The following is a 144,179-nucleotide window of genomic DNA, read 5'->3' on the forward strand; positions in this document are numbered from 1 at the left end:
TAACAACTTTTCCATCTCTCATGGCCTAAAACTATTAAATGTGGCAATTTTCTGAATATGAAATATTTTCATGTTTTATGAACACCATTGTGAGACGATTTGAGAAAGGTAGGATAAGCGACATGTCATATGTCTGGAACCAGTACTCTATTCCTTCAAATGTAGAATTTCTTAATGCTCAAATATATTGACTGTTTTTTGTCCCTAAACGTGCATTATTTTATCTTGCAGATTATAGGCATCCATGCTTATGCTCGCAAGTCCCTCGTGTTTTTGGTGCTCTCGTTTCCTGCTAGTAATATCTTTTAGTGTAGCTAGCTACCTACCTGAAACAGTTTTTGAATGGTTAAAGAACAGTAAAGTCATTGTTTCCTTTTGCAACACCATCTTTAGGTATTTCCATAGAGATACATACATAAATTTGGGGTCAATATAAAATGTGTCTTAAAAAGACATAAATGAAGCTGGAGTGAGTACACTGACCCGACTCTTGATGCAGATGATTTCAATATGTTAAGAAAAAAATGCAACCTTAATGCACCAGGACATTATCACTCTATTTCACTGAAGGACTATGTGGCTCAACTCTATGGCAAATAGATATTGGTTTTAATTGAAGCATGGAATAAAAGAAATCAAATTCTTTCACATCTTGAACCCATTCTCTGCTAGGCCTTCCCACCCTCGTGCTAAGCCTTTTTTTGGCTAGCTGCGGTATTTCGCGCTTAGGCCCCTGTAACATTTTGTCCACATAAGGTAGCCATGCCAAATTTGTGCTCTTTTTTAAAAGAAAGAAATGGGAAAAATTGCTGCAGAAGAAAGCATCTTGTTTCTTCCCTGCAAATGGCATCAGATGTGTGGTGCTGGGATCACCATCTTCTCAGCTTTCAGAAAAAGGCAGACTTTTGTTAGAAAACCAAACTTATTTTTACAGTTTTGGCATTTCACTGGGACATATCCTATATTTCCTATTTTTTGTGCTTTCAACCTCCTTACAGTTAGTGGTAGAAATGGGTGTGACACCAATATTGGATCATGGAAAGCTCTGCATTTCTGAAAATGAACACAATTCTGAATACATCAAGGGGTAATTAATTTGTGTAGATTCTTCAAGGTTTTGTTTATAGAAACTAACAGTTGAAAATGGAAAACAATGAAATTGATTTGGAAAAAAAACAGCTACCTACAACACACATGCGCATGTGGCAATTGGATCTTCATTCTGCTGATTATATTCCTTTTCTTTGTGCCGGTCCAGGAGCAGCTCATTCACACCTGCCTACAAGAGGAGTCATCACTTCATTCAGCCAGTCTAGAGGAGTCATTGCTTCTATCAGCCAGTCTCTGCAATTTCGGCTGATAGTTACACAGTTCTCAAGTACAGTTCTATAATTTCTGATTTTGTGTGTTTTGAAATCAGTTTTATTGCAGCAGGACCTTGAGTGACTGTTTCTACATACAGCAATTTTCAGTATTTGTATTGTCTAGGTCTATTGCTTAATTGAGTAATTTCGTTTTTTAGGCTATTATCTAGAGAATTATCAACGTGCAAAATGTACAGGCTCCTCCTCCTTTTTTACAGCTTCCAAGAGGCCCACCAGTTAGGTGGAAAGTATGGTATAGAGCCTTCATCAAATATTTAGGAGCTATGGGGGGATAATATTCAGTGTGGAATGGAAGAAATGTATTCGAGAGCACAATCTAGGATTGGAGGGACAGGCTGTCCTAGAACACTTCACCCAAAATACACTGAATCCTAACATACATGACAAACCCAGGGTTTTCAATTCTCTTCTCAATTCCCTCGAGTGTAATCCTTTCGACTACTCTGATTTGTCACAGTGTATCACTAGCTATCCATACTATAAAACAACAGACACTACCATCCAGGCTCAACCCACCTTCCATCAATGAAAAAAATGTGAGAGTAGAGAGAGAGTACCTCACGGTAGAACCGCCAACGGGGTTGTTGACTAACATTCGCCAGTTTACCCACTTCTCATCATCGGCAACTCTCTCTCTAAGTGTGAAAGAAAAAGAAGACAGTGTTTGTTCTCCTTTGAGAGAACCACAACATAAAAAAGCGGTGACAAAAGTGACAGTAAGACAGAATGACCGTGCTTACTATTGTGTATGTGTGCCCAGTGAACCCCTGTGAGAATTAGTGAACATAATTTTCACCATTAAAAACTGTCTAAGTTGCAAGCCTTCCAATTTAAAAATTGGTTCCCATCAAACAATGTTTAATCCCTGTGTGGGGGGCTCAAGACCCCCACACGCCCCGGGGACCGCTACCTCCCTGGGGCACTAAAGATTGAAATTCGGGGGTTTGTGGCTTTGTAAAATATGGGAGGGGGGCAGCGTTGCCCCCCTCCTGGAGCCTTGTCCTGGCCCTGGGGACCGCCACCCCCAGGGCCGGCTCCTGGGGGGTGGGAAACCTGGGGGAGGGAAACCTGCTCTTGCTTTAATGAAGCAAAGCAGATTGCTTTTCCACATGGGGAACAGCGTGTTAGTTGCTCCCCATGTGGAAAAGCAATGCCGGCTTTGCAGGACGTGGGGAGCCAGCTGGGACCATGGTGGGATGGGGGACCCCCACGGTAGCCAAAGGAGAGGGCCGGGGCTACAAGTGGCCCGGGAGGTTGGCCACGTGGTACCCAGCCCCAACAGTTAAAAAAAATATTAAAAAAGGAACAGGCCATGCCCTGGGGGATGGGGTACTCGGGGCTGATTAAGGCCTAGGGAGGGGGACCACGCGGCCCCCTTCCACATTTTTAAAATAATAAAGAAAAATAGGGGGCAGGCCCTGGGGGTTGGGTCCCCAGGGCCTAAAAAATAGAAAAAGAAAGGGGGCTACACAGCCCCCCTTCTTGAGAAAAAAAGATTAAAAAAAGACCAGCATTGGGCCAGAGGCTACGCCCTCTCTTTTCATCACTCTGCAAACATCCCCCCTGGTGCCTTTGCAGAGGGGGAAAGAATTTGCTTGAATACTGGAGAACCCTGGGGGCCAACTAGCCCACCAGGGACCTCCAGGATGCGCCACGGGGCTGTGTTGCAGAGAGGTGTTCTGAGGTCATGCCCCTTTTTACACCTCTCTGCAATGCAGCTCTGTGGTGCTTACTGGAGGTAGCTGGTGGGCTAATTGCACCCAAGGACCTTCAGGATTCAAGGGGAGGCAATCCCCCAACTTAAAACGCACCACTGGGCGCGTTTGCACAGTGGTGAAGGGAGGGGGCGGGGCCTGAGGTAATATGTGTGCAAACACGCCCTGTGGCGCGTTTTAAGTTCAGAAATTCATTCCTCTTCAATCCTGAGGGTCCCTGGGGGCCAACTAGCCCATCAGGTACCTCCAGTAAGTGCCACGGTGCTGCGTTGCAGAGTGTAAAAAGGGGCATGGACTTTGAAAACCTCTCTGCAATGCAGCCCTCTGGCGCATACTGGAGGGACCTGGTGGGCTATTTGGCCCCTAGGGACCATCGGGATTGAGAAGGAATTAATTCTCCAACCTAAAATACACGCCACAGGGCGTGTTTGTAGACATGTCACCTCAGGTCCCGCCCCCTTCCTTCACCATTGTGCAAATATTCCTCTACAATCAGCCGAACTACGAATTCCAATTTACTCACCTGTTATCAGGAGAGACCTCAGTGCTTTATCTTTGAGCCCAGTACTGATCCTGAAAAGTAATTCTAACCGTACTTACCAGTAACTTGAATTTCCTTCCATAGGCTAACATTGACTGGTTTTACTTGGAAATTCTTCTAAGTGTGGAGTTTTGGAACTTACAAATATTCCTCTAAAATCAGCCGAACTACGAATTCCGATTTACTCACCTGTTATCAGGAGAGACCTCAGTGCTGCATCTTTGAGCCCAGTATTGATCCTGAAAAGTAATTCTAACCGTACATACCAGTAACTTGAATTTCATTCCATAGGCTAACATTGACTGGTTTCACGTGGAAATTCTTTCAAGTGTGGAATTTTGGAACTTACAAATATTCCTCTAAAATCAGCCGAACTACGAAATCCGATTTACTCACCTGTTATCAGGAGAGACCTCAGTGCTGCATCTTTGAGCCCAGTACTGATCCTGAAAAGTAATTCTAACCGTACTTACCAGTAACTTGAAATTTCCTTCCATAGGATATCATTGCCTGCTTTTTGCTGAAAAAGTTTCTAAGTGTTGATTTTTGAAACTTTCAAATATTCTCTAAAAATTGTGACAACAATAAAAACGTAATTACTTGCCTGTTTTAGATAGAGGTCCCAGTGCTGAACGTTGGAGTCCAGCACTGGATTACCAAAGTACCCTGAACATACTTTACCTGTAAATTTAATTTCCTTCTATGGGATGACATTCGTAATTCCAACTGAAAAAAAAAATTAAGAAAATAATATGAATATATATTAAAATAAAAATATAAAACAAAAAACAAAAATTCAGTTTCAATATTTTAAAAAACATTTTTTTCCATTTATATTAAAAATATATGATGTCATTTAAAAAATCAAATAATGTAAAAATAAACAGTTAAAAAACTGTAGAAAATCAGTATAAAAAATACATATAACTATTATTACATTTAAAAATTATCGTTTAAAAAACCTCCAAAATTCACTGAAAAAAAGATAGGTTTCAGACATGTTATAGTTATGATTTAGCATTTAAAAAACCTTAGAAATTCACTGAAAAAAACATAGGTTACAGGGCTGTTATAGTTAGCTGGACATTTCACTCGTACAAAACCATTGAAATTCCTCTGTTATAGTTAGTTCTGCTAACTATAACTTGCGCGCCCGCAATCCACTTCTGATGATGTCACATATTACATCATTCATGACATGGTCAGTGACATCACTGATGGCACCACTGATGACATCTCAAATTACATCACTGATGACAGCACTGATGACATAATCCACATGACAATCAGATACACCACATCATATAGTGGTATAACCTTTCATCACTCAAAGTAAAATACAGAGTACCATATTTGAATCCATTGACACACCAATACAAGTTTCTAAAAACCCACTCAGTGATTCCTAGAACTACACACACATCTAATCACTTTCCTATAGATTCACTCATAAATGCTTTCAATGATCAATAGAACACTCTCAAATATACTTATACACCTATATCAACATTACACACCAGCACACATCCTATTCACTTATGCTGTCATCCTACTCATTTATGCAAACAATGGATCATACTTACATTTACTCAGCTACACACTTATACAAACACCACTTCATTTATTCATATATATAGTAACTCATACTTAGTGTGTTATAAAATCACTTTTACAACTATACAATTATCCATACAGTCACTCATACAATCACTGAGTCTTATGTATACTTATTTATATACAACAACTGACGCATACACTGCCTTTTATTTTTCTAGTTTGTTGGACATGTACCATTGAGAGATATATTTTCTCATCACCACACCCATAAAGATATTCACTCACTCAAACAACTGTTATAACATGCAGTCTTAACCTCATATACCTACTGAATCAACTATTCACACATCTTTGGGCAGTCACACTTCCCCCATCGAACCACACACACATTCACTCTCCCATACAAATACTCAGTTAACAATCAATAACTTATATAGACTTTCACATAGCTAGTAACCAACTGAACAGTCACTACCCAATATATTTAGTGAGACACTATAAATTAGTCAAGTAAACAGTCAATCACACTGCTACTAAATCCTCCATCTAGATATTTATATTTATATATCCACTCATTCTTTAATGCACATTGCGATGTATATAAAACATTTTTAAATAATGAACCAAACCACATTCACTGGATGATGTCCTCAGTGATATCATCAGTGATGTCATTTGAGATGTCATCAGTGATGTCATCAGTGATGTCACTGACCATGTCATGAATGATTTAATATGTGACATCATCAGCAGTGGATTGCGGACGCGCGAGTTATAGTTAGCAGAACGAACTATAACGGAGGAATTTCAATGGTTTTGTACAGCTGAACTGTCCAGCTAACTATTACAGCCCTGAAACCTATGGTTTTTTCAGTGAATTTCTAAGGTTTTTTAAATGCTAATTCCTTACTATAAAATGTCTGAAACCTATGTTTTTTTCAGTAGCATGTTCATGGTATGGTGCAAACTCTATTGCAACCTCTTTACAAATGATTTGTAAGCAACACAAAAGTAGGACTGTATCAGACTAGTACATTCAATGTCTAACATAGGCGCCATCTTAAAGTGGCTTTCAAAGTCAGACAGCCAATATAATTTTCTACAAATAGATTAATAAGGTTATATGTGGATAAAGTATATAAACTAAATGATTATAACTTGAACTGCACATTCTAATTAATATCTTCACGTGTTAATGGATTATGTCGCCGGTTAAATTCAGCCCCAGGGGGCAAATACACTATGGGGCCCATTAGGATGACGGGCGGACTTTGTCTGCCCGCCATCCCATCCCATCCCATTGTATATAGTGACCGCCCACCTTAAGGGCGGGGGTCCCGTGCCTGCAATTAGGATGAGCCCGCCACAGTGGCGGGCGCATCCAGCATTCCTGAGATTGTGGTGGGCGGTGCACTCAGCACCGCCCGCCACAATGCCAGGAAGGCATGCTTTGCACTTCCATGCACAACATGGCAGGCACCGCGCGGTGCCTAAAATGTTGTGAATGGAACTGCTAGGGGGTACCATATGTACCCCCATGTGCACCCCAACCCCCCCGGAGTCCCTGGGGGCCCACAAAAGGTCCCCAAAGTAGACTCCGCATGCCTGCATTAAAAAAATGCCCATTGTAATATGTCTGATAGTCACCACCACCATATAGAACCCTTTTCCACCCAGTCGCAAGGCGACTGGGGTGGAAAAGCGGCATACGGTCTTTCCGTCTGGCGCGAACCCCCCAGCCATAATAATACAGCCGGGGGTCATTCCGGCACGGATGGCGGGCGGATCGCCCCCGCCAGGCCAGCGGTGGCTGCCGCCGGCCTGGCGGGGGCGATCCACCCGCCATCCTAATGGGGCCCAATGTCTTGACCAACACTTCGGTAGGGATATCTACTGCATTTTGTTGCTCATACCTTAGGCAAAGACATACCCATTCATGTTTAAACATCATAATTCAACATTAGTTGGAATCATTCAAACATGTTTATGACAGGAATCTTGCCCAAGTGGGGTTTTGTTGCGCCTGTTCTACAGACACATTCAAGGACCAGCACATGAAAATCAACCGGATAAATATGCAGTTCCAACTCCATACATAAAGTCAATGGACGCCTTGTACTTTCAGTTCTGGCATTTGCCTTTCCTAATTTGTGTTACGATTAAAAAGAGGGTGACAAAAAAGAGAAAAAGCAACATCTTATTTACTATATGTTTCTCATACCAATATTCAAATTACTGTCATATACACAATGGTCCTAGACAGGACTATTCACTAAAATTCAATCATCATTTATCAGAAACTTCCAAAATAAAATAAAACATGACTCATTCAATTGCTGGTGTGCTGCCATCTCCTCATTCAAGTTTAAACCCACAGGTATCGGGGTGTCGAAGTCAATGTTGAATCCTGAATCCATACTCCATTAACTGGCGTTCTCTATCACCTCCCTCTCGTGATGTGCGACTGCATATATTACTAAAAAAAACAGAAGTTTTTCGTATTGGTTGTGCACATTAAAAAAGTGATGAGCCACTGGATACTGTACATCATTGCTTTTGATTGCAAGTACATGTTCCATAACTCGTTTTTCTGCTCTATGGACTGTACTACAAAATTTACCACAACGGCAGATAAGGCAATAAATACAATAATCTGTCGTCTAGGATGGTTAGAATTTATAACCCAATTTGACATCTTGTGTCTCCAGGAGACTTGGGCGGCCGAAGATGTCTATCTTGATGGGTATGTTGCCTATAATTGCCATGCTCAGCCATCCAACATGGGGAGAGCCAGTGGTGGGATGGTGATATTGCTCTCTGTGAGGTTACCGGTTCGAGTGAAAATCCACCGGATTGTTGGTCTGCACTCTCAGCTGTTGTGGTTACAACACAGGAATGGGCGAAATGTTTTAGTAATAAACCATTACAACAATGTTTTTAACCATTCAAAAAGAGATATGGTTGATGAACTTGAAGCGGAGGTGGAAAAGCTATATGGGCGCAGTGATGTGTCTTTTGATATTCTGTGGGGCGGAGATTTCAACATTCACATGTGCCCATTTGCTGGCAAAAGGGTGTGTAGGTATGGGGGTGAGGAGGGGGAAGATCAGACCCATTTTTTACATACGGTTTATGGGGAATCTCTAAACACTCTTATGCTTAAAATGGATTTATGCATTATGTTACCTGGCGTAGACAGTGAGGGCAATTCGGTACCGACCTTTATTGGTAGGAATTGTGCCACGGTTATCGACTACCTCATTGCCTCCTCCAGTATTACAGCTTTGTGTTCCTTACCCGTAATAATAGACCCAGCCCTAAGTGATCATAACTGTCTAACAATGTATCTCTCCTTGTGGGGGGATAAAGTAAAGGCGTTACATGGTGCAGTGACAGATGTAGTTCCACATAGACCCAATGGCCCTAGAATTAAATGGGGTAGGCAAAATGAGGAACGTTTATTATGTACCATTGTGTCTGCCTGTATAGAGGAGGTGGAATGCTGTCTCGAACCCGAAAAGGATAATGCTGATATTCTAGCTAGCTTCGACATCATTAATAAAAACATTGCACAAATCTTAACTGGAAGAAAACCAAAGGGCCCTAGGAATAACGGGGGATGGTTTAACAGGGAATGTACTAAATCCTTACAAAGACTTAAAGTTGCCCTTAAGGGTAAACCCAGGGATAAGGAAGCAGTAAAAACCCTTAGAAGGGAATACTCAATTCATCTGAGGGATAGGAAACAGGAACTAAGGGAGGAGGCCTGGAACAACTTGACTAAGGCAGTGGATCTTAAGGATGCCAAGCTTTTCTGGTCCACTGTCAATAGTCCCTTCCTCCATAATGAAGAAGCCCCGGTAATGTCTGCTCAGGTGTCTGAGGAACAATGGGTGGTTCATTTTACTAGTATTTTTAACCCTGAAGGACTAGTTGTAGGGGGTGATAGGGAGACCGTGGCTTTTATCCCCCTACCTCTTAATATCACAGTCTCTGAGGTGGATGCCGCCATCCGGGTCAGCAAGGGGGGAAAGGCGCCGGGCCCTGATGGGGTACCCGTTGACCTTTATAAAGCCGAGGTTTCTATCTGGAGCCCATTGTTAACAAAGGTTTTTAATGCAGCTGCAACGATTGCGGCCCCACAGACTTGGGGGGAATCAATCATTATCCCGGTGTATAAAAAAGGGGAGAGGGGTGAGGCAAAAAACTACCGCCCGATTTCTCTCCTCACTGCTTCCCTAAAAATTATGAGTAGAGTATTACTGAGTCGTCTGGAGGAATGGGTAGAAGACAAAGGGATCCTTGCGGATTCTCAGTATGGATTCCGCAAGGGGTTAGGCACCATAGAACAATGCATTAATTTAGATCTCATTATATGCAAATATACAAGGGCTAAAAAAGGCTCGTTGTTTCTTTGTTTTGCCGACCTGACCAGTGCCTTCGACCTGGTTGACCATGGTCTCCTGTGGTCAACCTTGTTGGACATGGGTGCTCCACAGGATATTATCTATTTCTTGGCCCAACTTTATAGGAATCTGACGGCTAGGATACGCTACGGGCAATCGGGGGAGTGTACACCCAGTATTAAAGTAGGTTCTGGAATTAGGCAGGGATGTGTCCTTGCACCTCTTCTTTTCTCCCTTTTTATAAACGCAATTGAGTCGGAACTACGGACCATCAGTGCAGATGCACCGACTGCTGACGGCCTTTCCATCCCAATATTGCTTTACGCGGATGACGCGGTTCTGCTCTCACAAACCCCTCTTGGGTTGCAAAAACTTATGAATAAATTTGCAGATTTTATTAATGGGAGAAAATTAAAAATTAATAATTCAAAAACTTTTATAATGCCCTGTGGGAAGAAAATTAAAAACTTAAGGCCCTTTACAGTTATGGACCAAACTATAAAAGTGGTGGACAAATTCTGTTATTTGGGTATCACTTTTAACAGAGGGGGGATGTGGACACCTGAAATGATTAATGTAAGAGCCAAAATGGCCAAGTGTTCTTTTGGCATATTTAAGTTCGCATCCAAGTTAGGCTCAAGACGGATACCAGACATGTTGTACTTATACCGCCATAAATGTGTTGCTCTGGCCCTATATGGCTCAGGAGTGTGGGGCCATTGTAATAACAACATGCTCCAGGTTGAGGAAAACAAATTTGTCAAAAAACTCCTGTGTTTACCATCTTCTGCCTCAACAAAGCTGATCCATCAGGAGGTTGGTCTAGAACATCTATCTGACTTGATCAGATTAAGACCCCTGTTAGTATGGAGATCTATATGGATTAAGGAACAGACTGGTTTCACAAGAAAAATTATTTTAGACTGTCTTCATATGGACAGATGTTCCCGCATCCCTTGGCTTAACTATATTATTCGAACATTTAATGATGTTTTTAATCTTACTGTGCGTGATAACCCTTTTTGTGTTTTAGATATTTCGAAGAGTGAGCTTAAACATGAATTTTTGAGGGTTAGCATGGTGAAGCGTAACGCAGCTACTGCTCAGTTCTCCACACATGTTTTTTACGACAGATATACTAAGGAAGAAATGGGGCTTTCAGGATACCTTAAATCGGTTACTATCCGATCCCACCAATATGTATTGACAAGATTACGGATGGGGATTGTTCATTTGCTTGTTGCGTATCCTGAAATGAAGACCTATACTACTGCCCCCTGTCCGTGTGATGGGACCACAAAACAAAGTACGGAGCATTTTTTATTGTTATGCCCTCTTTATCTTCACCTCCGAAAAATATATCTGAAACCGCTTTTTAAAAAATATAATGTATCCACTATTGTATCGGCCATGGGGCTTTTATTTGGACTTGATTCACAGGACATCTGTTTTTTTACTGCTGTTTTTATTTTAAAATCGATATGTTTGAGGAAAAGCACCCTTTTTTGATATGTGATTAACTTAAAATTTTGCTGTACCCTCATGCTTTATTACTTATGTATGTATGTACTTTTATGATCATTAATCAATGATCGAATAAAGTTTTTGAATTGAATTGAATAATCTGTTTTGCATGTGTAATTTCCCCTAATGACAAATTCTCTTTGGTGTTAGGTAATCTCAATATCTTGCAATCACTACTGTTGGCACATGCTTTCCAGTGTTTACAACTACTAAAGCCTACATTGCATTTAGAACTGCCACCATCTACAATAGAAATTACATTGTTTCACAATTCATCTTTGAGTGACCTACTTCTCCGAAATGTTATTTGCGGTGTATCACTCAAATATTTCTGCAAAATAGAATCACTCTGTCAAATGTGCCAACTGTGATTGAACAACTTTCTGATCCTAAAAGCACTATTTGAAAAAGTAGTAATCAATCTCACATTGTCATTTTGCTAATCTGTTGTGGGTTTAGTACGCAATAGATCTGGCCTTTGAAGCGCGTCAACTTTTGACATCGCTTGTTTGATATTTTTATAACTGTACCCATGTTCTATAAATCTGTCACTCATTAATAGTTTTTCTTCCTCATATTCACATTGAGTACTGCAATTACGCTGCGCCCTTAACAACTCTCCATATGGAATGCTTTGTATTAAGCTAGATGGATGTGCGCTATTAGCATGAAGGAGGCTGTTGCCAGCTGTTTTGTTTCTATGTAACTTGGTGACCAGTGTTCTATCTTGCACTTGAATCTCAACATCCAGAAACACTATCCGTGTCTTACTAATGTGTGAGGTAAATTGTAGATTCATAATATTGACATTAAGTATCTCAATGAATTGATTCGCTGATTCCCCTCTCCAAATCTGGAAGATATCATCTATAAATCGCGTCCATGTGACAATGTTGTCACCCTGCATCTCCCAGCTTTGGGACACCTGCACTTCCCACCAGTCCATGAACAAACTCACATAGCTGGGGACGAAGCAGGTGCCCATTGCCATCTCTTCTATTTGTTTGTAGATGCTTTGATTAAAAAGAAACTAGTTGTTAGTTAAGCAGTACCTTGTCATCTCTAGCACCATTTCTGTGTGTAACAATAGGGAAATCTGCCTTGCTCTCAAAAGGTGTCTTATGGCCTGGATCCCCAGGTCATGTGGGATACTAGTATAAAGACTGGTTACGTCCAGCGCAACCTGTAAAAAATCCTCTTCCCAGACTACCCAATCAATGAGTGTTAAAAAGTGTGTTGTATCCTTCAAGTAAGCTGGCAAGGCACAAACAAATGGTCTCAGATAATGATCTATAAACGTTGATGTAATTTCTAGCTGGGAGCCCATTGAGGGCACTATGGGGCTCCCCGGAGGTCTTTCACGATTTTTATGTAGCTTAGGGAGTTAATACATAATGGGCAATTTCGGATGTTTACCAAATAAGCTACGAAATTCCTCCCATTCTAGAAAACCCTGATCTTTCCAGTTTACAAGCTTTTCATTGTATTTTGAGTATGATGACAAAACCTCTGAATTGTTACTCATTGTTAGCACAAAGAGTCACTTAGCTTACATATTCCGTCACTCAAATACTCTTTCTTACTCCAAACCACATTTCCTCCTTTATCAGAAAATCTGATAACAATGGACTGATCATTCTTCAAATCTTGAATTGCTTTAAATTGTTCATCATTTAAATTTCTTCTTGCTCTACCATCCATTTTGTACCTCATGTTTTTAAGATCTTGAACAACACTCCTCTCAAACACTTCTATTGCATCACAGTGAATGTTCGGTGTAAATGTTGATTTAGGTTTAAAATGACTAGACTCAGATGAGTCGACCGTTAATTGCAGTACATCCAAGTGAATGAGTCGATCATCATGGTGGACTATGTTTTCATTAAGTTCTGCAATGGTTTGTAGCATGTCAACATCAGAAATACAAAGTGTCTCTACCCCCTGGTTAGGCCTTAATTCCCTACCAAGTGAAACCTTTGTATGAAACCATTTTTTTAGTTTAAGTTTTCTTCAAAAACAAAAGACATCAATGCGGGTCTGTATATAATCCAAATGTCTAGTTGGCCAAAAACAAAGTCCTAACTAAAGTAATTTAATTTCCAAAGATGATAACATACAATCCAACATGTTAACTACACTAATTTTGCACCTCTCTTGGCTCGAGTTGACCATGTCACTGATTTGCCGGTCTCTCCTTTTTCTTCTCCTTGTCTTGGCTTCTTTGTTTCTGCGGTTCCTCCTCACCCTTTAGTTTTTCCTTGTGTACCCCGTCCTCGGACACAACGAAAATTCTACTCACTTGTAACTGATTTTGTTTCGCTCTGGTGATCATCTGGAATTGTTTAAGAAAGTTACTCTTGCCCACACTGCTGGTCGGTGCATTCTGAGCCAGTGTCTCCACTGATACATCGGATATATTGCTGTCAGAGACATCACTTTCTTCCGTGGTTTATCTTCTCTATGTTTTATTAGAGACCTCGCTCAGCTTTAGTATTCCACTTTCAATAAATAAATGATCATATTTTTTGTGGAACATCAGAGTCCTTCCAGACTGGTAATCTTTAAAGTCTCTTATAAATTTCATCTGTTTCTTGCTGGTAATTTCTTCTTCCAGTTTAGCCAGTTTCAGTTGTATTTTAATACTGAACTCCTCAAATGCTTCTTTTGAGATTAGCTTCAACAATTCCTCACAAGTTTTGTCAATTTCTTCAAAAATCACTGTGCGATCTTTGAGGGCGTACTTGATAAGGATCCGCATCATGATTTTAAAACCCACTCTTCCAACGTTTCTGGGTCCGGGTTTTCATAAGTCGGGACTGTATAAATACGTAGTCCCCTGGGTTCACATCCCACATCAATATACTTTTGAAGGGATCCAGCTTCCCACCATTTTGCTAATTCTTTTTTGTATAGTTTCTCTAATTTGTCATATAGTGCTAATATTTGTACCTCCTGATTGATCTGTACATGCTCATTGCTAGGTGCTCCTGCACCTGCGAGCCCGTCTGTCACTTGGGTAAAAAATAATCTATTGGAGGTTTCTTTTCTCTTAGCTTCAATTAATGAGGCCATTGCCAAAGTATCTCCTTGCCCCGAAACAAACTTATGCGAGCCCTCCTGTGCCAGCTGACTGCCTCTTAAGCTCGCAGACCTCTGGCTCTGTTCCGCGTTTCCCCACTGTGTCGATCGGCTCACGGCCCACGTGTTCTAATGATCGGAATACACCTCCTTGACTCCTCCCACCAGTTTATGTTGCACGTTCCGCGATCTGTAGTCAGTTACCAAATACTTATTTAGATCACTCGTGTGATTAATGCAGCGCAGGCAGTTTCCAGGAGTTGGAGAGAACACTTACTGTGAGGATCGTAAACAGGAGCCTGAGTCCTATCTTTGTTGAACTGACAGGTTGGGGTCCATGCTTTGCTGATATAAAGGGGAAGGGCTTTCATTACCACTTACCAAAATGGGCTTGACACCTTTCCATTTCTTTAGAAGATTGATGTGAAATATCTGAGAGTTATTTTCCTTGTTAGGATCAATTTTGAGACGATAGGTAACTGGAGTCACCTGTTCTATTACCCTAAAATGTCCTTGCCATTGTACTAACAGTTTGTTGCCGGACATCATAAGCAGAAATAGCTGCCCTACCGCTAGGGCCCTTTCTTTTTGGAATATATGTAGGAGGTGCGTTTGCTGAGTGGTAGAGAAAGGAGGCATGGCTTCTGAAGGCCTCTCAGCAATCCAACAGTGCGGGACTTACTAACAGGATGGCTTGTTTGCCACCAAGGACCCTCTGGAGCCAAAGTTACTTTAACCTCAAACAGCTCTGCACCTGGAGGCACTTTTGCATAGTGGTGGAGAAAGAGGGCGTTGTCTCCGAAGTCCTTTCAGCAATCAGGCTGTGTGGGACTTACTGGAGGTAACAGAAGGGCTTGTTGGCCCCCAAGGAGGCTTAGTAATCAATGGAACTCAATCCCCAACCAGCAGTGTGCCAGGAGGCGCGTTTGTTGAGTTGCGAAGAAAGGGGGTGGGCCTCTGGAAATGTTCCAGTCTTTTTTTTTAGCTTTATAACTTTTGGGAGGAGGGGACCATGTGGCCCTCCTGCAAAGTTTAACTCTGGCAAACCATTCCCTGGCACAGGCCTATTTTGAATAGTGATAGGGGGCCACGCGGCTGCCCTCCATGGGCTGATTTCAGCTGTGGGGATCCCATTTCTGGGGGCCCAGTCTTTTAAAATTTTTGATTACTAAATAAAAAGAAAGGGGGCCAAACACCCCCCTCTCAGGCCTATTTCGGCCCCTGGTGCTCCATTCTTGGGGCTCTGAACTTCTGTTTTATTTTAAATAATAAGGAGAGGATGGCTGCATGCACCCCTTACTGGGCCTAATTTGGGCTTGTGGGCCCCATCGCTAGGGGCCCAAACTCTATTGTGGGTGCCCAGGGCCAACCCACTTAGGATGGTTGGGAGCTGCAGGGTACTCTTAAGGCCCCTATCATCCCTGCCAGCTCCCCACATGTTGCTGGAGCCGGCATTGCTTTTTCACATAGGGAGCTGCTAACATGCAACTCCCTATGGGTAAAAGAACTTAAGATTCACTTTGAGCATGCGAGAGAAAAGTGCTCTCGCTTGCTCAAAGTGGAGCACAGTTTTCTATAGCTTGGCAGGAGTGATGAAGCTCCAGCCAAGCCATTGCAAACAACTATGTCCTGGGGATGGGAACCCCTGGACATAGCAGGAGCTGGCCCTAGGGGTTGGCAGTCCTCAGGGCCATGCATGGCTTGCCTCCTTTCTTGGTTAAGGGTCTGCCCCCAATGGGCCATCAGGTGATAACACTAGTGCATGCTGGTAAAGGTAGACTGCACCATGCCTTCTAACCCCAATGGGTCTGCCATCACTATGCAAAAAATTCAATTATGTTCAAAATCCCTCCAGTGGGCTAAAACAATGTCCTATTCCTTGCTGCTCTGGGAAGTATATCCAAGCCGATTGCACCGTAAGTGACTAAGGGTCATATGGCTCAAGCCTTTGTCCCGTTTGCAAATGGGCAGATTCTCAGAACTGGCCTGTTTGCGAATTGGAAAATGCCTTTTGGGATGTATCATCTCAAAAGGCCATCGCAAAATAGAGAATTGCAAAATTTGTGATTCTCTATTTTGCAAATGCAATTAGGAATTGCAAATTGTGATTCCTTAAATGCAATTCTGGAAGCATCAGAAATGTGCTATGTGGCCTTAAGGAATTGCAAATTAACACCAACTTCAAGTTGGTGGTAATTTGCGATTTTCTTTAAAAAAGCACTTTTTTTATTTTTTAAAACTGACATATGTCGCACATACATGCCCTAAGGGCATGTTGTGTGCAAAATGTGCACACATGCATATTTCAGAGGTGCAACAGGGTGTCCATTTGGTACCCTTGCAGCCCTGAAATTGCATTCTCAATTTGCGATTCTCTAATTGGTAATCGCAAATTGAAAATGTCTTCCCTTTCATTCCTATGGGTCTCCTAGCCCATAGGACTGAATGGGAAGGTATTCCTTATTTTCTGATCTCAATTTGCGATTTGCAAATAAGGAATATGTAGGATTCGCACATTTTTTAGCAAATCTTACATAAATTGCATTTTAAAATTCTCTAATTGCGATTCTCTAACAATCTCAATTTGAGAATCGCAGTACTCTTTTTTAATACATATGGCCCTATGAGACTAACTTTTCCAGCATGCACTCGCATTGCCGCATGACGGCCCATAGGGTGTTTTTTTTTGTAAATGGAGGTGACCCCTTAGGCAAGGGTCACTTCCTGGGGGCATAATGTATGTGCATGTTTTTCTGCCACCCCCGGGGACTGATCGGCCCTTTTTTGGGCCTTTCTCTCCCCAGAGGGGTAGAAAACCCCACTAGAGCCAGGGATTTTTTTTATAGTGCATGGGGTGATCCCTGAGGCAAGGTTCACCCCCTAATACTTTTTTATACTAGTGGCCCGTTTCTGCTCCCCCCATGGGGACGGATCAGTCCTATTTGATAGACCATCTGCCCCCAAGGGGGTAGAAAAAACACACTAACACCAGGGATATGTATATATTTATGTTTCAGCATTGTCCCTTGGGTAATGGTCGCCCCTATTGGCGTTAATATTTTATAAAATTCATTTTGCCCATTTGCTGCTCCCTCTGGGGGCAGATTGTCTCTATTTTGAGGCCCATCTTGATCGTCAGACGCGTTTTGACAACACTGTGAGGCTCATTAGGATGGCGGATGGACTGGAGCCCTTCCGCCATCCCTGTGTAGACTGGAACCATCTGCCATACATGCTGCGGTCCCGCACCACAAATCAGGATGCGACCTCCACAATGGCAGATGCATGCTAATGTTTGACATTGTGGCAGGTGCTGCTGCAGCACCAGCCGCGAAGTGCAAATGGCATGTTGCGCATTTCACAGCACTATGTGGCAGGCAATACACGGTGCCTGCCACAGAGTGCTGTGAAATGTAGGGGAGTAGGATGGGTACCCACTAGGTGTACCATCACCACCCCCTACACAAGGGGGCCCACAACGGGTCCCCAATACAAATCTCCACAAGCCTTTCCATGGCTGCATCGCGCCATAGAAAGGCCTTCCAAAAACAGCATTATAATTTGGATGACGGTGCCTGCTAGGCACCACCACCATTTGAAGCTCCCTGCACCGTTCGCCTGGCAATCGGAACAATTGCCTTTGGCGGTTCCGTAGCGGGCGGTCTTTGCGTCTGCCGTGGTTCCCACCGCTGTCTTAATTAGGTGGTTGGAAAATTGCTGTATGGTGGCAGAAGGACTCCCATCCTAATTGACCCCTTTGTCTTTAGCAATGCCATCAAATGGAATCACTCTCTCACCGTATTCTTTTGCACCGAGGCATGTCTTGCTCCTGTTGGTTACTTGCTGGTCATTGGTTCCTTGCTGGCCAATGATGTGTGGGCTCCATGTGGATGCATGGATCCTATCAAGAGCACAAAAGTGCCATTAGTAAGTCGTTACTAGATGTTTCTCAGTTGCATTGGATCACAGTACCATAATGCATTAAATTAGGTGCCTACAAAACTAGCTGGAGTATTTCATTGCCTCTGGTGATTCCATTCATAAAAGAAATGTCCTCACCCTTGTTCTGCCTTACATGCCACATTAGGATACGTTTGCCAGGAAAGGGCATATTTAGTAATTGCTTTCCCCATTTGGTAATGTTTACTCAGTGTCACCTGGCATGCCTCTCCTTCTCTGCACCAGTGGTTTGAGCAATGTAAATTTAATGTCCACCAAAGCCACAGTGCACTTGCTGAACACTGACCAACGGGTGCCTCCTGCCCGTGCATGTGGCTGCATGGTATCATATTCCTCACCAATGTTCCAAAAGAACAAGGAGCACTCAGCGGGTCAATTTTTTAAATTATTCTTGATCGGCAGAAGCGTTTCGACAACACTTTCGGGTCCATTAGGATGTCGGGCGGTGGCACCACCGGGGTGCTGGCGGGGGTGGAAAAATGCCTTTTTTCGCCCTCGAGCAGCGGTACTCACGTCCGCTGTATTAGTATAGCAAAACATAGGTCATTTCTCGTCCACCGCAGAGCGCCGCGCACAGCCATCAAATTGCGCCCGCCACCGTGGCGGTGGGAGCCAATGGAGACTCTCCGTCATGTGGAATGACGTCCGCCCCGCTCCACAAATTAGGATGCCCCAAACAGGCAGACGCACAGTTGCAGAGACACCGCCCAAACGGAGATGGCGGAGACTCGACAGCGGAGCCCGATAGCAGGGACCCGGTCCACACCACCCGGTCACGACCGCCATGGACCCAGCTTCTACATGTGTTTCCGGTTCTGTACCACTACAGCACTATTATGAAATGGGCCACCGCAGACCACGCCGCAGGTACTCAACTTCATAAATACAACACACAACACACAGGCTGACACAGGGTGCAATTCCACCAGAGACACCCTGCTGGGGGTAACAACACATCCACAAGGGCAGCCACGCATGACCCACTTGCCACCAAGTCACCCCACTGCATCCTGGACACACATCGACCGCGAACTAGCAGCAACGTCCCGTTCCCTGTAATGTCACATGCTCACAATGCAGAAGGCAGGGCCACTCCAAGGCATGGGCAGGGCACAAAGACGACTTAAGTCCATGGGAGCACTCGATTTATTACTGATATTCCAATTTTTCTTTTTGATCTTTGTGCATCTACTTCCCAGTGTTTTGTCTGGAAACACTCTTTTTCAATGTTAGCACAGAAGGGTGGAGGTTTATATCACCCTTTGTGGGTGTGAGCATATTTCCACTGACTGCTGTGGTCTTTTCAAATTTTTCTCTTTAAATCAATAGTTCCACACTTTCTCATGTTCTTAAAGGAGTATTATTTATTTCATAATTCCTTCTTCTTCTTTAATCATTTACATATTTTGTTTCCATTTCATGATTATTTCACAAATTCCACATATTCCTTATGCATTTTGGGTCATATGGGACCCTTCTTCGGGGGTCTGTGAACGGAGAGAAAAGGAAACTTAGGCTAGCCTTATATATAGTGTAAGTTCTAGCAATTTGAGTCAAAAATAAACGCATGATTAAGATATATTGGTTACACAATCTGTGATGATCTATATATGTATATTGTCACGCTCTTTATAAATAGCTGTATAATCATAGTAACCAAAACTGCTGCCTATGTTTCGGTGAATTCCCTGATAGGTAGGTCACTGCTGTGTTAGCAATGCATGTAACAGGATACATTGCAAGGGGCTTTTTCGGTTGTCTGATTCTGCCTCTAAACGTTATAACAGACCTTATTAATTAAATCTCATGCCAAACTTAAGAAACTGCTATAATACATGTGTACTTACGTTTGTGGACGGTGAAGAAAGTCTCAATACATTCGAAATTGGGTGTCGTCGCGATAGCCAATAGGAATCGATAATGGATTCTAATGTTTTGGGCTATTTGAGCTATCTCATGCCATTGGTTGTCGCTTTATCACGTGATCGCGGCTACGAGGAGTCATGTAAATTTACGGTTTTACAGTGTTTAATGCTTCGTTAAGCTTAGCATTCTTGTAAAATCAGACAGTAGTCTGTTTTTACGATATTAGATGTTTAAAATTAAACTGTGTTACAAATTACCCAATGTGCTCAAAATGTAAAATGTAAAAATAAGACTGTAAGATGGCAATCATGGATGATATGATGGTAATATTAGGTGTTACGATTATATTACAATAACTGCTGTGCTCTTACAGCTGCTTAGATCTACTTTATTAAATCCTGACAGAATGTGTCGGCCATTTTAGGTGAGGCTAACTGTCTACCTGTTTATAAGTGTTGCAACCTGTTATGTGTCTTGACGTGAATATGTACCCTCAAATAAAAGTGTGTGTATATTCTCGTTATTATGTATAGTACATTTTCTTTGTGGCATACTATTACAGCTATATTGTGGCTTAGTGCAGGAACGTAAATGCAGTCTTAGGTATATTTACAAGTCACATGTTTTAGTGTATTTACAAAAAGCATGATAGCTCAGTTCTGTCATTTTGTCCATGTGGGTAAAGACTCCCCATTTTGCGTATCCAGTAGTATTCTGCTCTTAGTCTTTTTTTCTGTTGATCCATATCCTTTTGTGGTTTAATAACTTCCAGTATCGTGAACCTGAGTTGTGTAATATTATATCCGGCTTCAGTCCAATGAGTAGCCACTGTAGATTTGAGATTTTTTTGGTGGATATTAGTTTTGTGTTCTGTAATTCTTATTTTTATTTTTATTTCCATTTGTCCTACTTAGAGTTTTCCACATGGACATTTTACTTTTCTCTATCCTACATTCAGAAAAACATTATTGTTACACTTACCTCCATTTCCATGTCCTCTCTCCTGAGATCCCAGGGCCCGCCACTTAAGAAGACCTGAGCTAAGAAGAAGAGAAAGAGAAGACGTGGAATTAGCGATAGACAAACTGAATACATATTACAACCGGCATCGCCCAAAATACTTGTTTGCTGTTAAACATATTTACCCAATAGAACGCCAAGATTGAGAGACACATCATGCCTCCTAGATTTGTTTTTCGCCTAGCTCTCCGACACATTGTAAATTCACTGTTCGGTATCATCATTCCTGAGCACCTGCTTCTCCCACCAGCCCACCACCAGATTGGCGTAGCTGGGAGTGAAGCAGGTGCCCAAGGAAGTCTCTTGCAGTTGTATGAGGTATTCTTTCTCAAACATGAAAACATTCTCCTTGAGGCATATCTCAATCATAGCTAAAATCAAGTGTGTGTGTTCAAGTAGATGGAGACTTTGAGAGTTTAAGATATACTGACATGCCTTTATTCCATCTGAATGCCAATGCTCAAATACAGGCTTTAAACATTGAGGCACACTAGCCAATGGTTATCATACAGAGACAGATTTTTTATTTTCAGTAATAAATCTTTGGTGACTCTTAAGTATGAGTTAAGGTCTTTCACAAACTGAAAAAGAAAATGATCAACAAAAATAGAGGTATTCTCTAAGAGACTATTTTTGTAAGAAACAATTGGCCTCCCTGGTGGTTCTAGGGCATTCTTGTGTATCGTAGGCAGTAAGTACAGTGTGGGTGTTGTAGTTTTCTCATTCTGGAGCAATTGTCTCTCATCCCAGCTAAGTAATTGCCTGTTATACCATCCTTGTACAAATGTGAAATATCTTTGGCATAGATCAGTCGGATATGACTTGTCTACTTTACAGTAGCATGCCTTGTCATTAAGTTGACAATATGCTTCTTGCATATACATTTTTATAGCCATAACTACCACGTTCCCACCTTTATCGGATGGTTTAATGATTAAATCAAGGTCGCTTCTTTAGCTTCTTATTGCTTCCCATTGTTCTCTGATCATATTTCCGCTTTGCAATGTCTTCTCAATGAGACATAATACATTGTGTTCCACCACATCACAGAAGATGTCAATATTATCCCTGGCAGTTGAAGGTCTGTACTTGGAGACCGCCCTGAAACTGGTCGTATCAAGGTCAACAGTTTGTAAGCAAAATATCTGTGGGAATTCCACTAGGTGTGTTGGATCAAAGGGATCCCCATTCTCATTTGAGATGCCAGGTTGACTCTGATTGCTAAGCTCCTCAATGACTCGTAATGTTGGAATGTCTTTAATCGCTAAAGCATAGCCAGCTATGGATGACCTCGACTGACGTAATGGTGAATGTGTTTTGTCACTACGTAATGCATGTATTTTTAACAATTGTAGCTGATGCTCAAATTTGTACAGATCAAATCTAATTTCTGCATAATCAAATCCTGTTTCTGAACAACAAGATAAACCAAGTTTCATGACATTCTCTTCTTCTTTGGTTATTACCCTGTCTGAAAAGTTTATTACTGTCAGTTTCTGTACGATCTCTGCCATTATGTTTTCTTTGCTTTCTGGCAACGTATTTCCATGCCAGTTGTCTTGATGTTTCTTTCGTCTGTCTCGTCATTTCCGATTTTATTTTGTCTCTTCCTCGCCCTTTTCCTTTGGCCCTTCCTTTGTTTGACTGTTCGTTGGTTTTCTGAAAGAGGCATAACTCCTAGGAAAAACACAGTTGTTCCACTGTGCCAGATGAAACACTGTCCACTGATTCCTGGTTTGAGCTGCAGTATGTCATTGATCCCCCTCAATGTGATTCTATAACTCCAAGTGCCTTGTCTCTAACCAGCTCTGATCTTACTCTGTCGAACTTTTACGCGAAGGGTATGATTCGGCCAGCGAGCATAGTCTTGTTCGTCTGTGATCAATTTCCATTGTTTTCATTCAGTGATCTCTTTCTTGTACACTTTGATTTTGTCATCCTCTAGTTAAAAAAATGTCATGGTCTCAGCTTGATCTTCCTCATTTTTAAATTCGTCCACCAGCTGCTGTATCTGCAACATCAGGTCCTTATGCTCGTCCCATGCATTTGCAATCAGAATTTGAAGTATTTTTTCGAACATGCATTCACATTCTCCATTCAGTCTTTCAAAACGTCTCGTTTTGGAATAGCCAATCTTGTTATTATAAAAAAAATCTTAATCTTCTGGGAATACGATTTACTTCAAAGTAGTTTTGTAAAGAGGTAGCTTCCCACCATCTACTGATTTATTTTGCCTTAGCCATGTCAGCATGTTACCTCTTTGTTTTATTCCGATCAAGTTTGTATTCAGCACTGTGCTGTCTGTAGATTCACTCTGGGTCATTGTTTTCTTGAAAATTAACTCGGCAGATACCTTCCAGCTAACTATAACTGGTGTGAAAACCTATGGTTTTTTCAGTGAATTTAATAGGTTTTTTAAATGCTAATTCCTAACTATAACTGGTGTGAAACCTATGGTTTTTTCAGTGAATTTCATAGGTTTTTTAACAGCAAATCTCTATAGGTATAAAAAGTAAAAAAAATTATAACGAATTTTATATTGTATAATTATGTAATTATTATTATTATATTTTTTTTTTTTTGCCCTGGGGCGGTCCCGGGGCGCGTACCGGTGAGCGTCCCGTTAGCGCTATTCTCGTGAACGAAAACAACATCGTGACGTTTAGCGTAACCGCGTGATGCGTCATATGACGCACTGCGTAAGCGCACCCGGAAGCACGCGAGCGCATACGATCGCGCAACGTCCTGACGCGCTTACGCTACGCGCCCCGGGGCGCGTAGCGTAAGCGCATCGGGTCATGTGACCTGAAAATAACACTTTTCATTGGTGCAGAACAGTTTTGGTTTCCAAATGATGAAAGCCCGGGTCATGTGACCTGAATATAACACTTTTCATTGGTTCAGGACAGTTTTGTTTTTCCAAATGATGAAAGACCCCACTTTTTTTCCTTATTCTGACTTTGTCCTTTGACTGAGGAAGACCTGTTTCATCAATAAAGAGAATTATTTTGTACTTTAAAATGGCTACTGTAGCAGCAACAGCTGGAGCATCTGCACCACCACCACCACCACCAAGAGGACCACCACAACAGTACGTTGGTGGTCAAGAAGAGGAGGAGGAGGAAGAGGAAGAGGAGGAGGGGAGAAGATGGCTGTCTGAAGACAATACCCCATACAAGCCAAGGTCACACATTGTATGGGAGTTTTTTTCAATACCAGAGGGCAAGAAAAAAGTCAATGCGGCCAAGGTAACTTGCCTAATCTGTGGCATGGAACTCTCAAGGGGCAACCCAAACAAAAAATATTCTTTGGTAATAATACAATGATTAGACATATGACCCGCAATCATCCAAACAACTATTCTCGTGCAGAGCCCAGGGAACTGGCCAGTAACCTCCCCCAGTCTTCAAGGACCACCTCCAAAAGAAAGCAACCCACTCCATCGCGACCAGAAACAACGGAGACGATGCCTTGCATTCCACAAAGATTTGAGGATTTCCGAATAACATGTGTTCATTGTGGCAAGCTCATCTCCTGTGGTGAAAAGAGCGTAAAGCTCGTCGTCCTTGCTGGTGACAATCACAAATGCCCCAAAAAACCCTAACTTTTTCCGTATTTTGTTTTTTGCTCCAGTTGAGCCATTTTCAATTCCCTTTTTTTTGTTTCTCCCCATAAAAAATACAAAAAAATATAAAACTGTTTTGAAAAGCCAAAAAAAGTACATGTAAAAAAAAATATATATATATAAAACAACAAAAAGAAAAAAAAACAGTTCTTTTTAGAACTACCTTTAATTTATAAAAATAAACCTATATTTTTAAAGAATCTCTGTCAATTTTTTTTCCTTAGGGTACACGTACTGGGGCGCACACCCAAAGAAAAAGAAAAAAAAATAATGAAGGAGTTAGCATGAGGGAAGAACACAAAGAGAGTAATGTTAAGAGAAAGAGAGCTACAGGGAGAAACACAGAGGGATTGTTTATTACATAGTAAAAAACAGAGAAGGTGTAATAGGGTGAAAGTGAGAAAAGTAAAATGACTAAAGGAGCGAAAGAAAGGAAGAGAGAGGAAGAAGACTAAAGTAGAGATAGTGGGAGAATGTGAATGGGTGTTGAAAGAAAAAGAAAGGACAGTACAAAATGGAAAATGAAGGGTAGTGGCAGAACCGGGATAAATGAAGAACGGTGAAGGAGGGTGAGAAAAGACCAGTTAGTGTAAGTAAAGAGGGGTGAAAGAGGGTGAAAAATTGAATTAGGATAAGACATGGGGAGTGACAAAGAGAAAGGACAAAGAGAGTAAAGGAAACAGTGCCTGAATGGGTTTGAGTGAAACAGCAAAGAAAGGTAAGTAATGCAGTGTGTGTGACTTATAGGGAGTCAGTGGGTGTAGGTCGGGGTATGGGTGTGTAAGGTGTGTCTGTGGGTGTGGGTGTGTGGGTGTTTCGGTGTGGGTGGAGGTGAGGGTGTGTGAGATATCTGTGAGGGGTATATGGGTGTGGGGGGTATGTGTGTGGGATGTATGTGTGTGTATGGAATGTGTGTGTGTGTGTGTGAAGAGTGTGTGTGGGGGTGTGTGGGGGTGTATGAGGTGTGTGTGTGTGTAAGGTGTATGTCAGAGGTGTGTGTATGTGTTGGGAGGGGGATGAGGTGTGTGTGTAGGAGTGAAGTAAATAATTAAGAAAAAGAGAATGAGTGAAGAAGTAAAGGAAGGGAACAGAGGGTAAGTGAAGTAAAGAATGGGAACTGAAAGAAGTTGAATATGAGAGGGGAAATAGGGAAAGGGGAGTAAACATGGAGAATAAGTGAGGGAAGCAGAGTAAAGAAACAGGAGTGAGGTTCGTTGAGAAAATATTAGTGAGGTTAAAGCAAAGGGTGATGACAAACTACATTTTTTTAGTCACACTTAATGTAATTAATGTAAACTTAATTACATGTTTTTACTACACTTTGTATCTGTGAAAGAGAGAAGAAAAAATAAGTTATAATTAGTAAAATATGTATTTTAAATTACAAGATACAAATAAAGAGGTTAAAAATCATAACAGTGTATTTAGAAATAAAGTAAGAGTGAAGGACATAGAAAGGGAAATAAAGTACGGTAGAAGGACAAAAAGAGAGAAAAAGAAATAGGAGAGCAACTTACTAAGAGTAAGGAATATAGATTCACTGACAGAGAGGACGAGAAGAACAGAGAAATGAACTGAAGGTAAGAAAGATACTAAAACAATGTGAGTTAGCAAAACTAAATCAGGAAACAGTAGTAAGTAAAAAGATAATGACTGAGAAGAGTCTAATTAAGGATGCATTTAGAAGAATGAGGAATAGAAGATAACTGAGAGTAAGTGAAGAACAGTCATAGAGTGAAGGGATGAAGGGAGAGAGGATAATATACAACAATTGAGGGAAATGGAGTGAGGAAGTTAGTAGACAGACACACTAAGAGAAAAACTGAGTGAGGTGGAGTACAATGAGTGAGAAAAGGAAATGAGTAAGGGAGCAAAAAAAGGAAAGAGAGGAGAAGACGACTAAAACAGTGGTACTGAGAGAAAATAATTTGCTGATGAAAGTAAAGTGAAGGACATTGAAAGAAAGGAAATGAGGGATAGTAATGGAACCAGAGTAAAAGAAATGGGATGAAGAACGATGAGAGAGGAGCAGTGAAGTTGTTGTAAAATAAATTATAGAAGGTAGATAAACACAAGTGAACATAACACAAGGAGAGTGAGGCACTGAGGACATTGAGGTAGTGAACGAAAAATAGAGAGAAGAGGTCAAAAGAAAGGAGCAAACAAAGATAAGCGAGGGAGAGTGGGTGATTTATAGTGATAGAGTGCGATAATACTGCCGAGTGAGTAAACAGGAATTACTAAAAGAGCAAAGGAGGACAATACGGAAAAGGGAAGTAAAGCAGAGAGACTGAAAGCTGAAAAGTTATGCAAGGGAGAGAGGGGATGCAGACAGTTGAAATGAGAATGAGGGGTTGTCAAAGAAGTGGGTGGAGTAAAGAAACGGGGGTTACAGAGAGTGAGAGAAAGACATTATAAGTGAGTAAAAAGAGCTGAAAGAGGATGGAAAAAGGAAAGTGAGTGTCAGAGAATAGGAATACAATTTAATTTACACAATCCAAAGTATAGAATAACTTGTACAACATGTTACATAGTTTATTTTGCTGTTCTCAGAATATATTGAATTTCATTTAAAACAGTGAGTTCAAATTACTCATCATATGACAGCAGGAAAAAAAACCACAATCTAAAAGATTGTGTTTTAAAAAAAATCTTAGATACTGACAAATGACAAATGTACACTAATCTTTGATTGACTTACTTTTCCTTGAGGCCAAATAGTATTTCAAGGAGGTCCTTTTCTCGTTGCAAAGTACTCTGCTGTTCACTAAAAAATCCATTTCATCGACTTTCTAGAAGAAAAGCTCCAAGAACATCTGAAATATTTTCATTATTTTCATATACTCCTTTTTTTCAGTCATGACTCTTTACTCATTCCTGTACCTTTCCTTTTGGCCAAATAGTGTCAGATGTATGAGTATATTTTCAAATTAATTCTAAGAAACTCTGAAATTACCTTTTTTCCGACGTTCTGAAAGAAAGGCTCATACAACATTTTCACAATATTTAAGTATTTGTAAAACCATCTCTGACTCACTCATGTTCATCATTTTGTATAATACTAATATCACTTACTATGAGATCCACTTACAGTACCTATATGACAAGTCAATTTTTTATATTACCTGGATCACTTTTACTCAGAATATATTTTTAAACAGCAAAATAACCTTTATTAACTGCTCCCGTCTTCATAGGCCAATTACCTTTACTTAAATTTTGGTTCTAAAAACACTAGGTATGAATTTTTTAAGCCAAAAGGCAAACGTTGTTTGAAAGTCAAATGAGTGTCGTTACAGTGGGTCCATCCTTTACAACTTTTTAAATAGCATGTGTAATGCCCTGATGTTGTAGAAGGACCGTCATGATAAATAATAGCTACAGTTGCAAAGGTTCTTCCTGATATTGATAACTGAGAAGCCATGAAATTTTTAATAGAAGTTGTCAATTTAGTTCCATCAGGTCTACATCGTTGGAACATTAAAATGACATACTGACCATAATTTTGTAGAAATAATGTGGACAGCATTGCAGACTTACATTGGGTACACACCATATTGTGATCCGCTGCTTTAACTAGATTATTAAAAGGCACTGATTTGCAGTCTGGTAAAGTCAAATATGTAAATCTTTCAGTGTCTATTCTAGTAGTACTTGATAAAGTACAGTTGTCGCAGTCATGCTGCCATTGATAAGAAAGGCTAAAAAGATTTTTTATATCTCCACCTTCATCTTCCAATACATCAAACCTATACATTAAAAATTCCTGACAATCCTGCTGAATATTCTGTGAAAATTGATTTTGACCAGAACATATGTCTAGAAGATTTTGAATTTCTGAAACACTTTCTATTTTTGCTCTATCACTGCTACATTTCTCAAACACGGAATTCAACAAACAACAGAATCTTTGATCCCGATTTTCAACAATCTGTTCTTGTATATTTTGAAGAAAAAAAACAACATTAACCACTACATTAGCATAGCAGTTGACACCAGAACTGTTTTCAAACTGAAATCCAACAACATATTCAACAGAATCCTTTTTCTTTCTCCTTACAATTACAGTTTCATCTACTTTTTGTCTTTTTGCTACTACCTCACTGCAATTATTCTCATTTCTTCTTTTTCGGCCTACCACACGTTTTTCAAACAGAGGATATTGAGGCAAATGTGGAGCATACTCTCTTCTTAACCTATTGTATTCTTTAACACAATCTAGATCTGCACAAATCTTTTTTTCATCACACTCAATCAAGTACAATCCTGATAAAGTTCTGACTCATGATAATGCCACATAAGCCATACCCTCTTTAAACACAGAACTTCCAATGTTCACCAAAGCGCTATCTACGCTTAAACCTTGATATTTATGAATTGTCACCGCATATGCCAAACAAATAGGAAACTGTTTTCGCGAACATATAAGTCTTTCACAAGCAAAAATCTAGCTGAACAACGACAAATTTGTTCTATTTCATCAATGCCATCAAATTTAATTTTTAAAATTTCAATTCCATCTCTATTTTTGTAATTCACAAAACCAACAACATGACCCATTGCTCCATTTACCAGACCTCTTTCAACATTTAAATTCCTTCTCAAAATGATACGACAATTTAAACACACATTCAGAGTCTTTTCAAAACCAGCAGTTTTAGATATAGTCTTCTCTAATGAATCCAATTTTGATTTCAAATTTTCAGACAAAATAATTGTTGCTCCCATATGTTAAATTTTATCTATAGCTTCCAGTTTCACTATCTCTTCATTTTCTAACTTTAACATTTTGTTGTTCAACATGGAACATTCTTTCAGAGTTGGCATCAAACATAAGCCAGATTTCTTCTCGTTAATTTTCTTAAAAATATTCTCTGGAAGAATGTTTTCATTTGGGTACAAATTTGAAATTAATCGTCCATGTAAAGCTTCTTTCCCTTGCTGACTTACTTTTCCGATTCTTACATCTTGTAGAATATTTTTATAATCTTCATCCTTTGCCTGAAGCATATTTTGAAGCAGTTCTGCATATTTGAAGTTTAACCATATATTAACGTTTCCAATGCTTCCTAGGCACTTCCTGGTATCTTCACGCGTGAGCATTTTGAACACAGGTTGTCCTTTCACTGGAGTCAACTGCAGTAGATCTCCAAAAACAATAATATGTTTTCCTCCAAATAAGACATCATAGTCTGTTCTAAGAATTTCTTGCATTCTCAAATACACAAAAGCAAGCATTATATTTGACACCATGCTTACTTCATCAATGATAAGAAGTTTCATTTTCTTCAGGACTCTCGAAACTTCAGAACACGCATCTCCAGATAGCTTGTGATATTGCAATTTGTTATCATGCTCCACTGGCAGCATCAGTAAACGATGTAAAGTAATCCCTTTAATATTATGTGCTGCCAGCCCAGTTGGAGCGGTAACAACACAAGATAGCGGTGATTCAGTCCTTTTCTGCAGATAAGTTGAAATTGCTTTAATCAGAAAACTTTTTCCAGTTCCCGCTTCTCCACTTACGTACAGTTGGACTGGTTTAAATGATGTACATGAGCATTTTGTTTTTTCTCATGAGTGAATCCATGTTCAATCTGTTCTGTGACTTCGTCTTATATCTGTTTCTGCTCAAGGTTTAGTAGTTTCACCAAATCTTCTAAGTTAACTACATAATCTTGAGCTTGTTCATAGCTCTTTCCACCTCATCCATGGCAGTGGCAGCTTCATTTTGAATAATTTGGCCTCCAAGTGGATCCTGACTCAATGAAGCAGAACTCTGACTGTCTTGAGAACGGTCTCTAGCAATCTCTGCAGCAATTGTGGCTTCTTGCTCTATTTCTTCGTTCAACATTTGCAGATAATTTAGAAAAACAGGACATTCTATGGTATCCTTGGTTGCATTAAAAGAATCTTCGTAACAGACAAAATCTCCAAGTAGCTCCTCTTCTGTATGCCATGGCTTAAAGAGTTGCAAAAGAGCTAAATAGTAAAATTCCCTTTTCTCTGGATTTTCGCAACTCAATTTTCGATGAATAATCAAATGGCCTTTTTCTGTCTCACTAGACATCCTTCACACCCAATGATAGCATATATTCCATTGTTGATATCTTCTCAGATGGTTCTCTTATAAATATAGTTTTGCAGAACTTCATACAAACAACTGTTCTCAAGAGGACTACTTCTATTTGGATAGTATGTATCCAACATGTTTGTCTTCAAAATATCTGTACTTTCTGGTTCTTTCTCCGCCAAATACTCTATTTCTTGTACAGATTTCAAAACTCGATTTCGTGTTGCAGCAAGACCTAGACTCACCCAAATGATGGTTCTCGATTTGGCATAGAGACTTGCTGATGACAATCGATCAGAACATTCATATGCTCCAATTTCTCGATGCGACAACATCTTCAGACTGTAACTGTATAATTTCTTGCTTAGACTCTTTTCATGTAAAATGTCCTCCCACATTTCCTTCAGTTCTGTCTTTTCTTTTTTTGTGATGTAAGACGTCACATATCGAGCCACAGCAATAGAGTTGTCAGCAACGAATTGAATATCCATGTGAGCATTCCACGTGGACAAAATCACTGGGTTGTAGTCATAGATGTACTTGGACTCTTCGTTTCTTTTTAAATTGTATGTATTTTTGGGTGATTTCCTCGTCACAGTATGTCGCAGAGAAGACATCAAATTATTTACTCTTCCTTTAGAAATCACTGGTCGTGGAAAGCTGAAACGACATTTTGTGTAGAACTTGTCCTTGTTTCTGAATTTTCAACGACAGTACTTTCCACAACGATGGGATTGAAAGCGTAAAACTTGTTGCCTTAAACTGTTTTCTTCGGTAGTTTTCGGAACAGCACATGTTGAATACTCTTCAATGAAGCTCATCACTGTCTCATCTGAATCTGTTTCAAATTTGGGTGCATCTTTAATCCACAACAACATATGTATGTGAGGAGCACCTCTCGCTTGATACTCCTTTCTCCAAAAGAAATCCAAAACCTCTCCAAGGGGAGGATTTTTTTTGTTGGTAATAAAAGACATCATAGCTTCAAATCTATGATTGAAATATCTGCATACATTCACTGGATCCAAAGAACACAGTTCTCCAGGTGTTTTGAATTCTATATTTTGTATATTTGCATTTGCCTCTCGTAGAAATTGAAGTAAGTCGTCCCATGCATACTCGGCACAGCTAAGATTGAGGAACCATGTAGGAGTTCCTAAGTTTCTTAGCATACATTTCAATTCCCCATGACGACGGTACCAATACTCGTTTGTACCACGCTGACATGCCATGAGATTGATTAAACGAGATTCCAAAATATTATCTTGCAGATTCACTTTCTCCATAAAGTCCCTCGCTGAAACATTTCGCAGATGTGCTCCACTTTTCAGTATATGGTTTACTGCAGAAGAAAGCCCAGACAAGTCTATTTCATACAGTAAATGAAACAAATAGGGAATGCATTGACGAAACCTTGGATCTTCAGCATATAATCTTACAGTTCGCTATTCAGATGCAGGAATTTGAAGTGGTCGATCGTCATATCGTCCACCTCGACCTGTTGGAAATAGCTGTGGAAAACAACAAGCTTCCAAACTTTCTTCCCATACACTAATGGGACTTCCTTTTGCTGCTTTCATTTGAAACAATTAAATTGCATTCCCCATTACTTCTTTGGAATGCAAAGGATGAACAGTATAATGTTAATATATTTCTTCACTTCTAGACACATCAACTTTTTCAATTTGGCCGCCTGAACAATCACTGTCTTCATCTGCAGCTGTTTCCTCTGCTGTAACACATACATCTTTGTAATACTCATTGTTCTTGACTAAATACAACGTTGCCTTTTTGACTTTCCTAACATCCACTAAATCTTGCAAGATTTTCTTACTCTTTGTCGGAACCCCATTAACTAGAATAACTAAAGGTTCCTCTTCTACTTTTTCTATACCAATTGTATCAATATTTTTTTTTTAAATCTAGAGGCAAATAAACAACTCTTCCCTTTAATCCTCTCTGCAAATCTGTAGGAGGCAATTTCCTATCTTAGGCTCCATGCGAACAATTGCCTGAAAAGGATGGACACATTGAATCAAATTAGACTCATATTTATTTAAATCCATCAATTCACGGGGAATGTCTACCAACTCCAGATTATTATGAACAGCTCTAGCAGGCATTCTGTTTTGATTTAATTTATCATAACAATATTTACAAATACGCTGATCAGAACTCAAATCAAAACAATTCTCCACCCACAAATAAGTTGCAAAATCCTTCCACTCATAATTATTTATCTTTTCACTTTTTACGTATAAATCAACTAATCTAGTTTGATGCTTATAATGACTTCGTCGACAACACACACAAGTAAAATTCAGCCTTTCACTTGATTTCACCTTAAACCTGGTAATTTCCTGCTCAAACTTTTCTGTACTTGAAATCTGTACATTGTCTTCCACATTACCTTGAATTGCTGTGTCAATTTCTACAATGTCCTCTTTTTCACCAAAATAACAAATCTCAATTTCTTCACAAATCTTCTTCACATCTAATTCAGTTCCATGCAAAAGAGCACTGTTTAATTGTTTAAGCTTAAGTGCTGGACTTTTTGCATAATACAACATTCTCACTAATTTCCTCATTTTGGTATGATGCACTGCTAACATCCTAAAATGATGAAAAACACAGACTTTTCTAGAAAGACAAGCCAGTGAATGCCCTTGCAAACCTGTGTTTTCTCTCACTCTGCAAGGATCTAAGTCTTGCAACAACTTCACTTTCTGCTTTAGACTTTTCTTACTTTATGTACGTAAAGAAATTACAAAACAAATCAATTGATTCCTGTCGCACACTACAAATACGACTACACTTCCAAGTGTACACTGGACCCTTAGTACGTCTCCCTAAAACTTCATCAGTTAACACCTCTTCTGGTTCTCTAGGCACAAGTTTCTCTTTTTGAATCGGACAACAGTCTTTCACTTCATACACTCGACCACTGTTGTCAACTGCATTCACTAAATCATTCTCCTGGAAGTAACTCTCCTCATTAAAAAATGGCTCACAACTTGAACTGTGCATCCATTCTCCTGAAAAAACTTTACAAAAATTAGTCCGATTAATTACTCTTTTCCATCTACTGTTTGATTTGAAAACATCAATTGTCTTGTTAAGTGTCCTAATTCTATTGATTATTAAAATAAATAATTTTTTCTTAACTTCAAAAGCCTGATCAACAATCTTCTCTACACTTTTCTTTTTCTTATAAAAAGCAGCTCTCTGTTTACCTTTCCTAATGTTTTTTAACAAATTTAAAACCACCCTATTGCGAAACATTCGTTTACGAATGTCTCTAAACTGATTCTGCCTTCTGTTCCTATACATATTATTCTCTCCTGCTCCAGTTGTAGGATTCTTTGAGGGTCTCTCCTTCCTTTTCAAATTTACTCTCTGCTGTCCAACATTTTTTTTTATCTACATATGTTCCGTAAGAAAGACTTAGTTGTCTTACCAGGAGCTTTGTTCCTGTTTTTTGAAGTATTTGTTGTGGAAGAGTGCTGTAAATCCGTTGCTGTTTTTGTTTTTTTGCGGTTATCATGTTTTCTTCTCCTTTGCCTTGAGGGCATCTTTCCTTACTTTTGAAATCTTGATTTCAATCTGTTTTAAAGAAAAAAATAGCACATTATAGACCACTATTACCAAACAACAAAGCAATGACAAAAAGCAAACGGTCTATTCAGGGTTACAGATCAGGTGAGGATTCTCCAGGGGTGCAGAAGAGGTGGGGCCTGTATTGAAGAGTGTAGTGGAAGACAGCTCTGTCCACAGGTACAAAGAAGATGAGACCTGTGTCTAAGAGTGCAGTAGGGGATAGGCTTCATGAAGTCTAGTCTACTGCACTCTTACACACAGGCTTCACCACCTATGCTTCCCAGGAAAGGCCTCTCCCCCACTACAGTCTTGAACATAGGCCTCACCTCCTCTGTCCCTCTGGACATGCCTCACCTCATCTGCACAATCTACTTCCTAATCTGAAGTAACACAGGTGACATTATTGTGAAAGGATGAAATATATGTATTTAATCATGCAGACATTATTTATTCCTTCTCAAAAATCTAAAACTCATTGATTTGCACCAAAATCGTTTTTTAAATAACATTTTAGACACACACTGCAGGTCCTATGTATAAGCATTCAGTGTCCATGAGTACAGTGGATAGGACTGACCTCCTCTCACCCTTGGACAAGCCTTACCTCCTCTGTGTCCTCTCGACAGGCCTCAATGTATTGAGTATAAATGATGGTAACTGGGTGCAGATGAGGTGACGCATGTCCAAGGGTGTAAATAAGCTGAGGCCTGTCTAAGGATACAGATTAGTTGAAGTCTATTCAGGGTTGCAGATGAGGTGAGGATTGTCTAGGGTGCAGGAGAGGTGAGGTCTGTATTAACGAGTGTAGTGGAAGAGAGGTCTGTCTACGGGTAGAAAGAAGGTGAGACCTGTGTTTAAGAGTGCAGTGGGGGATAGGCTTCATAAAGTCTAGTCCACTGCACTCTTAAACACAGGCCTCACCACCTATACTCCCCAGGAAAGGCCTCTCTCCCACTACAGTCTTGAACACAGACCTCACCTCCTCTGTCCCTCTGGACATGCCTCACCCCAACTGCACAATCTACTTCCTAATCTGAGGTAACACAGGTGACATTATTGTGAAAGGTTGAAATATATTTATTTAATCATGCAGACACTATTTATTCCTTCTCAAAAATCTAAAAGCCATTCATTTTCCCCAAAATCGTTTTTGACATCACATTTAAGAAACACAGCACAGCACCTATGTACGAGCATTCCATGTCACTACTAAAAGTTCACAATTTTACAAAATACAATTCCTCTATGCAAACAAACTCAATGTGCTTCCTACACTGAGTTAACACAGGTAACATCATTCTGAAAAGGTCAAATTTATTTCTTTCAGCATGCAAACACTATTTATTCCATCTCAAAAATGTAAAAGCCATTCATTTTCCCCAAAATCGTTTTTGACTTCACATTTAAGAAACACAGCACAGGTCCTATGTACAAGCATTCCATGTCATTACTGAAACCTCACTATTTTACAAAATACAATTCCTCTAGGCAAACAAACTCAATGTGCTTCCTACACTGAGTTAACACAGGTAACATCATTGTAAAGAGTCAAATTGACGCCTGTGTCTAAGAGTGCGGTCGAGGATAGGCTTCATAAAGCCTAGTCCACTGCACTCTTAGACACAAGCCTCACCACCTATGCTCCCCAGGAAAGCCCTCTCTCCCACTACAGTCTTGAACAAAGGCCTCACCTCCTCCGTACCTCTGGACATGCCTCACCTCATCTGCACAATCTACTTCCTAATCTGAGGTAACACAGGTAACATCATTGTGAAAGGGGCAAATTTCTTTCTTTAAGCATTCAGACACTCTTTATTCCTTCTCAAAAATGTAAAAGCCATTCATTTTCCCCAAAATCGTTTTTCACATCACATTTAAGAAACACAGCACAGCTCCTATGAACAAGCATTCAATGTCACTACTGAAACTTCACAATTTTACAAAATACAATTCCTCTATGCAAAGAAACTCAATGTGCTTCCTACACTGACTTAACACAGGTCCTTAAGTTCTTCCCCAATTTGATGGAGTTCCAATGCCGCGTATTTGGAAAGCAGTCCCAGCATTTGCTTGCATGTGCCAGCCATGAGATTTGACCATTCTTCAAGTAGCTTGGGGTTGAGGTTTTGGTAAGTGAGGGTCACCAAGATTCTCAGTCCCCTTGTGACACGTCCCACCTCAATGTAATTGTCAAGGGAGCTAACTTCCCAGCTACGGTTTATTTCTTTCTTGCACAGTTTTTCTAGTCTCTACAGCTGTTGCTTTAAAGTCCGATTTGTCTCGGTTTCTCCAGTGGTTGGCCTCGTAGTGCTAGCCTTGCCTGCCTCTTCGTGCTCTGTAAACAGAGACCTTGCCACATCCAGTCTCAGGCGTATTGCTTCACACATCGTGTAACAATGCCCCGCAGTGTTTCATTAATGATCCCTTTGCCCTCCGTACTTGGGATTAGCAGTGTAACAGTGCCCCGCAGTGTTTCATTAGTAAACCCATTCCCCTCCACACTCGTGATTAGCACTAACTCGTTGGAGAGGAGGGGAGGTCACTCCCAGAAAGTTTTCTGTAATGGCGAGAGTCGGGAATAAAAATGTGGCGTTTGCTCGTTGCGTTACACACTCGTGATTAGCAGCAAATGTTGCCAGTTCTTTTTTCTTTATTTGCTCACCTTGATGTTTAACGAGGCTTTGATATAAATGTAAACGGCTGGAGCGCACTCCCCCCAAGGGGAAGGATCCTTACGCTCTAGCTGCAGTCTCGACCTGTGTGTCACGGTGCAGCTCGTTAGAGAAGAGGGGAGATTACTCCCAGAGAGTTTACTGTGCTGGCGAGAGTCGGGAATGAAAAATGAGGCGTTTGCACATTACTGTGTCTGGCAGCGCTCCATGTGTTACCCGTTCCTCCTCCGCACACTGGGTGGTTCCTGCTAATGACGAAATCCTCCCCTGACATCAAAGCTGTATGCGGCTGCATGCAGTCGAGTCGGGGGCACCCCTGCCGCTTGTGGTTGTAATTGTCTACACAGGAGTGTTCGTGAGACTCCAAAAAGTGGTGGACCAAGCTGGAGCGCACACCCCCCAGGGAGAGAGGTTTGTGCACGGCGGCTGCAGTCACGGCCGGGAATCCTTCATTTCTCACGGTGAGTCCTAGTTGGAGGGGAGATACCTCTCAGCGGGTATCTTGCGGCGGCGGGAATCGGGAAAGAAGGTCATGAAAGCAGTTTCAGCATTGTCATCCTCACGGGGGTAGTGCAGACAGGCAGGCGCTGTACCCACTAAAATATATGTAGATATCTCGAGCTGCAGAGGCACAAGGAAAGTCGCACACAGGATCTCTGTTTCACAAGAATGTATTTATTGACTTGCAGCGTTTCGACAGCACGGTCTTTGCCAAAAAGTCATACAAAGACCAAAAGTGAGGCAATGTCTTTTGAAGCATTTTCATATGATAGACATAGAAAAAACATTTGTTTCCAGTTTGTATGTGTCAAAGGAAACTTATGACAAACTTCCAGTATAAGAGGCATGACCTTTAGTCTAGCTTATGTGCCACAGTTACAGGAAGGGCTGCACAAATGTATGGAAAAAGAAGTAAGAAGCACAATCCCGTAAGTGACGTAGGTAGGATAAGTGGCATGGGGTGGCGTGAGATGACGTTGCCATAGACTTCTCACTGCCTTGAGGAATATAAAAGGGAGGTCCACAAAGACATCTTTGAATTACTCCTCGTAAGTGAGTTTTTCCCAAGGGTTTCTTGAGAACCCTTGTACATGTATTTTAAATGTGCTGCTCTATTTTATACTTTGCATATGAAATGTTTTACTTGCTATGTGCTCTGTAACTCTGCTTTTTCTCTTTATTACATTTACGTGTTTATATTGTATTTTCAGGATTTCTCACTTATAGGCAGATGTGAGTATTCTCAGATGAAATGTGCTTTGCTTTTTGAGTGTATTTTACCTAAAAAAAAATATATATATATATATATATATATATAGCCAGCGCAGGGTTCACGACTCCCAGCAAGAAATGCCTTGCCCAGGAGACTGGAGCATACTGGTGACTGGGCACTGCTGACGCCTATGCCAAAGTGGTGAGTCTTGTTTGGCTTATTCACCTATTTTTCCACTGGCCCCCTTCAACCCGGAGTGTATGCCTGGTTATTATTTCACTACTAATCATTTAGACTTTGAGACTCTCGCCTCTGCCCTGCTCAAAACTGTATCCGCTATTCAAATACCTCCGGTATTCTACATTTGCCGGTATCTCCTGAGGGCAATTTTTTGAATCGTCATGGGGCATTCTGGGATTTGTAGTCCTGTGATTTGTATCCCGGTGACTTGTGGGCATTTAAGCCAATATCTGACATTGCACACTTGTTATACATTTAAAAACCGAGTGCGGCTACCATTCTTTCCGCTGCCATGCCCTTTCGTAACTGTCTTGGAATGCAGCATCTTCATACAGTTCAAGGGGCAACTCGGATTGCTAAATGGAGGTCAGAGGGTGCATCGCATATTGCTGTGATCAGAGGCGGTATCTACTTCGGGGCTAAGACTGTCTCCTTGGAACAATTGAATTACTTTTAGCAGAATGAAGGTTTTTAATTGTGAACATAATTTTTAAGTGTTCAAGGCGTTACATGAGGTTTTAGTTTGGTGGCACATACATCTTTTGTTTTATTATTTTCCCAGTATAACGTTTCAGTACACAATGCCTGCAAATGCTATTTGATCTATGTCAGTCAGTATGAGGTCATTGTTGTAAACTGTCTAAATGATGTTTTGTGCATTTTTATATGTTAACATATTGCCTCACTAATATTGTGGACACAACTTTGCAGCACATATTTATAGGCTCTGTTAGCCATACAGTGTGGAGACGTATTGGAGAGTGTGTCTTCTGTGTTTATCGTTTACCTACAATGGGAGTGACTATATATAGAGTGCATGAAATGGCGCCAACTAGATTGATAAAGGCTTTTGCCGAAACACGTCTCTTCTTTTACCTCATGGGTTGAGGGTGTCCATAAAGAATAAAGTGATGCCATACCCTGACAGACTTGTGTCTGTGCCTGCTTCTATGGTGTACTCTGTGGGAGCTGGATAGAGTGTTCATATATATATATATATATGTTATCCTGCAAAAAGCCCTAGAGGCCAACTGATGGTTGTAACTAATAAAATGCTGATGCCATGAAAATAAAGAAGGATTGGCCGTTCCTTTTTTCTTATGAAGCAAGCCCCTGACGAAGAGGAGCACATCCTTGAAACACGTTGGGCACAGAATTAATGTAGCGTGACATGAAAGGCAAGTTTGTATGCAAGCCGGATGGTGTGAACTTTGTCGTGTGCCCTCCTAAAAGCTTTGGGTGTTTGGTGGAAGATTTACAGCAGGGCAGCCCTGTCCTGGGGAGGAGCACCATCCACATAAGAGTGGAGAGGCTGCTGCAGGAAACGATTTCCAGCTGGATGCACCACAGAGTTCTACAATTTAAAAAGAGACTTGCCTGAAATGCCACGTTTCTGATAGTGTGCTTTTAAAAATGGATTTAAGGAACTGAACCCACTTAGGGAATAGTGATGGACTCGATGTCCCAGCATGCCGCGTAATTAAGGCGGGCCAACTGATGGTTGTAACTAATAAAATGATGATGCCATGAAAATAAAAGAAGGATTGGCCGTTCCTTTTTTCTTATGAAGCAAGCCCCTGACGAAGAGGAGCACATCCTTGAAACGCGTTGGGCACAGAATTAATGTAGCGTGACATGAAAGGCAAGTTTGTATGCAAGCCGGATGGTGTGAACTTTGTCGTGTGCCCTCCTAAAAGCTTTGGGTGTTTGGTGGAAGATATATATATATATATATATATATATATATTTTTTTTTTAAAGAAGAGGCACACTTGTGACCGGCACTCACGGGCAGTTAGGATCAAGGCTAACCCTTAGCGAAGCACTACGCTACGCTCGCGGAGTTTGCGAAGTTTTTGCAACTTCGCACTACGCGAGCGGCACGTAGCACAGTGCGAACATGCGTAGTGCAGCGTAGCGTAGTGCAGCGCTCATTTTTTGCTTGTTCGCGGTCCTGAACGTCATGTTCGCGACCGCGAGCAAGCAAAATGACATCCCGGCGAGATTCTCAACGCGAGGAGGTCAGATTTCTCATTGTGAGTGGTTGCGCATGCTCGCGACCACTCTCAATGAGAAACTACCTGTTCGCGTTGAGAAAGCTGCAGCTCGAGTAATAATCTACTCGAGCAGCAGAAAACTACAGCTCGCACTGTGCAAGATGCCGTTTTCAATGCTTGCACAGTGCTGGATGCTTGTCCGCACTGTGCAATCATTGAAAACGCATCTTGCACAGTGCGAACATGCTACTACGCAGCTCGCATAGTGCTACGTGAAGTTCGCGTACGATTGCGACGAAAACAATGGCAAACCGATTACCTAAACCGGCTTTCCCAGATACAATTCCGTAGCGACCGACGAGTGGGGAGAAAAGCGGATTGTGAGGCTCTCAAACTACCAAGTGTGATGAAAACATCTGAGAGGCGAGTTACTTTCCCAAAGCGAGAAATAAAAGCTAAAATTGAAGAACCAACATCGCTATTAACCAAACAAACTGAGGGATTACTACAAGAAACAGACACTCAAAGATGGCGGCCATAAACAGTTATGTATTCACATCGGGCCGAACACTTGGTGGGAGGAGCCCAACCTAGGCTTTTAAATGACTGAAAAAAACGTCAATTTCTCACTTTACCAAACAGCATCTGATGAGTCGAGATGACGAAACGCGTCATGCTGAGAGTAATAAAGAAATTTCAGAACCCCCACAGCGTGCTCCGTTCTGTTCCTTACAAGGGGACAATTTGTGGTGAATAAATACGTGCATGCTGCCCTGCACGAAGGAGGCACCCGTCAATGGAGTTCGACAGAACAGGCAGTGTTCATGTTGCAATCTTAAGATACTCTTCTGTCAGAACCGCCGCTACAATGGACAGTATCTGCCACAATGGATTGCGACGAAAACAATGGCAAACCGATTACCTAAACCGGCTTTCCCAGATACAATTCCGTAGCGACCGACGAGTGGGGAGAAAAGCGGATTGTGAGGCTCTCAAACTACCAAGTGTGATGAAAACATCTGAGAGGCGAGTTACTTTCCCAAAGCGAGAAATAAAAGCTAAAATTGAAGAACCAACATCGCTATTAACTAAACAAACTGAGGGATTACTACAAGAAACAGACACTCAAAGATGGCGGCCATAAACAGTTATGTATTCACATCGGGCCGAACACTTGGTGGGAGGAGCCCAACCTAGGCTTTTAAATGACTGGAAAAAACGTCAATTTCTCACTTTACCAAACAGCATCTGATGAGTCGAGATGACGAAACGCGTCATGCTGAGAGTAATAAAGAAATTTCAGAACCCCCACAGCGTGCTCCGTTCTGTTCCTTACAAGGGGACAATTTGTGGTGAATAAATACGTGCATGCTGCCCTGCACGAAGGAGGCACCCGTCAATGGAGTTCGACAGAACAGGCAGTGTTCGTGTTGCAATCTTAAGATACTCTTCTGTCAGAACCGCCGCTACAATGGACAGTATCTGCCACAATGGATTGCGACGAAAACAATGGCAAACCGATTACCTAAACCGGCTTTCCCAGATACAATTCCGTAGCGACCGACGAGTGGGGAGAAAAGCGGATTGTGAGGCTCTCAAACTACCAAGTGTGATGAAAACATCTGAGAGGCGAGTTACTTTCCCAAAGCGAGAAATAAAAGCTAAAATTGAAGAACCAACATCGCTATTAACCAAACAAACTGAGGGATTACTACAAGAAACAGACACTCAAAGATGGCGGCCATAAACAGTTATGTATTCACATCGGGCCGAACACTTGGTGGGAGGAGCCCAACCTAGGCTTTTAAATGACTGAAAAAAACGTCAATTTCTCACTTTACCAAACAGCATCTGATGAGTCGAGATGACGAAACGCGTCATGCTGAGAGTAATAAAGAAATTTCAGAACCCCCACAGCGTGCTCCGTTCTGTTCCTTACAAGGGGACAATTTGTGGTGAATATATATATATATATATATATATATTTTTTTTTTTTAAAGAAGAGGCACACTTGTGACCGGCACTCACGGGCAGTTAGGATCAAGGCTAACCCTTAGCGAAGCACTACGCTACGCTCGCGGAGTTTGCGAAGTTTTTGCAACTTCGCACTACGCGAGCGGCACGTAGCACAGTGCGAACATGCGTAGTGCAGCGTAGCGTAGTGCAGCGCTCATTTTTTGCTTGTTCGCGGTCCTGAACGTCATGTTCGCGACCGCGAGCAAGCAAAATGACATCCCGGCGAGATTCTCAACGCGAGGAGGTCAGATTTCTCATTGTGAGTGGTTACGCATGCTCGCGACCACTCTCAATGAGAAACTACCTGTTCGCGTTGAGAAAGCTGCAGCTCGAGTAATAATCTACTCGAGCAGCAGAAAACTACAGCTCGCACTGTGCAAGATGCCGTTTTCAATGCTTGCAAGGTGCTGGATGCTTGTCCGCACTGTGCAATCATTGAAAACGCATCTTGCACAGTGCGAACATGCTACTACGCAGCTCGCATAGTGCTATGTGAAGTTCGCGTAGTGCACTTCGCGTAGCTTCGCGTAGCGCTACTTCGCGAACTACGCCCACCGCCCTTGTCAGGCTGACGGTGATCAGGTAAATCGGGCCCTCAATGGCACTGGTCAACGCGTTTTGGGAAACATCCCTACATCATGAGCCATACAGGAAACTGTGAGTGCCGGCCACGAGGGTGTCTCTTCATATCGTAAATATGTGGCTTAACCCGACCATGGCATGGCACCGCTGCAGGACCCTTGCAGAACTGCTCCTGTTTCACTCGGCAGGATCACGGTATGGGTGTCCTGGAGGCTGCCTTGTGGATGGCTATCAGCGGAGTTCATTGGCCCCTTCTTTCAAAGAACTTTGGCTCAAAGATTTAGAGGTTGGCACCCCACTTGGGGAGTTATCAAATCTCATGGACTATATGCCCCAAAATGCAGTGTAAATCAATTGAGACAGACTTCCTGTGTTACAATTTTAACAAAAGGAGGACTTCACTTAGACTTCTTTGCTTGCCGCTTGGTTTCTTGTATGGTTCATGATGAAGGGAAGTTTCCCGAAATGCGTCAACCAGTGCCTGTGGTAGATCCGTGAACCCTCCCGAGCACGAGCTGACTTCTAATTGGCTGCCAACACTTCAAACTAGAAAGTATTGGCAGCCATCTTGTGACTCGGTTTGATGCGGAAAAAAACAAGAAAATGGGACAGGGTAGAAACACTCTGACCCCGTAGGGCTGCTCAGTGGGTCACACAGGGACAGAGGGCGCAAAAAGTATTTTTTTGAATGTTTTCGCGGGATTCGTGTAGGGTGGTTGAATATTACTGGGGGAAAAAAACGAAGCGCGGACTCCTGCGCTTTGTTTTAATAAGCCCCCGGGTGGGCCAGGTCCCAGAGGCAATGAGGAAAATATATATGCTGGTACACATGGAGGTCCCCTCGGGGACTGCCACCTCCCCAAGGCTTTTTTTAATAATATGCAGGGGGAACGCGGTAAACATGCAGCCCGAGGACCACAACCGCCCCGGGGCTTGAATAATTTATATGAAGTGTGAGGGGCTCCTGCCCCCCCACACTGCCCCAGGGACCATCACCTCCCTGTGGGACACTTTATACAAATATGAGGGTTTGTAGCGGCCATCCGGCCCGGGAGATCACCACCTCCCTGGGGCTTAAATCATGATGGAAGTGGGGCCATGCGGCCTCCCTTCTGGAGCCCTCCTTGGCCCTGGGGACCGCCACTCCCCAGGGCTAGCTTTAGCAATGACCCGGGGTGCCCACCCCGGGACATTGCAGTTTGCTACAGCAGGGCAGGAGCACTGCTCCCATCCTGCAAAAGCAAACACTACTTTGCTTCATGAAAGTGAGAGCAGGAAACCTGCTCTTGCTTCCTTGAAGCGAAGCAGAATTGCTTTTGGGAAAAGGGAGCTGCATTTTAGCAGCTCCCCTTTTCCAAAAGCATTGCTGGCTCCTGCAGGAGGCGGGGAGCCGGCAGGGACAAGAATTTTTAAGAGATCTCAACAAATTAATCCGTCATTTACCAGCGACATAAACAAACATGACATGGAGTTTTTGGATCTTCATTACAGGCAGTCGACAGCAGATTGGAAACAACACTATACCATAATCAGATGGCAGGTGATAGTTTATTACACAGTGTTCAGCAGCCATCCCTGCAATTTAATTGTTAGTATACCATACGGACAATTACAGTTCAGGAGTGAAATTTCATAAGGAAGCTAGACAAAAAGATTCTTTGAAAGAGGGTACCCTAAAAAGAAAATAGAATTTGCTTTAAACAAAGTAAGCAAAGTAAAAAGACAAGATTTATTAATCAATAAACCTAAACCAGAAACTAAATCCTTAACCATCAAATACATTGCTACATATAGTGCAGGCTTCCAAGAGAATATTTGTGTCTTTAAGAAACACTGGCACATTTTACAAACTGACAATATTCTCAGCAATTGTCTCAACAAATATTCTAAATTTATTTTTAGGAAAAGAAAATCCTTAAAGGACGTACTGTGTAGGAATATGGTACCAAACAAAACCATTGCTAATCCAATGAAGGTACTCTTCTGGTGCATGAAATACAAAGCATAAATACACTGAAAACATGAGAAAGATGAAGCTCAACACGAAAAGTAAATAATTTGATTTTAGCCAACATTCAACATGTCATTTTGATTTTTGTGTGTATTGCCTCAAATGTCTGTGCAACAAGTACTACATTGGTAGTACTATACACATGGCCAAATTTAGGATACTAGAACAAGTGAGAGCCATCACAAATGTTAATAAACAATATCCTGAGATTGGACATTCTAACAAGAAAAATGTACTCAAGTTTTATGTTCTAGACAGAAGACCCGCTAACATAAGTGGAGGCAATGGAGTTGTAGACCTGAGACTGCGGGCATCAAGAATCATTATTAATTCTAGATGATATATCCCATAGGTCTAAATCATGATGAAGAGCTAGCAGTACATTTGGGGTAATTCAGCGTTTCATCTGAAAATTGGTGACTCTACATTATCTGTTGATGATTCCTACTGACACATTATGTACAATAGAATTATAGCCTCATTCCTCCTAACACCCTTTGGCTTTTATTAATTTTTTTCTCTTTTTTTCTATGGCATTTCAGCATACAATTGTTTTTATTGGGCTAGTAAGGATGCACACTGTTCTTGATTTTAATGGTCTGTTTATATGTTGTGTTGTTCTAGGTATGGATAGAGGACAGATGAATCATTGAGAAGTGCAAAAGACTGCTAATATATCTTTCTTTATTAAAACTATGGACCCTTTGGTAACATCTGAATATCTATTGGACAGTGAGATATCCCATGATTTAAATACCACTGCATGCCGGACTGTTTTTGTTTTTGCTTAAATGTCCACTTGGGCACAATCTCTCCATAAATAAACTGTAATAATAGAGGGCATGACCCGCCCATTTGGCCTTTATTATTGCTTGCAGAGCCAAAAGGACAATATTTCTTTCTGGTAATTCCTCCAACTTCAGAAAAATTGTAAGTCTATTTGATAGAAAGAGATTATTCTAAGGAATTAATAAATCATTCATATAATCAATCTAAATACTATGATAGGGATAGTATGTTTCAACAGACGAATAGAGAGAGTAGGAATGACAGACGTGTGTGTGAGCAAATGTTCAGGGATAAGTGCTCTTTTGCATATTATATAGACTGACACTCAGTTTTGCTGATTAAGTGTTTTAAGGCTTATCACTGTTTTTATCATTGTATTTTTTATGGATGTGAATGACAAAGACTTTTAAGGCTTGTCTTTGATTTATTATTGTATCTTTTATGGATGTGATTACCTCCAAATAAATATTAATATTATTTTTTATTATTATTAATAAAAATAAAAAACTGTGATCAATTGAAACTGGAATACGACAAAATTGGAGAAACCATTGTTCATTTTTGTAGGAGTGTTAATTATAGAAATAATTGGTTCATACATAAAGAGAGAGCATACAAGAGATACAATTTTTAAATTTAAATGAACAAAGAATCATTAGGACTTATAGATGTGGAGGTTGTATGTATGCCAATAGTGTGTAAGAAATATTATTGTATCTTGTCAGGGAGTGGTACATAAGACTAGATGATTCCGCAATTGTCTGAGTGAGTACATGGTATATTTAATAACGATGGCGGCGGATGCATACAAACAGTGATGAGCAGGTGGTGACCTTATTGGGGGAATAATAAAAAAATAAAACATACCTGAAGCTGCAGGCTGCCTCCTGCATTGCGTCTCAGTGTTCTTCTTCTCCCTGGCCTCAGCAGACACTAGAACAGCATCAAAGACTCCCTGTATAATACCCAACCTGCTCTAATGCTATGAGAGCAGTGTAGGAATTGGCCTGAGCGGGTTGGTTTGACCCGCCGCTCAAGAACAGGGAGTCGCTCCTGTTCCTCCAACACGGCTGTGCTATACAGCTGGGTTGGAGAAACCTAAATGCCCATGTCTATTTATTTATACTCCCCATAAACTGTCATAACCTTTGTATCAGTCTTTGACATAAATGTACAGAATTATAGGCCTGATGTGTGAAACATTTTCTGGTAACAAACCATTTAATTTGCTAATTTTGTGAGCTTGTGATTACTTTCTTTTTTTCCATATCTACCAATACTAAGGTAAAGTTTTACCAATTCCTTAAATGAGTCTACAACTGAATACTGAATCCAAATTTTTTAAATTGCAATTTAGTGTCTAATGTATCAATAGTCCATTGAAAATTACCGACTCCTCAAAGGAGGTGGAAACTGATTGGCAAAGGGCAAGGAATTCTTTTCGGATGCTTTCCCCTTTCTGAATTTTTGTAAACATTTCAGAGGTAGTAAGCAGTGGTCCCAAGGACCACTAGCAACTCTCTTTTTTTTTAAATTTTTTTTTTTAATATTCAGCTTGAATATTGCATCATATTACAAGACATTTGGGTGTATCATGAGAGCAAAGAAAACCACATAGAATTTTTTATTTTTTTTGTATGATTTAGCCAGCTTAAAAGTTAAACCAATAGACACAGATATAGAGATTTACAGACAAAGATGACATTGATAAATTCCGACAATGGACCAGGCTATAAAACTCTTAAGCTATACAGTGAGCTAGCTCAGTTTGTCAATTGTTCTGCCACTGAACAAAAGGTGCCCATATTCGCAACCCCCTCTCCCGCCTCCGTTTGCCTCCCTGCGTATATACTGCAGATTCTAGGTTGTGCAGGGCAAGCATCCTGGATCTCCAGTTAGCAAAGGTAGGAGGGGCTGGACTTATCCACTCAGATGTGATGCATAGGCGCATTACTGACATAGCTATAAATATTAAAGCTAAGGTGTGAATGGGTCTGTGGTCCTCCGTATTTGCTTGACAACCCAATATTACCACTTCCGGAGATAGGACCACTGGTATTTTAAGGTAAAGATTTATAAATGTTTAGACTTCTTGGATAAATACATCAAGTTTGGGACAGCTAAAAAACATATGAATGTCGCTGGCAGCGGCTAAGCCACATCTAGGACAGCTGTGCCCGCCGCCCCCCCCCCATCTGGAGATTTTAGCCGGGGTGTAATAAAGGTCCATTGCAGCCATAAATGATTGGGAGCGGAGGCTACCAGATGTTAAAACCCGGTTGGCTAACTCTAGTGACTGTGTAATGTCTGTTCCTGACTGTCCCAATTTGTTATCCCATTTAGTATTTTGTATAGAGATGTCGTTCCGGCAGGCCTAGGAGAAGGGTTTGATAGATGAGCCCAATTTTTGCTTTCTTCAAAATCAATTTAATAAGTGGGTTTGTAACAAAGAAACTTGTATTCCTAATCAAAAGTCGCTCCTGATAACTACGTATCTGGAGGTATTTGAAGAATTTGTGCGAATCCAGGCTAAACTTATCCTTAAGGAACAAGAAGGGGGCAAGAGTCTCCTGTTGGGCTAGGTCTCCCAGAACAATAATACCTTGCATCCTCCACTTAATTGTAATATGGTCTTGAAAGATTTGTGGTAATAATCTATCTGCTGCAAGAGGAGTATAGTAGTTAATATTGGGGATCAACCATTTACGACGTACTTTCTTCCACACCGAGTACATTGCCATAATGACTCTGAATTTTTTTTTTTATAATAACTTGGTTCTAAAACTGTTAATAGAATACCTTTCACATCCTCCCCTAAACCAATTGCAAAGATAGAGGGGTAGCAGCATGCTGGAATTACTGCTCTATCACCAAATAGTGGGATGGCCAAATGTTGTAATAGTGCTGTCCAATTATAGAACAGCAGGTTAGGAACTGACCACCCCCCTATCCACAGGCAGCTGCATCCATCTTGCAGCCCTACGTGGATGGCGGTAGCTCCATAAAAACCTATTACAGCATCTCTCTATCTTAGACATACTTGAAGGGGCGAACTCCAATGGAATTGTTCTGAAAAGGTATAGAAGTTTCGGAAGGATCAGCATCTTTAAGACGTTCCTCCTTCCGAACAGGGATAAATGCAAGTTGTCTAATCTGCGCAGGGTGGTACTAACAGTGCCTATAATTGGTAAAATATTAACCTCAGGCAGTTTTTCCACTGCGGCTGTAATGGTGATTCCAAAGTACACTGCTCTGGGAACCACTGGTGCATCGGATAGCCCCATGGCTGAAGATTGAACCACCTGGGTCTTTTGGGTGTTAAGTTTATATCCGGAGCATAAACCAAATTGGGCTGCCAGAATATTTATCGCTGGGAATGAAGTTGCCACATTACTAGTCAGTATTACAATATCGTCAGCATAGGCTAACGTTTTAAACTCAAAATTATTGACCCTTACTGATGGCATAGATCTGGCGTTCTCAATTCTGCTTAAAAAAGGGTCGATATATAAAGCAAATAGCAGGGGCGAGCAGGGGCAGCCCTGCCTGGTACCCCTGCTAATAGAAAAGGAACGCGAGGATATGCCAGAGATGGATACAGTTGCCATCGGACTAATATAGTGCCTGTACAGCCCGAATAAAGCCAGGGCAAAACCCCTTCCACTCCAGGACTTTCCACAGGAACCCCCACGCAACCCTGTCAAACGCCTTTTCGGCGTCTAACAGGTTTGCGCCAATGGGAGAGCCTGTAGCTTGGGCCCAGTCTAAGAGTGCGATGACACGGCGAACATGATCCGCCGTGTCCCTACCCGGGATGAAGCCATGCTGGTGAAGAGAAACTAGTGGCAAGATGACTGAAGCTAATCTGGTACTCAAGATTTTTGCAAAAATCTTATTGTCAGTGTTAATGAGTGAGATCGGGCGGAATGAGGCGGAATCGAGGACAGGCTTATTTTTTTTTAAAAATAAGATGATATTGGTATATCGCCAAGAGTCAGGTATGTGGCCGAGCTGGGCTTCCCTAAGCATGTTTAAGAGATCCTCCCGGAGTTCCGAGCGGAATACGCTATAGAACTCCAAGGGGATAAGATCCGGGCCGGCCGCCTTGCCTTTAGCAAGAGAATTGAGGGCCAGGTCCACCTCATCCCACTCTATAGGTCCTGCTAGGACTGAGTTTTGGTTATCTGATAGTTTAATGGTGTTAAGACCATAGATAAATGTCGCAAATTCTTTATTAGTATTAACATCGCTAGATGACTCGGTGTATAATGCAGAATAAAAGTTAGAAAAAACTGTTAAAACTCCATCCGGAGTATCGTGAATTTGACCTTGGTCGTCCTGAATCGAATCTATGCGGTTGGCCACAGCACGTTGTTGCAGGTGCTTAGCGAGGACCCTTCCGACTTTTCCCCCGAACTCGAACATATTTGAACGGTACTGTAGATATTTAGCTGCTAGATCCCTCCCAAAAAATTCTAAGAGTGAGGATTTAATACATGCAACCTGCATTTGATCTTGGGCAGTATCGTGACCATCCCTAATGTTATTAGTAAGTGATATCTCTGTGCTGCGAAGCGCGTTGATCCTAACATTAATTTCCTCTCGATTTTGCTTCTGCCGTGTCAATGAAAAGCTCTTGGTTTCACCTCGAATCGAAGCTTTTAACGTATCCCATACTATGGTATTAGAGGCTGAACCTCTATTGACATTCAGAAATTCAAGGACCCGAGGTCGAATATGATTTAAATAGGATTTCACTAATAATAACTTCCTCTCGAAGGTCCAAGGTCTAGGGGCTTTTGGGGTAGAGGGTAAGGTACAGTTAATAATCAAAGGATTGTGATCCGATATTATACGAGGTGAGATAGTAATTGATGTTATATCGGCAAATTGTTCAGACAAAAAAAAGTAGTCCAAGCGTACCATTTTGTTATGAGGCGCTGAATAGTAGTTATAGCCATCAAAATCACCATGATGGCGATGCCAAAGGTCAGACATTGCATGGTCCTGGACCAGCGCTTGCAAGGCCCTAAACACTTTAGGTTTCTTACCTATATATTGGTGACCCCCTTTAATGTTAAAACCCGCCGGTAGGTTGATATTAAGATCCCCACACAGACACACAGGATGAGGCCATTGAGACAATTCAATAATGTAGCACTGCGGGGTCATCAGTATTAGAACTATAAACAGTACAGATGGTCAGGGAAGCACCCTTAATCAGAAGCTCAGCGATGACCCAATGACCACAATTATCTTGGATAGTTTTTACACAAGATCCCGTCCAACGCCTAACTAGAATGGCCACCCCTCTAATCATTGAGGTCTGTCGTGAACATCCTACCAAATCAAAACCAGGAATTTTTAAATATTCTCTATTTTGCTATGACACATGGGTCTCCTGAAGGCATAGTACCTCTACGTTTAAAGACTGAATAACTCTTGTAAATAAAGCCCTCTTTTTACCATTGTTCAACCCACAGACGTTAAGTGAGGCAATACAAACTTTAACCGACGCCATTGAGTCTTTTCAGTGAAAATAGGAGAATGGCTACAACAATAAATATAAATAAATATGTTATCATGACACACAAAGCATTTTATAAGCTGTTTTTTTTTATGCGCCCACCCCCCAACCCCCCCCCACACCCCTGAGCATCCCCCCCGCCCCCCCTGCAGCCCCACCCCCCAGTGAGCCTGCCCCCACCCACCCCCCACACAAGGCAAACGGACCAGAGTCCGAATGATGGAGAAGCTGGTGAGCACTGAGCCTCTCCCCTAGAGTCCCTGCCAATCGACAAGCGCAGGGAGTATAGCCAGGGAGGGTTTCGAGAGAATATAAAGATAGAAAGAGAAAAAAACTTTTGAAACTCATCACCCCCCGTGAGGACATACCCCCGCTAAGGTTCAAAGAAAGGCAATGGAGAAAAAATAGAGGGTAAGGATACAATCAATAGAGATTCTACATTGTGTCCAAAAAAGCCTCAGCCTGTATATCTGAATCGAAGAATTTTGTTTGAGAATGATAAATGACTTTAAGCTTAGAGGGATATAGCAGAAACACTTGAGCCCCCTTAGCTTGGAGTGGGGCAATTAGCTGGCGGAGCTGCCACCTCCATTAAACTGTGGCTGGACAAAAGTCTGGCCTAACAAAAAATGTACATCCCTTTCCTGACCTCTGTCTATCGAGTCTAGCTAGATCATAGAGCTTTTCTCTGGCCAGGAAGTTCAGCAGGGATATTAAAAAAGCCCGAGGCCTGTTGGAAGTTTGGCCAGTATGTTGTTTTGGTTTGAACGGAAACCGATGGGCATGCTGGATTTGCATTTGCCAGTCCCAGTCTTTCACTTCAGGGAATGCTTCCTTGAACAGCTCCACGACGAATTGTCGAACATCTGATCCCTCTATGCCTTCCGGAACCCCCATAACCCTTAGGTTTTTTCTGCGTTCCCTGTTTTCCATGTCGATAATCTTCCATTGGACATCATCCCTGTGGGCTTGAATTGCCTCAATAGCATTCCTTTGTGTAATCAAATCGTCCTCCAATGTTGAGATGCGAGTTTCCGCTTCCGCTACCTTTGATGAAATCTCTGCGCACGTTTTGATGACCCTGCGGAGAGAGTTCTGGACCCTGCGGCCAGCTGCTTGGGCTCGGGCACTTTCCTGGCGGGTCTCTTCCCGATTGGGCAAATATTGTTTGATAGATTATTGACAAAGTCATTTCCCCCGGGGTGGAATATTAGAAGCTGCGTCCGTAAGATTGGATTGAACACACAACTGTGTCGTATATGATTAGTCCCAGGCTAAAGACCCGGTTCCCTGATCAGAGACTTGAGGTATTTCACGGACTGTGGATAATACATTGGAAATGGCAGCAGAGTTCAATACCTCATTTGTGCGCCAGTCCCCAGTTTCGCTATCTTCTTCGTCCGTCCAATTCCTACCCACACCATTTTCATCCACTGAGGAGCCTGTATGCTCAGATAGGGAGAAAAAATCAGCATCTGTATCCGCATCAGTAATGCTAGGAGCTGGTGGTAGTACTTGAGAAGACTGTAAGAGAGTGTGGACACTAGATGGCAGCGGAGAGAGTACTGCAGCCGGAGCTGTAAACAGGTGCTGCTGGGGAGTCTGTACGAACGGAACTACATCTCCCATAGTGCCCCGGGACGATGTTGACAAAGCTGCTGCAGAGTCCGTACTAATCAAGGTCCCATGCTTATTAGGGTCCACTGTACCCATATTTGACTGCACAACATCTATGGCTCCCTCATTTACAGCATCGACCAAAGCAGGTAAAGAAGTAGCCGGTAGCAGTTTACAGACAGCACCCGACTTACCCAATGATGCTGGAGGTACTTGAGTGGATGCAATGTCGAGGGGCTGTTGAGATTTTCCAGACGCTGGGCTTTGTGAGGTCTGGAGTGCCTTACTGGAGCTGGCTGAACGGGTCTGGAAGATGGAGGATAGAGATCCGGTTTTGGCGGTTTTGGAAATCTTGCCGGCTGAGATGCCCGTCTGAGCTTTCTTTGCACTGTCCGCTTTAGGCACCGGCTGTGGAACAGAAGGTGTTTTTAACATATTGGGCATGTTGTGGGCTTGATTTTTTGTTTGCTCCTTGGGCGGCATTCCAGCGTTTTGACTGCACAACAGATGAGCCCGATACAGCCGCCGCACAAGAATGGAGCCGTCGCAGCACAGACGCCAGGGAACAGAGATCAGCTGTGCAATGCGGTATCGGTGTCGGTTTCTCAGAGGCAGCCGCAGCATCCTGCTTCACACGGAAACAGGTAAGGGACCGCTCCTTGGAGAAAATAAAGAAAGCGTTGTTTGTTTAGTCCGTTTAGACCATTAAATTCAAGTTTACCCTCTCATTCAGGGCCGATTCTTGATCGGCAGGGCATACGCAAGGGGAGAAGCGTTGCTGACCCGCTTACTCGGCCGAGGGGTCGGCCGCCATCTTGCCCAGCCTTCGGACCACTAGCAACTCTCAGTGAAAATTACAATAAAACATGTTGCCTTTAGGAAACCAGGTTTCAATACAAAAAAAGGTTTACTACATTTAACACATTTATCATTTTATAAATTGGTTGTCTACAAACCCGTGCAGGCCATCAACCCTGTGACTGTAGCCAATTTGGAACCTACCACATGAATATTAGTGACAAAGGTTAGGTTGTGACCAAATCTGATTTGGAATTTTATGAGCTGACTGTAGTGGTATAACGTTATATAAATATCGACTACTACATTATCGACTATCTTTAAAATAACATTACCTTCTACACTAATATCGACTACACAAATATCGACTACCTTTCTACTTATATTAATATACAAAAAATATCGTCATTTTCTTTATAACCTTATATACACATTACCTTTCTATTATTCACTTTTCCATAATAATTAAAAATCAAAATAAGCTTTTCTAACATATATGTATATACACTATGTATGTTTTATTTATATATAATAATAAAAAGATACATTAGTAATATAAAGGATGTATGACGTTACAACGCATACTTTTACAACACATACCTTTGCAACGAAATTTTTACAACACAAATACTAATACAACGCATGAATTTACAATGCATGTTTTTACAACGCAGGTACCTTTACATCGCATACCATTACAACGTAAGTATTGGTAAGTATATATTAATTTTGTTAATATAAATTAATTGAAAAAAATAAATTGTAAATTAATTTAATATAAAATCATTTCATTTAATTTTTTTTAAATTTATATATAATTTTATTTTTTTCTATCCTGTACCCCTGTACCCCAAAAACTCAAAACTGACCCTGAACCCTAAAAATACCCCTTTACCCAAAAACTGAAAACTGACCCTGAACCCTAAAAATACCCCTTTACCCAAAAACTGAAAACTGACCCTGAAGCCTAAAAATACCCCTTTACCCAAAAACTGAAAACTGACCCTGAACACTAAAAATACCCCTTTACCCAAAAACAAAAAACTGACCCTGAACCCTAAAAATACCCCTTTACCCAAAAACTGAAAACTGACCCTGAACCCTAAAAATACCACTTTACCCAAAAACTGAAAACTGACCCTGAACACTAAAAATACCCCTTTACCCAAAAACTAAAAACTGACCCTGAACCCTAAAAATAGCCCTTTACCCAAAAACTGAAAACTGACCCTGAACCCTAAAAATACCCCTTTACCCAAAAACTGAAAACTGACCCTGAACACTAAAAATACCCCTTTACCCAAAAACATAAAACTGACCCTGAAGCCTAAAAATACCCCTTTACCCAAAAAGTGACAACTGACCCTGAACCCTAAAAATACCCCTTTACCCAAAAACAGAAAACTGACCCTAAAGCCTAAAAATAGCCCTTTACCCAAAAACTGAAAACTGACCCTGAACCCTAAAAATACCCCTTTACCCAAAAACTGAAAACTGACCCTGAAGCCTAAAAATACCCCTTTACCCAAAAACTGAAAACTGACCCTAAACCCTAAAAATACCCCTTTACCCAAAAACTAAAAACTGACCCTGAACACCAAAAATACCCCTTTACCCAAAAAATAAAAACTAACCCTGAACCCTAAAAATACCCCTTCACCCAAAAACGCTAAACTGACCCTGAACCCTAAATATACCCCTTAAAAAAAAACCAAACATTTTACATTTTAAATATAATTATATACTTACAAATACTTACGTTGTAATGGTATGCGTTGTAAAAGTTAAGTTGTAAAGGTGGTAAACCAATATAAACATTACCAAACACTATCATACACTCTTATCGGATTACTTTAAATAACATTTCACTAATTTTAACATTGTAATAAATATTTACATTTAAAATAAAACACATATAATACATTTTGTAATTAAAATCGAAAACAATTATTGATGCTACAAACTCTTTACAAATTAACGGCTTTCAAATTCAAACTAATGTTCTCAGCCAATGAATTTAAAATATATGTAATTGAACCAATCAAATATAACAATTAATTAACTCACTACTATAAAGACAATTACAGACTTAACGTAATTTACCATTTTTTGGCCAAACTTGGATGAAAACGGTTACTTTGCTGAAAACAAGAGAATACACACCTACTACAACGACTACAACACAGCATACTAAAAATCAAGTAAGTGAAGTCCCATTTCATTTATCATACAAACCTGTCGATAACTAGCTAAACTCCCTAAACTAAAAAGATGGTCTTTTTATTTGTTTAAATATAACTACAACATCCTATCAACAACTACCACAAGATAATAATTAAATGAAATTATGAACTGCCTTATCCATGTGTACTTAGAAAGCTTTAAAATAAATGTAAAAAGTCACAAAGTAAACTTGCTAAAGACTTGATATGTTATTACCTACTAATAGATCCTAATACAATAAATAACACAATTTAACTTTCTTTTACAGATTATAGAAAATTCATCTACCAATCTACAACTAAACTAACAACATCTTCTACTACATTAAGTAAGTATACCCACTGTGTCTATTAATAATCAGAAAGTAAAAACAAACAACTATAAAACTAAATCATTTTTTTGTATTATTCTTTACCACAACTACAGAACATTAAAGAGTGAAAATCTACATATAAGAACAGAAAACATATAATTAGCAGGAAAACAACATTGGAAGTAAGTTTTTGCAGTTTTTCCTTTTAACGTACACATGTCAAGAAATGTTTATCACTTTTACTAAAAAAAATATATATGTCTTCACAGATCTACCTTAGACATGGCAACAGGAGCTACTTTTATTACTTCTCAAAAAGGGAAAATTATGCTGAGCTACATGGGTTACACCTACACCCAAGAAAGAATCAAAGGGAATAAAACTTATTGGAAATGTAGTAAATATTACTCAACTGCATGCTATGGTAGAGCACAGACTGTTGATAACAATGTTGTAAATGTACATGAGCATAACCACCCACCCAATGTAACAGAAGTCGAAGTAAGAGAAGCACTAGAGACATTGAGAGAAGCTAGTACAGGCTCACAAGAAACAAGCACCACTATTTTGAAAAATGTTTTAAGCAAGGTGCCAGAACATGTCACAGGACAGTTACCTTCAATACCCAACTTGAAAAGATTAATTGCAAAAACAAAACGAGCTTCTGATCCAACTCCACCAGCACCTAAAACTTTTCAAGACATTATAATTTATCCTGAATATACTATTACACACAATGAAGATAAATTCTTAATGTATGATAACCACAGTCATGATAAAAGAATTGTACTTTTTGCAACAAATAGCAATTTGCAAAAACTAAAATCGTGTGAAACCTGGATGATGGACGGAACTTTTAAAGTATGTCCCAAACCTTTCTATCAACTTTACACCATCCATGGTGAGTACCAAGAAACAAATATCCCTTTAATTTATACACTGCTGCCAAATAAAACAAATGCTACCTACGTAGAAATGTTAACAACTATCAAAGAATTTACTGATAATTACTATCCACAAAGAATAATAATAGACTTTGAAATAGCCATGATTCAAGCTATACTTAAAATATATCCTCACACTTCAATACAAGGGTGTTATTATCACTACAACCAAAGTATATGGAGGCACTTACAAAAATCTACTTTAAGCATTGAATATTCAACAAACAGTAACTTTGCTTATCCGATTAAAAAGTTAATAGCATTGGCATTTGTACCAACAACAGAAGTTGCTAACTATTACAATTTACTACTTGACAGCCCTTTCTACCGCACCAATGAGACAAAATTAACTCCCTTCTTAGACTATTTTGAAGATACCTGGGTGGGAAGATTACATCGTTCGGGCCACCGCAGACAACCTAAATTCCAAATTCCATGGTGGAATGTGTATGCTAGTACTATGGCACAGAAAGCCAAAACCAACAACGCGGTCGAAGGATGGCATAATGCCTTCCAAGCCACAATAGGAAGAACACAACCCACACTTCATAAACTAATCCAAAGCATCAAAAAAGAGCAAAGCTACCAAGAACTAAGAATAGAGCAATCTCTATCTAAAATCGGCCCTAAACTAAGTAAACAAACATTAAATATGTACGAATACCTACAGCAAAAAGTCAGAATGTACCCAAGTATTGAAGGTATTGAATACTTAGAACTAATAGCAAAATCTATCCTTTAACAAGCAACACATAAAAACATTTCAAACAATAAATAAAACAAACCTTTTTATTTAATGTAGTTACATTATGTCATGTAAAAATAAATGTAATCTATTATTACAAGACATAATAAAACGACATTAAACAAAATTGCACAATATAGCTCAATCCACCCCAATCTAAAATATAATAATAACTTAAGTGTTGTGCAGCTGTAGAATGTGTTCCAAAAAGATGGTTTCAAGACGAATAGAACATAAATAAATCCACATGGTTAAAATAAATCCCCACAAAATGGAAAAAAACAACTGTTTTATAAGGGTCCCACGTAGCAATCCTCTCGAGAACGGAACCATAAAAAACGAGAAAAATAATGACGATAAAAACGCTCCAAAACCCCGAAAAATCAAGAAATGTAGTTAAACATTTAGCTGTATTTAACCAAAATTACGCGATAAAATCCCTCAGCTCACCAAAACGAACACCTGTAAATAAATACAAACAAAACTCACCCACAATAAATACGAAAGCCACTAAGCCTAAACATAACATATAAAACATAGGAAAACCCCTAAATTAATTCATTTACACAATACATAAACCTTAATTTCATAATAAATATCTTACAAAGTACGTTATCAATAAAGACCTTAAATAACACGTATTTTTCACATAAACTGTAAAGTACAACACATACCAACACTTACACAATACAACTAGCTCTATAATGTCTTAAAATGTAGTTAAAAATAATGTAAAATAAACTTACATTCACCAACACGAAGCAGCTCCCAACCGCGAGGTTCCGTTTTCAGAATTGACCCAAACAACGATGTAGATAGACAAAAAAGTGAAGTTCAAAAATTAAAATGGCAGCACAATAAAAACTAAAATAGGACTAAATCCCCATAATTTAAACAAAAATAGAGATGAATAGCATTATTTTTTCCATGTATTGTAATAAATGTATTATTGTTTGTAAAGAACCTTTTGATTAATGTAAAATATACAATAATATTTTTAATATAATTATATATTAAATAATTATAGTATATTAAAAATATGTTTTTGATTGTTAATTTTTTTTATATGTATAACACTGATCACAATTTCATGTACATACTTTAGAAAAATACAATTACATGTAAATTAATTAACATATTACATTTTAATTTAAAAATTTAAAATTTAATATAGTAATTAATGTAATATAACAATGTATATATGATAAAAATTGCAATGTAGAATGTAAACAAATATTTGAAAAAAGTGTATTAAAAAATATGAAAATGTTTGCATCAACAACTGAAAAGTATGAATAAAAAAAGTGTCCAAAACTATATGACCATTGTACTTAATAAATGTTGACACTTGTGATATATATGTAAAAATGTACAAAAGAATCATATTTGTTTATTATTAAAAAAAATATAGCAAAATTATATATCATAATAATTGTAAAATGTAAAAATATAAAAAAATTTAATTTATTTTTTTATAAAATATAAAATATAAAACATAACACATAGAAAATACTTAACAGTAAGCAAAAATAAATCACAATTTTAACTCCAATCCTACATAAGTCAGGTAAAGTGCTGGACAAGAAACCATAATAAAGAATTATTATAACTCCAATCCTACATAAGTCAGGTAAAGTGCTGGACAGGAAACAATAATATTTGTGATATTATAACACATAAACATCACTATATATATTAATAACCACTCTTATCTATTATACTACAAAATAGACTATTAAATTACAATCACACAATATTTTATTTTGAACATAATAATACCAAATTTTTTAACCAAAATTTAAAATTTCAAAAATCTAAATTTTTTAACAATTTTAAAAAAGTTTTAAAATTTTTAAAAATGTAACCCAAACTTTGTATATTTGTATTTTGACTCATTCTTAGCATATATTATAACAAATACACAAACATAAAATATTACACACTTGACTTATAATAATATAATGTAAAAAATAAATGTAAAATTTCAAATTTCAAATTTGAAATAAAAAATTTAAAATTTAAAATTTCAATTTAGAAATTTAAATATTGAAATTTCTAATTTCGTATTATTTATAGAATTTTTTTATTAAACACTATATAAAAAATATAACACTTAATTACCAAATTATTATATAATACATTCAATTTCAAATAAATTAAATAAATTTTCGTATTTCAATTTATAATTTATTTTAATTTAATTTAAATTTTATTAAACATATTTTAATATACTACCCACCCTTATCCCCTTATCACCAACAACCCGCTACTAAATCTTTAAAAAATAACAATTCAATCAATAATTCAGTAATTTAAATTAAATTAAAAATTTCGCCATTGAAAAAAAATTTAATTTAAATTTTTCAAATATTTTACCATTATATACATATTATTTACACTACTTTTTTAAATTACTACCCACCCTTATCCCCTATAATACCAATAACCCGCTCCTAACATATTTACTAATATTAAAAAAAAATTACATTTTTATCCCTATAATAATAAAAATAAACATTTAATTAATAATATTTAAACATAAAACAAATTTTTCTACACTTATATTACACATTCAATTATTTTGTCGATATTATATTCAACGATATTTCTCTAAACGATATTCTATTCAACGATATTTTATTTTGACGATATTTTTGTCATTCTACAAAAACGATATTTACAACAACGATATTTACTACAACGATATTTTTTACAGTCGATATTCTTACCTCGATATTTATGCTAGTCGATATTATCCCGTCGATATTCCTGCCTTATACCGCTTACCTGAGGTCCGATCAAATGGTTACTCTTGGTTCATGTTCTATCCCTGTTCTTGCCTTGGTTCAGTGTCTGTCATAGACTAGTAAAAGGTTGAGTGTTGTTCATGTGGGCAACATGTGATTTTCACTTTTGGCTGCCCCTTCTCACATTGGGGTAGGCTCCTTGTTTGGGCTGTCACTCTTATATGGCTGCTGTTTCGCATCCCATTTCCCATGGGGTGTGCTCATTTCTTTATCCTCATCTTTTTCTGTGCTGGGCTTCGAGGGTTGTACCTCTTTGTGCAAGATACTATGGCTGCCTGACTGTCTGACTGCCTTTCCTTTTTTATACACCTCATTTTTCTGCTGTTTGCTTCCTACTCAGTGACGGTCATGGGAGGTGAGGAGTCAGAGACCTGTTGGTTCAGTTGCCAGAGTTTCTCTGGACTGTATTCCTTTTCAGAAAGCTTTTGTCCGGGTTTGAATGGTTTGAATGGGTTGTCATTCTGCTTTGGTATATCATCATACAGTAAAGACCTTAATGGGGAAAGGTTGAGGAGATAATCCAAGGGCTACTAACCAGTAAGCTTCATTACTCTGATTTTCCTTCCTCATCCCTTTACTAATGTGCCTCCCTCTCTTTCCATCTTCACAACCTGATTCCGTGTTGCTTGGGAATGTCAATATGTGCTACAGATCGTTTCCCACTTTATGGTCTCTCATGCTAGGGAGGACATGTAGAGGTAGTACTAGAGAGGAACATTAACAGGATTTTTGAGTCTAGCAAGGTCACATATTAACTGTGGGAGTTGACACACCTCATAAAGTAAGGACATGGATGAGGAATGGTTGAGGAGGTAGTTCTTCTCTTGGTCTTAATCTGAAATGAGAGTACGTTAATTGTATAAAATCTTTTATTTTTCATACATGTTCATTCGCTGTCATGCTTGATTGTAAAGACTTACAATATATGTCATCTATGAAATTGTTCAGAAGGCAAGCATGTTAGACAGCCTCATTTATGAACGAAGCTCTCTTTTTCACCAGCTAGACATATTTAACCAACACCTACAGCTAAAGCTCTGAAATCCTGATACATTGTTATTGTCGAGGCAAATACAGATGCCTAGCTTCCTTCGATGCACCAAGTGCAGTGGCACAGACAGAGACCCGGGGCCCAATTAACGTCGATTATTGCTGTATTTTACAAGTCAAACAGCTACCAGGGAGCCCATTTCCTTTCATGCATCAAGGCCCATGACACACTGACTACGCCACTGGGCATACAGCAAGAATTAATGCTGCAAAGCATTTCTGCGCCAATCCAACATTTCCTATTTATATCTTTTATAATATTATTTTATGAAAGAGTGACAAAATAAAAAACACAGTGAACCGAAGGAAGAGGCCTCAGACCACTGAGTACAATTGTCAATAAAGTAAGAACTGCCCTTTGCCAAAATTCGAAATGCATTTTTTTTGCTATCGTATTACCATGAGGAAACGCATTCTAGATCTGTTGTATAGTGTAATGTGCATATATACTATTGCATTGACATGTGTTGCTAATGCGCCGATGCGTCTCGTGCTGTGTGTAAGTTATGTATTGTGTTTATGTTTGGTTTGGTCTGCGTTCTGGCTTCCCGCCCGTTTCGTTCGTTGTTAAAATGAGACTTCATTTTAAGTACGAACCAAACGCTGCTGGAGCTCATTCGAGGGCTCTCTATTTATGAGACATAATACATTTTCATTCTTTTAAATTTTCTTCGGTATCAAAAAGTACAGTAAAAATAATATAACATCATCAGTTAATTCATTTTCCGTTCATAAAATAGAAATTCAGAAATTAGCATGAAACACCCCTGAGAAGAAATTAGATAAAGAGCAGCATCCATTAGGATTATCCAAAAAGTGCAGGTGCAGTAAAGCTGGTCTGGCTTGCATGAAATTCAAAGGCAAGAGAGAAGGGCGAATACACGTGTGTCACAAACCAGCCCATGTAGGGCAGATAAAAACAATGCGTAGAACGTCTTGGGCAGAGATCTTATCACATGTGCAAAGTGGAGAGTCGGCTGGCGTGTGCCTCCCTGCTAATAGATGAGGGAACATATTCAGATGGAAATATTTAAAAAAAAAATCTTCTGTGCAAAACCAGCATATCCAATGTTAAATAAAGTTCTGTTTTGTAAAAATATTTCACCATGACAAAATGGGCGTCTCTGCATTTATGCTGAGAGTTTAAGGCTCTTGCTTCATGTGTATGTGCCAAAAAGGCCCCCTTAACCTATAAAATATATGATGTAGAAATCAACTCTGGGTAACTATTGAGCTGAGGTTTCTCTAGGACAGGGCAGTTTTTATACAGCTCAACCAAGGTATATACTGGCCATATTCAATACTCAGGCAATCTCTCAGGATCTTCCTATCAAATTTTAGCTCATTTTTGAGCCATATGGAAAACCATAAGAGTATGGCATGCAATTGTATGTAATCTGCACTCAAGCCCCAGCTCATCATGCACTATCTCTGCTGTAAAACTCTGGGGAATCCACAACATTCTTCTAAAGAATTAATTTTTTGCCACTTTTATGGGAAGGCAATATTTATATCCCCAAATCTCTGCCCTAAAAGCAACAGATGGGACACATTTCACTTTGTAGAGATGTAATAAGGACTTTATGTGGCTATAACTAATCCACCTATAAAAAGCATTAATGATATGGGCTACCCTGTTGAAAGATTGAAAGATTGAATGTGTGACTTAAACAAGAGGTCCTAATTCAATCTTTTGGCCAGTAAAATATCTAAATAATGAACCGTGTTTACATTTCCAATACAATGGTCCTTGATTCTATAAGTTTTAATTTTAACATGTATATAAACTTCTTTATTCGGCTTTTCACAAAGGAAAACCATAAAAGACACAATAAAAGGAACAATTTACATATTTGCACAGATATGCAAGTTAAAAAGGTAAATTCAAAGAAGTTCATACAAAAGACAGTGTTCATTTAAGGGAAAAGTTTTCATAACATTTCTTTTCATGAAGATAAAATTTCAAGGTGCTTTTTACAGGTTTTTCCTGTGCTTCGTAATACATTTTAAATAATTGATAATATATTAATAACAAATTCAGATTCCAGCATTTGAAGTCTAAGGAATGCAGGCCGGCATTGTCTGAGGTCCCAACGCCTCAAAGTAGGGAGTAGCCAAATTTTCCTGTGGGGATGATGGAATTTACAAAACATGATAACATGTAAATTTGACTGGTTAGATTTTCCGTCACAAGGACATGGGGGGAAACTTGAATCCCATCCGTTTTTCAGGGGGAAAACAACCAATCTGAAAAAAGTATCCAACCTAAATCTTGTCATCAGCATTCTCTCATATATTGTCATCTGTAATGTTAAATAGGGGTGAATGCCGTGCGTTATATGAACCCTGTTCGCGTGAATAACCGAGGGTTTTGACGACTCGGAACATGTGTTGGTCATAAAATCATAGTATAAGACTTGGGGCCTTATTTTGACTTTGGCAGTGTGGGAGTGGGCCGCCTTGCCAGTGCCACACTTCTCCAAAGCCATGATTTGACTACCTGCTGGATACCGACGGTCGGTCCGGCGGCAAATGGCCCACAGTGGTGATCATTTATAGGCTCATAGGAGATCCACAACAGGCACTGCAATGGGAATGTCATTGCAGGTTCCTGAAGGGCATACACTGTCAAGTCCGTCCCCTGCAGAAACTGTAGATGCATGCAGACAGGCATGTATCCCACGGCGCAGAAGCACCAGAGGGCCCTGAAGCACCCCCCTTTGTTTCCTCTCCTCCACACATAAAAACCGTGGTGGAGAGGAAATTCGGAATAGGCTGATCCCTTGTGGTTAAGGTGGTGTCAATGAGGCCTGATCGCCCCAAAAGTCATAATGAGGCAGTCAGACTGCTGATGCTGCAGTGCCCGAACTGCCACTGTGGCTATTGCGGACCATCTGACCCCGTAGTTAATAAGGCCCCTAGTGTAATCAATTCTGCATAAAATCATAAAGTCGGCCCAATAATAATAGTAAACCTTAAACCATTGGCACTATGCTCAATGTCAACAGAGTCGCCTGCGAACAACAAAGCTGGGACCATTCTATTTCCTACCTTACGAACCTCTTTGCAATAAACTCCTAAAAACTGATCTAATTGATTAATATATAGGATAAAAAGCATGGGAGCCAATATGTAGCCCTGCCAAATCCCCCTCCCTAACTGAAAGTGTGTAGAGCATTCCCCTGATTGACCATATCTTACAGAGACTTCAAGCCCCATGTATATCGTGCAAAAATCTACAAGGACTCCATTCACCCTAATGTCCCTCAGCACAGTCCACAGTTTCGATCATCTAACCACTGTGCTGAATGCTGTTCTGAGGTTCATGAAGGATAGGTGTATGCTCTCCCTTTTAGCAGCTGTATATTTATTCACCAAAAGACAAAAAATCAGATTGTGCTCAGTTGTTCTTCATCCTGGTCTGAAACCATATTACATTTCTGATATAATTTCAGATGTTTCCAAGATAAAGTCTTAGTTCTTTGGGCTACAGCAATAAAATGTTGGGTAATTATTAGGGCCCACAGATCTATATATGATTTAAAAAGGTCGCCAGGCACCCCATCATGGCTAGGCTCCTTTCCAACTGTGAGTTCTACTATTCCTTCCCTCACCACCTCCAATTCAAATTGTTAGTTTATATCTTTGACTGGAGAATCACTGCTGCTTGCATATATATGTCCGAAATGAGCAACCCATTTCTGAGATGGTAAAGTTTGACTCATATCTGGTACTGCTACATCCTTAAATAATGGTTGATTTACGGCCTTCCAAAAAGCTGAGCTGTCTCTAGATCTATAGGCCTCCTTCAGCTCCTCCTATATTTCTATCTTCACAGTGCTCTTTTAGCTTCTGCGCACCAGCACACCGGCGCAAATTTCCTTCTATCCTCTTTAACTACCACTGAAAAACATTGACTTTTGTTTAAACGCCACCTTTAATTCTTTATAAGCCCTTGTACAGCTTTTATCAAACAATTTTGGACCAAGACTGTTTGGTCTAAAGCTTTTTCTAATAAGGGCAGACTGGAACTCTTTACACAATAGCTTGATCAGGGGAATCAGTTTTTAAAAAGACCTCAAAATCATGGCTACACACTTGTACCAAGGTCCTCAAGAGGTCCTCCGGGATTATCTTACCCTAGAAAATGTGTCTTCCTTGCTTCTTTGTTATACAAGAATAGTTATGTGAGTTAGGAATCTTAGCCGTAAAATCATACCAACCAAACTCCGTCATAATTGGGATATGATCAGTGTGTTATTCATGGATATGCACTCTCGATATATTGGCAATGAGGATGGGATTTGTTTAATCTCTGAGCCCATTGACAGCCTTTCTGATTGACGCGCACCACAAAAGCAGGCTGCTATACATAGCAGGTTTACACTCACTGCTTTTTTGTCGCCTAGATTCTTGCTATATGTAGATGTTCTAGACCCTGGGTACTCACAAACTTTCTCTCAGGGGCCAAATTTACAGTGTGGTTTGTGGCCGAGGGCTGCACCGGTGGGGGCGGGGTCAGAGGGGGAGGGGGCGGGGCTAAAACAATAAGAAAACTTGTGACCATGAGGTTGCACTCAGGTCCCTGCAGCAGATGCCTTCATCCACTGAGCCACCAGACCCAGCATACATACATCTCTCTCTCCCTCCTGCCCTCCCTCTCCCTCTCCCTCCTGCCCTGCTTCCTGCCCTCCCTCTCCCTCCTGCCCTCCCTCTCCCTCCTGCCCTCTCTCTCCCTCCTGCCCTCTCTCTCTCCCTCCTGCCCTCTCTCTCTCCCTCCTGCCCTCCCTCTCCCTCCTGCCCTCCCTCTCCCTCCCTCCTGCCCTCTCTCTCCCTCCTGCCCTCCCTCTCTCTCTCCCTCCTGCCCTCCCTCCTGCCCTCTCTCTCCCTCCTGCCCTCCCTCTCCCTCCTGCCCTCTCTCTCCCTCCTGCCCTCCCTCCTGCCCTCTCTCTCCCTCCCTCTCCCTCCTGCCCTCCCTCTCCCTCCCATCTGCCCTCTCTCTCCCTCCTACCCTCCCTCTCTCTCCCTCCTGCCCTCCCTCCTGCCCTCTCTCTCCCTCCTGCCCTCCCTCCTGCCCTCTCTCTCCCTCCCTCTCCCTCCTGCCTTCCCTCTCCCTCCCTCTCCCTCCTGCCCTCTCTCTCCCTCCTGCCCTCCCTCCGGCCCTCTCTCTCTTTCCCTCTCCCTCCTGCCCTCCCTCTCCCTCCTGCCCTCTCTCTTCCTCCCTCCTGCCCTCCCTCTCCCTCCTGCCCTCCCTCTCTCTCTCCCTCCTGCCCTCCCTCCTGCCCTCTCTCTCCCTCCTGCCCTCTCTCTCCCTCCCTCTCCCTCCTGCCCTCCCTCCTGCCCTCTCTCTCCCTCCCTCTCCCTCCGGCCCTCCCTCTCCCTCCTGCCCTCCCTCTCCCTCCTGCCCTCTCTCTCCCTCCTGCCCTCCCTCCTGCCCTCTCTCTCCCTCCCTCTCCCTCCTGCCCTCCCTCTCCCTCCCTCTCCCTCCTGCCCTCCCTCTCCCTCCCTCTCCCTCCTGCCCTCTCTCTCCCCCCTGCCCTCCCTCTGGCCCTCTATCTCCCTCTCCCTCCTGCCTTCCCTCTCCCTCCTGCCCTCTCTCTCCCTCCAGCCCTCCCTCTCTCTCTCTCCCTCCTGCCCTCCCTCCTGCCCTCTCTCTCCCTTCTGCCCTCCCTCCTGCCCTCTCTCCCTCCCTCTCCCTCTTGCCCTCCGTCTCCCTCTCCCTCCTGCCCTCCCTCTCCCTCTCCCTCCCTCCTGCCCTCTCTCTCCCTCCTGCCCTCCCTCTCTCTCTCCCTTCTGCCCTCCCTCCTGCCCTCCCTCTCCCTCCTGCCCTCCCTCTCCCTCCCTCCTGCCCTCTCCCTCCCTCCTGCCCTCTCTCTCCTTCCTGCCCTCCCTCTCTCTCTCCCTCCTGCCCTCCCTCCTGCCCCACTCTCCCTCCTGCCCTCCCTTCTGCCCTCTCTCTCCCTCCCTCTCCCTCCTGCCCTCCCTCTCCCTCCCTCCTGCCCTCTCCCTCCCTCCTGCCCTCTCTCTCCCTCCTGCCCTCCCTCTCTCTCTCCCTCCTGCCCTCCCTCCTGCCCCTCTCTCCCTCCTGCCCTCCCTCCTTCCCTCCCTCTCCCTCCCTCTCCCTCCTGCCCTCTCTCTCCCTCCTGCCCTCCCTCCGGCCCTCTCTCTCTCTCCCTCTCCCTCTCCCTCCTGCCCTCCCTCTCCCTCCCTCCTGCCCTCTCCCTCCCCCTCCTGTCCTCCCTCTCCCTCCCTCCTGCCCTCTCGCTCCCTCCTGCCCTCCCTCCTGCCCTCTCTCTCCCTCCCTCTCCCTCCTGCCCTCCCTCTCCCTCCCTCCTGTCCTCTCTCTCCCTCCTGCCCTCCTTCTCTCTCTCCCTCCTGCCCTCCCTCTCTCTCTCCCTCCTGCCCTCCCTCCTGCCCTCCCTCCCTCTCCCTCCTGCCCTCCCTCTCCCTCCCTCCTGCCCTCCCTCCCTCCCTCCTGCCCTCCCTCTCTCGCTCCTGCCCTCCCTCTCCCTCCTGCCCTCCCTCTCCATCTCTCTTTCCATTCAGCCCTCCCTCTCCCTCCCCCTCTGTCATCTCACTGTGTGTGTGTGTCTGTCTGTGTCAGCCTTCAGCCCGGGCTGATACAGCTTCCTCAGCGCGCACACACAGAAAGATTTCTATCTGGCAAGAAGTTTCCCATGACTAAAATGCAGTTTGTGTGAGCCCTTCTGATAGTTATAGGAGTGTCCACGCGACTGTGAGTGGATGGACACCGCATCAGGGTCATTAAAGGGGGGGGGCAGAGAGACAGCCGTCCATCAGTCGCACCAAAGTACTTAGCAGGTCTTTAAAAGACCATTTACATATTTTTGAGGCTTTGTTGTAGCGCCCCTGCATCTCCACTCTGACAATCATCTCGCCTGGCCCCACAGAGCAGAGGCTTTGTCGTATTTCACCTCTTAGCGCCCTTGCATCTCCACTCTGCTCTGTGGGGGCAGGTAACCAGGTGCAAACTATTTAAGGAGTCCCACAATGCAACAGATTTTTCCACAATGGCTGGGCTGTATGTGATAGCCAGGAGGCTGCGACTCAGAGCTGCTGCACAGAGGATGAGACGCCAGGAGAGGATATTCCGTGCACGCATTACCCTTTTCCAGCGGACTGAGTAGGACATCCATACACACTACAGGCTGGATGGAGAGAGCATCCTTGATTTAAATGAGGAACTCAAACCTATTCTTGAAAACCCGACATGCAGGACACACACCATCCCCACCCACATCCAGGTCCTGTGCTCTCTGCACCTCTTGGCATCAGGTAGCTTCCAAGGGGATGATAGCCTCAGTAGGAGGGGTGTCACAGAGTGCACTGTCGCTTTTGTTCCACGCGTTTCTTGATGCAATGAATCAGAGGCTGCCCAACCACATCCACTTCCCCTGTACCCCACAGGCACTAGACCAGACCGAGCAGGAGTTCTATCAAATAGCACAATTCCCCCATGTCATTGGGTGCATAGATGGAACACATGTCACCATATCCCCCCTGCCAGAATGAGTATGTGTTCAGGAATTGCAAGTCACACCATTCCCAGAATATACAAGTGGTGTGTGATGCCAAGCACATTATCACTGACATTGTAGCTAAATACCCAGGCAGGACCCACGACTCGTTCATCTTTCGCCACAGTGGGATCCACCGTCGGCTCACTAATGGGGAGTTTGGAGAGGGCTATCTTCTAGGTAATTGCATAGGAAACAGTGACATAATAGTGAAGCACAGCAGTGGCAGGACAATGTGTAACCTATTTCCTCTTGCCTCACAGGTGACAGTGTGTATGCAGTCTGGGCTTCATATTGACCCCATACCTAAATCCTGTAAATGCGAGGGAGCGGAGGTACAACAGTGCCCACACTGCCACACGCAGTACCATTGCACGGACCTTTGGCATACTCAAGAGCCGTTTCAGATGCCTGCATAAGAGTGGGGGAGCCCTGCAATACAGCCCTGAGACCTGCTGCAAGATGGTGGTTGTGGGTGCCATGCTGCATAACATCGCCACCTGGAAAGGCACCCCAGTGGAGCTCAGCGATTCAGACACATCAGATGAGGAGGTCCCAGCTCCAGGATGCAGACCAGCCGGTGTGATTGGAGCGGCAGCCGGGCGACAGAGGCGCGATGACATAGGATAAACTGTGTTTAATATCCTTTAAGTCAGGATTCATAATATCACACAGCCTGTGTGGTACACAATGTGGATAGTAGTATCATGCACATGTTTGATTCACAGTGCACAAACAATAAATTGTCACTGTTCTCTTTGTGCAATGGGTTGAGCCACCCATTGCCATTAGTATGTCCTGCCACCTCAACAGCGGTGCTGACGTCCCATTGATCTGCGCCCCGAGTGCACATTCCCCTCATCAGTGGAATCTGCAGCCCTGCCATGACGCTCACTATGGCGCCTGTCTTGTTGGGGGGGGTGGAGTGAGGCTGCTACGGCTTGATTGTGCGTCCTCCTCTAGGGAACTGAGGACTCCTGTCCCACCAATAGCAATTGTCCGCAGCTGATCCACAGCACATGTGACCTGTAGTAATTCCGTGGCCATGTCCTGACTGCTGTGTGCAACCGCCGGCTGCAAGCTATTGCTGCACCGGGACTCTATAGAGGTGGCTGAGGCCAGTCGGCTAACAGCCCTTGTGAAGAGTTCAAGGCATGTGTGGAGGCGCTGAGTTTCACGGCGCCTAGCAGCATGGTCCGCCCGTATCTCCGCACAGAGTGCCTCCAGGCCACCCATAATGCCCCTGAAGCCCACCCTAAGCTGTCTTTGAATTTGCCGTATTCCTCTCCCCTGCAGGAGCTGTGCCTTAAGCATGTTACCCTCAAGGCTGTGGAACACTGACTCCACTCCCGCCGCAGATGTACCTGTGGATGGACGGGCCCTGCGCCTGGATGGAATGGCAGGTGTAGGACTTTGAACTGCTCGTCGTCTGGATTGTGGCACAGACTGCCCCTGGACTTCATCAGCTTCGTCATCTGTGTCACCGAGTTCGTCCTCCAGCGGTGGCAATGGAGCCACTGCAATGGTCAGGGGGCGTTTGGGTGAGATGACTTGGCTGCCCTCCTCCTCCTCCTCCACTTGCCCTGGTACTGCTATGCTGTGGGACTCTTCATCCCGTCCAGGCCTCTGGCCCTGTGTTTCATGTAGTGCTGTGGACATAAATGCACACATCAATTTGCTGTCCAGCCTTGCATTGGTAATGCAATAAATTGCATTTTTGGTTTATTACGTGGGTCCTGACTGTCTGTATAATGCCTTCACTCATACACACATACTGCTTGAACATAGCTGGGTTTCACTGTTACACTGTTTGTTTGATGTGACTACATCTCCCATAATGCATTGCTGTGGTTGTGTGTGTCCCTGCACTGGATTGGCATCTGTGATGTGTGCCTGGGTCTCTCATGGGGGTGAGGGTGGGGTAGGTTGGTATCATGGGTGTGATGGCATACTTCTTACCTTGTCTTGGTCCTGGTAGGTTGGAGCTGTCGAGGTGAGCCACGCCGCTCACACTCTCCGGTAGTAGAGTACCCTCCACCAATTCCTCCATTGGTGTGGAAGTGGGGGCAGTGGATGTCCCTCCACCAGTCTCTTTTGCCTCCTGCAGCCTGGCAGCAACTCTTTCCTTCGAACGCTGGCGCATATCATACCTGCGTTATCTCAATTCCTTGACGCTGTGGTGGGTGAGGCCTATGGAATGGACCTTTTTGTGGATCTTCACCCATATTCTCCTTTTCTGGGTCTCTGGCACTCTGAGGGATTTTTTTCCGAATAATAGCTCATGGCTCTTGTTGGACCTGGGGGTTACCAGTCCATATAAGGTATCCTGGCTCTGAGTGGAAAGACCAAACCTGAAGCAATTGTGTTATGCTTGTATCGCGCCTCTACAGTAACCCAATGCCTACCCACCAAAAAGTAAGCACCACACCATATTTAGAAAAGTAGAAAAATCTTTATTCTCTCTTGTTACTAGCTTCTTGTCAAGCTCTTAGATGCAAAACCAGTACCACATTTACAGTTAATTCAGTGCATTTAAGTTACTTGTTTTTGTAAACTTTCGTAATTTCTTATACTTTGAGATTCTTTTGCATTTCCTGTTTAGTCAATACATTCCCTCACTGATAAACAGGGTAATTAACTCGACTTACTATTCCCCCCCTTCCTCCTCTGTAAAAGAAACAGGTTCAAAGCATTTCTATTATGTATTCTGACATCAGCTGAAACTCTACCATCAGCATTCCAAACTTTATTGCACAGTTGAAGATCAGTACCAGCTTTCTTGCGAGAATGCGTGGAAGTTACTCTAGAAGTTATCCCATCCAGGGTTTAGCATCAGGCAGTCAATTGTTTCAGTCAGTTAATAAAGCCCTCGTGCCTTTGGCAATTCCCATTCAATGGATACCTCACTGCCGCTTAACTTTCCTCTCTCAGAGCTATAAGGAAAACAATTTGGTTCTGAATGCTTTTTTATCCCTCCCTCCTCTCTTCGATGGACTTCTCCGGGACCTTTGACCGGACTCTACTGTCTCCGGAGGCGGCAAAGAAGGCCCCAAAACACCCGACTTCCCAACCATGCTTTTACAGTCTTACCAGGGAATTGCGGTGTTTGATGGGTGCCTGCTCACTCCGTTCCCACTTTAGCCACTTCGAACAGACTCTCGCTCTCACACTTCAGGGGCTCAGCATTTGCCTGAACCGGGAGAGCGCCACATTTTTTCGCGTAGATCCCGGCCTCGAATCCCGCCCACCTCTCGCTCGTCAGAGGGAGTGGGGGTTGAACTCCAGTCAGCCTCCTAGGCTTCCCGCCCCCTGTTCTCTCGGCGCTCACTTGGCAGAGCGTTCTATCTCCCGTGACGTCTCTTCAGAGGGACCCACGCACCGCTGGCCAGAACCGGGTCCTCTCTCTTCCTCCAGACCTCCTCAGCAGAAAAAGGGAAAAGGGTACGGGGCCCCGTGGACACCGCTAGCCGACAGCTGACACACTAATTGGTGGCGGGGAACACAGCGGGACAGCCACAAAATGGTAAGGTTGATTTACCTTTCCGCGTTCCGTAAAGCAAAGTCCTGGGGCCAGGGGTGGTGTTACACCAGACTTCCCCTTCCTCCTCGTGCTTTGTCCGCAGTATGCTCAAGAGTGCGGATAAAGGGGGAAAAGAACTTGTCAGGTCAACTCCAGGATTCCTCCCCAAAGGTTCCACAAGGTAAAAGGAAAAAGCACGGAACAGTCTCCTCCAAATCGGAGGCCTCCCTGATGTATCTCCCAGAACCACGGGAATCCACTTCTCCCAGGGGGCTCAATGTCGCTGCTAGGTTATGCAGATTAAAGTCAATAACCCGAAGGTGGGGCTCGGTCAATGGCTAGTGGGTGACATCCTCAAGGGAGACAGCTGACCCATGGGACAATCTAGCCTCCGCTAGTGCGCCTTCCTCCCTCAGCTATCGCCTCACTCCTCACCAGGTTCCAAGTCAGCTCACTGGTCACTCTAAAATGGACGCCCTACTCTGACCCTTATATAGGCTGGACTCAGATTACCAGAACCAGCTGGAAGGTTCTAGAGTGTCCCAATGTTATCGTATGGGTCCATTTTCTGAGGTGAGCAGTTGTGGCAGTTATAAGCCACCATTTTGTGAAACTAAATTTTCATGTTAACAGTTGGGCTTTTAGGCCTAAGAAAAATTATAGGGTCAAGGAGTACCTAGCCCCTGGGACAACACCTAAAAATTCCAGGGGACATAAAAAAAATTAAAGAAATTGTGAGGCAGAAAGGGGACAAAAATAAATAAATAAGAGGAGGGACCACCCAAAGGGCTGACAGGTCTAACAGCTCTGCACCATCTCCTGGATGAGCACCTCCTGCTCCCTTTCTGAAAACTTCTGTTTTCTCTTTCTTTGGCTTTTACCCTGCTGCTGCTCCTGTGTAGCCATTTCTCCACTCTCTGTTGCACTGCACTGGTGCCTCAGCCCTCCTTCCAGCCTCTTACTCTGATTCTGGAACTCAGGTGCAGCATGGCCAGTCACACTTCCTGGTTGTGATGTCATCAAGCTGCACCTGAGTTTCAGATTCCCCGTTTTGCGATTCCTTAATTGCGAGTTTGAAAAATCTGCGAATTTTCACTTGAGGAATCGCAAAACGGGTAATCGCATAAAAATCTCGATTTTTAAGAAATTGCTATTTATTTGCGATTTTTTTGTTTACATACCGATTTGCGATTCTCAAAATGCGATTCTTTATGAATCGCAGTTTGGAAAATGCAAAATCGTTTTTTTATACATATGGCCCTTTCTTTATAATCATTTAAACTATTATTAGTTTTGTTTGTATAACTAAACATGGCTGCAACCAGTAACTCTCAGTTAGCGCAAATAGCACAATTTTTACAAAGCTCAGATAAACCACCTATATTGTGAAAGCCAGGGCCTCACCTTTGACCCTTTCAAGTTAGAAATGTTCCTGGAATCTCCACAGCAGCCCTTTATGAGTTGATAGGGATTATAAACTCCATACCCAGCCAATCCCATCATGTCACCAGGACAATGCCATTGTTCTGCTCCGGGAGCAGGTTTCACCCCTTATTAACGTCTATCACTGGCTTGGCTGCTATTAGCAAGCTAATGTAAATTAGCCTCCTGGAACATCAGGCTTAGAAATTATAACTTTCTAAAACATATTTTTCCTAAACACTTATTTAAAATCCATCCAAATATTTGAATTTTTAAATAATTTAAAAAATAAACCTTGCTTTGAATGACTATTTTAGTATTTTCCATTAAACGTTACAGACTAAAGTTTATAAGATGCAATTTGATATTTACCAGGATCCAAATACCACCCTGCCGCCTTCACTTATAGGCAAGAAAGTGCACATAGGGGTGACTGAATTTTGTTTATAGAAAAAACAGCAATGGACCGCACACCGCTAGCCCCTCATCCGGGTCGCCCCTAAGCACTATGGTATGTGTAGTGCCTGAAGTTCGAAGAATTACGGAAAGTTCGTAAGTGGTTCACCTATGTAGGTGCAAGTAGATACTTGTTGTTCCCCCGATCTCTAGACCCGGGACATGGCCCGGGTTTCGGGATATCTTTCCTCATCAGTAGAGTAAGTCAATAGGGGTGGAAGAGAAGGCCGCCTCGTAACTGTCACAGGCCTTGTTGCCCGGCACGCAGGTGCATCGTCCAAAGCTCGTCAGCTTGGGGGGCTAAAGGGAGCCCTTATGTAGAAAAAACAGCAATGGACCGCACACCGCTAGCCCCTCCTCCGGCTCGCCCCTAAGCACTCTGGTATGTGTAGTGCCTGAAGTTTGAAGAATTACTGAAAGTTCGTAAGTGGTTCACCTATGTAGGTGCAAGTGGATACTTGTTGTTCCCCCGATCTCTAGACCCGGGACATGGCCCGGGTTTCGGGATATCTTCCCTCATCAGTAGAGAAAGTCAATAGGGGGTGGAAGAGAAGGCCGCCTCGTAAACCGTCACGGGCCTCGTTGCCCAGCATGCAGGTGCGTCGTCCAGAAGCTCTTCAGCTTGGGGAGCTCAAGGGAACCCTTATGTAGAAAAAACAGCAATGGACCGCACACCGCTAGCCCCTCCTATGGGTCGCCCCTAAGCACTCTGGTATGTGTAGTGCCTGAAGTTCGAAGAATTACTGAAAGTTTGTAAGTGGTTCACCTATGTAGGTGCAAGTAGATACTTGTTGTTCACCCGATCTCTAGGCCCGGGAATGGCCCGGGTTTCGGGATATCTTCCCTCATCAGTAGAGAAAGTCAATAGGGGTGGAAGAAAAGGCCGCCTCGTAACCGTCATGGGCCTCATTGCCCAGCACGCAGGTGCGTCGTCCAGAAGCTCGTCAGCTTGGGGGGCTCAAGGGAGCCCTTATGTAGAAAAAACAGCAATGGACCGCACACCGCTAGCCCCTCCTCCGGGTCGCCCCTAAGCACTCTGGTATGTGTAGTGCCTGAAGTTCGTAGTATTACTGAAAGTTCGTAAGTGGTTCACCTATGTAAGTGCAAGTAGATACTTGTTGTTCCCCCGATCTCTAGACCCGGGACATGGCCCGGGTTTCGTGATATATTCCCTCATCAGTAGAGAAAGTCAATAGGGGTGGCAGAGAAGGCCGCCTCGTAACCGTCACGGGCCTCGTTGCCCAGCACGCAGGGGCGTCGTCCAGATGCTCGTCAGCTTGGGGGGCTCAAGGGAGCCCTTATGTAGAAAAAACAGCAATGGACCGCACACCGCTAGCCCCTCCTATGGGTCGCCCCTATGCACTCTGGTATGTGTAGTGCCTGAAGTTCGAAGTATTACTGAAAGTTCGTAAGTGGTTCACCTATGTAGGTGCAAGTAGATACTTGTTGTTCACCCGATCTCTAGACCCGGGAATGGCCCGGGTTTCGGGATACCTCTTCCCTCAGCAGTAGAGAAAGTCAATAGGGGTGGAAGAGAAGGCCGCCTCGTAACCGTCACGGGCCTCATTGCCCAGCACGCAGGTGCGTCGTCCAGAAGCTCGTCAGCTTGGGGGGCTCAAGGGAGCCCTTATGTAGAAAAAACAGCAATGGACCACACACCGCTAGCCCCTCCTCCGGGTCGCCCCTAAGCACTCTGGTATGTGTAGTGCCTGAAGTTCGTAGAATTACTGAAAGTTCGTAAGTGGTTCACCTATGTAGGTGCAAGTAGATACTTGTTGTTCCCCCGATCTCTAGACCCGGGACATGGCCCGGGTTTCGTGATATCTTCCCTCATCAGTAGAGAAAGTCAATAGGGGTGGAAGAGAAGGCCGCCTCGTAACCGTCACGGGCCTCGTTGCCCAGCACGCAGGGGCGTCGTCCAGATGCTCGTCAGCTTGGGGGGCTCAAGGGAGCCCTTATGTAGAAAAAACAGCAATGGACGGCACACCGCTAGCCCCTCCTCCTGGTCGCCCCTAAGCACTCTGGTATGTGTAGTGCCTGAAGTTCGAAGAATCACTGAAAGTTCGTAAGTGGTTCACCTATGTAGGTGCAAGTTAATACTTGTTGTTCCCCCGATCTCTAGACCCGGGACATGGCCCGGGTTTCGGGATATCTTCCTTCATCAGTAGAGAAAGTCAATAGGGGTGGAAGAGAAGGCCGCCTCGTAACCGTCATTGACCTCGTTGCCCAGCACGCAGGTGCGTCGTCCAGATGCTCGTCAGCTTGGGGGGGCTCAAGGGAGCCCTTATGTAGAAAAAACAGCAATGGACCGCACACCGCTAGCCCCTCCTCCGGCTCGCCCCTAAGCACTCTGGTATGTGTAGTGCCTGAAGTTTGAAGAATTACTGAAAGTTCGTAAGTGGTTCACCTATGTAGGTGCAAGTGGATACTTGTTGTTCCCCCGATCTCTAGACCCGGGACATGGCCCGGGTTTCAGGATATCTTCCCTCATCAGTAGAGAAAGTCAATAGGGGTGGAAGAGAAGGCCGCCTCGTAAACCGTCACGGGCCTCGTTGCCCAGCACGCAGGTGCGTCGTCCAGAAGCTCTTCAGCTTGGGGAGCTCAAGGGAGCCCTTATGTAGAAAAAACAGCAATGGACCGCACACCGCTAGCCCCTCCTATGGGTCGCCCCTAAGCACTCTGGTATGTGTAGTGCCTGAAGTTCGAAGAATTACTGAAAGTTCGTAAGTGGTTCACCTATGTAGGTGCAAGTAGATACTTGTTGTTCACCCGATCTCTAGACCCGGGAATGGCCCGGGTTTCGGGATATCTTCCCTCATCAGTAGAGAAAGTCAATAGGGGTGGAAGAGAAGGCCGCCTCGTAACCGTCACGGGCCTCATTGCCCAGCACGCAGGTGCGTCGTCCAGAAGCTCGTCAGCTTGGGGGGCTCAAGGGAGCCCTTATGTAGAAAAAACAGCAATGGACTGCACACCGCTAGCCCCTCCTCCGGGTCGCCCCTAAGCACTCTGGTATGTGTAGTGCCTGAAGTTCGTAGAATTACTGAAAGTTCGTAAGTGGTTCACCTATGTAGGTGCAAGTAGATACTTGTTGTTCCCCCGATCTCTAGACCCGGGCCATGGCCCGGGTTTCGTGATATCTTCCCTCATCAGTAGAGAAAGTCAATAGGGGTGGAAGAGAAGGCCGCCTTGTAACCGTCACGGGCCTCGTTGCCCAGCACGCAGGGGCGTCGTCCAGATGCTCGTCAGCTTGGGGGGCTCAAGGGAGCCCGTATGTAGAAAAAACAGCAATGGACCGCACACCGCTAGCCCCTCCTATGGGTCGCCCCTAAGCACTCTGGTATGTGTAGTGCCTGAAGTTCGAAGAATTACTGAAAGTTCGTAAGTGGTTCACCTATGTAGGTGCAAGTAGATACTTGTTGTTCACCCGATCTCTAGACCCGGGAATGGCCCGGGTTTCGGGATATCTTCCCTCATCAGTAGAGAAAGTCAATAGGGGTGGAAGAGAAGGCCGCCTCGTAACCGTCACGGGCCTCATTGCCCAGCACGCAGGTGCGTCGTCCAGAAGCTCGTCAGCTTGGGGGGCTCAAGGGAGCCCTTATGTAGAAAAAACAGCAATGGACCGCACACCGCTAGCCCCTCCTCCGGGTCGCCCCTAAGCACTCTGGTATGTGTAGTGCCTGAAGTTCGTAGAATTACTGAAAGTTCCTAAGTGGTTAACCTATGTAGGTGCAAGTAGATACTTGTTGTTCCCCCGATCTCTAGACCCGGGACATGGCCCGGGTTTCGTGATATCTTCCCTCATCAGTAGAGAAAGTCAATAGGGGTGGAAGAGAAGGCCGCCTCGTAACCGTCACGGGCCTCGTTGCCCAGCACGCAGGGGCGTCGTCCAGATGCTCGTCAGCTTGGGGAGCTCAAGGGAGCCCTTATGTAGAAAAAACAGCAATGGACGGCACACCGCTAGCCCCTCCTCCTGGTCGCTCCTAAGCACTCTGGTATGTGTAGTGCCTGAAGTTCGAAGAATTACTGAAAGTTCGTAAGTGGTTCACCTATGTAGGTGCAAGTAGATACTTGTTGTTCCCCCGATCTCTAGACCCGGGACATGGCCCGGGTTTCGGGATATCTTCCTTCATCAATAGAGAAAGTCAATAGGGGTGGAAGAGAAGGCCGCCTCGTAACCGTCACGGACCTCGTTGCCCAGCACGCAGGTGCGTCGTCCAGATGCTCGTCAGCTTGGGGGGGCTCAATGGAGTCCTTATGTAGAAAAAACAGCAATGGACCGCACACCGCTAGTCCCTCCTCCGGGTCGCCCCTAAGCACTCTGGTATGTGTAGTGCCTGAAGTTCGAAGAATTACTGAAAGTTCGTAAGTGGTTCACCTATGTAGGTGCAAGAAGATGCTTGTTGTTCCCCCGATCTCTAGACCTGGGACATGGCCCGGGTTTTGGGAAATCTTCCCTCATCAGTAGAGAAAGTCAAGAGGGGTGGAAGAGAAGGCCGCCTCGTAATTCTGTTTATAAACAGGCTTTCCTGCCTGTCAAAATGGGTTATTTTAAAGGGTTTAACAGCAGACTTGTAGGCTACAACAGTCAGGTTACACATGGTAGACCTGAAGCCCTGCTTTACCAGCCAGCCCTTTGGATGGCACTATAGATCCCGCTGTAAACAGGTACTTTCAATACTGTGCACTACGGACTTACATCAAGTTAAATATTTCAATTGATGTCAGTCAATTCAATCATGTTTAGAGGCTCAGAGCGCTGACACAGGAGTCTAGTCAGCAAACCCCTAGCAGTGCCCTACTGTGCAGAGTTTAATTACCAATAAAATAGGATCCTGAAAAAGGCAAACACATCTGGGGAGACCATGCAGGAAAGGGGTATTTGGTACACTACCCTTTTCTCAACTCATCCAATCTGCAACAAATGTACCCACTTCCCTCCCTAAAGAAAACACCCCTGCAGTCACTCAACCCAGCCCATTATTTGGTTTTGGTCCTTGGCCATTGTCTAGATGCCCTCTGGACCTATAAAACATTATGAAGGAAGCCCTCCAAGGGTTTGGGTGGAAAGGGGTTATTGGCACATCCTTTGTGTGGCAGGGGTCTTATAGCTTGGCTGACTGCGGCAGCTGGGATGACTCACTGGCAGCTGGGATGTTGACAGGGCTGCCAATATTGCCTTCTCCTCCTCCAAAGTACCCCACCTGATAGGGGACTGCAGCAATGGCCTGGATCTTCTCAGAGCACAGCTGAGAAGATTTCTCATACCAGGCCTTTCTTCAAGAGTCTTCAACCTCCTCCTGGCCTACAGTGGTCACAGGAAGGTGGTCTAAGGAAAGAAGTAAAAGACATGAACTGCACTATCAACTGCCAGCACATTTGCATTGTGACTCACACAATGGTGTTGTTTCTTTGACATATAACACAGAACTAATCCTTATATTCAACAAACAGATCCGTGGTAAATTATAGGAACAATGAGCAGGGGTTCCATAGGATTTTTTAGTCCCTCTGTCTAAATGGAAAGATTCAGTACTTATATATTCTCGTAAATCAATAATAAATTTAAAAAAAAACAGTGCAGAAACAGCAACGTTCAATATAGTGAATGTGAACTTCTTATAAATACATACACACCTGCATCCAAGGTTGTCAAATCAATAGACTACAGCCAAAGTCCCATACAATTTTCATGTCTTCAGTTCGAAAATTCGACTGACAACACCTGAATTACTGTTTTAGGTTTGATCCAACGGATTCAATTTGTGGGTCTCATTAGGACAAAAGCCATCTGTCTATTAACCTCATTTGTGAATGGAAATTTAAATTCACCAAGAACAGACTATTTGTCAAAATTGTTGAGAAACCAACATTAGTCTGAGGGCAGGTATGTCACATCTTTTACTATCAGTGGCAACTGGAATTATGAGATTCTCTATCTCTGGGAATTGTTTTACAAATAATTAGTATCTGTGGAGCTTGCCTTTAATTGATCCATGGCAACCTGCATAATTAAACAAAAATATGTTTGCTGATGGGGTGAAAAAGGTTTAAAACAAAATATATGTATGAGGTGGCACATTTACCAAACACTTAAAAAAAAATGAATACACTGCAAAGTGATATTACGACATACAATGGAGCACATTACATTTCGCAACACCATTTGTCTAGCATTTTCATCCAACATAATTAATTGCCCATGTGATTTTTTGAAAACTATTAGGAGATCAAAATAAACATTTTAGTGACCTTGTTCTTTTTCTATCAAACTACTGAAAATTAATCCACACAACACCCTCCCACCTAATTCACCAGAAAAGCAACAAATATTGATGTTGGTTTAGGCAGTAATCAGATGTTCGGTCAAGTTGTCTTTAGGCCAGGCCTTGATCTCAGTTTAGGTTTGGCTGTGGATGGAGTAAGTGGGTAAGTGGAAGATAGAAGATAAACTAGTGTAAAAGATGGCTTGAGACGAAACATATGAAGAAGGTGTAATAAATATGACATGTGCTGGGATGGTTTGTGATGGGACATGGTAGGTATTGATGAGCAGAACAACCCTTCTACACATGAATTTAACTGGCAGGTGGCACAGATAGAAACATACCAAGGTGGAGAAATTAAAAACGGTTGGAGACTGGCTTGGAGTCAAGGAAAGAATACCTTAACAAATGCAGCAGTAGCCATTGAGAAAGTAGCTAGACTTACCACTTACCGGAGCAGCCAGTTCCTCCTCCCCCCCCCTCCAACCCTGATCACCCTTTTCCAGGTTCTTCAAAAAAGGCTCAGGAAAAAAGGCATTATTTAGTATTATCTGGGAAACAAAAACGTTCAAAACTAGATAAGGTTCTACTCCAAAACAATCGACACCATGTCTTAATGTACCAGTAAGACCATGTCATCATATCACAAGGAAAGGTTTGGAGCGAGTAGAACACTTTATTTAATGAACATACACAAAAAAACTCAAGAAGCTACAGAAGTCACATGGTCTGGTTGGAGAAGATCATTGCCATCTGAAAAACCAGTACATTTTTAAGAGGATGCCCTGATCGTATTTAGTACAGGCACATGACTCTCCCTCCATTTAAAAATGCCAGTAGATTTCCCTGCTAATTCAAGTGATCTTTTACTTCCACCGAGTTTATCTTCCACACAGTCATTTGCGGACTTTCTGAGAGTCACAAGCACAACTGTTGTCGAGCCTGATTGGGACTTGTTTCCCTGCGGTATCTCTCACGCACAGCACTGGCTCGTCTTATGACACAGGATCTTTTAACTGCACGACTCCTCCTGTGGACCAACAGGCAAGTGGTAAGTAGGACAGAACACCCTAATGGTAGACCTGGAGAGTGATCCTTGGTTTTTCAACTACTTTTTGGGTATTTTTTGCATCTAAAATCCAAAGACACACTCGACCTACGCCCACAGAGCACAGATTGTGTTTGCATGATTATTGTGTAAAATTCTCTACAACAGTGTTTTCTTTCACATGTAGTGCAGCTGTCTAGCTGGTAGCACATTTTGTTATTACCCGCATGTGCATGCATGGTATAACATCATCACGTTGCCCCTCTTCATTACGGCCTATAGCTTTCATCTAAGTACTTGAACCACCCTAACCCATCGCCCTGCATCAGTTTCATCTTCATGCATGTAACATGAATACAGGTGCCTAAGGTTTAGAGGTTCTGTATTTTTACTTCTGCATCTGAGTATTTTTACTTCTACAGTCAAATGTATTTAGAGTTAGTTTAGAAGATTGTTTGACTTTGCTTCTCTCAAATTTCATTCCTTTACCGGTTTTGCACACCCTTGTTTTGTCCTGATGAGGTAACAAATTATTAGGCTGAAACATATTGACCATATATATTTTGAAAAGCTCAATGTGAAAATCTTAAAATGACACGGTTTCCAACTTACCCAGGGCTTGCAAGTTCATTTGTTGGTCTTTGCTTGAGTGGGCTATCACTAGATGGTTCATAATTGGATAACATGATATGACTGTCCCTTCAAGGAGAGATGGTTGATATGCAAAGATGCTGTATAAGCCTTTAAATATGACCTAGCCAATAGTAAGCGATGTGTTATTGTTGATGTAAAAAAAAGTAGATTTGCCCTTGAAGAGCCCTGTTCTGTTGTTGTGTATTCATCTAAGATAGACCATGCCAGAGCCAACCCAGTGCATGTGACCATACCACCACAGGCAGTCACCCATTTTTTATTATTTTGTAAAAAAACATTTTCAGGTACCACATTTCTCCTGCGGTACCCACTGCTCAAGCTTTACTCCTTGATACTTCAGCAGCGTACAAGCTACTTTGATGAAGCTTTGATGGTACCACTGTACCACAGGGGGGCAGATTGAGCAAGAGGTAATGTTGAAGTACCATAATACCTCATGGAAGAGTCCCACAGGAATATGGCTGTACCCAGAGCAAAAAACATTTTTTTTATATTTTATCCCAGGGGGGAAATGTATGTATACTAATTTTACAAAATGTTTCCAGTACATGGAGACCAGGCCAAGAGTCCTGCAATGACTACTCTAACATGGTCCAGTGGTACAGAAATGACCGATGGGAGAAAAAACTTCCCTGGCCAATCAAAGGAAAAAAATGTTATTTGTCTTTGTTTCAGTAGCATAAAAAGTACATAAATACATGTCACAGCATACTTAATAGCAAAGCAACCCTAAAAGCCTATCTAATACTGGATAAAAATATAAGACTTTAGTATATTGTCATCTGCTCCTAAAAGCTACATAATTGTGCAAAACAATAGCTCACTTAAAAATAGCGACGTGACAGTGCATAAAACCAAAAAATGCTACATGGGTCCAGCTAATTGTTTCATCAGTCCCATGAGTCTAAAATTATTAAAGGGTTCTAAGTTAAATACGTGATACCTAGAGGTAATCATAGGTATTACAATTAATCCTCCAGAATGCAGATCAAACTATCAATACATACTCTTGCACACAATCCAAACAAAATTGCCTGCTCTTCAAAGAAGTCCAGAGGATTGACGCTACAGAGGGACACACCAGAGGGTTGTCCAGCTGTTGAATGTAAAATGATGCAGGCCGACATTGGATAAAATGATATCTACACAATAACAGGACAATTAATATTTTCCTCTGTGAGAAATAAAAAGAGCACAAAAAATATGTGCAAATTTGACAGCATTGACACCCCGTCACAGGGGCCTAGAGTCAGATCACTTACAATATATATGCATTTAGCTGAAAAACCAAGCATCAAAGGGATATAATTTAGGCAAAACCTTGTCAATATAAACAAATGCTGTAAATATGCGCATGGTCTAAATATGATTGCACACCTTGTTTGATGGGGGGGCATTTGGTATAATCTGATGTTGGATTTATCTCTGTTTAACTCTCTTCTATCTATGGCAGCCTTTGCCAGAAAAGTCTCCTTAAGCCCCACATTAACAATATGTGCACAAGTGAGTGGGGCCTCAAATAATTTACATAAACCCACATCTACCACAGAGCGCTTAATGTACTGAAGCCATGGGATCTTGAGTGCAAAATCCAGTTTTAAACAATCTTTCCTTATGGCTAGATTGAAGGTTACAGTCTCCCTACTCCATATCAAATGTCACAGTCCAATTGGCGCAAGCTGAATAAAACCAGAAATATGAGGTACACCCAGTTCATTGTGGCATATGAAGTTTGAGCGGCTACTGGGAATAGATAACATTTTTTTAATAAATGTGTCCTCAAAATGCTGAAGACAATCGATATCAACCATTCCCCATACCCCGCCACATACGTGGCACTAGAGATGGCTTTGGCTGCATATACACCTAATATTTCCGTGATCGGTTTCGACCCCAACTTCGTAATGAATTTAAAGATAGCCACTGTACTTTTTCCTAATAGGAGGGCTCTATGTGAGACCATACTTTTCCTTTTGTACTTCTCATCAAAAAGGATACCCAAACATGAAAATGTTTCCGCCAGCTCCACCCTACACGTGTCTATGTGAAATGCTGGAAGTTTCTTTGGCCATTCACCAGCAACAAGTACCTAGGATGTAGCTTCATTTATGCGGAGATCCAAACTATCCATGTAGCTAGTATCATTCTCTGTGAGTCTCTGCAGTACTTGGCCAGTTATAGCTATGATCACTGCATTGTCTGCATTGAGGAGAATCAGGATAGGGGCTGAATCATTGTAGGGTACATCTTTAACGGGCCCCAACCAGAAAAGCTTCTACTCTGTTTGTATAGAGAGAAAACTGGAAGGGTGTGAGGACAGATCCCTGTCAAGGGTCTGGTACACTGCCCCTCCCTGCCGTAGCAAACACATGCAGTTGCCCATGAGAACATCTGCCTTATGAAGTCAATTATAAGCGTATCATCACCCATACTCTCCATAAAGGCCCATCGTTTGGAATAGGAGATGCAATCAAATGCAGCAGAGAGATCCATAAAGTCCATAAAAATGTGGCCTTTCTTGGTCACCATAAATTTAACAATTACCATCCTCAAGTTGAGGTACTGGTCAATGGTCCCTTCCCCTTCCTAAAACCATACTGTGTTGCTGGTAAAATATTCCTCTCCTCCACTCATTCCTCCAACCTATTTAACAGCATGCATCCCATCAGCTTTGCAGTACTGTCAATCAAAGAGATTGGCCTTTAATTTTGTGGGGGTGCCTTGTCCCATTTCTTATGAAAGGGTACTATTATTGATAGCTTCCAAGATGTTGTACGGCCCTTCTTGGCCAAACACATTGACTAGATATCTTTTGAGAAACCCACAGTAACGATCTTAAAAGGACAAGTCACTTGCGGAATGCTTTTTCTAACTTACCCCAACACTCACAAGTTATTCTGATAGTCTCAGCTTTTGTGGACTATCTTTAGACGGTTCATAGAAGAACTAGGCTTAGTACTTGATATCAGGTTAGTGCACACTAAACCTCCTACAGTAGTAAACAGGGCAGAGTATCTCAATCTTCAAATACTATAGACTTTTCCACCATGTCTTCTCTGTGATTTACTCTAGTGCTTTTTGTGTGTTCATCCTATGGACCCTTCCTAAAACCTTGATGCTAGAACTGTCACAGTGCAAGGATTAAAGCCTTCAAACCTGTGTTTCTCTGATGAACCATAGTGCCAAGAAAAGCACTTTAGAATCTTTGATATATGCATCAACCATGTACCCCTCCCTGTGTTTCAATTGTATTACTAGGAGTGCAGGTAACTAAAATCTTCGCTACAAGTGTATCCTTAGGAGTGCAAGTATCTTCCACTTTGTTCTAAGTGTATCCATAGGAGTGCAAGTAACTCCAACCTTTGCTCCGAGTGTATCCCGGGGAGTGCTAGTAACTTCAACCTGATTCTGAGTTTTTCCCTTGGAGTGACAATAACTCCAATCTGTATTTCAAGTTTATTCCTAGAAGTGCCATATTCCAATCTGTGATTTTGGCTATTCTGCTCTCATGCCAAGCTACTGATGAACCTTGTAAGTTTGCGTCACTAAGCTAATGTATGTTCATTGTATTCAGAGACTTTTTAGACTGCTGAGGGTAACTGCCTCTTCTTGTTATTTCAATTGCATTGCAACAGCACAAAGTCAGAGGTTTCATAGTGCACATCTACCTCGTAAATGTAGAAGGTCTCAGAAGTGGCAAATCCTGCTATGCAGTGTCACACCGCTGCTGAGCAGATCAAAACCTGCAAGCTTCTCCTTTCTTGTTTTAGCCTATCCCCTTTCCCCCAGGAAACAGTGTGGGGTCAAATAATTTGCTTCCTTGGTCTGCATTGACCTCAGAAGGGATAGGGGGTCCACCATTGGTTCCCATTTTGTCTCTGTGGTTGGAACCAGGTGAGTGCACGACAGGCTGCCTGGCTCCTCTCCTGGAGCCATTAATGGCCCTGAGGACCGCCACCACTCAGGGTCGGCTCCTGCTATGTCCCTTGGTGTCAACCCTTGGGACTTAGCGGTTACCCTGCCCACACTAGTGCAGGGATGGAAACTTCTGTTTGCTCTCATTTGCCGTGAGCTATTTGAAAGCTTGTAAAATCCTCCCACCTGCTGGCAGAAGACTTTTCACCAGTTTCATTGACTGCTGTGAACAGATCAAAAACTGCTCCCAATCACAGGGAGCAACATTTTAAGCTACTCTGTGTGGGAGGGAGCAATGGTGGCTCCCACGGGAGGCAGGGAGCTGGCTGGGGTCATGTGGGCATTGGAGTTTCCCTCACAGCCTCCAGCAAACAGAAAGTGGGTGCACTGGGTGGGCACCGGTGCACCCACCATGTAGTGGCCAGGCACCAGGGGATGGAGTCCCTGGGGCCAATATTGACTCAGGGAGGGGGGCTGTGTACCCTACCTCCCGCTTTAGTGTAAGATCATTCACATGATAATTACATATTCAATGCTAAGTTCTCTGTTTTCAGACGGAATGGAGAAGAATAGACTTTGACATTCTTTGACTAAACACATTCTCAAATGGTAACTTGTTTGCTGTATACTTTTAGATGCTTCAATTAGCCCTAGAGGTATGTGCTCCAGCATTTTGGAACTAGACTGTTATGATCAGAACACAAATATCACGTTCTAAATAAGGTCTACAAAAACGTCACCCCATTTTAATTGGCAATAGAAAGTCTACACCCAATGAGACAATATTTTCATTTGATATTTAGAATCTAATGCTTCTGACAGACATTACTTTTTTAATAACATTCTGACATATAACCCTGTAATGTCCAAATACCCCCTTGCAATAACTTTCTATATGTCTCTTAGTAGCAACCATTGAAGAAGTATCAGTTCTGCTTTTTGTTTCACAAACCTTAGTCCGCTTTAGCAACATATATCACTCCATAACATCAACATCACTCAGAGTAAAATGGGAACCTATAGGATCTCTGATTTGCATTCTCAAACTTGGCTTCTTGCATGATCATACTGAGGAGAAACATTTTACTGTATTTGATCATGCAAGGCACTGTAAGAAGGAAATATGCATTTCCAAGTTTTGGTAATGGTACTAGATTAAAAGTGGAAAGGCAATATTTTAAAAAGATTAAATATGTGTGCAGCAGTAGACGTACATCATTTGACTATGTTCATATTAAACTTACTGGATTTATGCTTTAAACGTGCTCTGGGTTAAAGAAGAAGTGCGAAAGGATGATCAACGTCTGCCTAAGAAAATAATTTTAAGATACATGAAAAAACAGTTCAGTTAACACTATATGAAAATCTACTGTAATAACTACAGCTGTCTATGATTAGCGAACTGTAGCCCCTAGCCATTTTCAAACTGCACTTTAGTAAAACGTTCACAACATGATCTCATTTGATGATCACTTTTTCCAAATGTTACAACTTTTTCATGATTTTAGCTGAGAATTTGTGAACAGCCATGCTTTTTAATAAGGACTTTGTCAAAAGGTACATCATAGAAAATGTAGGTATGGCTTTTGTCTCAGCTGTCATTCAGTACCCTGCGGTGTAAAACATGCCCGTTGTTGACAGCTGCAATGTTATAATACTTATAGATCCATATATAAGAATATATGTATGTATGTATGTATGTATGTGGTATGTGCATATTATGAAACTTGTAGAAGGGTAGCAGAGCACTGCTCAGGATTGAAGGCAAAACGACATTCAGAGAATGATTCTATCTATGCAGGGCAGGGAGTGGCTTCTAGGGGGTGATGGACTACGTATAACATCAAAATATAGTCTACCTTTTGTTAAAGTTTACAATTGTTTGCTATTCACAAAGCTATTGTACTAGTGGGATCTGTATGACTGCAGTCTCCGCATATACAAATAACGGACTGTCGTATCTTTTTATGTGCAGAGACTCCGCAGTTGTAAAGATTCTATTAAAAAAGTACCTTCCTGAATAGCAAACCATCGTTAATGTACACAAAAGTGTAAGTTTACCTTTGTGAATCAGGCCCTGGGTGTAGAGAGGCGAATGCCAATTGCTTAATTTTTCAATACTGGCGCTTCTTTGTCTCCAGCGTGATGGTGCTCTGGCTGGTGGTATGGCAGAGACATTGGAAATGATAAGTGAACATCATTGCCAGATAAACAAGGGTGCCGATTGTGATGGCTTTGTAAACGATGCAGCTAGTCATGAAGGGTGTGAGTACTGAATAGCAGAGGCTGTGTAGTAGAGATGAGAAGAGATAAAAAGTATATTTTTCCTTATTTGTAAAATGTGTGGGACTAATTTTTTGAATGCAGTTACATTTTTTTTATTTTTATTGTTTAGAATGGGAAGTTTACATTTGAAATTGCTCCTTATTGATGCCGGTTGCTTTATGATTTTCTGTATGCTTTCTTTGCAGTTTAAAATCGCTGTTTTCTTATGATAAGTTTCGGTGTTGCTTTCTTTATCATTTAAGGCTATTTTGACCTTTATCTCAGATCATGTCTGCAAACATTGCATTTTCCTTAAGGGGCTTCATTTTTTACCTGCACTTCGTGAGTATTTGCTTTAGGAAAGCCAAACCTTTGTGTTTCCGTACTAACTGCCTTGACCTCACAACAGTGAAAACGAGTTTGTTTTCTCACTGCTGTGCTGTTCGGCCAGAGAATAGCTGTATTTAGTTCGTACTTGATATTGACTTCTTTTGAGGGCCCATACGTCAATTACAATTTCCGTAACAGTTCTGTGTGCACCTTCGTGCTTACTATGTTTTTATTTTTCCCTTTCATATCTTTTTTTTCTTATATCATTTTTAGAAAAAAAAGTCTTTCATTTCTTCTCGTCTTTCGTGGAGCTCCCTTTGGTGAATTAAAGAAAACTAAAGAGAGAGAGACCAATACAGTCTATCGTCATCTGTCTTTCTCCTGGACACATTCTTAGCTGCACTGTCACATAATATGGCAGCAGGTTGCCCACTCATTCATCTATGTGTAGCATTGTCTGGATTTCACTTTATCAATCAGCCATGCTTCAAAAGGTGAAGATTATTGCATTATCCGAGAAAATTGGTATGTCAGAGTTCTCAATCAGGGACTTGATGAATAGGCAGGGGGAATACAAGTCAGTTAGCTTTACAGATTTCATTTCTGTCATTATTCAGTACCATAAAGCGCAATCATATGAAACCTTACCTTGCATTAGTAGAAAAATTCTGCTTGTAAGGACGACCCAATCTGCAATATATTCATTGCAAGAAAAAGGAGAGAACTTCTAAGTTGTGTCTCGTGTTTTAATGTGAGATGCAGAGTCAAACTGTGAAAAGAAGGAATGGTTTGCGCCTGTGTGTCATTACATGCAATTGTGGCATATTTAGGCGGAATTTAAATGAGATGGGCAGTCAGTACACAGCACAGTCATCGGGTCTGAGGAGCAGGACAGCTTTTCACACAGAATCAGGCGAAGAAGACGGACAAATCCTTGCACAGACATCAGAAGAAACATAATATAGACTTTTATTTGATTTCTTAAAATCATAAAAAGGGGGGAACATACCGCCATGAGATGTATAGTGCAACGCAGATGTATTAGACACAAAAATTACAATAAAACTTTTTTTTGTAATAATGACCCTCACGTGGTGTAAATTAGTTCCAGGGTCCAATGTTTTGTTATAAACTACTTCGACCTCAATTCTTTAAACATTTGATATAAACATAACTGTGCCACCTATTTCAAGTAAAGTGCTTGTGCTGAAAAGGGGAATCCAGTCTGCATTTTCAGTATCAGATTCTTGCTGCTCACCCAGATCTCCAGTTCTGCCAATAAATTTGATGCATAGATCTTTGCCTCTACATCTATGAGGGCTATCAGTCTGTAGTTGTTAGGGTCTGAACGTGTCCCTGATTAATATATGGGCTGAAGATTGCTGCCCCTCCAGGAGTCAGGGATCTATTTTTAACATTTTTATTTGATAAGGTTTTATATAGCACGAACATGATCCCAAGGGATAACAGAGCACTTTACAATATGATGGAAGGAAGGACAAAAGCAATATCTATATTAATAACCATTAAGAAGAAGGGAGAGAGAAAAAATACCAATGCACTGCTGATGACATCACATATTACATCACTCATGACATGGTCAGTGACAGCACTCATGACATCACTGATGACATCTCAAATGACATCACTGATGACATCACTGATGACATCATCCAGTGAATGTGTGTCTTTCTGAAAAATACATATTTTTCATATATGTATATCTAAAGGTCGATGGAAGAATAAATGGGTAAATAAGTGTCTAAATGGATGTTTTTTTTGTAACATTGATTGTATAACTGCTTATTAAGTGTATCTTAGTGAATACATGTATTAGTGAGTAATGTTTAAATATGTAAATATCTGTATCAGTGTCTCACTTTGTGTATAAGTGGCTGCATGGGTTGGTGAGTAGCTACATGAGTGTCTATATGGGTTATTAGTTGTTTTTTTGAGTATCAGAATGAGTGTCTGCATGGTTTGGTGGGGGGCATTACTTAGCGCACAGATGTATGAATGAGTGACTCACTGTTTTTATGTGTTTTGTAGACAGCATGTGTGCAGGACTGAATGGGTGGATGAGTGTGTGTATTGGTGTGTTAGTGAGTGAATGACTGTCTCAATAGTGTCTTTATGAGTAACTACATATGTTTTAAACTAGTATATGTGAGTATTGATGTATATAAATGTATATGTCGAGTCCGATGGAAGAATAAGTGGGTATATTCGTGTCTAAATGGATGATTTTGCTTGTGTGAAACTGATTCTATAACTGACTGACTGATGAAGTGCATCTTAGTGAATACATGGGTTAGTGAGTAATCGTTACATGTGTAAATATCTGTTTCAGTCTCTCGCTTTGTGTATAAGTGGCAGCATGGGTTGGTGAGTATCTACATGAGTGTCTCTATGGGTTATTAGTTGGTTTTTTGAGTATCAGTATGAGTGTCTGAGTGTCTGTGTGGGTTGATGGGGTTATTACTTTGTGCATAGATGCATGAACGAGTGACTCACTGTTTGTATGTGATGAAGACAGCATGTGTGCAGGACTGTATGGGTGGATGAGTGTGTCTATGGGTGTGTTGGTGAGTGAATGACTGTCTCAGTAGTGACTACATATGTTTTAAACTAGTATATGTGAGTATTGGTCTATGTAAGTGAGTATATGTGATAGAGATTGGAAGAGTACCTGTATAAATGAGTATGTGTTTCTATAATGATTGTATAAGAGAGTAAGTATGTGTTAGCTTTTGTAGAAGTAAGTGCGGTGGTGTGTGTATAACTGTATACACAAGTAAATGGATGTTTAATATTTTCTTTGCATGTGTGAGTATGTGTGTGAGTAATTCTATGGATGAGTATCGATGTGTAACAGGATGTATAGGTGTATGAGTACATATGATGGGTGAGTACATGTATGAGTGACTATACAGAACTGTTGGTGAATGAGTGGATGTGTATGTAGATGTTGGAATTACTGAATAGGTTGTTGTAACTGGTATTGGTATCTCCATTTTGAAAATGTTAGTTTCTATTTTTGAATGTGTGTATCAAAGGTTATATCAGGGTGAGAGGAGGTCTGCCACTCCTTCACAAGGATGATGTAATCAGTGCTGTCATCAGTGATGTCATCAGTGATGTCACTGACCATGTCATCAGTGATGTAATATGTAACGTCATCAGCAGTGCATTGCAGGCCCACGAGTTATAGTTAGCTGAACTAACTGTAACGGGGGAATTTCATTGGTTTTGTATGAGTGAAATGTCCAGCTAACTATAACATGTGTGAAACATATGGTTTTTTCAGTGAATTTCTAAGGTTTTTTAAATGCTAATTTCTAACTATAACGTGGCTGAAAGCTATGGTTTTGCTCAGTGAATTTCTAATGTTTTTTAAATGCTAATTCTTAACTATAACGTGGCTGAAACCTATGGTTTTTTCAGTGAATTTCAAAGGTGTTGTAAATAATAATATTTAAATCTATTAATTATTATATTTCTTTCTTTTTATACTAATTTCTTAAATTTTTATAATAATTATTTTAAGTTATTTTATTTTTTAAGTTACATTATATATTTTTAGTGTAAAATAATAAAAAAACTAAATTCAAAAATAATGTTTTTATTACTCCTATTTTATTTTTCAATATATTAAAATCAAATTCCATGTATTTTCTTTTTTCTTTTTTTCATTTTTTTTGATAATCGTACGATATGCGTACGGTGATTGCACCATCGTTTGTACGGGCGCGAACCCGCAGATACATTACGAATACGTTTTGACATTATGCGTAGCATCGACGCTTCCGCGTCACGTCACGTCCGTTTGTACGGCGCCCGGACGCGTACTGCATGAAGGTTTCTAATTGTTTAAAAATGTATATTTATGAATTTATTGTAAATATTAGGGAAGACATTATCTGGGATGATCACGAAAATAGTTTTTTTTAACTTTTAATAAGTGTGTATTACTTTTGAAAGCAATTACGCAAATCACGGCGGTACGTCATACGTACTCGCACCGTAATTGTACCGTAAGAGCACCATAATCATTCTTCTCTGTTCTTCACTAACCTCTTCCTGAAACTCTCTACCTCTAGTTTTTGTGCTGATATGTATTCTGACTCCTACCTGCGATCAGTGTAGTCAAGTCCTTCGTCCAGTATTTCTTTGTCTTGTCTTAGAGGAGTTGTCGTCTAGAGTTCTTGTCACGTGTCAGGTGTCCTTGTAGTCTTTAATGGCTTGAATTACTAAGAAAGAAGGAAACACAATTACAAAATATTTCCTCTAAATCTTCCCTTTAGTTTTCCTCTCAGAACCTTAACTTACTTGCAATTGTTTTCATAAATAGCCTTATCAGGGATTCCGTATTCTTTTGTGCCAAAAACTTGTTGTATACACAAAAAGAAGAAAAAACTACCTATACAAACACCTTGACCTTTAACACTAGACTCCCAAATAACTCTTCAATAAATCAATCAATCAAGCATTTACATAGCGCACTACTCACCCGGAGGGTCTCAAGGCGCTGGGGGGAGGGGGTCTGCTACTGCTCGAACAGCCAGGTCTTGAGCTGCTTCCTGAAGGCGAGGTGGTCTTGGGTCAGGCGGAGGTGGGTCGGAAGGGAGTTCCAAGTCTTGGCGGCCAGGTAGGAGAAGGACCTTCCTCCTGTGGTGGCTCTTCGGATGCGGGGGACGGCGGCGAGGGCGTGGCTGGTCGATCGAAGCTGGCGTTTGGGAGCGTAGAAGTTGAGGCGGCTGTTGAGGTATCCTGGGCCTTGGTTGTGTAGGGCTTTGTGTGCGTGGGTGAGGAGCCGGAAGGTGATTCTCTTGTTGACCGGGAGCCAGTGCAGGTCTCTCAGGTGTCCGGAGATGTGGCTGCAGCGGGGGATGTCCAGGATGAGTCGTGCTGAGGTGTTCTGGATCCGCTGGAGTCTCTTCTGGAGTTTGGCGGTTGTTCCGGCGTAGAGGGAGTTGCCGTAGTCCAGACGGCTGGTGACGAGGGCCTGGGTGATCGTCTTCCTGGTCTCAGTGCGGATCCATCGGAAGATCTTACGTAGCATGCGCAGGATGTTGAAGCATGACGAGGAGACGGCGTTGACTTGTCTGGTCATGGAGAGGGAGGAGTCCAGGATGAAGCCTAGGTTGCGTGCGTGGTCTGTGGGTTTGGGTGCGCTGCCCAGGGCGGGGGGCCACCAGGAGTCGTCCCAGGCGGAGGGTGAAGATCCCAGGATGAGGACTTCCGTCTTGTCCGAGTTCAGTTTCAGGCGACTGTTCGTCATCCACTTGGCAACGTCTGTCATCCCTTCGTGTAGGTTGGCTCTGGCGGTGGCGGGGTCGTTGGTGAGGGAGAGGATCAGCTGGGTGTCGTCGGCGTAGGAGATGATGTTGAGGTTGTGCTGGCGTGCGATGGCTGCGAGGGGGCTCATATAGACGTTGAAGAGTGTTGGGCTGAGCGAGGAGCCTTGAGGGACTCCGCAGATGACTTCGGTGGCCTCCGATCTGAACGGGGGGAGGCGGACTCTCTGTGTCCTTCCGGCGAGGAAGGAGATGATCCACTCCAGTGCCTTCTCCTGGATTCCGACGTTGCTGAGGCGCTGTACTAGGGTACGGTGGCAGACAGTGTCGAAGGCCGTGGAGCGATCCAGGAGGATGAGGGCCGCTGTTTCTCCGTTGTTGAGCAGGGCTCGGATGTCATCGGTAGCTGCGATCAGGGCGGTCTCGGTGCTGTGGTTGGCCCGGAAGCCAGACTGCGAGAGGTCGAGGGAGCCGTTCGTCTCGAGGAAGGCGGCCAGTTGCTTGTTGACTGTCTTCTCGATGACTTTTGCCGGAAACGGGAGCAGCGAGATGGGGCGGTAGTTCTTGAGGTCGGTGGGGTCGGCTGATGGCTTCTTAAGTAGGGCGCTGAGTTCGGCGTGCTTCCAGCTCTCCGGGAAGGTAGCGGTGTCGAAGGAGGTGTTGATGATGTCCCGCAGGTGGGGTGCGATGACAGCGTCGGCCTTGTTGAAGACGTGGTGAGGGCAGGGGTCTATCGGAGATCCGGAGAGGATGGAGTTCATCGTGTTGACGGTGTCTTCGGTGTTGATCGGGGTCCAGGTGCTGCGGGTGGCTGTGGGGGGCGGTGGTTCGGTCGTGGCGTGCGTCGGTTGAGTGCTGAAGCTGTTGTGTATGTCCGCGATCTTGTTGTGGAAGTAGGAGGCGAGGGAGTTGCAGAGGTCTTGCGAAGGGGTGATGTCGTTGTTTCCGGCGTTGGGGTTGGAGAGCTCTTTCACGATGTTGAAGAGTTCTTTGCTGTTGTGTGCGTTGTTGTCCAGTCGTTCCTTGAATGCGGTTTTCTTGGTGACGTGGATCAGTTGGTGGTGTTTTCGGGTGGCGAGCTTGAGGGCAGTCATGTTGTCAGGTGTTGGGTCTCTGCGCCAGGTTTTCTCGAGTGCTCTGCAGTTCTTCTTGGAGCTCTTGAGTTCGTCGTTAAACCATGGTGCTTTCTTGCTGCCGGGTCTGCTCGGCGGGGTCTTCAGAGGGGCGAGGTCGTCTGCGCAGTTGCTGATCCATTTCGTGAGGTTGGTGGCCGCTTGGCTGGGGTTCGTTGTGCTGGGGGGGAGGGTTCTTGCTCAGGGAAGTAGCGAGCTGGTCTGCAGTGATCTTGTTCCAGCTTCTGCGGGGAACCTGTTGCTGGTGATGGTGGACCGTGGTCCTCCTGAAGCTGAAGTGGACGCAGCTGTGGTCCGTCCAGTGGAGTCCCGTGGCGTGGCTGAAGGCGATGTCCTTGCTGGAAGAGAAGACCGGGTCGAGTGTGTGTCCGGCGTAGTGGGTGGGGGTGGTCACCAGTTGCTTGAGTCTGAGATAGGCGAGGTTGTCCAGCAGGGTGGTGGTGTTGCGGTCGTTGTTGTTCTCCAGGTGGAAGTTGAGGTCCCCGAGGAGGATGTAGTCGTCGGAGGGGAGGGCGTGCGGGCTGATGAAGTCGGCGATGTCTTCGCTGAATTGTGTGCGTGGTCCCGGGGGTCTGTAGATGAGGGTGCCTCTGAGGGTGGTTTTGGGGTTGACGTGGATCTGGAAGTGCAGGTGTTCGGCGGGTGCGAGGGTATCGTCGGTGTCGGTCTTGATGCGGATGGTGTTCCTGTGGATGATGGCGATGCCTCCTCCTGTCTGGTTGACGCGGTCCCTCCGGATGATCTTGTATCCTTCCGGGATGGCGATGGCGATGTCGGGCGCTGAGGAGGCGTTCATCCAGGTTTCCGTGAGAAAGGCGACATCGGGGGCTGTGGTGTCGAGCAGGTTCCAGAGCTCGACGGCGTGTCTGTGGACGGAGCGGGTGTTGAGCAGGATGCACTTCAGGTGGGTGCTGCTGGAGTTCGGCTTGGTGGGTGCTGGTGTAGCGTGGGTCCAGTTGCAGGTGAACGTGCAGGAGTGGCAGCTGAAGGGTCCGTGGGTACGTCTCGGTGTTGCTCGGTAGCAGCCCGGGGTTCGGCCGGTGTTGAGTGCGTATAGTTCGGTGGCATTGTAGGTCCGTCAGGACGGCTTCCGTCGGTGGGGGCCAGGGGTCCTGGCACTGGGCGCGATCCAGGCGCGGATGGGCGCAGACGGGCTTACCTTTGGCGCGCCTTCGGCGCACAATCGGCGCGCCCGCGGCGCATCAACGCTGCGCGTTCACACGGTCGCCATATATGGCGAAGTGCGAGGGAGGGCGGAGCAGCTGGGAGGCGGGAGCGGGGAGGGCACAGAAAGGAAGGGGGCGTGGCTAACAACGGAGGCGGGAAGCGGGGAGCGGGCCGGGAGGAGCCGGGGGAGCGAGTACAGGGGGACAGGCAATAAAGTACAATCCTAACAAAAAGACAATCTGAGTTCCAGCAAGGGGCACACAGCAAGGAAAAAACGGGGCACAGGAGCCTATAAATGAAACAACAGTGAACACAGCACAAAGGGGCACAGAGGAACACACAGCAAGGAAAAACGGGGCACAGGAGCCTAAAAAGGTGACAACAGTGAACACAGCAGGCACAGCAGGGTCAGCGAGTCAGGCGGGTGGCGGGAGGCACACGCAGCAGCTGGTGGCCGTTCGGCGCGGGGGTGTCCTAAGCTAGGTCTTAAATATCATAAGCATATCACAATTAGTTCTTGCAATTTTCACAAACGCAAATCTTCTTTGCTGAAAGCTTCAAAAAGGTTCTTTTATATCAGAAATAGTCTTGCTCTTAATGTCTTCCTTTTTCTCAGGAAAACAGAAATGTTCCAAAAATTATTTAAGACTTTCTTGCGATGGGCGCCTGTCCTTTAAAGAATCAAAAATAACTTATATTTTGCTTTTCTTTGTCTTTCAGGAGTCGAGGGTCGAAGTAACAGCCTGAAGATTAATCACCCAGCTGTTTTTCTTCAATCAGGTAAGTTCTGCAGACGGAGCCCTCAGACGCAATGCTTCCTGGAAAGCAGACTGAAGGCAAAGCATTTTCCAGAAGCCTGGGTGCGGTTTAAATAGTGGACCGCACCCAGGATAGAACGTGCGCATGTTCACGCTGAGCTGCTGCAAGCAGAATGAGCTCACGGCGGCTTTGCGTGAAAGGCTGCAGGCTTCACAGGGGCCCTTCCAATGATTCAGAATAGTTTTTACGCACTCGAGGGAAATGTAAGCAATCATCCTAGTAACTAACATCCAAAGAATACGATGAAATAAAATACTATACAGAAAACAATGCACAAACAGTTTTGCGTGCATTTAAAAACAAATACTTTACACATACCAAACACAGGACGTGCAGGTGCACGGGAATGGGGCGGGATTTTTATAAATGAAACCTGACCTTGCCACTATATTGGCATGTCACTGGAGATTGGTATGCCATTAGTGTGGAGAGTCATGACAGTACTCCCTTCTCAAAATCCCCCCTAAAACTGGTGAGACAGGTTTTGGTTTATTCTAATGGCGTACATGAAAAGTTCTCACTATTTTTGGTGCATGCTTTAAATGATCCAATGGTTCCCATGATCTTTCTTCGGGAACCGTAACCCTTCCAATCTACGAGATAGAAAAGTTTTCCTCTAACTCTTTTGGAATCCAAAATTGTTTTTACCTCAAATTCAGGGTGTCCTTCTACTGTGATTGACGAAGGGGGTTGAATAAAACGAGTTTGAGGATGAAAGGGTTTGATCAAAGAAACATGAAACACAGGATGAATTTGATATTTTGAAGGGAGAACCAATCTGACGCAAACAGGATTTATAAGTTTTTCAATTGGGAGAGGACCGATGAATTTAGGATTGAATTTGCGATTGCCCTTCAACCTTAAATTTTTTGTACTTCACCAAACTTTTTCTCCAGGTAAGTAATTAGGTTGCTTAGACCTATGTTTGTCCGCAGATTGTTTCTGATTTTCTTTTGCTTGTGCTAAATGATATTTAGCCAGATCTTGGATGGAAGATAATTTAGACACATATTCAGAAATAGCTGGTACAGGATTAATTTCTTTTGGAAAATTTTTGGGTTGGAAGCCAAAATTACAAAAGAACGGAGACATTCCTATGGATGTATGATCCACATTGTTATAGGCAAATTCCAATTGACTTAAAAGGTCAGACCAATCTTCTTTTTGACTGGTTAACATACAACGGAAAAATTGCTCTATAGTTTGATTGGTGCGTTCCGTTAAACCATCAGTTTGAGGATGATAACTTGAAGATAGTCGGACTTCCATATTCAAAAGGGAACTCAAATTTCGCCAAACACAAGAAATAAATTGAGATTCTCTGTCAGAAATTACCACTGACGGAATTCCATGTATACCAGCAGCGCTCTAGTTGTTGGGACGCTGGGGGGGATATAAGGCACTGGATTCTGGCGCCTGGTGTGGTAAGTGGGCAGTGGCAGTGTCCCTACCGCTTTTTACTGAAGCGCACTAGCGCATTTCACTCGCATGCTGACCTAGCGTGTGAGCTCATTTAAAACTTTTAAAGCTTCTTCTCCTCACCTGGCACTGTGGTGAGCCAGCGCGTGTAAGCCGCTTTGCATTGCGTGATTGCTGTGACTTCCGCATTTTGCTCGGCTGAGCCTCTCAAAGCAGACAAGCAGGTGCTGCCGCCTAGCAACGGAGTGCTGGACTCGCCCCTCCCTCCCGCCTCGTTCTGACGCCGGTGACTAGCACCGTTTGAGCAGAGGGCGTGGAGGGTCCGAGCCAGACACTTCCGGCAGATACCAGCAGCGCTCTAGTTGTTGGGACGCTGGGGGGGATATAAGGCGGATGTGCTGTAGGCAGCGCAGCGGACGAGCGCAGCGGGCGCGACGAAGGCGCGCCGGAGTTGCGCCTGAGTTAAGCCCGTCTGCGCCCGTCCGCGACCGAAAGCGGCCCAGGGCCAGTTCCCCTGCCCCTTCTTTACATCGCACTAGCTGGAGTCGAGATGAACTTCTTCTCCTCCGCAGTGAGCTTTCTGGACCTTGTTCTCACAGCATTGAGGCAGGACACTACGTGGGCTGTAGCCACTGTAACTTCACCTTTAACACAGGAAAGGCTCTAATCAGAGGCCATCAGGCCCTGGTATGCGGCTTGCTGAACGTACGCTCCCTACGTAAACACTCTCAGGACATCCATGACCTCCTCAGCGGAAAGCAATGGGATCTGCTTTTCCTCACGGAGACTTGGCTAGACCAAGACTCCATGTCGGAGATTATTGAAGCCATCCCAGAGGGCTATTGTCTGCAAAGACTAGACAGAATACGGGGGAGAGGGGGTGGCATAGCCATTGTTGTTAAACAAGATTACCAATGTCAGCTAGAACGCACTATGATTGATGATAGTGAAGCAGGTGCGTTTTCTATCTCAATAAACGGCTACCTTACCCTGAAGGGCCTTTTGCTCTATCGCCCTCCGGGCCCTACTGCAGCTTTTATTGAGAAGTTAGTGGAAAGCGTCACAGAGGCTGCATTATGCACGGACAAATATCTAGTCTTAGGTGACCTGAACTTGCATTTAGATACCCCTACGGATAAGGTGGCGAGTGATTTCTGTCAAATAATGGCAGGCTTACAGTTTGAACAGAAGGTACAGCACCCCACCCACCAGCTGGGCCACCTCCTTGATCCGGTTTTTGCAAACTGGAACCAAGTGGATGCCCAAACTCCGATCCCCATCCCATGGTCTGATCATCTCCTCATCCCATTTACCATCGGAATGCAGGGACCATGCCCCAGTGACCCCCCCGCTGACAAACATCCTAGGCGGAGATGGGCGGCGTTCTCCCAAGCCAAATTCAATCTGGCGCTAACTGAGAAGGGTCATCCTGGGGGTGATGGGGTAGATGAAATTAATTCTAACTTAGACCAACGAATTACGGAAGCCCTGGATCTGATGGCACCACTTGGTGTGGTAAAAACGGGGGGCCGAGCACATAGATCGGCTCCTTGGTATAATGAGGACATGCGGATGGCCAAAGCCGCATGTAAACGTGCTGAAAGGCAATGGAGAATTGCCTACTCGACCCCCGCCAAAACAGAGTACATAGATTGTAGGCGCAATTACCACAAATTGATTAGGAAGGGTAAATCATTGTACTACTGCAACAAGATTGAAGAAGCTGAACAGTCCACCAAGGAACTCTTCTCAATCTATAAGTCCATTGCGGTAGGGAAACCCGCTGCGGTGCCTAAAAAACTCTGCACGACGGAGGGTTGTGACCGCATTGCTGAGTTCTTTGCAAACAAGGTTATTAACATCTACAATTCCTTTCCTCAGAGGACAGATAACGGTCCTAGACACCCGGAAGCCACTAAAACCAAAGGGGAACAACGTTTAACCACCTTTGTCACCCCCCCCACTGAGGAACTTCTTCGCATTTGTGGGTCGATAAAATCCGGCTCGCCAAGAGACCCGACCACTCCTAGTCGGTTGAAGGGCAGCCTGCCAGTACTTGAGCCTTATGTTCGTCATTTACTGGATACCTCCTTTAAATCCCAGGTTGTCCCTAATGCTTGGAAGCAAGCAGTGGTACTTCCCCTGCAGAAGAAGGCCAATGTCAGTTTTGAAAAACTCGACAACCTTCGCCCAATCTCCCTCCTGCCCTACATGGCAAAAGTGGCGGAAAAAATAGCCAATGTACAACTTATGCAGTTCGAGGAGGCGGCTTCGCTACTCCATGACTCGCAATTTGGCTTCCGCCCCCGTCACTCGACGGAATCGGCACTCCTCGTGGTGGTTGAAGCGCTACGACAAGGTGTGGACGAGGGCCAAACCATGGCATTGATTTTACTCGACCTAAGCGCGGCATTCGACACTGTAGCACATTCCATCTTGCTACAGTGTCTGAATGAAGGCGGGGTTACAGGAGCAGCGCTTGGCTGGATCGGGTCCTTCCTGTCTGACAGGTGTTTTCAAGTCAGACTGGGTGAATGCTACTCGAAGGAGATTGAGTTGGGCCAGGGCGTGCCTCAGGGCTCGTCCCTGAGCCCAACCCTATTTAATATCTATGTCTCCCCCTTGGCGGCCATCGTGGAGGGATACGGTCTATGCCTGGTGTCCTACGCCGACGACACGCAGTTGGTCATCTCCCTGTCGCGTGCACCCGGCCTCGCAGCGGACATCTTCAGGAATTGCATGCAAGACCTGGCTGCCTGGATGTCCGCAAACTGCTTAAAACTAAACGGCAGTAAGACCGAGGTGCTCGTGGTGGGGGGAGGGCCGTCTGCCTGGTCGTCGGCGTGGTGGCCACCCTGTCTGGGTGAAGTCCCCGCTCCTTGCCGTGAGGCCAGAAACCTTGGCGTGTGGCTGGACAAGGACCTTGCCTTTGGTCCCCAGGTCAGTCGGGTGGCGGGTGTATGCTTCGGTGTCCTGAGAGCCTTAAGGAAGGTGTTAGATCTTCTCCCGATTTCTGCTCGAAGGACGCTGGTGCATGCCCTCGTCACCTCACGACTTGACTATGGGAACTTGCTTTATCTGGGGGCCACAGGCAAGGCCATGGGTCGCCTGCAAGTCCTTCAAAATGCTGCAGCGCGGCTTGTACTCAGGCTCCCTAGGAGGTCATCCTCCAAACCAGCTTTGTGGGCCCTCCACTGGCTTCCCATTGAGAGGAGAGTGGAGTTCAAGGCCCTCACTACATGCCATCGCATTTTGAGCGGTAAAGCGCCTGCTCCGCTCAAGAGTCTGGTAACCCACTATGAGCCCACACGCAGTCTACGGTCCTCGCAGACTGGGCTGCTAAAGGTCCCCAGAATATCGAAGGCGCGTATGGGAGGCAGATCTTTTAGATACCTCGCTCCCAGGTGCTGGAATGCCCTCCCTTTGGAACTGCGACTAGAACGATCTGAAGTTCTGTTCAGGAAAAAACTTAAAACATACCTTTTCAGCAGGTAGCCTTCTGTGGGAGGGGGGGGCAGCCATTTCACTTATCACAGCGCGGGGACACGCCAGTGGCGTAACCAGGCGCTTTACAAATGCCCAAATAAAATAAAATAAATAAATAAACGATGTTTATCATTACAAGATGTGCTAATTCCAAAGCAGTAGGTAATTTTTTTAGAGGAATGAAATGAGCCATACGAGAAAACTGATCCACAATGGTCAAAATAGTAGTATAACCTTTCTTTGTGACTGGTAATTCTACAATAAAATCTAGAGAGATTGTGTGCCACGGGTGAGGTGGAATAGGAAGTGGAGTTAGTAAACCACTTGGAGCCTGATGAGATGATTTATTTTGGATACAAACACTACAAGTTTCTACATATTGTTGTACATCTTTAAACATAGAATGCCACCAGAAAGTTCTTTTGATTAATTCGTAAGTCTTGACTATGCTAGGATGAGCTGTCAAGGAGGTGTCATGATGAAAATGGAGTATGTTCTTTTTGATTGAATCAGAAGGAACAAAGATGAGATCATGCACAAAAATCAGTTTATCCTTTTCTTGCAAATAAGGATGTTCTTTTTTCCATTCTTCCAAATCTTTCTTTTCCAATTCTTTTTTAATTTCAGTAATAACATCACATACCGAGAGACTGGCTTGAAATCGAGATGTAGGAATTACAGGATGAACTTCTAAAGATGGTTCTATTTGGTTTTCGCCGATTCTAGATAAAGCATCAGCTTTTAAGTTCTCTTTTCCAGGTCGATATGTGATTACAAAATTGTAGTTGTTGAAAAACATTGACCATCTCAATTGTCTAGCTGATAAAGCTTTCACAGATCTTAAGGCTTGAATATTTCTATGATCGGTATAAATTGTTACAGGGTGTCGAGTACCAAGCAAGTAGTGGCGCCATTCTTCAAAAACTGCTTTTATGGCCAAACGTTCCTTGTCTGCAATGGCATAATTCAATTCAGCTTCTGATAGTTTTCTGGAATAGTAAGCTATTGGATGCTTTTGACCTGTATTTAAATTTCTTTGTGATAAGATGCCTCCTAAAGCAAACTGTGAAGCATCTGCTTCCACGATAAAAGGCTGACTGGGATCTGGATGACTTAAAATTGGAGCTGAAATACATTTTTTCTTTAAATCCTAAAAAGCTTTTTCAGCTTGTTCAGACCACAGAAATTTCACTCCTTTTCGCAGCAACTTGGTAATGGGGGTGATAGTTTGAGAAAAGACTTGAATAAAGCGACGATAAAAATTTGCAAAGCCTATAAAGCTTTGAACCTGCTTTACTGTAGTTGGACTGGGCCAAGAGTCTACTGCCTCTACCTTTTTGGGATCCATTTCTATTCCTTTAGGACTGATGATATATCCTAAGAACTCGACTCTTGAAACATGAAACAAACTCTTTTCCAGTTTTACAAATAGAGAACTGGAAAGCAATTTTTTAAGAATGGCGCGAACTTGCTGAACATGTTCTTCTTCTGAGTTTGAAAAAATAAGAATGTCATCTATATAGACAACACAGCATACATCGATGAATTCGTGCCGTACCTCATTTATAAAAAATTGAAAGACAGCTGGAGCATTACAGAGTCCGAAAGGCATAACTTGGTATTCAAAAAGGCCGAATTTGGTGCGGAATGCTGTCTTCCATTCATCGCCTTTACGAACCCTCACCAGATGGTATGCTCCGCGTAAGTCCAATTTTGTATAAATGGTAGCTTTTTTTACTTGATCTAATAATCTCGGAATCAAAGGTAGAGGATACCTATTGTTAATGGTTACATTATTCAAAGCTCTATAATCAATACATAGGCGCAACTCCCCTCCCTTTTTCGGAATGAAAAAAAGAGAAGATGACACAGGTGACTTGGAATGACGAATGAAACCATTTGCAAGATATTCATCAAGGTATTCTCTGAGATGTACATTTTCGTTTTCGGTTAAGGCATAAATTCTGCTGCAGGGTAAGGTAGCTCCGGGAACCAGATCTATTCTGCAATCAAAAGCCCTGTGTGGTGGAGGGGTATTTGCCTTTTTTTGATCGAAAACGTCCAAAAGATCAGAGTAAACAGGAGGGACACCTTCTAAAGCCAAAACACAGGTAGATTCGGAATTAAAATCAAAACCTTGGATTACATATTTTGTTTTTTCCAAAAGAAAACATTGATGTTGACAATGGTTGGAAGCAAAAGTAATAGTTTTAGTAATCCAGTCAATATTTGGATTATGTTGTATTAACCAGGGAATTCCTAAAATCAATTTGAATTGAGGGGCGTCAATTATGTCAAAATGGATTTTTTCTCTGTGAATTGGTGAACACTCCATTTCAAGAATTTCAGATTGTCTGTTGATAGGCCCTGAAGTCAGTTCTTTTCCATCTACTGCCCTTACAATTTCAGGATGCTCTTTAAGGAGAGATCTAAATCCTAATTGAGAAAAAACATGTGTGTCTATAAGGGAAACAACCTTTACCACGCAGATTTTACTCCGTGTGGCCTTTACAACGCGTCCCTTACAACGCAAGTTGTTACCACGACTTGCGCTGGAGGGCGCTAAAGGATTAAAAATAGTAAATTTACTATCCCAACACCTTCCCTAGTGTCCACGGGGACTGGTGTTAGAATAGTAAATTATACTATTCGAAATCCGCGCCCCCAACGCAAGTCGTGGTAACGACTTGCGTTGTAAGGGACGTGGTGTAAAGGGATGCGTTGTGACGGTACGCGTCGTACCGTCATACATCCGTCTATAAAATTACCCATTGCTCCAGAATCTATAATTGCGTCAACTTTCCAAGTTTGAGATGTTAGATGTAAACTCCTTAATTCTACTATGATACAAAAATGTTTACATTCAAAAGGTGGTACAGTAGAGACCAAACTAGATATTGCACTCGATAAACTGACCTCATCCTTCATCGAGCATTCTAGTTTTCCGGCTGTTCTTGAAATAAAGCGATTTCAGAGGATTTAAACTCACTCTTATTAGCTCGAGTAGGACAATCCTTTACAAAATGGCCTGCCTTGCCACAATAAAGGCATTGATTCAATTTCAGTCTTTTGTCCTTTTCATCCTTAGATAAATGACCGCGAACAGAACCAATCTGCATAGGTTCTACAGGATCTAGTTTGGGACCTGTCTCTTGAGAAGTAAAGTTTCTTTCTTTTACAAAAAACAATTTGTGATCACTTTTTCCTTTCTCTCCTTTTCTCTCACTTAAGCGATGGTTTAATTTTACCACCAAATCAATGAATTCATCGATGTCCTCTGGAGGTTCTAGGATTTGAGTAACCATATCCTTTAAGTCCTCCCTTAAACCCCTATAGAAAAGCGAGACTCTTTTATCATAAGGCCACTTGGCCTCAAGCACTAAACGATTACATTGAGAAATGTAATGAAGCAAATCAGAAGATCCCTGCTTTAAATTAAGCAGATCATTATCTGCGGACTGCACAAAAACATGTTTAGCAAAGATCTTTTTTAACGCACACTCAAAATTCCTGAAGTTTTATAAAATAGGATCATCCTTGAAGGATTCAAAATTAATTCTAACAGGCTATACTTACCAATAGCCCATATGCATTTACTCTGTAATAATAAGTCAGTCTGCAATGGAGAAAGTTCAATCGTTTATTCAGCAAATACAAGCCCTGACAGGGGAGCCTCAGTCTACACGACCCTCGGAGTTGCGCAGGGGAGACTGATTACGTGTTCGAAATACAAAGCATATATACGTTTCATGCGTTCAAGATGACACCCTACAAGGAAAGATACAACTTGTCTGAATGCCTAGAGGAATACCCATGTAAGGCACAATTGATTGCTAGTGGCCTAGGCCTAAGCTAATCCGTTGGCAGGTCAGCAAGGTGCCTCCCGTCTTTCTGTAGCCCGGGGAGTACAGGAACGGGCTCTACTAGAATGTGCGCATCCTACAAGAAAAGCAGATGTGACCTTGGGTTTCCTTGAACTACCGGCTAACAACTATAGTAAGCGGCCTAACTGTCGTCATAGTTTCGAGCAGCAAACGTGATCACGTGATTTCAGGGAAGCGATGCGAGCACATAGGGAAACGAAACAAAATGGTTCTGGTTATATCAATAGGAACAAGCGAGTCAAAAGTGAATCAACAACTACTTCAAAGTTCATAGTGTATTCTAACTATGCGGTTATATAATCGCAAGGTTACATTGGATATATTAGGCCAATAATGCATGGTATCGAAAATTCGATCCCAACAGACGGCCCTTTTGGCCTACTATAGCCAATACAAATTTATTCTACAAAAACCCCTTCATCGATCTGTATGAGATCCGACACTTCCTTCTGGATCATTTGCTTCTCGACCTTTATTTGTCGAGAGAAATTCACTGCGGATGTTATTCTGGTTGCGCAGTATGAACAGCAGGCCGGGCCACACTGGAGACACAGCAACATGTAAATATCACTCCAAAGCTCCGGCCAGCACTATGAATATTTTCCAACCCCAGGTTGCTAAAAGACCCTAGAACCAACTAATAAGGGACCAGGTACCATTATCCACATGGGCTTCACTGGCTAATCGATGTAGTTTCTGTATAGCAAGATGAATGGTAGGGGCCGAATCTGGAATAAACATGCAGCAAGAGCTGCCGATCACACGACAGGCTCCTCCCCTATCTGCGAGGATGACATCAAGAACCATTCGGTTCTGAAGCGAAACAAGCCTCGTCGCTGCAAGCTCTACAGTGATATTAGTTAAAATCCCAGTAGTGGTCTGGACCACGTTTTCAACTATTCGAGACAGACGTCGTATGCTGCGGCTATGAAATATGGGTCCCCAGAAGGGGAGAAGACCCTACCAAAATCTTCGAATTGTTGTAAGGAAGTATCCGTTTGATCTGTACTATCAGTGTCATAGCTTCTAACATTTCTGCTGACCCCTGCCTCTTTCTGGACCAACTGATGAGTTTGCCGCTCACTGAGTGCTGTTGCCGTGCACACTGAACTCCACTGTCGCCCTGCTGCCCTGGTGGAAACCCTGCCTCCCCCTGAAGCGCTTTGCTGGTGTGAGCGTGTTCTGCATTCGGCAGAACTGCCATCGCTCCCAGCTGAAAGCCCCTGTGGGTCGAGGTCTGCAAGAGGCTTGAGAAGGGAACCGACCGGGGGACTGCGAGGCCCAGCACTCCTCAGTCAGCGCAGCTGGTGCCTCTTCCCCCGGCGGTCACGCCCCCTGTTTTTCACGTACATTACTGACGCAATCTCCACCGCGATGCGGGACGCGTGCGGGACGGAGCTCGGGGCGAAGACCGGGCTAAGAGCGGGCCGTTTGAGGCCGTTTGAGTACGGCAGAGTCCGGGCCGGGCCATACCCCTTGGCCTCATTCTTGTTATTGTCACTGCTAACTCACCTGCTAGCTTTGCTTGCCGAAGACAAGGTGCCATGTCCACACGTAAGTACAGAAGCAGGGCAGCCGAAGGGAACTTGAAAGATGGAACACTTGATGACTTTATCACCAGAACTAACACCACCATAGATAGGGAAATCAGTAAAATGCAGCACAGGGTCTCCATTGAACTAGATGCGGCTAGAAGGATATCCCAGGAGTTGGGTATGGCCAAAAAATCCTCTTTAGGTCACTATGCCCTTGCCAAAACACCGGATCGCCCAAAGGGCCTAGCTCCTATCATAACGCAGGCCGTTATCCACCATCCATCAGTCATACCACTTCCTGCCCCAGTATTGGAGGAGTGGTCCCCACGTGCATCCCCCCCCATCCCTAGTTTACCATTGGGTGGGGGGGCAGGGGTTGAGGGGGTCCCCTTGGAGACGCCACAGACTGTTAAGCGTAAGGTCATGAGTGGGAGGATTTCCCCTACTCCCCCAAAGGGCTCCTTTCATAAACGAAAGCGTAACAACACCACTGCCTATTCTAGGAAAAAGGCTAAGGTTGCAAAGGCTCAGCTACCCTCCCAAGTACTAGCTCAGCAACATCACTCATTCTTCCCCATGGCAAATAGTTGCCACTCTGCAATAGATCCTAGTCCAGCTATATCGGTGGGGGAAAATGAGCATCTTGGAATAGAAGGTGAGGATGCTGGGGTACCACTTTGCACGATTGAAGGAAAGGACGTGGAATTTCTAACGATTGTGTGGGAAACGTTAAAAAAACTCTTAATCCCCCTAGAAGCTAGACTCTCTCGAATAGAAACCCAGCTACTCAAGACAGAAAAAAGTATTTTAAATCTAGCCACCCTCTCCATACCTCCCAACAAACCAACTAGCCCACCTGCTGCGACTCTCATTCCACCAGTACCTGCTGCTATTTCATCAGTAGCTCCGGGGGTCAAACCCATTCCGAAACCTCGCCATAAGGTCACCACAAACACATTTTCCAAAAGAGTAGCGGAAAGAGCGAATGAGCTGCCGGCTCTTTCTGCACCAGCCCCGAAAGTCATAGCAATCCCGGGGGCTAAAGATCGTAATAAATATCAGTTTACCCCATATAGACAAAATTCTTTTAAAAACCACTATATGGGTTATGTTGATCTTCCCCCAGACGTAAGCCCGTATGTAGTTGTGCTTACGGGGGTCCCAGAAATTTCTCACCAACAGCAGGAGGACTATGGGTCATTGAATAACAAGGTAATTCACTGGCTCAATGTAAACAGGCCATCACCCAATCACCTGAGAAGCAAAATTCTCATGGTGCGACGGGTCCCTTGGATAGGCACCTCGCACAAGTCTATCACAGGTGATTGTGTCATCGTCTCCTTCGAAGACCCCAATACTGCACATTTCATTCATTCATGGAGCAATCATGGAGCAACTTCGCCCATAGCAACTAGACCACTAACTTACTTTTATCCCCCGTCCTTTTACTCCAATACGGGGGGAAACTGGAATAGGATTCCAGTGAGAAACTGTGCACAGGGTGGGCTACCTAATTTCAGGCAAGATATATATGGGGGTGGAAGGGAGTACCTACCTATAACAGATTTGGATGTCTGGAGGATGTGGATTGACTTTTCAACTGGGTTACCAATATACCGTCCTTGGCAGACTCACACTGTCCTTTGTCTTACCCTTCACTGTGCGCTGCTTCACCACTTTCACACATGGTCACTGATACATCGTCCATGGCAGATTTACACTGTTCCAGGCCTTACTCTCCACCTCGTCCTATCTTACCGCCATCACAATATCTCAGTAGAGACTGTAATCAAATCCCGGGTGAGATTAGGCACACAGAGGGGGATGATGTTGAACATTGGGTGGGGGGCATACTCATTGAGCCCACAAAAGATTATATTACCAACTCAGGTCTAGCTGCCCAAAATAACATGGATAACCCCCTCCCTGAGGCGCCGTATGCAACACGTTCACTGGCAATCGAGGGACTGTTCTGTCCCAAGTACATCCAGTGCAGGACAAGCAGGAGTTCCCTGGGTTCCAATACTATTGATAAGGCGGGGGCTTCCGGTGTAGTTTCGATACTGTCCTGGAATCTTGCTGGGTTGGCCAACAAACTAGATTCCTCAGAGTGGGTGGAATATGACATATGCCTGTTCCAAGAAACGTGGGCCATAGAACAACAGTCCCGCACAGGGTACGCTTCCTTTGCGATCGCGGCAAAATGGGGTGGAAAGGGCCGACCGTCTGGTGGCTTGCTGATTTGGGTGGCTTCCCACTTAGGATGTAGGGCGAGAAATCTCGAAACTAACTCACCAGATCTTCAGTGTGTTGTCCTGGAGTGGGCATCTGGTGCGAGTGTAGCTTTAATAAATCTATACTCTAGACCGGTTGGGTCAACAGGCACTTCAGGGACAATTGAAGAGTTAGCTTTGTTCCTCGATTCTGCTACCCTCTGCCCATCACTCATAGTTGGCGGGGACTTTAACATTCAGTACGAGCCACTCCCGGATTATCTGGAAGGGGTAATTAGCGAAGAGGACGATCTGTGGGAGATACCCATTCTGCTGGGCCCACCAGTAAAATCATGGTCACCCTTAGCCACCCAAATAACATCTCTCACTCTATCCCATTCATTGAGGGCTTGCAATGGGCGGCTTAAAGGAGATATTCCACCCCAGCCCACTTTTAATAGACCAGGGCATGAGTCACGGATAGATTATATTCTGGTCACAACAAACGATTGGGCCAAAGTGAGGGACTTTACGACAGTCACAAGGACTGATAGTGACCATAACGCATTGTCACTGAGGTTCGCTGTCCAAGGATTGCTTATGGGTATCACAGATGAAAATTTAGCATTCCCTGTTGGCCTAGTTGCTAATAACAATAGACGTAGGATTAGATGGCCAAGACTAGTGGAGAACCCCAAAAATATCCAGTGGCTATATGCCGCTGCTGTCCCTGTCCTTGAAAAAGTTGGGGACCTCATCCCTCAGTTATCCTTCCCTGATAATCTCTCCGTGCTCGGGGATACTCACTCTGAGCTTTGTTCTAACCTGGCGGAGGTACTGAACCCTGTGGCCAGGACGAAAAAGGCCAAGGGGAGAAGAGCCACGTGGTTCAGTGCTCCCTGCAGGAGAGCAAAGGCCGACCTACTGGAGTCTCTCAAAACCCGGGAGACCCCTAGCAAGATTAGGGAAAAGCAGCTGGCCTATAAGTCTACTCTCCGCAATGCTAAAATAGAATGGGACCATGACAACTGGTCTGAAATGGTGGCTGCCCTTGCACTTTGAGATGCCCAGAAATTCTGGCATATCGTCAGGCACGGCTCAGCTGAACCTATAGCGGCAGTAGACGCAAACATTGCTTCTGCTGTTTGGGAGGATCACTGGAGGGTCGGCCGAGCACAAGGGGAGAGGCCTCCGGTGAGGGCCGTCTCCAGCGATCGTACAGACAAGTAACTTCCCCCCCACAGATAGACACCACACGAAGGTCAGCTTAACACCTTTTATAGGCAATTCTTTGAGTAAAGTGGTACGATACAAGGAGATCAGGACACGATGATCCTCTCAATTCTAGTCTCTATTAGGGGAAGGGGGTAGCGGGACAGTCTTGGTACCTACAGGTACTGAGGTGAACCGGTGGTAGCTCACAATCCTCGAGCTCAGCGTTCGGACGGGTCAGACCGCGGCTGCGCCAGCAGGTCCCGAAGAGGTCGTAGGTGGCAACGGGCCGCGGCAGCGCCAGCAGGTCCCAGCGAGGATGACGGTTACAACGGGCCGCGGCAGCGCCAGCAGGTCCCACGAGGATGAACGGTGCAGAAGGCCGCGGCAGCGCCAGCAGGCAGGACAATAGTTCACAAGGCAGGGCCGCGGCAGCGCCAGCAGGCAGGACGATAGTTCACAAGGCAGGGCTGCGGCAGCGCCAGCAGTCCGTCAAGGATGAGTTCTTCTCGGTGTCTCTCGACTCCAGGATACAACTGCCTTCCTGCTCTGGGGCTGCCTCAGTTATAGGTCTGGCGCCCTTTGATGTCCGGACCCTCGCACTGGGAGGTCGGGAGGTCCGGGATGAGGGAGTCCAGACACCCAGCAGGGGGGTGGAGCCAGCACCCGGGGAGGCTGGGGGCGATCGGCACCTGGCGGGGGAGAGCCATCGACACTTCTTTCTCCCATTAACCTGCCAAGTGGTCCGTTCACCTCCTGGATGGACGGTGGTGCCGGGATGTCTGGGCCCGGCCAGGCCCAGGGTTGGGGTCGAGCCGAGGCCACGCGGCCGCGTGGTGCAGTGTCCAAGATGGTGGCTGGGCCGGGCAATGGGGTTGACGGGGGCCTGGGCCCGTGGCACAGAGATATCCGGGAGCCGGCGTCCCGGAGGGGGACGGGTTGCGGGTTGCTTCTGCGGGTAGCACCCGGAGAGCCGATGTCTGGGCCCTGTCATGCGGGGCGGGAGCGAGCCCTTCGTGGGGCCTGTCCAACATGCGTCCCCCCCAGCTGAAGGCGGGGAGAGTCACCCATCCTCTTGGGGACTCTCCTCGTCGAGGCGGAAAAAGCGGGACAGGCCGTCCGCGTTGGCGTGGTCTTGGCCAGGGCGATGCTCCACAGTGAAGTCCATCCCCTGCAGGGAGATGGACCATCGCAATAGTTTGGGGTTCTCTCCCCGCATTTGCATTAGCCATTGCAGGGGCCGATGATCTGTTTGTACCCGGAAGTGGGTTCCGAAGAGGTAAGGCCGGAGCTTCTTGAGGGCCCATACTACTGCGAAGGCCTCTCGCTCAATGGTGCTCCAGCGCTGTTCTCGGGGCAGGAGGCGTCTGCTGAGGAAGGCCACTGGTTGGTCGACTCCCTCGGGGTTTAGTTGGGAGAGGACGGCCCCGATGCCATGGTCTGAGGCATCCGTCTGGACGATGAACTCACGGCTGTAGTCGGGGGCCTGGAGCACAGGAGCGGTGCACATGGCGGCTTTCAGCCTCTCGAAGGCCGCTTGACAGTCGGGAGTCCAGTTGACGGTTTTTGGGTTGGCCTTGGATGTGAGTTCCGTGAGGGGCCGAACAATGCTGCCATAGTCCTTCACGAACCGCCGATAGTATCCGGTGAGCCCCAAGAAGGCTCGGACCTCGGTTTGAGTTACGGGGGGCCGCCAGGACTGGATGGCAGTGATCTTGAGCTGGAGGGGGGCCACCAGACCGCTCCCCACTTGGTGTCCGAGGTAGGTCACGGACCCCTGGCCTATTTGGCACTTGCTGGCCTTGATTGTGAGGCCGGCCTGTTGGAGGGCCTGCAGGACCCCTCGGAGGTGGCGGAGGTGGTCTGACCATTGGTGGCTATACACCGCGATGTCGTCCAGGTAGGCGGCGCTGAACTCCTCGAGGCCCGCCAATACCTGGTTCACAAGTCGTTGAAACGTGGCTGGAGCGTTTTTCATGCCGAAGGGCATCACTCTGAAATGGTAGTGTCCATCCGGGGTGGAGAAAGCGGATCGTTCTTGTGCCCTGGGGGTGAGGCCGATCTGCCAGTAGCCCGCCGTTAGGTAGCGGGCCGCCCCCATGCGGTCAACTAACTCGTCGGCTCGGGGGATGGGGTGAGCGTCGGTTCGGGTGACAGCGTTCAGACCCCGATAGTCGACGCAGAACCGGAGCTCGGGTGTGGTGCCCGGGGCCGCAGCTTTGGGGACCAGTACAACCGGGCTGGCCCAGGGGCTGTCCGAGGGTTCGATGACTCCGAGGGCGAGCATCTTGGAGACTTCTTCTTGGATGCAGGTGCGTACCCGCTCTGGTACTCGGTACGGCCGGTGTCGGATAGGGGGACTGTCGCCGGTGTCCACGTCGTGCAGGCACCAGGGGGTGACCCCGGGTGTGAGGGAGAATAGGCGTGCAAATTGCAGCAGGAGGGCCCGACAGTCTTGGCGCTGCTCCGGGGTCAGGGCCTCGGAGAGTTGGACCCCGTCCACTGAACCATCTTTTTCCCCGGTCCCCAGCAGGTCAGGGAGGGGCTCGGAGTCCTCTTCAGCTCCACTGTCTGTGGCCATCAGCAGGCTGAGCTCCGAGCGCACGAAGTGGGGTTTGAGTCTGTTGGCGTGGAGGACCAGGAGGGGGTTCCGGGGGGATTCCATGTCGATGAGGTAGGTGACGGGGCTCTTACGCTCGATCACCTTGAAGGGCCCCGTCCACTTGTCCTGTAAGGCACAGGGTTCGATGGGGGACATCACCCACACCTGCTGGCCAGGCTCGAATTCGATGGAGGAGGTATGTTGATCGTACCACTTCTTCATGTCCTCCTGACTGGCCTCAAGATTGGCTTTGGCGAGCTCTCTGAATCGCCGGGTCTGATTACGGAGGGTCAGGAGGTACTTGTAGACGTCTGGAGGGGTCTTCAGGGGGGCCATTTCCCACTCCTCCTTAACTAGGCTGAGAGGCCCGCGAACAGGGTGTCCGTACAGGAGTTCGAAGGGGCTGAAGCCGAGGGACTTCTGGGGGACTTCTCGGTAGGCGAAGAGGAGGCACGGTAGTAGCACGTCCCACTGGCGGCGTAGGGGTTCTTCCAACCCCATGATCATCCCCTTGAGAGTGCGGTTGAATCGCTCGACCAGTCCATTTCCTTGCGGGTGATAGGGGTTTGTGAATCGGTAGGTGACTCCGCACTGTTGCCATAGGGATTTCATATATTTTGAAATAAAGTTCGTGCCCCTGTCACTGACGACCTCCCTGGGGAAGCCCACGCGAGAGAAGATCCCCATTAAGGCTCGCCCTATCACTGGTGCTGTTACAGTTCGAAGGGGAACCGCCTCAGGATAGCGGGTGGCGTGGTCCACCAGGACCAGGATGAAGCGATGCCCTTGTGCTGTTCGGGGGTCCAGGGGCCCCACAATGTCTATTCCCACCCTTTCGAACGGGTGGTCACCACGGGGAATGGTTGCAGGGGGGCCTTGAGTTTGCGGCCGCTCTTCCCGCTGGCCTGGCAGGTCGGGCAGGACCGGCAGTGGTTGGAGACGTCATTTCTCATCCTAGGCCAGTAAAAGTGAGTCACCAGGCGGTTGTATGTTTTGTCTTGCCCCAAGTATCCAGCCAGGGGGACATCATGGGCCAGGTTCAAAAGGAAGTCTCTGAAGCGGAGGGGCACCACCAGCACCCGACTGGTCCCCAGCTCCGCTACACTTTGTTCGCTGTACAGCAGGTCATTGTCCCAATAGATCCAGTGGGCCCCTGCGGTGTCTCCCGCGCTCTGGGCGAGCGCTTGCTGTCGCAGTCCCTCGAGGGAGGGACAGGTCTTTTGCTCTTGCCGGAATTGTTCTTGGGTGGGCCCCCCTTCCTGACGCCACTGAGCCAGGTCCGGAAGGTCTTGGGGCTGAGCGGGCTCTTCTTGGGACTGCTCCGGGGTGTCGGTAGGGATGGAGTCTTCCTCCGGAGCGATCGGGGGAGGAGGTGCTGGCCAGGCGGGTTCTTCAGATCTAGGGATGGTGTCGGCGGCCATGGACCGGGTTGTTACGCACGCCCAGCCCGGGAGGCCTAACATCCCCAGGTGCTCTCTTCTTTCAACGGCTGCCCACGGGGAGCTCTCGAGATCGTTCCCCAGGAGGCAGTCCACGGGGGCATCGTCGCGGACAGTCACTTTTAGCATCCCGGACACTCCTCCCCATTCGAAGGGGACGCAGGCCATCCGACACAGGCTCTCCGAATTGTCGGCCGATCGGACGGGGCAAAGAACATTTGGCAGGATTTGTTCTGGGGTCACCAGGTGACAACGGACGGCCGTCACACTGGCCCCTGTGTCACGCAGGGCTTCGGCCTTACGCCCATTTATGTTCACCCACTGGCTGTACTTCCTGGTGTTGGCTGGTAGGGGAGCCCGCGGGATCAGGTCTCTCCCCCCTAGGCAGGCCAGGGTCATGGCGGCAGGTTCCCACTCAGGCTGCTCCTGCTCGTAATCTTCAGGCCCCTCGGAGACTTGCTCTTCTCCTAGGGCGGCGGCAGCCACCTGGCGGGGCCCGGGGGTCTGGTTCTTTGGGCAGGTCGGGTCACTGGCATAGTGGCCGACTCGCTGGCATCGATGACACGTAATGTTGGCTCGGAACCCCGGGCGCATCGGGGGGTTGCCCCGGCCGGCCGGGGGCGGGGTGTAGTTCGCGGGAGCGGCCGGGACGGCGTCTCTGCCCCGGCCCGGGCCTCCTCCTCCTCCTCGGGGACGATGATGACCTTGGTTGTGTCTGTTCTGCTCATTGGGCCCACTTCGGGCCACTCGGGTGCTCTCCCATCGGTCAGCCTCGGCGGCGAGCTGCCGTGGGTCAGTCAATTTACTGTCGAGGAGGTGCTGCCTGAGCTTGACGAAGCAGTTGTTGGAGAGGTGCTCCCACACAATGAGGTTGAAGAGCTGTTCGTAGGTGGTTACGTTGCTACCCTTGATCCATCCCTCGAAAGCTCGGCTGAAATAGTTCACATATTCTATCCAGGTTGTACCCGGGATGCGGGTGCAGTTGCGGAACCTCTGGCGGTACATCTCGGACGTCAGCCCATATCGACTGAGGAGGGCGGCCTTCATGTGGTCATAGGACGTCATTTGATGGTCCGGAAGCTGCAGCAGGGCATCACGGCCTTCATTGACGAATCTCCCCCATAGACCGGCTCCCCAGTCACTTCGAGCGATCCGGTGGGCAGTCATGGCGATCTCGTAGGCCTTGAACCACTGCTGTATGTCGTCGTTCCGGACATATTCCCAGACCACATCTTTGGGGATGTGGACCTTCTGTTCGGTAGTACCTGGGGGGCGCGGTTGCTCGGGCACCCCTAGGTCTTTGTTCTGTTTGTGCATCTCTATCTCCGCTAGCTTGCACTCGTGTTCGTATGTCAGTCTTTTTTCTTCGAGTTCTCTCTGTCTCTACTTCTCCTCTCGCTCTTCTTGGAGCCGTAAGTGTTCTAAGTTCATCTTTTGTTCTGCCAGTTTCAATTCTCCGTCTAATTTGAGCCGTGCCAGCTCTAACTCGTGAAGTCTACTTTTCTCTCGTTCTCGGATCTCTTCCCGGGAGAGATCCGTTCTCCTTTCTTCTGTCAGGGTGGTGTTTGTTTCCGGGGCTTCGAGGTCCCGGGGTCCGGCGGTATTTGTCTCTGCCCAGGGTTCTAGGGCGTGTTTGAAGTCCTCTTTAGTGCTCAGACCGGTGGTAGCAATGCCTAGTTCTATGCAAAATTGTTTTAGCTCTCGGTGGTTGTACTCTTCCAGTTTTTCCATCTGGAATTTCTCTGCAGATCCGCTCTCTCTGGTCGTCATTGTGGATTAGTCGTAGGGTGAGTTACTCTCTGTACGGTACGCGTTGGTTCGGATCGCGCCGCTGGCCGCCAATGTTAGACGGGGACCTGGAGGGTCGGCCGAGCACAAGGGGAGAGGCCTCCGGTGAGGGCCGTCTCCAGCGATCGTACAGACAAGTAACTTCCCCCCCACAGATAGACACCACACGAAGGTCAGCTTAACACCTTTTATAGGCAATTCTTTGAGTAAGGTGGTACGATACAAGGAGATCCGGACACGATGATCCTCTCAATTCTAGTCTCTATTAGGGGAAGGGGGTAGCGGGACAGTCTTGGTACCTACAGGTACTGAGGTGAACCGGTGGTAGCTCACGATCCTCGAGCTCGGCGTTCGGACGGGTCAGACCGCGGCTGCGCCAGCAGGTCCCGAAGAGGTCGTAGGTGGCAACGGGCCGCGGCAGCGCCAGCAGGTCCCAGCGAGGATGACGGTTACAACGGGTCGCGGCAGCGCCAGCAGGTCCCACGAGGATGAACGGTGCAGAAGGCCGCGGCAGCGCCAGCAGGCAGGACAATAGTTCACAAGGCAGGGCCGCGGCAGCGCCAGCAGGCAGGACAATAGTTCACAAGGCAGGGCTGCGGCAGCGCCAGCAGTCCGTCAAGGATGAGTTCTTCTCGGTGTCTCTCGACTCCAGGATACAACTGCCTTCCTGCTCTGGGGCTGCCTCAGTTATAGGTCTGGCGCCCTTTGATGTCCGGACCCTCGCACTGGGAGGTCGGGAGGTCCGGGATGAGGGAGTCCAGATACCCAGCAGGGGGGTGGAGCCAGCACCCGGGGAGGCTGGGGGCGATCGGCACCTGGCGGGGGAGAGCCATCGACACTTCTTTCTCCCATTAACCTGCCAAGTGGTCCGTTCACCTCCTGGATGGATGGTGGTGCCGGGATGTCTGGGCCTGGCCAGGCCCAGGGTTGGGGTCGAGCCGAGGCCACGCGGCCGCGTGGTGCAGTGTCCAAGATGGTGGCTGGGCCGGGCAATGGGGTTGACGGGGGCCTGGGCCCGTGGCACAGAGATATCCGGGAGCCGGCGTCCCGGAGGGGGACGGGTTGCGGGTTGCTTCTGCGGGTAGCACCCGGAGAGCCGATGTCTGGGCCCTGTCATGCGGGGAGGGAGCGAGCCCTTCGTGGGGCCTGTCCAACAATCATTGAGCCCACAAAAGATTATATTACCAACTCAGGTCTAGCTGCCCAAAATAACATGGATAACCCCCTCCCTGAGGCGCCGTATGCAACACGTTCACTGGCAATCGAGGGACTGTTCTGTCCCAAGTACATCCAGTGCAGGACAAGCAGGAGTTCCCTGGGTTCCAATACTATTGATAAGGCGGGGGCTTCCGGTGTAGTTTCGATACTGTCCTGGAATCTTGCTGGGTTGGCCAACAAACTAGATTCCTCAGAGTGGGTGGAATATGACATATGCCTGTTCCAAGAAACGTGGGCCATAGAACAACAGTCCCGCACAGGGTACGCTTCCTTTGCGATCGCGGCAAAATGGGGTGGGAAGGGCCGACCGTCTGGTGGCTTGCTGATTTGGGTGGCTTCCCGCTTAGGATGTAGGGCGAGAAATCTCGAAACTAACTCACCAGATCTTCAGTGTGTTGTCCTGGAGTGGGCATCTGGTGCGAGTGTAGCTTTAATAAATCTATACTCTAGACCGGTTGGGTCAACAGGCACTTCAGGGACAATTGAAGAGTTAGCTTTGTTCCTCGATTCTGCTACCCTCTGCCCATCAATCATAGTTGGCGGGGACTTTAACATTCAGTATGAGCCACTCCCGGATTATCTGGAAGGGGTAATTAGCGAAGAGGACGATCTGTGGGAGATACCCATTCTGCTGGGCCCACCAGTAAAATCATGGTCACCCTTAGCCACCCAAATAACATCTCTCACTCTATCCTATTCATTGAGGGCTTGCAATGGGCGGCTTAAAGGAGATATTCCACCCCAGCCCACTTTTAATAGACCAGGGCATGAGTCACGGATAGATTATATTCTGGTCACAACGAACGATTGGGCCAAAGTGAGGGACTTTACGACAGTCACAAGGACTGATAGTGACCATAACGCATTGTCACTGAGGTTCGCTGTCCAAGGATTGCTTATGGGTATCACAGATGAAAATTTAGCATTCCCTGTTGGCCTAGTTGCTAATAACAATAGACGTAGGATTAGATGGCCAAGACTAGTGGAGAACCCCAAAAATATCCAGTGGCTATATGCGGCTGCTGTGCCTGTCCTTGAAAAAGTTGGGGACCTCATCCCTCAGTTATCCTTCCCTGATAATCTCTCCGTGCTCGGGGATACTCACTCTGAGCTTTGTTCTAACCTGGCGGAGGTACTGAACCCTGTGGCCAGGACGAAAAAGGCCAAGGGGAGAAGAGCCACGTGGTTCAGTGCTCCCTGCAGGAGAGCAAAGGCCGACCTACTGGAGTCTCTCAAAACCCGGGAGACCCCTAGCAAGATTAGGGAAAAGCGGCTGGCCTATAAGTCTACTCTCCGCAATGCTAAAATAGAATGGGACCATGACAACTGGTCTGAAATGGTGGCTGCCCTTGCACTTCGAGATGCCCAGAAATTCTGGCATATCGTCAGGCACGGCTCAGCTGAACCTATAGCGGCAGTAGACGCAAACATTGCTTCTGCTGTTTGGGAGGATCACTTTAAAACCTTGTACAGCGCGCCCCATCTAGATCAATTGGGGAACCTTCCTGAATCAGTAATGGTCGAACCCCCTGAAAGCATATCTCCGATGGATGGGTTTACTTTGGAAGAATTTATTGTGGCAATCTTGGGCCTTGCTGTTGGAAAGGCGCCTGGCCTGGACAAGCTCCCGGGCGACCTCTACAGGCATGAAATTAAGATCTGGGCCCCATATTTGAGGGTGCTGTTCAATGCCATTTTGAACGGCATGGCGGTCCCCCCAACTTGGCTGGGGGCTGAGATAGTCCCTATATTTAAGAGGGGCTCGCCTTTGCTCCCAGCCAATTACAGGCCAATAAGCCTGATAGACGTTTCCCAGAAGCTCTTCACCAGGTTACTTCTGGATCGCTTGTCGGAATGGATGTTGGAATATGATATTCTGAGTCCGTTCCAGGCAGGGTTCAGAAGGAAGGTCTCCACCACAGACCAGGTCTTCCGGCTCGCCCTCATCTTTTGGAAAACGGTACAGTTGGAGGGTGGCAGCCTCTACACTGTATTCGTGGACCTGAGGGCGGCATTCGACCTGGTTCCCCGTAGAAAGCTTTGGGAGGTGTTGGCTAAATTGGGGGTCCCTAAGGGCTTGTTGGAGATGATTATTCGTCTCCACACTGCCAACTTTGCTCAGGTGAGGTGTGGCAAGGAGGGGGCACTGTCGAACCGGTTCCCCGTTGACAGGGGGGTAAGGCAGGGTTGCGTGCTTGCACCGACCCTGTTTTGCCTCTACGTCAACGGGGGAATCTCCCACCTGAATGGGGTTGTCAACTCTGACGCTCCCAAGTTGGCAGGCAGCAGGGTGCCGGCGATTATGTTTGCTGACGACACCCTGCTGCTTTCAAAGTCCCCTAAGGGGATCCAGCGCGTTTTAAACGGCTTTGTGGAGTTTTGAGGGGAACACAGTTTAGAAATTGACACCTTAAAGACCAAATATATGGTTTTTAACCCCCCACCTAAACTACGATCTAGCCCCAGCATTGGGCAAAGTAGACTCGAAAGGGTGCAAACCTTTGAGTATCTTGGTGTTATGTTAAATGAAAATGTGTCCTGGAGTACACACCAAGAGAAAGCATTACTTAAATTGGTCCAGTACTCGGGAGGTGTCATGAAGCTTATGGGAAATAACAGGTCATCAATCAAACCCGTTGGCCCACCCCTCCAGATCTATAGGGCACAGGCAAGGGGGGCTGTCATGTATGGTTGTGAGCTCTGGGGTCATCTAGCTTCTCCAGACCTGGTTAGAGAGGAGAACAAGTTCATTAGGCGGGTGGCAGCACTCCCGCCCAGCACGCACCTTGTTCCGCTAAGGTTAGATCTGGGGCTGCGACCCCTTGGTGAAGAACTGGCACTGCGCCCCTTGGTCTATTGGCGTAGGCTGTGGGCAGTCCCAGAACTGATTAGCTATAGGCAGGGGCTTCAGGAGGTCCTTGCCATGCCAAATACAGGGAAAATTAAATGGCTTAAATATATTAAAACTGAGTTGGAGGGTCTAGGCCTATCGACACTCTGGTCTGATCCTTCATCCGCTTGTCTTTTAATACCTAAAAAGAGACTGGCAAAGGTTTACTACGACAGTAAAATAGAGGCACTCTGTCGTCGGCAAAACCTTGGGACACTGACAGAGTCATTTTTACGCATCAAGGATATTTACAGCTTCGAACCAGCCCTGGACAAATTATATCCTGCCTTACTTAGGAAACTCTATTTGCAATGGAGGCATGGGTCCCTTCCACTTCGAGTTCTAACTAGTAAGTGGAGTGAATCAGCAGTTAGCTTATGCCCGGCTTGCAGAGTGGCTAATGAATCTGAGCTCCACATTATTTTTTTCTGTCCGGCCTACAAAGCGATCCGCAAGAAATGGATCGTCCCTATATGTAGGAATCTGGGGTTTGCAGAGTGTCTAGCCGCGTTTAGAGTCCTGAAAACAGACTTGTCGGATCACATTGTTTTTGCAGTGGCTAAATATCTAGGTGCTATGTGGTTTCTGAGAAGTCAGTGCCTCAAAGCTGGTCATTGATTTTTACGCAGTAAAATGTGATACCCTGTATTATTGAACATTCCTATGGTCTTTGACGTATCTGAAATGTTTTAATCTTTTATTGTTTTTATAAATATGAAATGGATAATCATGTTTAAATGAATTGTGTTTCAAATATAATTGTACATGTATTTTTTATGTATCTTTTATGGTACTAAATGTACCGAAATAAAGATTTTTGACAATGACAATGACAATGATAATCGGGCGGAGCAATATACACAGGAGGGTAGAGAAATGAGAGATAGCAACTTCCGGCCCATCCCCGGGGAAGCCATGTATATGCATTCTCACCACAGATGAAATAAACATCTGGTGAGGTGATCATAGGTGGGGTACTATATATCTGTAAAGTGTAAGTGTAATTATATCTGCTTTTTCCAACCTTAACATGACCCCGTCCCTGTATGCAAAAGGGAGAGGTAGTATTAATGATGGGAATCGGCAAGGCCTTGTCATTCGTAACATTTCTTTCCTTAAAATGCTGGAAATACATAGTGTTATTAAAGAGTTCAAAATCCTGCATTTCCTCCATTAGCCATGTAACATTCTTATAATCCGTATACACGTTCATGCAAGCATTAGGTTCTAAAGAACCCTCTCCCACATTTCCTGCTGCATCAAATCCTTGATGTTTTTCTATGTATTTCACAATAGCTTCATAATCCTTTTCAGTATAAATTTTCGGTTCGGCTACATAATGTGAATACATTAAAGATAACAACTGGAACCAGGCTTCACAACTAGCTAAATATGACATCGGTAAGGAGATAAACAGTTCATGCTGGTGCATGACTGAAGGAAGTAACCCACATACCCAACCACATACCTTATTCGTGGTGCTGTGTGTCTGGTGCAACATTTCAATAAAAGCATTTTTCATATACGTTTCTCTATGTCTGGCCTTGTGAGGGGACAAAGAATAGAAGAGATGTTCTTCTGGGGCAACAGTAGTTCCTAACAGCTTCTGTACTGAGTGCTGAAATTCTAAATATACGAATACACACATCATAATTATTGCAATGATAACAATGAAAGCAACGAATGCCACCTTCACTCTGGTGGGCCATCCGGAAAATAATTGCATATTATCCACATATCGGCGAGGGGCTAGTGGCCGTTCATCCTCCATCACAAATCGAGCAAAAGGAAACATACTCTCTATAAGTCCAATTCTAACTCGGCCCCTCTCTATAATTCCAAGAACTATCTTTGTATCCACAAAGCACGCACGCCACCAAAGGGGATCTTCTTCCTGTGTCCGTTTTAGAGCCTCACAGGCAGGCTCTCATCATCCTTCAAGTGAGAAGAACAAGCGATCTCCTTTGTCTGGGGAAACAACCGCAGCCCCCAACTCAGTCTTTCTTTCTGAACAGAGCTGCTTAACACAGTGTTCCAAGCTCTCAACGAGTTCAGTCCAGTGTCTCGCTCAGTACCCCAGTATACCTCTCTGATATTTTTCAAAGAAAGTCTTTCCCTATTTTCTTCCACAAAAAACTGGGGTACCGCGCTGTTTTCGGGGCCGCAAGTCGTAGTTACAGCAACCAGGTCGCTCCTGGTCAGAAAACAACTCAGTTGCAGGGGCATCAGATGCATTTGATCCCTGTGATATACCAGAAATAACGGCCTCCGCTATTTGAGCCACCGCCTTGTCACCAGAGGGCAACGCTTCACTTGGCTGCCCCTCCTCTCGGGCTTCAGAAAAAGGCACAAAGCTCTGTGGCGACTCTCCTTCCTGGCTAGGAATTCCTTCACGGTTTTGCAAATCAAAGGGTAAAGGAAGAGGAAGGCGCTTCAAATGACTCGCATGGATCCAGTGTTTACGTCCATGCACCTTTACTGCCGTTCTTGTAGCAAGTATGATCTGGTAGGGGTCAGACCATTTCGGATCCAGACTCGATTTCCGTTGGGAGTTCCTCACCAGGACCCACTGGCCTGGTTCCAACCGATGTCCTGGACCCTCTGGTAGCGGCCGCAATGTCTCGGATACCTGTTGATGAACAGAACGCAGATCTTTAGTCAATGCATACAAGTAGTCTGTCATCAAAGGATAATCAATATCTCTAAAAGATCTGGGTCTAGGGACTCCCCACACATTGGCGGGGCGGCTGAAGACAACTTCATAGGGGGATAAACCTGTTCTTGTGTGCGGGGTCATTCTCAAGGACAGTAAGGCTAAAGGGAGGGCATCGGGCCATTTCAATCCTGTACTAGCACGGATCTTGGCCATTTTTAACTTCAATATGCCATTGTATTTTTCGACCAGGCCCGCTGACTGAGGATGTCTGGCTGCATGAAACTTTTGCCTGATTTGGAGTCCATCACAAACAATATGAACTAGGGAGGCATTAAAGTGTGAGCCATTATCAGACCAGATAATTCGAGGCAAACAAAAGCGGGGAAAATATTCTTTAATCAAAGCTTTAGCAGTGGCAACTGCAGTGGCTTCCTTAGTGGGATAGGCTTCAACCCATTTACTGAACGCACAAACCACCACTAGCACATATTTCAAATTATTCACTCTCTCCATTTGTATGTAATCAATCTGAAGAACTTCGAAGGGCAGGGATGGCGGTGCAAAATTTCCACTCAGGACCGCCTCTCTGCCCCCCGAATTTTAACGTAAACATACTGCACAATATTTAACCACATGTACGGCGGTTTTGGGAATATTTGGGTTATTCCAAACTGGGTCCAACACTGCACAGATACCTTTTGCCCCTATGTGTGCTGGACCATGGGCCATGGTCACTACAGCATATACCAATGCATTAGGGAGTAACCAACGCTGTTTCTCAGTTCGATCTATCCAGCATTCATTTTTGTCCAACTGTCCCACTTCTTGTTCCCATTTCTGTGCCTCATCTATGGTAGCTTCCTTCTGTAATTCTTTTACGCTCTCATTGGTATTCTCGAACACAGATGGCTCCGCCACCCACTGGGCTGAAGCACTAGGGAACATGGGGGCCATCTTAGTTTGCACTGTTTCTTTAGCTACTGAGTCAGCGTAAGCATTTCCCTTTCCCGTGGAATCAATGATTTTCTGATGAGCACTGCATTTAATAATGGCAACTTTATCTGGCAGTGTCAAAGCATGCAATAAACGATCAATTAGAGGACCATGTTGAATTTTCTGACCATGCGTGGTAAAGAAACCCCTTTCCCTCCACAGCTTCCCAAAACTATGGGCAACGCCGAAGGCGTACGTACTGGCTGTCTGTGTAAATATTTACTCTCAGGCCTTTACTGATTTCACATGCTCGTAACAAAGCTATTAGTTCAGCTGCCTGGGCTGAGTGATGTGAAATCCTAGCGGTTTCCACCACCGTTTTTAGGGTCGTAATAGCATATGCAGCTGTGGCAGTACCATCTGGCAATTTAAAACAAGAACCATCAACATACAACTCTCCTTGGGGCTCTGGTAAAGGAGTGTCGGTAAGATCTACTCGCCCTTTGTTTCTTCTTCAGTTCTAAATATACAATCATGGATATCATCCGTTTTATCATTGGAAGGGAAAGGCAATAATGTTGCTGGATTCAATGTGGCACATCTTTTGATTGTAATGTGGGGTGCAAACAATGTTAATTCATATCCTGTCAAGCGAGCACTCGTAAGGTGCTGGGTCTTACTTCTATTTAACAGAATATCTACTGCATGTGGTACCAATACTGTATGTTCCGTATTCAAAACGATACCTTCCGATTGCCGGATGGCCACTGCTACCGCCGCTGTGGCCCTCAGACAACCGGGAAGGGCTTGAGCTACCATGTCTAACACTGATGAAAAGAAGGCACAGGGTCTCTGCTTCCCACCAAAATCCTGTGTTAATACTGAAAGGGAACAACCGTCCACCTCATGCACATAAAGTGAAAAAGGCTTCCGGTAGTCCGGGGTACCTAAAACAGGTGCAGAACACAAAGCAGATTTCAAAGAGTCAAAGGCTTCTTGACATTCATCCGTCCAGGGTAGGGGTTCATGCACATCTTTAGTAGTCAGATACAACAAGGGTTTAGAGAGAAGTGAATAGTTAGGAATCCATTGGCGACAGTAAGAGGTTATGCCAAGAAAAGCACGGACATCACGTTGAGTACGAGGTACAGACATATTAGTAATTACAGATATTTGTTCTGGTGTTAGTCGTCTCCCCGCTTTCGACAGTAAGTGGCTAAGGTAGGTCACTTTCTGTCGACAATATTGAAATTTAGAGAGGGAGACTTTATTTCCTTTATCAGCCAAATGATGTAACAATTTCACTGTTGTCTCTTTGCAACCTTCCTCTGTATCAGAGGCCACCAAAATGTCATCCACATATTGGATGAGTGTATTGCCCGCAGGTAAAATTAATTCATCCAGAGCTGCCTTCAGAGCCTGGCTATAGATACTAGGACTTTCGGTATAGCCTTCGGATGCACGCGTAAATCTAAAGCTTCGACCTCCTAATGAGAATCCGAAGATATGTCTCCTATCAGGGTGAATTGGAATACTAAAGAAGGCGTTCTTTAAATCTATCACAGAAAAATATTGGGCCGTAGGGGGAATCATTGTAAGAATTGCTGTAATGTCTGGCAACACGGGGTATTGAGGGACCACTATCTTATTGACCGCTCGAAGGTCAATCACAAAACGATAGGCAGTTCTATAATCAGGGGCACCATCAATTGTTTTTTTTTTTCAAAATCGGCAAAATGGGACTGTTACAAACATTAGCAGCTGTTTCTTCCACCACTCCCTTGTCAATGAGGTCACAAATGATATGTAACAGGGCCTGTTCACCTTCTGGTGAAATCTTGTACTGGGGAATGCGTGGCATCTGTGCATTTGGTTTCAGGGTTATTGACACAGGAGCTCTTCTTAACAGACCGACATCAGTGTCTCCTGTTGCCCACAATGTCCGAGGAATGGTAGAGAATTCAGGAGGTAAAGTCTCATGTTTAGCAAAGTATTGGGCTTCTGTCACAGATGGTTTCTGCATGGTCAGAAAAACACCATCCGGAGAACAATAAATGCGAGCATGTAATCTTTTTAGAATGCCTAATCCTAAAAGGTTTTCACCACAATTAGAAGTCAGAAGGAAGGGGTGTGCATAGAGATGGGACCTATGGTAAAAGGCAGAGGTTTGGAAACGGGGCTCAGTACCGGTATTCCAGAGAATCACACTGATACATTAGACAGAGCTGCCCCTGGGACCAGTGTACGAGCGACTGAGCTACTCATCGCCCCAGTATCCACTAAAAACTTTCCCAATGTACCCAACAGTTTTCCTTGTACATAAGGTCCCTCTTGGTCAACCGGTACTGTAATATGGGCCCTGCTCTGTCCATGGCTGTCTCATGCATAATCCCGTTCATCGTGTCGGCCATCCTGATAAGTCTCATTATAGTATTGTCTGTTCTGAGGGTCATCGAAATAATTTTTCCGAGAGCCCTCATGCTGTGACTCCTCTCCTCCTCTCTTCTCATGCTACTCCGATCTATGTTCCCTCGGCCCCTTCCACGCCCTCTACTAGATCCATTCCTTGTCAATAACAGAGGACACTCTACTCTCCAATGGCCTTCCTCCCTGCAATAAGAACATTGATTTATTCCGATATTCGGTGGGCCTCCCCTTCCTCTTCCCGTTGTTTGGCCTCTCTGAAATGAGCCTCGCACTCCTCGTCCTGAAATATTTCCTCTACTGACTTGCTGCAGTAGCACCCTAGTTTTTAGATCCTTAGTCTTTTTCTCTGATTTCTCCTTACTTTCATTTTCTCGATGTTCATAGTATTGAGCCATGCTAAGAATAACAGAGGGTGCAGCCGTAGTCCATGTACTTTCTGCCGATTGAAGACGAGTCATAACCTCAGGAAGCAAATTTGTGACAAATCTATTTACAAATAACCGAATTCCACCCTCCGTAGAGAGGTCCTGTCCACTGAAATCTATGAACACCTTCTTGAACTTTGTAAAGAAATCCGACACACTTTCGTCCTTTTTCTGTTTACACGCAGTCAATTTATCCCAATCTACCTTCCTTGGAGGAAGAAGAGTCTGCATATATGTAACAATTTTTTCTGGTACTGTTAATATTTCATCCCGGGGTTTCTCACCCGGCTTCTGTTCCTTATCCCAATCTTTCAACTGATTCCACGTTCCTCCCAGCTCAGGAATGTGGTCCGTATCATGTATCTGTCTCCATATATCCACCGGAATCAGGAGACCAAAAAACAGCTCAATATCAGCTATGGTCATAATGGCCGAATTGGCGGCTTCCGTCAATTCTTTATAATAGGCTGTAGGATTTTTACAGGGGTCAGGGAGCTGGGCTTTTAACGTAAGGACCTCACTTCGTTTCCAAGGGGTGTAAACCCATTGTTCCTAAAGTCTGGCGTCCTCCCGTGCTCTAGTAATATTGCCAGCATTAATTTTTATTTCAGGTAATTCTGGAAAGAAAAGAGGATGCACCTCTCTCATGGGGTGTTGCGCTCCCCATTCAGCACTCTTTCTGTGCATCCTTTCCCTATAATGCAAAAGGATGTTTACATTCTGATACACTTCCTCGATTTGGAGATGGAATTTATGAGCATGATCCCTGATATCACGCAGTATCTGAGGAGGTAAGCCTTCCTCAAAACACTGTTCCCATAGTGAGATCAATCGGATTGCCATGCTTTCTAGAGCCAGTTGTTGTGCAACGGGTTCAAAATCCTTCATAGTACTCCAAATATCTTCCAAAGTATAAATAGGATTCCGCATCCACTGGGACACCTGAATTATAATAGCTCTCCTTTCCTCCTGTCCCAACAGCGACCGAGTAAAATCTTGTTGATCACTCGAGCCAGACATCGGTCGCTTGGGCGTGGCCCCAGGGCCAACTATATTTCGGAGGTCTAAAGTGGTCCGAGTTGGAGGGGAAAGGAATACAGGGTGCAAAGGAGAAGGGACAGCCGCGTCCGGCTGAAGGGATATGAAGGGTGAGGTAGTTGATCGAAGAGAAGGAGGGGAAACCGGAATATCGGATCCCGATCTACCAACGGGGGCCGTGGCGATCATTCCCGACGGTGGTCGGGGGGCAGAAATGGCACCTGTTCGATCAACTCGTACCACAGGCAGATACAAGCCTTGCGGAGCATAAGGGGAAGGTGGCCGGGTTTCCAACAGTTCCTCTAATTCATCTCCTGTCTCTGGTCTAGCCACATAGCTTTTATCGGTTTCCAACCGAAACTGCCTATCCATCCGTTCAATATTCTTTTCCACCTTTTCCTTATCATATGCTATGGCTTTCTGTGTGATCGTTTGACCCGACTTCATCTTTCCCAGCTTCTCTTCCCTGATTCGTCGTCTTTTTGCCTCCTTCAACCATAAGTTTAAGGAATCAAACATTGACTGGCGACTTTTCTTCATAAACAATTTATTTTGTATATAATTGATCTTTTTCTCATCAAAAGACCCGTGAGAGGCCACTGTAAATCCGAATTATCCTTTGTGTATTTGTTCCAAAGGGTATTAAACAGAATTGGCTGTAAACCATGTTTGGTATACATATCAAAACTGGGGCTGCCTTCGGGAGGAGCAGGCTGTCTTTCTTCCAGCCGTGTACCTCTCCGACAACAACACCCAAAACATATTTTGCTAAAACACAACATTATAAGAATACTTGCGCGTAACTTCAGTCACAAAATTTCAACACACACGCATACTTGGACGCGTCCTCTACATCATCTTCTCATACACTTCTTCATTCAATGATCTCAATAAAGTGCTGTAAAACAGTACAAGGCCAACCTTTCCGAACTCAGTCTATGCAAATGACGTCTTCAAATACGAACAGAGCCCGTCGACTCCTTTTCGGGGAATCGATTCAAAAGAATTCCAGACCAACAAAGTTTCACCAAAGGGAACAGTCGTTAGAGTGTTCTGAGAGCATCTGATAGGCGAACCACAAACTCTCTCACAGGCCATCCCATGGTCCTGTTCTGGTTAGGCCGGGCATCTGGGCACGCAGCTCCAGAATCCTAGCTTACCCAGTTGCTCCCAGGGCTTTCCCGGAGAGAATTCGGCTGAGCGAGCAACGCAGTACTCCGCTAAGGCATCAGATGTATTCTCAATTATTCACCAAACAAGTCGGTGGGGCCTCTACTCGTGCAGCCCCTTCGCCGCAACGATAGATCCCCAGATTCCCTCGTGGTCCGGCTTCACCGGCCACCTTCAAACAAAAACAGTTAACTGTTATCCAAAAAGATACACTTCTTCTAAGTGATTCTTATCCAATTCAATTTCAAATATCACTCACCTGGTGCACTCAGGTCGATTGCGAATTCTCCACTGCCGACACCTAGACCGACCGACACAGTCTGTTCTTCTCTCTGGTTAGGCCCGTAGGACTCCGGCGTAGGGTCTTCAAAAGCTGGGAGGGAGACTGGGCTCGAGAGTGGAACAAGCTTGTTTTCGTACCGCAAACGGGTGTCTCAAATCAGGATCCTCTTTCCGTCCACCCACTCGGCCAGAACTCCTCCCTGTCCCTACACCCCTCTTTACGGGAAACATCTTTTACAACGCAACTTTTACCACGCAGTGCTATTACAACGCAGGTTTTACAACGAAAACCATTACAACGCATTGCGCTGGGGGGCGCTCTAGGATAGGGAATAGATTTAATTTACTATCCAACACCTTCCCTAGTGTCCACGGGGACTGGAGTTGGAATAGTAAATTAAACTATTCACTATCCAGCACCTCAAAGCGCTATGCGTTGCAATGGTATGCGTTGTAAAAACTGCGTTGTAACAGCATGCGTGGTAAAAGCATGCGTTGTAACGTCATACATCCCTGTTTACAGGAGGGGACGACCCTATCCCGGAGTCCCGGCGGAGTCGCCAACTGAAGGATTCAAAATTAATTCTAACAGGCTATACTTACCAATAGCCCATATGCATTTACTCTGTAATAATAAGTCAGTCGGCAATGGAGAAAGTTCAATTGTTTATTCAGCAAATACAAGCCCTGACAGGGGAGCCTCAGTCCACACGACCCTCGGAGGTGCGCAGAGGAGACTGATTACATGTTCGAAATACAAAGCATATATACGTTTCATGCGTTCAAGATGACACCCTACAAGGAAAGATACAACTTGTCTGAATGCCAAGAGGAATACCCATATAAGGCACAATTGATTGCTAGTGGCCTAGGCCTAAGCTAATCCGGGGGCAGGTCAGCAAGGTAAATGTAAATGTAAATGTCAAGGTATTTGTAGAGCGCACTGCCACCAAGCGGTTTCCTGACGCTATTACTCATACCGCTGTGGAACCCTTCCTGGCTTTCCCTGTGAAGTGTCCACTCCTGGGCACCCCCAGGGTGAAGCCAGGCATCCTAGCGCTGTTGGGGCCGGTGTGGAGGTTAAGCAACTATTGCCCAGAGTTGCAGCATGGGGCCCATGATTAGAATAGACACCGAGGCAAGAATTGTCAGGTCCGAGGAAATTGAGCCCAAGACCCGCCGAGGCGGGAATAGAGCCCTGGTCCCGGGCCAGAACTCTGCATCAGGGTCTGCCGCTCTAACCATTGAGCCACACTCGCCTCCCATCTATCTGTAGCCCGGGGAGTACAGGAACGGGCTCTACTAGAATGTGCGCATCCCACAAGAAAGGCAGATGTGACCTTGCGTTTCCTTGAGCTACCGGCTAACAAATATAGTAAGCGGCCTAACTGTCGTCATAGTTTCGAGCTGCAAACGTGATCACGTGATTTCAGGGAAGCGATGCGAGCACATAGCGAAACGAAACAAAATGGTTCTGGTTATATCAATAGGAACAAGCGAGTCAAAAGTGAATCAACAACTACTTCAAAGTTCATAGTGTATTCTAACTATGCGGTTATATAATCACAAGATTACATTGGATATATTAGGCCAATAATGCATGGTATCGAAAATTCGATCCCAACATCCTTTCCCACTAAAGGAACAGACCAAAGAGCAGCATCTCCGCCAAAGTAAGATAACATAAAAGCTACTTTGGAAGAGTCATCAGGGAAAGCTGATTTCTTGGCTAAAAAATGTAAATGACACTGTTGCATAAATATGGAAAACCTGTTACAATCTCCATAGAACCTTTCCAGTTGAGCTAAAGGAGTTGGAACGGGAGTCACCACCTGTATTTGGGTCTGAGGTTCAGACTCAGAAGATGAACCAAGAAAAGTTGCTGGTTTTAAAAGTGTTTTTTGTTGAAATGCAGTCTATAAAGCTGACATGTCCCTACGTAATGAAGCATTTTCATCTCTTAAGTCTTTTAACACTGAAGCTATTTCCTGTAAAGTAACTTGGTCCATTGCGTCTGGACGAAATAATACTCGTGGGCTTTGCCTACTGTCAAGACCAAACTACGTCGTCACTTACCTTGGTCTGAACCGAATGCTTTTGGATGACGCAGAAGATTTCGCAGAGACGCAAGGGACCAACTTCCCAAAAGACTAACAATAAACTTGCTGATCTAAATTCACAGCTAAGATTAAAACTAGAACTTAGGGAGGAGGGCCGGTACTGGACGTTGTAAATTTGGAAGGTTCTTGCTGTCGACCTGCGAACAACAAGTAGCAAGGAATTACTTATAAACCTAACCTCTTCCTGAAATTCTCTACCTCTAGTTTTTGTACTTATATGTATTCTGACTCCTACCTGCAATCAGTGTAGTCAAGTCCTTCGTCCAGTATTTCTTTGTCTTGTCTTAGAGGAGTTGTCGTCTAGATTTCTTGTCAGGTGTCCTTGTAGTCTTTATTGGCTTGAATTACTAAGTAAGAAGGAAACACAATTACAAAATATTTCCTCTAAATCTTCCCTTTAGTTTTCCTCTCAGAACCTTAACTTACTTGCAATTGTTTTCATAAATAGCCTTATCAGGGATTCCGTATTCTTTTGTGTCAAAAACTTGTTGTATACACAAAAAGAAGAAAAAACTACCTATACAAACACCTTGACCTTTAACACTAGACTCCCAAATAACTCTTAAATATCATAAGCATATCACAATTAGTTCTTGCAATTTTCACAAACGCAAATCTTCTTTGCTGAAAAGCTTCAATAATGTTCTTTTATATCAGAAATAGTCTTGCTCTTGATGTCTTCCTTTTCCTCAGGAAAACAGAAATGTTTCAAAAATTATTTAAGACTTTCTTACGATGGGCGCCTGTCCTTTAAAGAATCAAAAATAACTTATCTTTTGCTTTTCTTTGTCTTTCAGGAGTCGAGGGTCGAAGTAACAGCCTGAAGATTATTCACCCAGCTGGTTTTCTTCAATCAGGTAAGTTCTGCAGACGGAGCCCCCAGACGCGATGCTTCCTGGAAAGCAGACTGAAGGCAAAGCATTTTCCAGAAGCCTGGGTGCGGTTTAAATAGTGGACCGCACCCAGGATAGAATGTGCGCACGTTCACGCTGAGCCGCTGCGAGCAGAATGACCTCACGCCAGCTTTGCGTGAAAGGCTGCCGGCTTCATAGGGGCCCCTCCAATGATTCAGAATAGTTTTTACGCACTCGAGGGAAATGTAAGCAATCATCCTAGTAACTAACATCCAAAGAATACGATGAAATAAAATACTATACAGAAAACAATGCACAAACAGTTTTGCGCGCATTTAAAAACAAATACTTTACACATACCAAACACAGGACGTGCAGGTGCACGGGAATGGGGCGGGATTTTTATAAATGAAACCTGACCTTGCCACTATATTGGCATGCCACTGGAGATTGGTATGCCATTAGTGTGAAGAGTCATGACACAATCAATAGACTTAATTTGCAGACGGAAACAGAATCACCATTGCTCCCACCATTCATTTTTTTTTCTTTATTTGTTCCAGGTTTTGACTGTTTTGTTTCTCCAGTTCCCTTTTTTTCCTGTTGAAAAAGAAAATTGTAAAAAAAACTTCAAAAAAGACGAAAAAAACAGTTCTTTTCAGAACTACCTTCACTGGTCAAAAAAAGAGCTATATTTCCATGATAGTGTAAAAAACTTTGTTTGCATGAATGTGTAGTGCATACATGAATGAATGAATACATTAGTAGTGTATGGTGAAAGTGAAAGTGCAGAACTATAAGGAAGTGCTACAGCATAAATCTATAAGGTGTTTACTTATAGTATACTGTAGTACTTCCGAAGCACTTGAAGAAACATATATGCATAAATATGTTACAAGTCTATGCTTCCCTTTGCACTGCTGGTGAAACTGCCTCGGTGAATTTGTAAGTGTTAGGGGCAGATTTACAACCACCTTGTGCCTCTTTTACACCACTGTTGCATCACTAAGAGGAGAGACGAGGGAATTTGAGGAGAGGGTGGAGTATGAGGAGAGAGGAGGGAGTATGAGGGGAGAGGGAGAGTATGAGGAGAGTATGAAAATACAAATAGGAGTATGACGAGAGAGGTAGAAGTATGAGGAGAGAAGGGGGAGTATAAGCAGAGAGAGAGGAAATGTGAGGAGAGAGAGGAAGTATAAGGAGAGAAGATGGAGTATAAGAAGAGAGATAGGGAGTGTGAGGCAAGAGAGGAGGAGTAAGAGGAGAAAGAGGAGGACTATAAAGAGAGAGGGGTAAGTAAAAGGAAAGAGGAGCGAGTATGAGGAGAAAGGACTAGTATAAAGAAAGACAGGTGGGTATAAAAACAAAAGGGACAGTATGACAAAAGAGAGGGGAGAATGTGGAAAAATGGGGATTATAAGGAGAGAGGCAGTGTATGAGGACAGAGAGTGGAGTATGAGGACAGAGGGAGGAGTATCAGCAGATGGGGGAGTATCAGGAGTGAAGGGGGTACGAGGAGACAGGGGAGAGTATGAGAAGAGGATGAAAGATAAGGAGAGGGGGAAGTATGAAGAGACAGAGAGTATGAGGGGAGAAGATGAATATGAGGAAAGGGGAGAGTATAAGGAAAGAGGGAAAAGCATCAGGAGAGAGGTGAGAATATAAAGAGAGAAGGGATAGTATGAGGAGAGAGACAGAGAGTGTGAGGAAAGACGGGGAGTATACGGAGAGGGGTGTGTATGAGGAGAGATGAGAGAGTACAAAGAGAGAGGGAGGAGAATATGCAAAAAAGGGCGACTATAATTTCTAAATGTACACAGATACACAGTCTGATTCTACACCAAAAATATAAGACCATACATTTTGCCAAAAGACATTTACAAGTCTAAAATGCTTAAGTGACTGCAAACATTCCCTGTATATAACTGCTACATTTCAGTGGACAACCCTGACTCATTTTGCAACTACCTATGCAATGTGCTGCATTATTTTTGCCAACATTACATAAAAAAGTGACACAATATAACAACAAAGAGACACAAGGTGCTTGTAAATCTGCCCCCAAGTGTATGCAGCAGTGCATGTATAATAACTGGAAATGGTTAAGGGGAGGGATGAGGAGAGAGAGGAGTAAAAAGAGAGAGGGCGGAGTATGAGGACAGGGGGGAGTATGAGGACAGCAGGAGTATGAGAAGAGAGAGGTGAGAATGAGGAAAGAGGGGAAATATCAGGAGAAAGGAGGAAGTATAAGAAGAGAGAGGGAGAGTGTAAAGAAAGAGGGGGGAGTATGAGGAGACAAAAAAGAGTATGAGGAGAGAAGGGGGAGTATGTGGAGAGAGGGAAGAGTAAGAGGAGAGAAAGAGGAGTGTGACAACAGGGAGGAGTATGAGGACAGGAGGGAGTATGAGAAGAGAGAGGATAGAATGAGTAAAAGATGGGGAATATCAGGAGAGAGGAGGAGTATAAGGAGAAAGAGGGAGAGTGTGAGGAGAGAGGGAGGAGTATGAGGAGAGAAAGAGAGAAGAGAATGAGGAGAGAGGGGGAGTATGTGCAAAACGGAATATAAAGAGAGAGAGGAGTATGAAAGGATGAGGAAGTATGAGGAGTGAGGGAAATATGAGGAGAGAAGAAAGAGTAAGAGGAGAAAGGGTGAAGAATATGGAGAAAAGAGAAATATAAGAAGAGAAGGGGTATATGAGGAGAGAAGAAAGTATGAAGAGAAAGGGAGTATAAGGAGAGAAAAAACAATAAGAGGAAAGAGGGGGATATATGAAAAGAGGGGGGAGTATGCAGGGCCGGACTGGGAACCACAACCGGCCCTGGCAAAGTGGTCGGACGGCCCCACTCGTGGGGTTTGGAGGTGCCGCCAAGCTCTTTCTCGGGCCGGTTTTCGGCCGATTTTGGTACTGGGCCGATTTTGCATCAATGGGTAATATGAGGAAAGAGGGAATATGACTAAAAAGGCATTATGAGGAGAGAAGAGAGAGTAAAAGGAGAGACAGAGAACTCTGAGGAGAGGGGGAATATGAAGAAAGAGACAAATATCAGGTGAGAGGAGGGAATATCAGGAGGGAGAGGATGAATATAAGGAGAGAGCAAGGAGTATGAGGAAAGAGAGGAGCACTATAAAGAGAGAGGGAGGAGTATAAGGACAGAGGGGAGTATGAGGAGAGAGAGGTGAGAATAACGAAAGAGGGGAAATATCAGAAGAAAGGGGAGAGTATAAGCAGAGAGAGGGAGAATGTGAGGAGAAAGGGGGGAGTATGAGGAGACAGAGAGGAGTATCAGGAGAGAAGTATATGGAAAAGAGAAAATAGGAAGAGAGGGAGGAGTATAAAGGGATGGGGGAAGTATGAGGAGTGAGGGAGATATGAGGAGAGAAGGAAGAGTACCCCAACACATCATGCAAAAGTCAACTGTCCACAGAGGTCAAAAGATCAGCATACTGTAAAACACTCTTCTTCAACAAGTTTAGACTCCGCAAAAGGTACTTACTTATAAGTACCAAAAAACAAAAAAGCTACTCTAAAAAGCAACCAACATCTAAACACATAAGCTTAATAGATATCTGTAAAACATATTTTTTTCATTCTTTTTTTCTTTCTTAGGTACGCTTTTGGGACAACTTATGAACCTCGCACGGGACGTCGTACTGTAAATTTACCGTAAAAAAAAACCCTATCGCTAATTTTTATTATCCCCGGGGACCCCATCCCCGTGGCTCAAATAAAACTTCGGGGACCGTCAGGGGAACTCCAACGCCTCCACCGTCCCAACTGGCTCCCCGCGTCCTTCAGCAGCCGGCATTGCTTTTCGTCAGAGAGAGCAGCTTAAATGCTGCTCCCCCTGTCGAAAACCAATATGCTTTCCTATTTGAAAGAGAGAGCAAGTTTCCTGCTCTCTCTTCCAAATAGGAAAGCAGTTTGCTATGGTAGGGCGAGGCTCCTGCCCTACCATAGCAATCGCTTTGTTCGCCCTAAGTGTGGCAGGGTATACTCAGACGTGAGTCCCTTGTTCACTTGGCCACTGGATTCAAGATAGCCTGGCTGATGAGGATTATGAATCCGAAACCGGTCCCAGGATGCTTGTTTCCGGTCCAGGGAAGACATGGCTTGGCAGTTCGGGCTGGACTGTTCCCATAAGGCACAGGGTCAGACTGATTTGCATATAGCCATGTCTGAACTGGGATGGCTGAGTGAACTAAAGAATGGTGATGGATTAAACCCAGATCAGTTGACTGGGGGTGAGTGTTTGATTTGTTCAAACGCTCCGTCCATCATCCCCTTTTGTATCGCTTTGTTCGCCCTAAGTGTGGCAGGGTATACTCAGACGTGAGTCCCTTGTTCACTTGGCCACTGGATTCAAGATAGCCTGGCTGATGAGGATTATGAATCCGAAACCGGTCCCAGGATGCTTGTTTCCGGTCCAGGGAAGACATGGCTTGGCAGTTCGGGCTGGACTGTTCCCATAAGGCACAGGGTTAGACTGATTTGCATATAGCCATGTCTGAACTGGGGTGGCTGAGTGAACTAAAGAATGGTGATGGATTAAACCCAGATCAGTTGACTGGGGGTGAGTGTTTGATTTGTTCAAACGCTCCGTCCATCATCCCCTTTTGTATCGCTTTGTTCGCCCTAAGTGTGGCAGGGTATACTCAGACGTGAGTCCCTTTTTCACTTGGCCACTGGATTCAAGATAGCCTGGCTGATGAGGATTATGAATCCGAAACCGGTCCCAGGATGCTTGTTTCCGGTCCAGGGAAGACATGGTTTGGCAGTTCGGGCTGGACTGTTCCCATAAGGCACAGGGTTAGACTGATTTGCATATAGCCATGTCTGAACTGGGGTAGCTGAGTGAACTAAAGAATGGTGATGGATTAAACCCAGATCAGTTGACTGGGGGTGAGTGTTTGATTTGTTCAAACGCTCCGTCCATCATCCCCTTTTGTATCGCTACCATAGCAAACAGCAGTGTCCCGAAGGTAGGCACCCTGAGACACTGCAGGAACCGGCCCTGGGGGGTAGCGGCCCCCAGGGCCATCAAAGGCTCCAGGAGGGGGCCGCGCGGCCCCCCTCCCATCATTTGTAAAGCCCCATAGGGTGTGCACCCCGGGGTTGGGGGATCCATCACAGACCCCCCAATTTAAAGATTAGAGACCCGAGGAGGTGGTGGTCCCAGCGCTGCGGGGGGCCATGAGCACCCCCACATACATATCGTTAAGGCCCCGGGGGTGGTGGTAAATTAATCGAGACTGAATACGTTAGTACAGCCCACTGTAATTACGCTACCAGGAAAACAGAAAAACACTACATGGCCCAACACATGCAGAAGTAAAACAGTTAAAATGTGAGCACATGTAAACTGTAAAATGTGACATCTAAATAGGAGGAGCCACATCTTTCTTCCGTAGACTACTAAACAACCAAAAATTATATAAACCACACCAAGGGCCTCATTAGGATGGCGGACGGACCTGCGTCCGTCCGCCACCCCGTGGAAGAGAGACCGTCCGCATGGGCAGCGGCGGTCCCTCCATGCAATTTAGGATGTGACCGCCACCCTGGCGGTCACATCCTGGATCTTTAACCTTGCGGCGGGTGCTGCTTGAAGCAGCACCCGCCGCAAGGTTAAAAAAGCATGTTTCACATTTACATGCGCAAAGCGGCAGGCACCGTGCGGTGCCTGCCGCTTTGTATGTGCAAATGCAGGGGGCCCCATAGGTACCCCCGTGTGCAACCCCACCCCCCCTTTACCCTGGGGGCCCACAAGGTCCCCCCAGAAGCCAAGGTCCACATGCTTTTCCACGGCGGAAAACCCCCCGCGGAAAAGCATGTTTACTCATGTTTCCTAATTTGGCTGACGGTGTCTTGCAGACACCGCCACCAAATGGCCCGGCAAAACCCGCGGATCAGCGGCAGACGGACCTGCCATCCGCCGCTGGTCCCACCACATTCCAACCGCCATCCTAATCTGGCGGTGGGTGTTTGATGTGGCCGCGGCGGTGAATCCGCATCCTCCGGGCCAGCGGTGGCTTCCGCCGGCCCGGAGGATGCCGATTCACCGCCATCTTAATGATGCCCCTAGTGTGCAATTAGTTTTGTTTTCTTGAGTTATTTCTGAGTCGCCAATCTGTGTTGCAGGTTCCGTTTTCTAGCATCAGATTTTTTTTTTTACATCAACAAACCTATTCCGGAGTTGTAAGTTGTTTTCAATATGGCATAGGCATAATACTTATATATAATTTGTGGCTTTTTGTCAATATTTAAACATTTTTATCTAGAAAAAATTCTATTGTATGTTTTTCACTGTAACGTCAGCAGCTTGTTTTTAGAAACAGATAGATTACAACAAACATTGCTCCTTTTCTGGCTCCTATCAGCTTATATATTGTGACTTTTTATATTATAATATTGACACTGTACTTCGCTTGAGAGGTGTTGGTGACCCATCGACGTGAACCCTAAACATTTACAATCAACGTCACCATCTTCCAGTTGTTATTGTGTTTTCCCGTAGAGATCATATATTGTTAATATGTATATTATAACATTAACAGTTATGGTGATCTCAGTGGAGTTCATGATCCGTCATCACAAAGAGTAACAATATGTAAGCAACACTACCGGCTTCCAGTTTTCAGTCTGTTTCCCCCTTGTGATCATGTGCTGTGAGAATATATACATATAATTCTCACCGTCATGATCTCAGAGGAGTTTATGACCCGTCGCCACGAAGATCAAAGTTTTTCACCTCCCAGAGAAAAGATGTTCAGTAAATAATTACAGCTCGAAAGTATTTCATTATGGATGTTCTGTTAAATACATAACTTTATTTTCCTTTTCTTCTTACTGTAACAATGGTATCAATCGTTATATTTTAATAGATTGTCCTATTGTTACAGAAGATGAATAGGAGATTTTTCAGTGCCATCTGTAATATAGCTTTCAAATATTAAAACGTACTTGATCAGATATTTTTTTAAAGAAACATATTTTACAAAACTGCAGAATGAAAAATATAGCTATCATGCATACTTTGTTGCTTGAAATATTTAATAAATTCTACATTTCTGAATGTTATTTTCTAATTTCTATTCTTATTTGCAGGTTCCTATTCATCTTCTCCCTAAAGAATATATAGGACCAGTACTATATATTATAAGAGTATCATCCTATATATTCTTTAGTGAGTATGTGAACAGTGTGCAACCTCTAAGCACTATGAAAGAACGTTCCTGAATTCTACAGAATACAAATTTGAAAAATAGTAATGCATACAATCCTATGTAATATGAAGTCACTTGTATTTAACGTTTTTTTATTTGTTCTCTTAATCTCAGATAATGTAGTGCGGGAGTGTTTGTTGTAGCACTTTTATTTTACTTTATCTAAAAGTAACTGATGCCCTCTTATATTATCAACAATGTGGGGCAACACTTTTATAAACTGTAGCAGAAAAAAGAAGGATAGAGCAACGCTTAACTGATATTTTATGAAATTCCATTTTTAATTGTCACCCCTTTCATGTATACAGCGACAGTTCTGAAGAAAGTTTATTTGTATTTGCTTAATAAAAACGATTTGTAACACACCTCCCCATCAGACAAGTAAACACCACATTATAAGTAAATAGTACTCCTAAGAAGTATGTCACCCACAAACTTTAAAAAAAACAGCGCAAGACACTTTCATTTTTCCGCCGTGATTTATACACCACACGTCAATTATATAAATGACCCTTGAAACATATAAAAACTATTTTTTCCCTCATAATCCCTCTCCACCACCTTATGGGCACTGTACAGAGTTAATAGTCTTCCTAACCTGCCCTTTACAACTTTCTTTTCCCATACTCCTTTGGAAGTGTGTCACAATATCACTAACAACAGTCAACCGTTCCCACCCAATAAGGATGTGCTCGGAACACTTTACCCAATAAAATGTCCATGTTGTTCCGCACAGGAGGAAGGAATAACTGCCAAAACATATTCTTTTAATACTTCACAGCCAATGAACAATAAGCTTCGTAAAGTCCCGCTTGGAGCACGTTACCCTAATACTCCCCGAACAGGAAGGAATCGCTAAGAACACTTTTCCACTGACTTCTACGACTAACGGTTTCTATGAAAAAAAATGTAAATCCCCAGCACAGTAACTATTTCAATTAGCAACATATTGTGGTGAACTTCTAACCTCTATGCTCACGTAAGTGTTCCATGAACTGTTATTATGGTAACAGGCAGAAAGCCGTTTGAGAGTAGCGTTGAAAGGTACTGGCTCTACAAAAACTGTTATATTAACCCTGGATCCTCTACAAGACAGAAAGTAAAGCAAAGCAAAACAAAACACTGTGTACCAGATTTACAACCCCCTTGCGCCACTTTAACGTACACAGCCCCCCCCACAAAATTAAAAGTGTGTGGACCTCAGTTACTCCCCTCAAACCCCGGGAACAACCACCTGCCAGAGATTTCCATATTGTGTGACAGGGGATCGAGAACCTCCGCCTGGTGCCCTTGAGAGCCCTGGAGACCGCCACGCCCAGAGCCGGTTCCTGCAGTGTACCGGGGTGCCTACCCCCGGGACACTGAAATTTGCTATGAGAAGGCGGATCCTGCCCTCCCATAGCAAACTTAATTTGAACTTTGAAAGACACAGCAGTGAAATCTGTTCTCATTTTCAAAATCCAAGAAAGATTGCATATTCACATGTAACTTAGCATCTCCCCATGTGTAAAAGCAATGCCGGCTCCAGAGGGACACGAGTAGTCGGCGGGACCGTGGGGGAATTGTACGCTCAGTTTTTTTATTGGTAGGGTCACGTGTGTTGTGACGTATGCGTTGGATGGGTGTGGTGTGGGTGTATACCAGCCATGAGAGAGTGTGCATGCCGTTCTGACAACTAGACCTGGAACTAAGAAATCAGTACAATGGAAATCTGGACCATGTAGTGTTGTTGTGTTTTCCTGGTAGCGTAAGCGGAGTGGGCTGTACTAACGTATTCAGTCTCGATAAATTTACCACCTCCCCCGGGGCGTTTAAATGTTGGGAGGGAGACCGCGCGGCTCCAGGACACTGCAGGAGCTGGTCCTGGGGCGTCGCAGTCTCCAGTGCCTTCGAGGGCTCTGGGCATAGGGTCACGCAGTCTGCCTCACACAATACACTAAAAAAAAAGAGGAAGTGATGAGAGATGATTTCTAACGTGTTTAAGCTTCAGAGCCTGGATAATCATTAAATGGGGTTTTGCAGTGAAGTGCGTACTTATTCTGGAAGGTGTCTTTTAGGGTCTTCAAAGATATCTGTTTTGCTTGTATGTTAAAAACAGGAACTTTCAACACCTCTTTTTGATTGGTTGTGAAGCATTATAAAAAGACGTATTAGCAACCAATCCCTCTCCTTGCGCAGATTTTGAAAAAAATTTAATTGGCTGTTGTGTACTTACGTCTACCTTCCTGATGCTAATTTTGATTGGCTTTCTTTATTGTATGTGACGTTACGATCCACTCACCATGTATGTAGCCCATTTTGTAACGCACTTTATTTTACTATGCGTTTCAAAAACTAGTTGTGGTAGAGTGTTTTTAGCTTAAACTGTGTACTCTACTTACGAGTTTGTTGACTGTAAAAGTATTTAAAAATATTATTATATTTTCTTTTCTATCATAATTGTACTGACTTTTCTCCTTTAGCGTGGAGTACTATGTTCTTTTATAAAATGTATAATTCTTCAAACCATCCTTGAAAGAAAAATGCTCATGTTTTCAAAATATTTTTATTCAGTCTTTTATATTCATCATATAGGTGAAATGCAAAAATTATTTTACATTCATTGGTATCACGCGTTGGACCACATTTTTTTTATTTTATCATAAGCACTCATTCCTTATGTTTACATTGTATAAGTGTTGCCCCATCATCTTTTTATAAATGTTTGGGCTTTTTTTACTTTCAGATAAAGTAGAATAGAAGTGCTATGACAAACACTCCCTCACTACTTCATCTTTCTTTTTTTATGTACATTTCATGTCATAATTACATTTAACAATCACAACATTTTAAACCACAATTATTTTACTTTTTTGTTAAAAGTACTTGCGAAGATAATCCTTCTATTCTTCACAAGTGAAAATTGGAAAAAGCACTACTTAATATAAATACTTTTAATCCAATATCACTCTAGAAGATAAAGAGTTTTGTTTTTAGTACATTTTTCAATCATAAAGAAATACTAAAAAAATATCTTCGTTGAAAGTCATCCAAATCATAAAGTTATATTTAAATTAAAATATACATGAACAATATGATCCCTCTGTGGAAATGAAAGATAAATTAAAGATTATGACATTGCTCCTAATCAATACTTTGCACGTACTAATTCGTTAAATAACCTATATTTCCATTCAGATAATTTACCTCTCTTCGATATTCTTTCCTTCCTCTGTAGAAATTCATCCAACTCCTCTGGAAAGTACATACGGTTTTATGTATTTTTAAATATGCATTAACAATATGTACTCTCTAAAGAAATGAAAGATAATGTGAAGATGTTTCCGCAGTTCCGAATCATTCCTTTGCTCGTAGTTTCTTCGCCCGTATTGATTCTCAGAAACAAAACTATTCATCCCAACATTAATTCCCCTTTTTTTGACTTATTATTCTAGTAACTTCCTTTTTTAAAACTTTTTTTTATTTCTCTTCTTTACCATATATTAATGTAATCATTCACTCAGTAAGCATGTACTCATGCAGTGAGGTAGGCTTTAGGAAATGCAGTGATTCAAAGTGCTATGTATTATGCATGTAGTGGTGTAATAACCTTTACATTTATGCTTGAGGACTACAATTCCCCACTCACTATATATACCAGGGGTCT

The sequence above is a fragment of the Lissotriton helveticus genome, chromosome 8 (genome assembly GCF_964261635.1).
Source record: "Lissotriton helveticus chromosome 8, aLisHel1.1, whole genome shotgun sequence".
NCBI classification, from domain to species: domain Eukaryota; kingdom Metazoa; phylum Chordata; class Amphibia; order Caudata; family Salamandridae; genus Lissotriton; species Lissotriton helveticus.